The 144,179-nt window shown below is 39.0% G+C and overlaps 10 protein-coding genes and 3 long non-coding RNA genes across 14 annotated transcripts in view; 10 read left to right on the top strand and 3 right to left on the bottom strand.

Annotated features, from left to right (window-relative positions):
- LOC126800801 (mediator of RNA polymerase II transcription subunit 6) overlaps window positions 1–2,179 on the top strand; it is a 3,927-nt gene extending 1,748 nt beyond the window's left edge. Inside the window, exons 4-5 of the mRNA XM_050528217.1 lie at window positions 1,381–1,490; window positions 1,677–2,179. Of these exons, the coding sequence (XP_050384174.1) occupies window positions 1,381–1,490; window positions 1,677–1,838 (272 nt within the window). The 3' untranslated portion in view covers window positions 1,839–2,179. The remainder of the gene's footprint in view (window positions 1–1,380; window positions 1,491–1,676) is intronic.
- A 1,440-nt stretch (window positions 2,180–3,619) lies between these two features.
- LOC126800798 (inositol oxygenase 1-like) lies at window positions 3,620–6,932 on the top strand. Its single transcript, XM_050528213.1, has 11 exons — window positions 3,620–3,822; window positions 3,959–4,064; window positions 4,881–4,962; window positions 5,072–5,276; window positions 5,373–5,432; window positions 5,517–5,569; window positions 5,651–5,773; window positions 5,867–5,936; window positions 6,024–6,102; window positions 6,217–6,298; window positions 6,734–6,932. The coding sequence occupies exons 1-11, from the start codon at window positions 3,783–3,785 to the stop codon at window positions 6,761–6,763; spliced, it is 930 nt and encodes a 309-aa protein (XP_050384170.1). The 5' UTR covers window positions 3,620–3,782; the 3' UTR covers window positions 6,764–6,932.
- Window positions 6,933–39,908: 32,976 nt separating this feature from the next.
- Window positions 39,909–42,189, top strand: LOC126797157 (probable LRR receptor-like serine/threonine-protein kinase At1g51880). The gene is made up of 7 exons (XM_050523829.1): window positions 39,909–40,125; window positions 40,472–40,600; window positions 40,716–40,909; window positions 41,071–41,197; window positions 41,310–41,372; window positions 41,472–41,661; window positions 41,778–42,189. The coding sequence occupies exons 1-7, from the start codon at window positions 39,909–39,911 to the stop codon at window positions 42,187–42,189; spliced, it is 1,332 nt and encodes a 443-aa protein (XP_050379786.1).
- Window positions 42,190–42,675: 486 nt separating this feature from the next.
- Window positions 42,676–48,315, top strand: LOC126797156 (putative leucine-rich repeat receptor-like protein kinase At2g19210). Its single transcript, XM_050523828.1, is given in 15 exon segments — window positions 42,676–44,251; window positions 44,362–44,734; window positions 44,736–44,846; window positions 45,048–45,103; window positions 45,106–45,390; window positions 45,393–45,425; window positions 45,539–45,660; window positions 45,756–45,832; window positions 45,930–46,001; window positions 46,085–46,165; window positions 46,436–46,584; window positions 47,077–47,300; window positions 47,396–47,522; window positions 47,738–47,800; window positions 47,919–48,315. Coding segments are annotated over 15 exon segments (2,064 nt in total). The 5' UTR covers window positions 42,676–44,154; the 3' UTR covers window positions 48,113–48,315.
- Window positions 48,316–87,105: 38,790 nt separating this feature from the next.
- On the top strand, window positions 87,106–91,585 carry LOC126800778 (probable LRR receptor-like serine/threonine-protein kinase At1g51880). The gene is made up of 13 exons (XM_050528189.1): window positions 87,106–87,188; window positions 87,290–87,839; window positions 87,929–88,401; window positions 88,504–88,642; window positions 88,731–88,802; window positions 88,949–89,020; window positions 89,107–89,187; window positions 89,477–89,640; window positions 89,909–90,135; window positions 90,216–90,342; window positions 90,517–90,579; window positions 90,675–90,864; window positions 91,046–91,585. The coding sequence occupies exons 1-13, from the start codon at window positions 87,158–87,160 to the stop codon at window positions 91,464–91,466; spliced, it is 2,610 nt and encodes an 869-aa protein (XP_050384146.1). The 5' UTR covers window positions 87,106–87,157; the 3' UTR covers window positions 91,467–91,585.
- A 1,213-nt stretch (window positions 91,586–92,798) lies between these two features.
- LOC126800804 (uncharacterized) lies at window positions 92,799–96,195 on the bottom strand. The gene is made up of 2 exons (XM_050528221.1): window positions 95,998–96,195; window positions 92,799–93,631 (listed from the first exon to the last, which is right to left on the bottom strand). Exons 1-2 carry the CDS (start codon window positions 96,115–96,117, stop codon window positions 93,302–93,304), a joined length of 450 nt encoding a protein of 149 aa, XP_050384178.1. The 5' UTR covers window positions 96,118–96,195; the 3' UTR covers window positions 92,799–93,301.
- LOC126800806 (uncharacterized) lies at window positions 93,912–94,968 on the top strand. The gene is made up of 3 exons (XR_007672737.1): window positions 93,912–93,944; window positions 94,091–94,236; window positions 94,823–94,968. It is a non-coding gene; the product is annotated as an uncharacterized LOC126800806 (long non-coding RNA).
- Window positions 96,196–97,794: 1,599 nt separating the features above from the next.
- LOC126800795 (GDSL esterase/lipase APG) lies at window positions 97,795–99,846 on the top strand. Its single transcript, XM_050528211.1, has 5 exons — window positions 97,795–98,050; window positions 98,690–98,820; window positions 98,913–99,146; window positions 99,273–99,528; window positions 99,650–99,846. The coding sequence occupies exons 1-5, from the start codon at window positions 97,795–97,797 to the stop codon at window positions 99,844–99,846; spliced, it is 1,074 nt and encodes a 357-aa protein (XP_050384168.1).
- A 1,121-nt stretch (window positions 99,847–100,967) lies between these two features.
- Window positions 100,968–102,655, bottom strand: LOC126797155 (protein CHUP1, chloroplastic-like). Its single transcript, XM_050523827.1, has 2 exons — window positions 102,567–102,655; window positions 100,968–101,799 (listed from the first exon to the last, which is right to left on the bottom strand). The coding sequence occupies exons 1-2, from the start codon at window positions 102,653–102,655 to the stop codon at window positions 100,968–100,970; spliced, it is 921 nt and encodes a 306-aa protein (XP_050379784.1).
- Window positions 102,656–102,707: 52 nt separating this feature from the next.
- Window positions 102,708–105,847, top strand: LOC126800807 (uncharacterized). Of its 2 annotated transcripts, XR_007672739.1 has the most exons (4): window positions 102,708–102,796; window positions 103,708–103,772; window positions 104,818–104,896; window positions 105,445–105,847. It is a non-coding gene; the product is annotated as an uncharacterized LOC126800807 (long non-coding RNA). The 2 variants fall into 2 exon arrangements; XR_007672738.1 differs by lacking the exon at window positions 105,445–105,847 and having other exon boundaries at window positions 104,818–105,056.
- A 4,828-nt stretch (window positions 105,848–110,675) lies between these two features.
- On the top strand, window positions 110,676–113,080 carry LOC126800809 (uncharacterized). The gene is made up of 3 exons (XR_007672740.1): window positions 110,676–110,764; window positions 111,647–111,711; window positions 112,757–113,080. It is a non-coding gene; the product is annotated as an uncharacterized LOC126800809 (long non-coding RNA).
- Window positions 113,081–122,327: 9,247 nt separating this feature from the next.
- Window positions 122,328–125,062, bottom strand: LOC126800794 (protein CHUP1, chloroplastic-like). Its single transcript, XM_050528210.1, has 5 exons — window positions 124,834–125,062; window positions 124,208–124,446; window positions 123,999–124,111; window positions 122,576–123,337; window positions 122,328–122,484 (listed from the first exon to the last, which is right to left on the bottom strand). The coding sequence occupies exons 2-5, from the start codon at window positions 124,344–124,346 to the stop codon at window positions 122,431–122,433; spliced, it is 1,068 nt and encodes a 355-aa protein (XP_050384167.1). The 5' UTR covers window positions 124,347–124,446; window positions 124,834–125,062; the 3' UTR covers window positions 122,328–122,430.
- Window positions 125,063–128,131: 3,069 nt separating this feature from the next.
- On the top strand, window positions 128,132–134,505 carry LOC126800782 (uncharacterized). The gene is made up of 15 exons (XM_050528194.1): window positions 128,132–128,729; window positions 128,844–128,899; window positions 129,259–129,317; window positions 129,474–129,545; window positions 130,264–130,347; window positions 130,763–130,870; window positions 131,216–131,278; window positions 131,598–131,678; window positions 131,772–131,837; window positions 132,394–132,549; window positions 132,782–132,859; window positions 133,038–133,076; window positions 133,173–133,255; window positions 133,455–133,527; window positions 134,100–134,505. Exons 1-15 carry the CDS (start codon window positions 128,164–128,166, stop codon window positions 134,271–134,273), a joined length of 1,758 nt encoding a protein of 585 aa, XP_050384151.1. The 5' UTR covers window positions 128,132–128,163; the 3' UTR covers window positions 134,274–134,505.
- The last annotated feature ends 9,674 nt before the right edge of the window (window positions 134,506–144,179 follow it).

The raw sequence follows: 144,179 nt of genomic DNA, 5'->3' as shown, positions 1-144,179 counted from the left end.
CATTGAATTTTTTTTGACACAGTTGTATATGCATTGTTTGTGTCTGGTCACATTAATTTGTGGTTTTACATCAGTATATTGGGGCCTTTTCTCGGAAGAAGGTTTGGAGAATTATTGTGTTGAGGGTACAACTCAGTCTTTGGTCTTTGAGTGATGAAAGCTGATGCTTGTTGGTAGGGCTGGGACCGGTACGGTTCGGTTCGGGATTCGGCCGATACCGATACCGATACCGATAATTTATTCGGTTTCGGTTTCGGTTCGGTATCGTAAATTTGAAACTTAATACCGAACCGAACCCGTACATATCGATTCGGGATGGGTTCGGTTCGGTAAAATTGTACACTTTTGCATGTATTTCTATCTATTTATAACTATTAGCTAATGTAAACTGACATTCTAAGTCTTTAAAAGTACAATGTAGACCTAAAAAACTAAAAACAATATTGAAAATGCATATATTTAATATATTTTATACATTCGGTACGAATTATACATATACCGAACCGTACCGTTTATAAAATTTCGGTATTAGGTTCGGTACGGGACGAAGACATTTTATCGATTCGTCCCGACCCGTCGGTATTCGGTACGGTATGGTCGGTTTCGGTACCATTTTTTCGGTACCAACTCCCACCCCTACTTGTTGGTGCTCCATAAAAGCTATATAGGGTTGGCTTAAACTGCTTAACATATGAATTAAATGGTTGAAGAAAACTAACTTTCAGAAACCAGATATGTTGCATCCCAGTTGGAAAATGTGCTAGGTTTTCTTTTTCCTTTGAAAATAAGTTAAAACAGAGTAATTTTCTGTATCAATTGTTTCTTCAGCCCTTTAGTTTAGTGTTAAATCTTAAAGATGTAGATGTATGTATTTGATTGGGAGAAGGCTCTCACACAGGGTTTGGGGGATAATAACATTTGTTTTCTGCATGTGAAGGCCCCAATTTGTTGTCTGCTTAAATTCTTGTATGGATGTACAAAAGTCTGCAAAAAATTGACCTAGGCTAGTTGTAAAGCGTCATTTTTAGCAGAGTGTTCACCTTTCTGGGATGTTTCATGGTAATTTCAGAGGGTTAGTCCTCCTATTCATTGTGGTGTAGTGGAATAGAGCTGAAGAAAGCATACACAACAATCCAATTACCATTTTTGTACAACATCCACTTTCAAATCATGGGAAAGTATTTCTGTTGTTATCACTTAAACATGATAAACTCGATCCTGTTTACATGAGTCTTCATGCATAAGTGAATAACTAAGGGCAAAAAACTGTTTTCTGTATGTGTTGGTGCATCTGTCCTATTTCTGTGTGTTGGGCTGCTTTTTTTGTGACAGTGACTTTGATGTTAACGTTTTTAACTCAGTTTGATATATGTGATGCAGTTGATCCTGAAAATGAGGCTGCAGCCCCTGAATCTAAGGCTAGCAAAGAGACAATTGATTTAAGGGAATTTAATCGAGTGAACCAAATTCTTCAATCGTTATTGCGCAAGGTGATTAATTAAAGACCTAAAACACGTGTGTATATTGAGATAATGAACTGCATTAGTATAGGATTTGGCAGATTTTCATGGTGTTTGCATGATCTTGTGCTAAAATATATTCACTGAAACATATAGTTATTTTCTTAATGCACATGAATCACCAGGACTAACTGCTACTTTTCAATGTTTATGCAGCTACCACCAGCCCCACCCCCACCGCCATTCCCAGAAGGCTATGTTCCTGTATCAACTGGAGAAACTGAAAATGGCTCCGATACTCAGCAAGCTGGAGAGCCGCAACAACCTCCGTTGGATCCCATCATCGATCAAGGCCCAGCTAAAAAAATGAAATTTTAGATTAGAGGTGGTCACCAACTTTACCTCATGTTAGATTACCAAATGGTCCAGGAGAAAGAAAATTCAGCATATTTGAGAAACAAAGGTATATGCTTAGATTTTTGCTTTTTGACCTTTGGTTAGCAAAATCATACATAGTGGAACTTAGACTTAAAATTATGGATTTAGTACTTGTAATCTTGTCGTAGTCTGATTACTCATGCATCACCCAAAATGATTTCTCGATTAGGATTTAGTAAAGCTTCTGATATAAACATTTCTTCATGTCATTTGCGAAGAAACAGTTGTAAACAATTGGCCTGATGTCAGTTTCAATCTTCATGGTAGCGGCCATTGTGCAATGTCCTTAGTGCATATTTGTTTATTGCTCTTAAGTTTAATTTAACAAGTGGTTATAGAATAAACCTCCACACCAGGAACATACTTTGGAGTTGGACTAAATGACTCATCTTCTTTCCAAAAAGTGATATTAAAGAAGATTATATTTGTTGAACAGTTATAGGGTGAAAACGAATGCGTGCCGACCATGAAAACATGAACGAAAGGTGCCTTCTTTTACTGGACTGAAAATTTATATCATCCAACCTTGAATTTATTTTATGATGCAACCATTTGATGGAATCTTTGCTTTGTTAAACTTGGCAATGAAGACTTGTGAGTCTCTTGTGTTGTCAAATGCTAGTGTAATTTTCAGTTATGAGCTGTGCCCTAGAAAATATAGTATTCCTAAGAGTTATCCTCTTGTCATCTCTCTGTCGACTTCAAATTTTCACAGCAGTAGTTGGTTATGGTCAATTGTCCACCCTATTATATATTTCCTTTGATCGCTGGGTGAACTGATAGCTAGCTAATGCAATTCTGAGAAGCTTTCGGGGTTGTGAAATTTAATCACACTTCTATTCTCTAGGCTATACACCAAATACCATGTTCTTTCCTATAAAAGATTTAGTGAAACTTCTCAACGATCATAAAAAAAAGTGACTACGTCTAGAGGTAAGACGAGTGGATGTAGACCAATAACCAGAGCTTAATTTGCAAGTTTCTTGTAGACTGAACACACTTCTATTTATGTATCGAGTGGTAATGATATATACTACGCATCCTCAGAGTATGATGTATCACTTTTGTTCTTGACGATGCACCAAGCGTAAATGAACATTTGCTCGACCTTATTGCTTCGTGATACTTTTATTATATTAACCCAGAAATTTTAGTATATCACTGCTTCTGGTCTTTCATTAAAATTCTGAATGCTGTCTAGCCAAATAATCACCTATCGTATTTTTCTCTAAAACAAAAAAATGACAATCGGGTAGATGCTCCCCATTGCTATTGAAGACATCCTAAAATTGTAAGAGATTTGCCAACTCCTCGTTTTAGCCCTTAGTCCCTAACCAGTTCACCGACTCACCTCTGCCACTCTCCCCCACGCGTCACCCACTCACTGCACCGAGATCCACTACTTCCGCTTCTCTCCCGACACGTGTCCTCCCCGGTTGTGGCAGTAGCCAAAAACAGACGGCGGAGGACAACTCACCGCCCGGCGACCAGGCAGTGACGTCAGGTCGCAACTTGACTCTGGTGCGACGTTGCCTGTGGGCCCTTGGATCCGAGGAGATCGCGACGTCCAACCCAGTGCTGAGTCAGCTCTGATAAGTCGTGGTGGGCCCCCACAGGAGATTTTCGTAGTATGTTTTTGTCATCTTGATATTCATAACAAGAGTTTTTGAGTTTTTCAGGGAAGGACTTAGGACTTCCGAATTCTCAGGAAAGGACTCTCCGGCCGATTATAAATACCAGCCCCAATTTCCAAGCTCAAAATGCCACCACACCCCAAACTTCTTCTTCTTCTTCTTTTTCTTCCCCCAGATTTCGTTTCTTTGTCTCTATTTTTTGTCTGGGATTATTATTCTGTACGTGGCTAGCTCTGGTTTTTGATTCAGGATGACTATCCTCATTGAGCAGCAGCACCAACCTGAGTTTGGTATACATTATATATGTCATTCATTCTCGATTTATATGATACAAATTTAACTTGCAAATCATTCTGGCCGGGTTTGTCATTGGAAAATATATTGGTCTTGTTATTATGATGAAGTAATGATCTGTTTTGATTGCAGGAGTTGAAGTTGGAGGAGGGAAGGAGGTTGTTGTGGATGAGAAAGAATTGGTCTTGGATGGTGGATTTTTGGTGCCACATACCAACTCGTTTGGACAAACTTTTAGGTTATCATGCCTCTTTGCATAGTGTTCATATATATTTCACGTTTTCAATTTGCAGCATAAATATCAAGGATCTGATGTAAGCTGCAATCAGAATCAGATCTCCGATATTAATCATCATTAATTTTTGCAGCTTTGGTTTTAACCACTGGTATAAAAGCTATTATTAGGGACTGAACCCCTGAGTTAATGATTGAACATATATAGATACAAAAATAGCTATATGTATGAAGCTTTGTTTTAGAACGTACAAGCACAAGACAAAAGAGGAGATATAACAGAAAAGGAAACATGTGGAATTCCCATAACTGAAGCACATTCACAGATTAAATGAGATTGTCACTTTTGGGGCAAACTAATGAGAACTGAACACTGTTTGTTGGGTCAAAAACACCAAAAACATAACCAGTTTTAATCAAACCTAGATCTTGTTTATCAGAAATTATTGTCCAGCTTGAGTACATTGCATAAAAGGACTGGTATTTCTAAAACTTCACTTTCAACTACTTGCACCAACCAATTGGTACCTATCTTTTGTCATGTAAGTGGAAAAAATTTCTAGCAACCCATGTAAATAGGTCTTTTTCCTTAAAAGATTGTGGTAAGAGTTGGAGTTGAGCATTATGGTAATGAACTTGGGCTTTATATCAGCCCAATAATCCAGTTGGGTCATGGACTATGGTCTCAGTCCCACTTTTTGTGTCCCATTTTTTGGTAATTACGAGTTGAATCTGTGTTTTATAATTACAACATCTGTGATGTTCAGTACTTCCTTTCGTAATCTTGCTTAATAAAATTTTTGAATGGATTGCAAAACAGGGATTATGATGCAGAAGGTGAGAGGCAACCAAGTGTGGAGAAATTCTACAAGATCAATCACATTAACCAGACTTATGACTTTGTAAGTGATTTAATTTCCCTTGCTATTCATTTCTGTGACACATGTTTATTTCCCATGTTTGTGAAACCACTGAGCTAATAGCAAAATTTGTATACAAAATGTTATATAGGTCCAGAGAATGAGAAAAGAGTACAGCAAATTGAACAGGGTTGAGATGAGCATATGGGAATGCTGTGAACTTCTCAATGAGGTTGTAGACGAGAGTGATCCGGACTTGGATGAACCTCAAATTGAGCATTTGTTGCAAACTGCTGAAGCCATTAGAAAGGACTATCCCAATGAAGATTGGCTACACTTGACTGGCCTTATCCATGGTATTAATTTCTTCATTATGTATGTTAATTCTGCTACTCTTTTTGGCCTGCACATAGAGTAAAAAGCTAATCTGATAACTGATGATTTTATTTCAGATCTTGGGAAGGTGCTTCTTCTTCCTTGCTTTGGGGAGCTTCCTCAATGGGCTGTTGTAGGTAATTAGCACCAAATTCCACTATAATAAGTAAACTACAGGTATTTTCCAACTGCAGAATCATCAATCATGATCTTCATAACAGGTGACACTTTCCCAGTTGGTTGTGCTTTTGACAAATCCAATGTTCACCACAAGGTACTTCTATCAGACATTCACTGTGAATCAAGTATTCTGAACATGTGGATATAATTCAATTAGATGATATTGTTCTTGCAGTATTTCAAGGAGAACCCCGACTACAACGATCCGGCTTACAACACTAAACATGGAGTTTACTCCGAGAGATGTGGACTGAACAATGTACTGATGTCATGGGGGCATGATGACTACATGTATCTGGTATATATATCCAAATCTCAGATCAAGTAACAACTTTGTTATGCGTTGCTTATCACCAAAAAATCATAATCACAGCATATATGACATTTTCAGGTATCCAAAGAGAATAAGACGACTCTACCTTCAGCTGGTCTTTTCATTATCAGATACCACTCATTCTATGGTATGTTATAGAGAAGTATGATGATTTCAAAATTAACCCCCATCCTCATTAACTAATTATGATAAAATTTCTGGTGTGATATTGCAGCTTTACACACAGCAGGAGCTTACAAGCATTTGATGAATGAAGAGGATCTCGACAACTTGAAGTGGCTTTATGTATTCAAGTAAGAGTCTCTATCTTTCTCTTCACACTGAATCCATATTGATTGGCCTTTTCTCATTTTCTCAATCATATATCTATGTTCTTAATCCTGTTGGTATTTTGTTTCTCTATGTAGCAAGTATGACCTTTACAGCAAGAGCAAGGTGCGGGTTGATGTTGAGAAGGTGAAGCCATACTATCTGTCTCTTATAAAAAAGGTAAGCATTGAACACATCTGAATTCAAGACATATCAGGTCTATCTGTGTTGGCATCATTAAGTGAGCTAAAAGCTCTAAGACAAAGTAGATGTGAGTTGAGTTCATAAAATGGTTTTACCTCACTGTCAGAATCAGAAGCGTCATCCATTGCATTGAGTCAACTCCTAAGCTCACTGCATCATCTTGAATATCATCATTTTCATCCTCACAGAGATCAAGAACACTCATTACCTGTAAAGATACCAAGCTAAGTAACTTAATCCAGCACATGACTGGCGAATCCTGCTATTTTCTAGCCTTCCAAATTAAAATCCCTATTCCTTACCTTGACAGCTAAGACAAGATGCTTGCTGTTTATATTTCACAATAATCCTGTTACATGTTTTCTTAGATTAGTTACTAAGTTTTTGTGTGTTGAATTGTATTTGTTGCAGTACTTCCCAGCTGCCAAACTAAGATGGTGAACTTCATGATATGAGCAGATAGCCACAAACAAGAGATGACATTTAGAGTTACAGTTGCTTTTCCTCTATGTTTCTAAATTTCTATAAAGCTCTTATGTATCATCTTTCATGTATGTTGTATTTTAATTATTTTGGTTTTCTTAAATAAAACGCCAGTCTGTTGATAGTACATTAGTACCTCCTGGCTCCTCATGAAAGTATGAAACTGCTTCTTAGCAATCCCCCTTTCATTGTTGTTCCTGGGCCAAATTCAAGTTCGTCAATATCTTAAATTGAAGGGCTAACAATGAATCAATGCCAAAAGAATTTTCAATGGCGCGCATTGACTAGCTATCGTTCTTAAACAAATAGGGGTTCAACCCAAAACAGTCAAAACTTATGAATGAAGCACATATTGTTGATTAAAAAAAAACTAGCAATAATTTACAACTTATTTAGTCACACACTTTCGTGGTTTGACAAGTTGTAAATCAATTTAAACAAGAGAAGCATCTTGCCAAAATCATAGAAGAAAAATGAGGCCCTTGATAAACATATGGGACATGTCCCATGGGAGATATCCTCTCAATTCTTTTGTCAATTTAGGTGGCTAGTTGGGCTATCTTAGCTCTGTTCTCTCTCGTCAATTTGTTAGGCTCAAGGAGTTGCCAAGTCAAGAATGGTCATCAGGAAAATTGGATGAGCATCAAGCTTCAAAAGTGCTAAAGTCAACTTAATTAACTAGTTCGTTAATAACGAAATTAATCGTCATAGTATCCAAATTTCAGCTAAGTGAAAAATCAACCATCCCATAATTTCCATTCAAACCACGCCTCCGACCCCTCTATATATCTCTGTCCTGGCTTTATCTAGTATCATTACTACCACAGGTCCCCAGCAAGTTTGCTAGCAGGAATTTTTGTTATACAAGAAATGGCTGGAAATGCTATGAGGTCTGCTCTGGTGACTCTGTTCATCTTCGCAATGGTTCTGTCTCCGATTACAACCTCCGAGGCTGCTCGGTTCACGTTTCTAGGTAATTCCCATATACCATGAACAATATTATAGCACTGCTAAAATTTGTGTGTTTGGATTGGGAAATATTGGTATTGAATTTGTTTCCTTTTGCAGATACAACTCCCATATGTCCTGCTTGTGTTTGCTGCGCACCTCCACCACCGGGCTCTTGCTGCGATTGTTGTGCCACCCCGATTGAAACTCAGTCCGAGCAAGGGTCTCCATGAGACGGCAAGTTTGTTTTCGTAGTGAAGGGGAGTATATCTGTATATGTGTGTATCTGTTTATAGGGTTCATTGTGCTAGACATAAAATAAAGGTGTTAACTAAATCTACCCAACAAATTTCTTAACTAGTATACCTAGTTAATTATTTGAATAATAATATAAATAAATAAATTATACTCTTTATCCTGTTATACCCAAGGTTCAAAATATCGGTATCGGGAGATATCGTTTTTTTTAAGAGAGATATCATATATATCAGAGATATATCAGGGATATTGGAAAAAAAAATATCGTTCATATTCCGAAATTATTTATTTATTATTTAATTACATACAAACAAATACAATTATTAATTTTATCTAGTACCAGAAAGAGGCTCTAGGTGCTTGAAAAGATGCACGTTGGTCAACAAAACTACAATACTTTGCCTAAGACATATGAATCATATGTACGAATTGTAATGGTTAACATGATAGTCATATATCTCTTTTGAGCTACTAATAGTTTCTCCGAGAAAAGGATTCCCACTGTGCTAAACTGATAGAATCAAAACTTAAGACAACTGAACTAACATCAGATGAAATATTTGATCATCAATGGCTCCTCTTGTCCTCCTCCTACACCTATTTTGCTGTTGCGCACCATGATCGTCTGCTCTAGATCCATGATTCTTATCTTGGATAGCATGATCAAAATTACTTTCACAAGTAAACTGGTCAAATTTTCCACCTACATAAAATTGTCCATATTCAAACCTTGTATCTCCACCACCTTGTCGACTTCCACCACTACCATCACCATTACCACCACCACCACCACCACCATCATCACTATTTGAACTATCTAGAGTTGCTACACCGCCCCACACACTAGCATTATCTGAATCATCTCTCGGGGCTCCAACTTTATCAGATAATACCTTGCTTACATCAATTCCAAAATCAATTGCCTTTTCTACGACATGTGGATGAGGGTTGCCATTTTCATCATCGAGGTGTGCATGCATAATCCAATTATGAAGATGATCAATCTCATTCTGAAGTGGTTCACTAGCAACATGAAGTAGATCGATATAATTGTTTTCATTGATCACATTATCCTTTGCTTGTTTATCGCGTAGTCGTAACTTCATGTTGTAGTAGTAATATACGAGTTTTTCCAACTTCTGATATGCAAGACGGTTCCTTGCTTTGTATGAATAAGAGCAAAAGTACTCCATTTTCTTTCACAAGCAGAAGAGAAAGCCGTTTGTGCTAAAATACGCATGGCAAATTTCAGTATTATCATCCTTTCATGATGGGTTCACGGGTTGCTAGCAATTTATGAAGGTATGAGGGAACTTTTAGGAGACAAAGACTATAATGTGACTCATGTTTTCTTACTTTCCCCAATAGTGCTCGAAGAGAACACTCCTTATCTAGATATCATTTGAGAGGACGTCAAGGAGATAAAGATTACTACTCTTTCTATATTCCTTGAGAACAAGACTTGTTACTAAAATTCTAGATATTCTCTTATGACCTTCATGAGAGTGTGAGACTACGTTGTGACCCTTTATTTTGGATTCTCTCAAGGTTAAGGAGAGCACTAGTCACTGATATGACTTGACTTTTAAGAGTTAAGACTTGAACTTTCACAACTCATCTCGATATCTTTTACGAAAAATTAAAAATTAGCCGATTGAATGACTACTCTTATAGTCTTATTTTTTATATCCCTCGAGGCTCGATGTGATTAATTAATCAAAAACCTCAGGTCAAGGAGAGTCCTAAACATCTTCAAATTGAGTTAAATTTTTTTAAGTAAAAATTTTCAAATATTTCTCTAAATATCGAAGATATATCATAAATATCAGAAAAATATCGGATATATTTTATGTTATAAGAGAAATATTGCAAATACGGAAAAAAAATAAGATACTTACCCCTAAGATATATCGTTTTTTTTAAGGGAGATATCAGAGGATATATCAGAAATATCGGAGAGATTTTGTTCTTTAGTTATACCCCATCCTCACCGGTTACCCAAATTATTTTTTTAAAAGTCAGTGTCAAAAATCAAAATATATTATAACATGAATGAATGAGAGTGTATTCAGTAGTGTCCAGCACCAGCAGCACGTGCGAAATTATCAGTCTCTCAGTAAATTGTTTGATTCCATCAGTCCAAAAACATAAACAAATAATAAAATGAAACTTTCCTATCACAATTCGTTGGACACGTGGAAGTCAGCTTTGAGAGAAGAGCGTTGTTGTTCCCAAACCCAGACCCAAATAGTCCTCGAACCCGAAATCCTTGAATTGCTCCGCCGCCCAATTTCAGCAATATCTAATTGCAGACCCTCCCACACCCAGGCTGGGCCTCCATCTTTCCATCCTTACCATCATACCAGTAATCCTCGCGTCTCCTTTAATCCATTCCACTCGACAAGATACCTTCAAAAAATCCTAAACATAATCGATCTGATCTAAGCATGTTGATGTCATATATTAGAAGTACTCACGATCAAGATATTACAAAGCCACTTTGTAGAATAGATATTGTTCCAAGCCAAACCAATGTGCCTCCATGAAAACCCCAAGAAACTTCAAGACCATGAATCCATAGCTGCCGCCGCCTCTTTGGGTAGTGAGGGTTTTTTTTCCAATGGAATTGGGTATTGAGGATTTCTGTCAACTTTGTTTTTTACCTCCTTCCAAAAAAAATAAAAGATATGCTGGTTTTGATTTCATTGTATTTGTCTCCATAAATCAAAGGCTGACATGGTCTTGATATCAGTAAAGTATTCAACGATGTCTACACTCCATAGTGCATACAATCTATTTCCTGGATGATGATGGTTGAAAGTCAAAACATCTGATTGTTGTACATCTTCTCTAGTTGAAAATGGTACTGATGGTTAAGGGTGTGATGTTATAATTGCAAAAGAATTGAAAACATGAGTCGACACCATGCCATTTGTTAGGGAATACAAAACAGGTGAACTGCAAATTTATTGAAGAATAGTAACAATTATGGGTCAAAATATTGCAATTCAAAGTTCAAAGCAAACTTCAACAAAGATCCTGTAATTCTCGGGGAACATCGGAAGGAACACTCTTTGCAAAATGTTTTCTTACGAATTCGATTACAATCTCAATCTAAATGTATATACACAATTTTCTCAGATAAATTATTCCAAGTGGAATGAACCCAATTATTTGTGGGATGATTTCAATCATCATTATGTGCCTCTCCTCCTCTTCTAGATCCGACATTCGTGTCACGCCCCAAATTTTGAATAATAAAAATTCAAATTCAAAACATGACAACTTGCATCAAATTAGAATATTACACTTACAGCGTGGTACACAACTTGAGTGATGAATTTATGCGCTCCTGAGAGACTTACTACAAACAATCAAGGAATTACAATACTCCTATCTCTAGCTCAACTTCTCTAATCTCTTATATTGCAAACCTGAATACTCTCACTTGCACATATAACCCTACATCATGGATTAGTGCACTGGGTTGTAAACAACGAACCCAGTAAGTTTATAAAGTTCGTATAAGTAAACCAGACTCAAGAATCACATGCTTATAATTTTTCAATATAAGCAACAATCATTTAACCACACAAAACACACTCACATAAATGCATGATATAAATTAGTGATTTCTGCATAAAAGCATAGTTCAAGAATCCACAAATATAAGTAATTAAAATAAATGTAATCCCTGCATAAACTTTAGTTCAAAAGATCACATGTACACAAGGGAAGACACGAAAAGAAGAATTTTAAGAACTCAATATAAATCCAAGAAAATATCATAAATAAATTTGCTTCTAAAAATATGCACCCATGAGCAGATAACCCTACTCGGTTACCCCTCATGCAATGCACGGTAGATAGATTAGAGCGCTAACTAATCGTAACCAATCATCCGGCCAAAAGCATTGGTTCTTAATTTAATTACCACTATCACCATTGTGACTGTCTGAAGAAAAAAAATATTTTGACATGACACAATGTTAAAAACAATATGTACAATATAATCAATCAATCAAGTGATATTTATTGCACCCCAAAATAATTGTCTCTATCACCACTGTGGCTGTTCAAAGACAAAAACATTTTAACATTACTCAAACATCAAAACCATAGTACAATGTAATCAATCACTCATTTGATGTACATTGTACCTAAAGGAGTCTCACATGACTCATAAAACAACATATCCTTCCACATCACATATCCACTAAAACATGATATGACAATTATATTTGAGTAACTTCACCCAAGGTCACAATTAAAACATCTCACAATACACTACCATCAATACATATATTCCACACACACATACACACACACACACATGTGTGTGTGTATAGACATTCACTCAGGAATCACCCACTAATACCAACTATAGTTCACAATCGCTAAACCTTTTAAAAGTCATTTTTATATGAAAACCATTTTTACTTACTGATAAACCGTAGATGATCAATTTCATATAATTTAAAATAAAAAATTATTTTGTAAAATAATTTCTCATTTAGCGATTTGATAATTGTAAAATAACTTCGATCATGATTATCAATGTGAGGTTTACTCACCTTAAATCCCACTGCATCTTCTAACTCAAAAAATGGATAGTAATCCTGCATCCACTCCAAACAAGCATCACATCTATGGTGGTCGATCCGGAGTGGGTATGATATCAAATGAAATAGGAAAGAAATATCTTTCCAACGGTACCAACCACGCTTAAATCCATTACCGAACGGAAAAGTTATGATCGGAATAAGAAAAAGAATGAAAAAATAGTGAAAAAGGGAAAAATAGTCAATAAAATATTTAAAAAATGACTTTTTTTTTTCTAATTTTGTTTGGAGGTTGTTAACCTTTTTATAATTTTCAATTAAATGTGATGATCATCTTTTAATTTGATTATCTTCTTTAAATTTTTTTATAATTTAAAATTTATTTTGGTACTAAACCATAATTTACCTTTAAAAAATTTCATCAATTAAATAACAATTATTAAATATATAATAGTTTAAATACCAATAAAACGTCGTCGGGAGAGAATGAAAAATTACTATACATTAATTAACACGCCCGATGAGAAAGCTAGTGAAAATAATTCTACGGGCTAGCTGTCCACATATCAAGTGATCTCAACCCTTTGATATCTACGGGCTAGTTTTGACTAGTCTGAAGGTGAAAAATGGCTGCCTTTTTAGTTTGTTGCTAGTCGGTGTGTGAGCTTTTATCGATCCAAAACCTAAAAATATGCCTCTCTCTCTCGGTGGTGGCTTCCGCTGCCAAGTGCCAACAACTCAGATGTCATCACTCCCATGGTGGTGGCTCCAAGCCGAAGGGATTTCTTCCATCTTCTTGGCCAAATTATGGTGTCAGTGGCATGGCTCGCTGGAACCTAAACTTTGACGGCTTCTACCAGAAGGCCGTGACTTCTTTGGCCTATTTTTGTGTCGATGGATTTGATTGCAACGTCGGATCTCCGACACCTTTGGAGTTTCAATCAAGATTGAATCTCTTGCTCCCTGCCGGCGGTGAGACAGGGGATAGTTGGTGTTTTCAAACCCGATCTGGGTTGCGGGGTAGTAGTGTGTTAGATTTGTCCGTTTTGAGTGAGGGCGGAGGTGTCAAATTCTTAGGGTTGGGTGTAATAACCCGAATTTTTTCGGAACTAATTATTAGATTGTTTTAAAATTTATTAAGTTTGTAAAATTCATTAAACGTGTTTGTTTCGCTTTGGACGTCGGAAATCAAAAACGGAACCGATATCGGAAATGTGAATTAGAAAAACGTTACGTTTCCGCGATGCGAGAATCGACTTTTACTTCGTCGCTCGGTTGCGAAAACTTCATTCACGAAAGTTGTAGAGCTTGTCGTTACGAGTTCATGGACACGTCACACGTTCTAATCGGACGTCATACGTAAAAGTTATTAACGACGGAAGTTAGTTTCAGATTTTGAAAGTGGGTATAAAAGGAAATTTTTAGTAGGATTTTCATTTTCGGAAACCCTTTCTCTCTCCACACCCCGCCTCCCTCTTCTTTCTCTCTCCCCGATTCCTCTCTCTCTCTCTCTCTCTCTCTCCCTCAGAAATTTCGCCGCCGGCGATCTCCTTCTTTGGGTTGCCGCCGTGAGTCGCCGCGCAGCAACCCGAGCCTGCGATTCTCCTCCGCCGTTCGAGCTCCACCTCCGGCTATCATCCAGTGGTTCTCGAGCTTTGTTGAGGTAAGGGTTGTGTGATTGGATGTATTGTGAGTGATTTGGGTGAATTTAGGAGTGAATTGGAGGAGGAGGAAGAGGATGAGGAGTATCGCCGCCTTAGGCGGCGCGTGAGGGGAGGTGGGGTGCCCAAGAGACGGCCTGAGGCCGTAGGAGGATAGAGGGGGAAGAAAGGAAGAGTTTGGGGGCGGCGGTGGCTAGCTACGTGCCGGTTTCAAAGTCGGTGCGTGGGCCCCACGCGCGGTCGCCGGAGGTGGCGCGTGTACCCCACACACCGCCATGTGCGGTGGCGCGTGAACAGTGATTTTAAAACAGTAATTTCGTGAAATTTATTTTTACGTACGGTGAATGTAAAAAGTGATTGACGTACAGTAAATGTGAAATTATTTTACGTACAGTAAATGTAAATGTAAATTACATGCAGTAATTGTAAAAAGTAAATTCTAAATGTTAAATCGGTAATTATTATTTACTGAGACAGTATTTACGATTGAATAGTACATGGATGTACAATAATATGTAAATAGTATGCATACGTAAATAAATACGTAAATAGTATGTACTCGTACATGAATACGTAATTAATATGTATTTGTACAATAATACGTGAATAGTAACTACATGAACAGTAATTTCGTAAAAACCAGAAATTGTTTAACAGTAAAATATTATTACTGTTTCGGCATTTAAGGTTTTATGTAACAATTCTAAATTCACTTCTTATCTTCTCTAGGTGATCGATACATCAAGTAAAACATTCACTTTCAGAATCGTGGAAATTACGCTCAGGATTATAAAGTGAGTAAAAATCTCACAGTGACGAATCTACCCTTGCGGTGATTCAGAAATATGCTAAATTTTAAAGAACAAACTATGATATGTATATGATATAGTGGATTGTGTATGTGTATAAATGGTAAATTAGGTACATATATATGGTTTGCTATATTATATACTGTCGTAATTTCCGTTGCGAATAAGTTCATTTTGGTGTTGAGATTTATTTATTAAGCATGTTGATTCGATTTGTACAATATCATGTGATGATTATAGTACATGGTTTTAACATTGAGTTTCTGTTAAAACTTTGTTTTGTCTTCAGACGTGTGTTATGTCTTCGGACGTGTTTTTCTGTATTCGGACCAGTCTTCGGACGTGTTGGCATGTCGAAACCTAGTTTTAGTCGAGCGACAGTTACGATACAGTTAGAGCTCTAGTCTGTCTGCCAGTGTACTGCATAAGAGGTAACATATGAGTTATCGGCTTATGAGTACCCATGTTTTGGATATTGGGTAGCAGGTAGTTGCCTAATATCGGCGGCGTACTATCATGAGGGGTAACAGAGGTGTACCAGCGCTCATGAGTACCGGTATTATAAATGCATTTGGGTAAACAGGGGGGTTGCCCAACTTCTCATGAGCACATATTATTAGACAACAAGATGGGCCGTCTAATGACTCATGAGTGTATTTATTATTGATGTTTTGTGGATTTTTGTATATACATTTTTATGCGAGTATATTGTTGTTTTACTCATACGAGCTGCAAATCTTACCGGGTTTGTGTTTACAATCTCGGTGCACCTATTTAATGGTGTAGGGGATAATTCCGCATGTGTGGATTAGCGAAAATCGACGGATAACTCTTAAGCTTTGAAGTTGTTTTACTTTATCTTGTGGTGATGATTTGTGAGGATTTTTACATTTCCATTTGATATAATGTTGAATTATAAATTTAGTTTGTAATAATCATTTTGACTGAGTTGTACCATGAACTCAGTAATGATCCGCTGTAACATTTAAAATAATTTCGATTTATTGAGATTATTTTAGAGTTTTCATGACTTCAGAATTTGAGTTTTGATAGTCGAAATTTTGGTGGCGTGACATTGGGAACCTTTGTTTCTACCGGTGGCGTCTGGTGGCTTTTCACTCATGGTGAGTGGGACTTGAGTTCGGCGATCTCTCAGCCAGATAGCCCGGCTTGGCTCTTAATCTAGTACAATTGATTGGTTTGGTCGAAGAATAAATCCAAAGGCCCTCAAGGAACACCTTCTTTTACTAGTCAATTTGCTACTACTGTCCCATGCATATCTTCGTCGTCACAGCCTACCAGGCCTTCCCTACTGCATTGATTGGTCTCTGAAGCTCGACCACATGACCGAATATAACTGGCCGGTTGGGTACGTACTTCTCCAGCTAGCTATACCTTAAATATGAAAGCATGCACGCGCATTGCCCAGTCAAGTCGATCTCTTCCATCTCATCTACCAGCGAATTATCGAAACAAAAATCTCATTTACTGGCAAGAATTATTGGCCAGATCTACTTGCAGACTTTGGTCCCATACTCCCATACCATTCATACTGGCCGGTCCGACCCTTAATTATCTGCATGTCGTTGGTTTCTGCAAATTGCCAAATTGTTTGCCAGGCTTGCTTTCGCTCGCTTTATAACTAAAGCAAAGACGTTGCCAATGCTTCTCGTCTACTTCACTACAATCAATAGCTAGCTAACCTGCCGGTATATCCTTCGGCCACTCCCCAAAAGTACTTGATCGTGTATTAATGTGGTCGATATTCAGATCTCTACTTCTGTGGTGTGCTCTAAATCTTCTGCTCCTAGTTCATGCTCATGATGATCCGTCAGGTACGACCGAATTCATATAGATGCTTGCATGTGTTCAGAGCCTACACACACGTAGAGAGTTTAGTCTCTCAACGTGTATATATGTTACTGAAATAGAAATACTGATAATGAATTAAATGGATATATAGCCCTCCCCACTTCTTTTTAAGCTACTCCTTAATTTATCTTCTCTTTGTGACTAATACCGTTATGGATATAGCCATATAGGAATTCATCATACTTATATATATATTTATCTCGATCGCAGGCTTCATTAGCATAGATTGTGGTCATTCGGGTCCTACCTATGCTGAAACGTCACTGGAATTAAGTACATTCCGGACTCAAACGTCGTCGATAGTGGTGTAAGTAACTTCATACTGGATAAATATTTGGATGACTACAAAAAACCATATCAATCTCTAAGGAGCTTTCCGGAAGGCATCAGGAACTGCTACAAAATAAACACTACAAGTGATACCAAATATTTGATCCGAGCAATTTTCGTATATGGGAATTATGATAGGCAGGATATGTTACCGGAATTTGATATGTATGGCGGAACAAATTTGTGGGATTCAGTGAGGCTTTTGAATGCATCCATTGGCGTATCCAAGGAGCCAGAGACGGATCCAGGATTTAAGAATAAGGTGTGCTAAGTTTGGACGAAGCAAAAAAATGTTTTTAAGGACTTCGTAGCATAATAATGATAATTTTAACATGGAAATGATAGCTTACACCTATTGGAACAAGATAGAAGACTGAGATTCAAGTGAAATGAATTATGATATGTATTTTGTGTTGATAAAGAAACCTAGAAAAAACATGCCAAATAAACTCAAAAAACTAATATAAGAAATAGATATGAATCAATCGATATATACCTGAGATTACTTAATCAATATGATTAAAGATGAAGATTTTCCCAATAGAGTGATTAGAGTTTTAGAGAGATAAAGAACTGTAGAGGACTGAGAAGAGAGAGAGTAGAGTCGTGGAGCGGTGGATGAGAGAAAAAGTCTCGACTTTTAGCCTATTTTTTATTTTATTTTTTTTCTTATGCTCTAATATATAGTAAAATTTAGATTTCCTTTGACAAAAATGAGGTGGGCTTTAGCAAACCTCAGCCCACCTCTGCATCCGTGCCTGCAAGGAGCTCATATATTACGTCCAAAAACCCAGAAACTATGTACAAGTTTGTTTGGTGAACAAGAATTCGGGAATTCCATTTGTTTCTGCAATTGAGTTAAGGCCTCTACCCAACTCGACTTATCCACCAAATATGGGGCCTATGGCACTTGTCTCTCGGTTTGACACTGGTCAATTAGAACCTAATTTAACAGGATACAGGTGAGTGGTGACTCATCTAGCATTCTAGCTACTGAATTCTAATCTTTCATCGATCTGAATAAAATCATCTTTTGGCATAGTGCATGCATCTCATCTTACAGCTGATGTGACAACTAATCACCTCATTTGATAATAAAGGGGGTGAAATTCACATTTCTATAATCAACACGTACTCTTTATTTTCATATTTAATTAAATTTTTTATAAAGACATAAAACACATGTCACTAAAATAAAAATTAAGTTATTATATAAAAAAAGGAATGTGTATTGCAAAATAAGGTGTAGATTTCAATTTCCTAAGTAAAAAAAATGTTGTAACATCAACTAAATCATGCATGCACATAATAAAACATAATAAAGGTGAGATGCACAAATGATGTGATAGGTTTAACATTCCACAACATCAATTTAATACTGTCCTAATTATTTACTTAGTTATTAAGTATGTATATTTTCAGTTTTCTTACCTAATGTTTATTGTTATTTTATGGAATATTGGATGATTTGAACATGCAGTTCATTTCTATATTATATTTTGTTCCTTTAAAAGTAGGGAGCATAAAAATGAATGATTATGAGTTTATGACTAGAGAATATCACATTTCAAAAAAGCCTGAGCTAGCTTTTAACCAAATATATCATGTCTGCAAACTGTCCACGCTAGAACTCCCTAGAAGGAACCTGGATATGCATATATTTTGTACGTGTACGTCTGTATTCTCTAGTCTCTGCATTGAGTACATTTGCTTAAACCATGAACTTATATATGCTCTAACTTGTTCAGAAACTATGTTCCGAATCATGCATGATCGAATACTCATTGAGTCATTGTGAACTACTTCCTTTAGGTATCCATTCGATGTTCTTGATCGCTTCTTGTATTTCTACAATTTCGAATATTGGACACAACTGAGTAGCTCAACTACCAGTGACGTCTCTAGTAGTATGTCATCTGATGACATCTATATTCAACTACCATATGCTGTTATGAGTACCGCTGCCACGCCCAAAAATGCGAATGCTTCATTGAGTAATATCTGGCCACCTGCGGCTAACGATAAAAATGCAGATTACCACATTTACTTCCACTTTGCAGAAGTTGAAAGACTCCGAGCCAACCAGTCTAGACAGTTCAACATTACTATCAATGGAGTGCACTTTTATGGGCCATTGGCTCCCACATATTTGAAGACTAACACTATTTTTAACCGCAAAGCTTTGAAGGGAGGACCAAATGATATAAGAATCTCCAGGACTGAGATCTCTTCCCTTCCACCCATTCTCAATGGCTTTGAGATTTATATTCTAAAAGAATTCTCCGAGATGGAAACTAACCAAGAAGATGGTAAGGAATTATATATTGGAATAATTTCAGTTTACTACCCTCAACTTTAACTCTTTAACTATTTATCAGGTGTGTTTTTTTTTTTTTTCAATCATGTGTGCCCTTATACTTTTAAAATTCAATCAGAACAAATCTTTAAATTTCCTTCAAACTTATGTTATTAAAATAATGAAATAGATATCTATAAGATGGTTTTGCTCTTTAAATGGTCATAAACTGAATAATGGGTCATCATTCTCTCATCCATATTTGGATCTTGACGTAGATCGTAGGCTCAAATTTATAATTTTATCCAGTTGTGAGGGTTTTTAAAAACTTTAAGGACACACGTGATTGAAAAAAAAGAAAAAAAAGGTACACACACTGGATATAAAGTTCAGAGTAGTAAATTGAAATTAATCCCTATATATTTGTGTGTATGTATATGTTTATTACGTATGATGATATAAATCTTCGATCTGGATATACAGTTGTCGCAATCACAAACATAAAGTCGAGTTACAAAATTAAAAGGAATTGGCAAGGAGATCCATGTACACCTACCAGTTACTCATGGGAAGGTCTCAAATGTAGTTATTATGAAGATGATGAGTCGCCAAGAATTATATCCTTGTAAGTATCAACATATATGTCTACCTTGCTATTCTTTCCATGAGATTGCAGAGTCTGATCTGCCGCGCCACAACTAATCTGTTTAGCATTAATGAGTTGAGCTGCTCATGGTTTCAGAGATCTATCAAACAACAATTTGATAGGACAAATTCCAGAGTTTTTGTCTCAGTTGCCAAATTTAGTGCATCTGTAAGCCATTTGGTTAATTATAATATATATAATATAAGTACATAAACAGAACCCTGATTTTATTTGCAACCTGACTTGAGCTAATTAATGATTAATCCAGGGATTTATCAAACAACAACTTAACCGGACAAATTCCAGATATCTTCTCTCAATTGCCAAAGTTAACTTTTCTGTAAGTATATAACTTAATCCAGCTTATTATTATTATTATTATTATTTTTGTTCGGTGACTTGGTATTTAAGTGTAATATATTGATTTTGTAATATGTTTACATGGTAAAATTTTGTGATACACCTTTGTAGAAACTTGGAGAAAAACAATCTGGAGGGCTCAATACCAGAAGGACTAATACAAAGAAAGAATAATGGTTTCTTGACTTTACAGTACGTAATTCACTTTTTAACAAATCATGCCCTTTTATATTAAGGTGTCGTTGGAGGTGTCCGATCGCTTTATATCTTCAACTTTATTTTCTCATGAAATCAGAATTTGTATTTTTTTTTTTCGGGTTCATTAATCTGATTACTCTGGTAAGTGGCTGGGGATCATGGTGGTTTGGACTTTGGACCACTACCTCTTGGAAGTAGAACTATTACTATGTTAGGGTTTAAGCCCTAACTTATGGGTTTAATTGGATTTAAAGAACAAAAGAAGAACAATAATGATAAGAACAGTAATTGCAAGAGCTAGAAATGGAAATTATGACTTAAATTCATCGATAGCCTTCACTCAGCCTCAGCCGAAGATAAATACAACGACCTTTTCATGGAGGACAAGTGTCAGCTCGACACTAGTCCAGTGGCGAATCTAAAGTCTGAAAGTTAGGTGAGCGGAAAAAAAAGTATCAACTGTTATGAAAACTCTGAAGAAGGTAAAACAATATTTATTTACATACTATTCATCAATAATTCGAAAGATATATAAGAATCGCAAATAAATAAGAAATATTAAGAACTGTTATATAAAATACTCTATCTGAATTATGTTCTATGATCTAATAGACTCGAAATGATCAATCAATACCTCTTATAGAACGAAAAAAGATTCTTCATTCGTTTGGGTTTAGGTGGTGATCAGACATCCTATTAGAATAACAACAATAACAAATTTCTTATATGATCAATGATTTATTTTATCATATCCAATGCATTAATCAAAGCCACATGCTCCTGTATATATTCATTATATAAATCTATAATAAGTTTATATGTTCAATACACATAAGTGTCCATCCAAGTATCCATAAACAATTCAAAGAATATTTCTCAAAGTTTGAAGAAGACATGCATAATATATTTGGATTGGTAAAGAATGACATCATAATTTAGGAAACATATCTAACCTTAATAGATAGAATTCCCAACAAGATTAGTAATTATTTTCCTGAAGCTGAGAAGCCTTGACCAGCTGATTCGCAGTCCCCAAATGGCCAAATTCTGATATCAGTGACAGTAAGAGGCAACTAAGAATAAATAAATAAAAGAATCAATTAATCAAATAAACATGATATGAAAGGAAGTGAAGAACTCAAAAACAATAGTAAGATTGTAAGAATCAAAATAAGAATTAATTACCTAAATCTATTTCATTCATCTTTCCTGTGCAAAGAAGTAATTCAAGTGATAGAAGAATTGATACAACTGAAGAATAATTTTGCATGGTGCAATAGAAATAGGGCAACAGATTGGTGACTCGGTGTCGCAGTTGTGCCTTGAGAATAGAACATGGCAACATACGTGAGAAGAGAAGTGAGCAACAATAGTGCAATAATCAATAGCCAATATTAGTTATTGATCTTCTCAAGAGTGGAACACACGTTTGATTAATTGTGACGTGTGCCTAGTTACATCACTTTGTTAATTAAGGGTTGATATATTGGGTTGGGCTTAGGTTAGTTGGTTAATAAGGTTGTAAAAATCTGTTTTTTTTTTTTTGCCCAGCGGGTATTCTAGATAAAGCCTGGCCCCCAAAATTTTCTCCCAGCAATTGCTGGGAGAGCTGTAACTAACATCCGCCACTACACTAGTCAGAACAGGTCACTACTCCACAAGCCAAACGCTGCGTTTAAACAAAGCGAAACAATGCGTTTTAAAAGAAGAGTAATATACGACACTTCAGGCTATTCCCGAGTCAACTAGGATAAGTAAGTCAAACATCCTAACATACTATGGTAATCATTAGTTTCAAATGTAATAATTGTTATCATGAATTCATGATCCACATATTACCTGAATATCAGTTTGTGCGAAAATCCAAATCTACATGGAGTCGTTGTAGAGCAAAAAAAAATGTGAATAAACATGATTTCACCCTAGCACAATCTCGCCCTGCAATAGAGCATTAAATATGTCAGTTCGAGCCATTCAAGACGCTATAATATCTCTTAATTACAACCCTTGCCTCAAGGGAAAACCCTTTATTTCAAAATACGAAATCACCGAGAGGTGTGTGTGTTTGTGTGGATTTGCAGCTGCGCCTGATTTATTTTACAGGCTGCCTACGTACCCCAGGAGGGATCAAGCCACTCGTAGTTCAAGAATTCCAATGAGTAAATGACTCAATGGAGGGCTTTGATTTTGGAATTTGGAATAGTGTTTATGATGCGGTTGCATCTAGATTATTTGATTCTAGATTGCCTACATACCCTTGCGGGATCAAACCACATGTAGTTCCGGGCTTTTGAGATTCCGATGGGTAGATGACCCATTTACTTAGAATTTGTGTTTGAGACATTTGTGAGGATTTAAAGTTCTCGAGCTTGCTTTTGGGAATGATTTGATTTTTCTGATGCTTGGTGAATTTGACTGGTGTGTCAAAGATTCGGATTGGCTGAATTTGACTGGTGGAGTCAGGGATTTGATTTAGGATATGTGGTTGCATCTAGTGGGTCGCTAGATTGCCTACGTACCCCTTTTGAGGGATCAAACCGATCGTAGTTCATAATTTTTAGCTTTCGGTTTTGTACCGACATTCGAGCTTAACGGATGTGTGTAGAACTTGAATCCATCAAGCGTATTTCTTTGGACACCCAATTTGATAGAGTGTTTGCCGGGCTTTGCAACGGGCCTCGGAATTTAGTGGCATGCTTGAAAATAGTGTCGGGCTTTGCAACGGGCCTCGATATTTAGTGGATTGCTTGGAGTAGCACCGGGCTTTGCAACGGGCCTCGGCATTTAGTGGACTTGAATATTTGATTTGGGCACCCGTGCCGAGCTTTGCAGTTGGACTTTGATACTTGACATGGGCTTTACACTTCTTCACTTTAATTTTGAATTGTCGATAGTTTGAGTTTCAAGTGAGACATGGGCTAGCGTGGGCCTACTTCCATTAATTTGGTAGGAGGCCGAGAGACTTGTACCGACGGACTCGACTTTGGCTATCTGATTTGGAGTTTAGACCATCAAAGATAAAATCTTTTGTTGAGGGCTTGGCGTGGATCACGTTCATTGGTGCAGGGACTTTGATGTCGAGACCGGCTATATCATAGCTTAAATTGATCATTGTAGAGTTATATTCTCATCTTGTAATCATGGTCTCTCTGATGGAAGAAGATCAGTACAAGGAAGGCCATCAATTTGTTTTTGAGCTGCCTTTGAAAAATTAGCACCACTGCCATGCACGTATTGATCATACATCTTCCTCATTCATCTTGTACTCCCATATTTGATAAGCACCACCAAAGCACCACCAAGCTTGATAAATTTTTCTATGGCGACACCTCTTCTGAACAAGCCCCATACCTACCACTTACTTGATTTAATCATATTTTAACATGTCTAGAGCCAAACTCCACCTCGTACACTTTGCACAGAAGGCATGATTATCTATGCATCAAACTAAATCTTCTTATTTTTGCTTCCTCATGTCGGCACCGCTTCACAGCTTTTAGTTTTTGATTTGTCATCTTTAAGATAGATTTCAACTTCGTATAATGCCTCTTTTATTTTCTCAGCTTCATTCTTTGTGTCATGCGAATTGAGAAGAAACAAAAAAAATCGCCTGTTTGTTGACATAAAGAGATGGCTTCAGAGAGCTCGGAATTATTATCGAGATGCTTCTCGGAATATGTTATGGGGACGCTGCCATTCCACTTCCCGGAAAGCCTGTGCACACAGAGAAGATGGAGAGAGTGCCAACCTTTGTAGCTTTATTTCTCTGCTTCTGCGTTGTTCTCCTCCTTTTCTTTCTTCTCTACTCGCGTTGCTCTCCTCTGCCTCCTCCTGTTTGCGTTGGTGTGAATTGCCTCCTCCACGTTGCTTTGTTCTCCTGTGCGTCCTTCTGCCCCCGTCTCCTTCTTCTCTGTGCTTTTTTTTTTTTAACAGTAGAAGAAGTCTTTATTTATAGAAGTCTTGTAGCCAATTAATTCAGGTTGAGTTGATCACGGCTCCTCCTACAAATGATTAGGACTCATCCTTTTGAGAACCCGAAAGGGACTTCAACTTAAACTCAACTTCTTCTTAATTGATCTATTTCAGCTCCGTAAGAGGCTTTTGGAAGCCTAGGAGCATTTGGACTCTATCATCTTCAGAAGCAACATTTTTTCCTTATTATTAGGCATTTTATTTTTTCTGAAATTTATCATAACTGTAATCAATTTTTTTTCGGTTTCTACAGTGCCCCCCAAGCGTCGTGCGTGGAAGACCTTGCGCGTGCGAGGCTTGATAAATGTATGACTTTGACCTTTAGCTATGCAAACCATACTGCTTGAGCTTTGTCGAGATCGTTTTTTTTTTTTGAGATGGATCTGAAGTGGGAGGCAATATCATAGTCTGCAAAGGATTGAGATTGCCACAGGGTTTTCTAAACTCAAGATGGATAAGGACATTCATTCTTCAATTAAAACATCCTTATAAATTTGCAGACATCAACAGCCTCTAATGCTTCTTACTGGTGGCTTTTGAACACTCAATATTACCAACCCTGAGAATTGAAGCAAATAGTCTTTCGGAAACCCAACGGCCTCAATTGAAACGAGCTGGACATCATGCAAAACAGAAGGGTGGTAAGGCTCTTCATAGATTGGTTAAGCCATAAATAACCACGTTTTACTTTTCTTGCAAGTCTTTTAGCTCCTCCTGCCATTATATATATTTTCCTAAACACAATTTGGTGTATTGGGATGATCTTGCATGTTATGCTCTGGAACTTATAATTCTATTTTTTTTAGGTCATGGATGCAAACGGCCATATTTGCTCTGAAAGAGCTCTTGATGCTTCCGGAAAAGTACTCGAGGATGGTCCAAAATATAACAGGTCGTCATTGCTGAGCCTCATTCCTGTTCAATCTTTTCCCAAAGACATAGTTACTTGGGTAACTGAGGTACAGGTTCATTCAGGGCACCTCATCTTTGACCATAGCTCTGAGGATCAAATTATAAGGACATGTCGCAGCTTTGGCCCATCTTTCCCAGCTCATGTTTTAGAAAAGGTGAACAATGATAAAGATGGGGATGCCTTCACTCCTCAGGAAGACTTCTATCCTATTCTACACAAGATGCTTAGAGATAAACAAGATTGGAAAAATCCACCTCATTTTAAAGGGATAGCAACCTTCGAGCTTGGCACCATGGAGTGGACCGATTTGATAACAAGGAGGTTTGGGAGCATTTTAGAGAAGACAGGAATACTTGGAGCCATTGGGATCTCTTGCTTTCCCTATCATTATTCCATAAACATATGGAAAGCCTTCTGTGAATTATGGGGGCCACTGACCAATACATTGCACCATGGGAATGGAGAAATGGGGATATCTCTGTATGATATGAAGGTCATTGGAGGCTTACCAATATTGGGGCATCCATACGAGGAATTTATACCTGTCAACAAGGAATTAACATGCAATGACCGATGTTGTGGCACAGTTATTGAGCTTTTAGGTATTCATTCTCAGTTGTGCACCTTCTATAAGAGAAATTTTATTTATTGGGATGAGTGGGCAAAACACTTCTATCGTGGGAAGCTACTGTATGCAGCGTATGGTGAGATCGGAAAGAGGAGAGCTTATCCGAATCAAGGCCGATTCCAAGAACGACAACCTGATTTGATAATATCAACGGATGGGGACTTGGCTGCATTTTTAGCATATTGGCTTAGCCGATTTGTCTTACCTTCCGGTAATTCCTATCTCCGACCCGGAACCTTTTATATGGCTGCTTTGATGGCACATGGAATTAAGGTTTCTCTAGCACCTTCAGTGCTTGGCTATATCTACCATGGCCTTGGCCTAGCTGTTACAGATCCGCAAGGGCCTGGAAATTCAAATGTTTGCCTTCCCATTCATTACGTCATTGGTTGGCTTGGAGAGCACTTCCCATGCTTATACAAGTCTCGTCCTGACAATGACTTTCCCAGTTGCCATCCGCATTTGGCCAGGTATGCTGGCATTGAGGCCATTGACTTAGATATTTCCTCAGCTAGACGTGTTTTCAGGACTGCTATTTCAGTGGCTTACCGTCCAACTTCTTTTATGGAAGAAAATGGTTTGTTCTTGATTGACGATAGTACCAACTTGTCAGATGACCAGCTTGAATTACTGATTTGTATGCGCTCCTCACTGCTCTCGGTGAGAGTAGGTTATGATCTTTGTTTGGAACCATATTACCCGAACAGATTCGCTCGCCAATTTGGCTTTGATCAAGGGGTTCCTGCTAACAAACTCAGCTTTGGTCTTAACAAAAGACATCAGTGTTGTATCGAGGATTTAGCAAAAGCCCAACAGATTTTTCACCAAAGTAATACCGGTGTCCGTTTCTATATTCCACGCTCCACTTATAATGGGGCATGCACTTGGACATATTGCAGATGGTGGATGAGAGCTTGCGCACCATATTTGGGTAGATCATTGTCTACTGTATACTTGACACTAACAAAACGTCGCCTGGATAAAAAAGATAACGTTTTTGTGATCAAGTCCATCAGAGAATTCTCTTCCAACCCAAAAAGAGAAATTCCATTTTCCGAAGAGGAAAGAGGTGGATCAACTGCACGTAATAGAAACAGATCGACCGCCCATGACCAACAATCCTCATCAAAGAGAAGGACAAACATGCCAGGTGGACTTCGGAAAAGACCTTCAAATAATCATGAGAACAGTCTTCCAAAGCGACACCAAAACGAAGGTCCAGATCATGGAGCGTCGCCTCCCCCCAAGCAATGGACTGAATATGACAGTTCTGGTGGTCATATAATTGACGATATCATTGCTCCTTATGATAAATCTGCCGGGAGTAGAAACATTGCCCCCTGTGATAGTGATAGAATTGTCATTCCAAAGCTAAAATCGGTGATAACACGAATTTCAGGGCCCAATAGTCCTGAATCTGAGCCGCCGCCCCAAAACTTGACACCAAAGACGACATCAGAGGAAGCTGAAATGATTGAATCCTCAGAGATTGTGATGTTGGATACTAATAATTCGAATGCAGACCCCCAGTCCTTGAATCATGATTTAGGGAGCCCTATCATCCAAACTGAAGCTAGCCAAGACTCTGTTAGTGGAGCTACTGAACCCTTGGACTTCGATACGAATGTTGATGAAAATGCGTGTTCGACAACTGAAGTTCCCTTTTTGAGTGAAACTTTTGCTGCAGGCACAAATAAGAGGGCGGTGGACTTTATCATTAATGAAATCCAACTTATTTTAAGTCAATTGGACTCATCTTGTCCACTTAAAGCCATTCTTGATCGTCGAAGTGAAGTTTCAGAGTCGCTGAATTTATTGAGGTCAATGATTGAGATACTGGGAGTTGGTATGGATAACTTTGAATGGTTTACCGCAAAGCTTGGTCAAGCCTTTGAAATAGCAGATCTGCTAAGTCATGACATGGAAGCTATAGAGGTTGGCTCAAACTTGGATATTGAACACATCCGTAAACTGATACAAAGTCATGAAGAGTGCCAAGCTGCCAAGGAATCCCTTAACTCTGAGCTATTGAACCTTGACCAAGAACTCATATACCTGAAGGCCACTGAAGAACATGTTATTAAGGAAGAGAAGAAGGCCCAGCAACTGCGTAAGAATTATGAGACTGCAAAAGATCATCTTGAAAGAAAAATCAGCCAAACTAAAGAGTCCCTAGAGCATCATAGCAAGTTAGACAAAGATCTCCTCGAAGCGAGAACTAAAGCTGATGAGGACAAACTTGCTGAATTTGATCGAGCCAAGACTTCATGTAAATCACGGCAAGATGAGCTCGAGAAGATATTATACTCCTTACAGACTTTTGGGCAGACAAGATGAGCTCGAGGAGTTATTGATTCTTCACAATCTTTTGGGCATATAAGATGAGCTCGAGGAGTTATTGACTCTTCACAATCATTTGGGCATATAAGATGAGCTCGAGGAGTTATTGACTCTTCACAATCTTTTGGACTGTGTGAGTGGAACCTTTATTCAACTTTTTATATCGGTTATGAGTGAAGCTAGCATATTTACATTCATGCAGACACCATATACTTCTATTACTTGATGTGAGATTCGGCTGTAGCGAGGGTAACCACTTTGCAAAGCAAAGATAGCACGGTAGTATGGAGCCATAGTAAATTTACTTTTTATATCTTTTTTTTTCACTGGAGCTTGACATCGGTTATGAGTGAAGCTAGCATATTTACATTCATACAGACACCATATACTTCTATTACTTGATGTGAGATTCGGCTGTAGCGAGGGTAACCACTTTGCAAAGCAAAGATAGCACGGTAGTATGGAGCCATAGTCAATTTAGTATCCAGAACATGGTAGCCATAGTAACCAGAGAACCATAATAGCCTTAGTATCATAGAGAACCAGTATCCATACATAACCAGTAACCGAGAGCCGTAACAAGCAGCCAAAATAACCAGTAATCAGAGAGCCAAGTCACTAAAGGATAATAGCCATAGAGCCAAATCACCATAGAACAGTCCGCAAGGGATTAAGAGAACAAGAACATTAACAGTAACAAGGGATCCTTGAGGGATTTGAGTAACCAAGTAACCATATGAGAGATTTGAGTAGCCAAGTAATCATCTTGTAAAGAACGAACTACTTCTCTGTGCTTCAGAATAGGGATGAAGAATTTATCCTACAAAACTTATTTTTTTTACATATATTTAGCTTTGTAGAATTTTGCTCCCGGGAGGTGTCATGTGCACACGCTCATTTGATATTGCTTTAATTTATTGCACACATGTATGTAGCTTTTATCTCATGGTAGCAACATGATGAAAAAGACGAAAACCCATGTTTCCATGCAAAGAGCAAGCTCAAATTGCAAATACTGAACTCAATGGAATATTGCTTCACTTTATACTCGGTTATTTAAGAACTATGATAATCAACAAATGCTGCTACTACCCGATGGCATTGCACTAAATCAAACTCTCGTACCTGAAAACAAGAAAGTATTAAGGACAAAAGATGATTGGTTTGAAAATATGGCTGGATCTAGTTTGTCACTGGATTGCCTACGTATCCCGTAAAGGAATCAAGCCAAACGTAGTTCACCCAATTTGATTTTGGGAAAGAGATTTTTTTTTTGAAAATTCTGCAGCTGGATCTAGTTTTACAACTAGATTGCCTACGTACCCGATGAAGGGATCAAGCTACACGTAGTTCGCCTGATTGATTCAGGTTTTAAAAAAAATTGGGGGGTGGTGGCCGCATCCGGTTTAAATACCAGACTGCCTACGTACCCCTTTTGAGGGGATCAAGCCGTCGTAGTTCGGGGGGATTTTGCTCTAACTTTTGCCTAGATCACCCTTTCGGGTTTCTTTTGATCTAGCGAGCTTTTTTTTATCCATCATTTGTTTAGCCCTAATTTTGCATAGACCACCCTTTCGGGTTTTCAATCTAGCGAGCTTTTAGGCATAAAACCTTTTGACAAACTTTCCATTGACACTAGGGAAAATGCAATCCCCGTCAGCATTCGAAAGCTCGTAGGCGCCTTTAGAAAAGACCCTGGTGACCACATATGGACCTTCCCATTTAGGCTCGAACTTCCCCTTTGATCTCCTGGTGACAATGATAGGCCTTCGGAGAGTCCAGACCAAATCTCCAACCCTAAAAGACCGGAACTTAACTTTCTTGTTGAAGGCGCCTGAAACCTGAGCCTGATATATTTCGAGTCTTTGCTGGACATCTAGCCTCTTTTCATCAAGTGCCTCGAGCTCCGCGAGTCTAACTTTTGCATTTTCATCTGGATTTTCTAGTAGCATAGCTACTCTCAAGGATGGTAGTTGAAGTTCTAATGGTAGCACTGCTTCAGATCCGTAGACCAAGTTGAAAGGTGTACAACCAGTTGGTGTGCGAATAGTAGTTCGATATGCCCATAATGCCTCGGGGAGACGCTCATGCCAATCTCTTTTGCTTTTTGAGACCATCTTCTTTAGGATGTTGCAAAGAACTTTATTGAAAGCCTCTGCTTGACCATTAGCTGACGGATTGTAGCTCGATGAGAATGCATGTTGTATATTATATTTCTCGCATAGTGTGACCATGGCTTTGCACTTGAAGTATGAGGCATTGTCAGATATTATCTTTGAGGGGACTCCGAAGCGATATATGATATGAGTCTTGATAAAATTTGCTACGTCATCAGCCCTCACTGCCTTGAGGGGAATTGCCTCACTCCATTTAGAGAAATAATCTGTTGCAGCCAAAATGTATTGGTGCAGCTGCGAGGATTTTGGGGCAATGGCCCCAACAACATCTAAACCCCATGCTTCAAATGGGTATGAAAGAATCGCAGGATGAAGAGGCAATGGAGGTTGATGTATGAAATCTCCATGCATTTGGCAAGCCTTGCATGTCTTGGCGTAGTTGATCGAGTCTCGTATCATTGATGGCCAATAATAACCTAATCTCTTCAATTGGGCGGCTAGTTTTGGGCCAGCTTGATGGGCTCCACAAGTACCAGCATGCGTATCTTTGAGAGCTTGAAGTGATTCATCTTTTGACAAACACCTTAAAAGTATTCCGTTGAATGATCTTCTATATAAGGTGTCGTTGATATAAACGAATCGAGGAGCTGTGCGCCTTACATAAACCCTTTTCTTCAGATCATAAGGCAATTTTCTGGTCAGAAAGTACTCGATCATGTCCTTTCGCCAATCAGACTCTTCTTCAACTTCAAGTACGAAGACCACATATGTCTCATGGGTAGCTTCTATTCGTTCGAGAGCTGTAGGCAGTAATTGGCGTTCACCCACTGTTATTTGAATGTCCCTTTCATCAGGGAGTGTCAATGAGGCTGCTAGATTTGCTAGTGCATCCGCTTTATCATTTCCCGACCTGGGAACATGGTTGATGCGAACCTTTCCAAACTGTGCCATAAGATATTTGACTCTCTGGTAGTAGGGGACAAGGCTCACATTTTTAACCGCATACTCATCGTTTACCTGTCTGATGACTAATTGGGAATCACCGAACACTTGCAAGAAGCTAATCCGCATTTCCAAAGCTATCTCGAGGCCAATGACAAGTGCTTCATATTCTGCAACATTATTCGAGCACAAGGCCATAAGAGAAAATGAGTACGGGAGTATACCGCCAGATGGTGTAAGAAAGACAACTCCTGCTCCTGCTCCTTGTTTTCTAGCCGCTCCATCAAAGTATAACTGCCATAGGGGAATTTCTGTTGAAAAGACTTCTTCACCAGGCAAATCTTCAGGTAATTCAAAATTGTCGGGAATTGGATGCGCCGCCAAGAAGTCTGCCAATGCTTGACCTTTAACTGCTTTTTGAGGCACATATCTGATCTCGAATTCTGATAGACATAATAACCATTTAGCAAGTCGTCCTGATGGCACAGGCTTTGACATAAGATGCTTAAGAGGGTCCGCTTTAGAGATCAAAGTGACACTATGAGCGAGCAAATAATGTCGCAATTTCTGTGCAGCAAAGACTAAGGCCAGACAAATCTTCTCGATAGGCGTATAATTATGTTCCGCTCCCACCAAAGTTCGACTTAAGTAGTAGAGAGCATTTTCTTTCCCTTCGTCATTATTTTGTGCAAGTAATGCCCCCAATGAACGCTCAAGAGCTGCAATATAAAGGATTAGAGGTCTCCCTTTTATAGGTGCCATTAAGACTGGTGGGTTGAGCAAGTACTCCTTGATATCATTGAAGGCGTTTTGACATGCTAGATCCCACACGAAAGGCACATCTTTTTTCATTAGTCTCGTAAAGGGTTGGCATCTACCTGAGAGATTCGAGATGAACCTTCTAATATAAGCAAGCCTCCCTTGTAGACCTCGCAACTCACGGAGATTCTTTGGTGGCGGTATTTCCCTGATTGCTTTAATTTTGGTAGGATCGATTTCTATTCCTCGATATCTGACAACAAAACCGAGAAATTTTCCAGATGTTACCCCAAATGCACACTTGAGTGGATTCATTTTGAGCTTATGTTTGCGAAGCCTCTCAAAGACTCTTCTCAAATTGATTAAATGATGTTCCCTTTTCTTGCTTTTGACCACCAAGTCATCCACATAGCATTCAACTGTGTTGTGTAACATGTCACTGAAAATTACAGTCATTGCTCTCTGGTACGTAGCACCCGCATTCTTTAAACCGAAAGGCATCACTGTGTAACAATATACTCCTTTTGGAGTGCGAAATGCTGTCAGCTCTTCATCCTCAGGCGCCATTTTGATTTGATTATAACCTGAGAAGCCATCCATGAAGGACATAGCGCTAAAACCTGTTGTAGCATCAACCAACAATTCTGTGATTGGTAAGGGAAATTCATCTTTTGGACATGCCTCATTGAGATCTCTGTAGTCCACACAGATGCGAATTTGTCCATTCTTCTTTTGGACAGGAACAATATTTGCCAACCAAGTAGGGTATTTGACTTCTCGAATAAAACCAACATCAATGAGTTTATCCACCTCAGTTTTGATTTGAGTGGCTAACTCTGGGCGGAAACGTCTTGGTGCTTGTTTCACCCATCGCTTCTCTGTCGACACCGCCAACTTATGAACAGCAATTTCTGGGTCCAAGCCGGGCATGTCTTGATATCCCCATGCAAACACATCTTTATATTCTTCAAGAAGATCCTTGTAATCTTGCATTTCTTCTAGAGTCAAAAGAGCACTCACAAATATGGGTTTTGGGTCTTCAGCGTCGCCGAGGTTTATTTCTTGTAGCTCATCAACAGTTGCTTGGCCTCCATCTTCCATTTGTGGTGGAGCAGGTTCAGCATTGTCGATGAATTCTTGTTCCTCTTCACTTGCAGATATCTTTTCCTCATTTGGAATTTCTTCGACAGATACACAATTTGTTGATGATGATTCTTCGATAGACTCGCCTGTTTGTCTAGCAATCGATATTCTTTGTTGCCTTGTCTTGAGTTTCCATTTTCTACTTCTTTGCGATCCAGGTTGAGAGATGCCCAAACGTTGGAACACTGAAACTCGAGGCTGAAAATTAACTGCTAAACGCTGAAAAACAGGGACACGGGGTGGAAACTTGGCATCAAATTGTTGTAAGTCAGATGTCTCCTGCATGTCTTCTCCACGAAACATAGTCTTTTCAAGATCTGTGAAGACTTCCATCTCTAGGGAACTCGGTTCAAAAACTTTTGCTTTGAGCATCCCATTCACCTGTTGAACAGTGACCCTGAGGGGACTGGCTTTTGAAGTTACCTTACCCTTTTCTAGTTTAACTTTCAAAGGAGCAGATGATATAGATCTCGACTCCATGTTCTTGAAAGAAACTACTCGCCTTTTTTTAGCTTGTCTACCATCGAACGTTGTGGAGATTACAATATTGTTGCTTAGAATAGATTGGTCAATCCTGCGAAGAGGATGAACGTAGCTTGTCATAAGTGTCTCCAACGTGTCTTTGATTTGTATCATGGCCTTTTGCCCAGGCTCCCGTTGGTCCTTCCTTATGTACTTGAAGACTATCTTTGGCTTTGATGCCTTTGGAACCCGAGACGTTTCATTTTCTGAAGGTGAAGTATTTAGATTGAGTTTAGGATGCTTAGGTGAACCAGGAAGCTCTGATCTTTCCACTTCTTCTACATGCTCAGGTATTTGAATTGTGACTGTTTTATTGGCAGTAGGCAATTCTGATGATTTATAGAACTTCGCATCTGAATAGTTTACTTCCTCGCCTCTGAACGGGTCAGTGTCTGCAACAACCTTCTTGACCACTCCTTTTTCTATCCATTTGAAACATTGATGTAACGTCGAAGGGACAATACCATAGTTATGGAGCCATGGGCGCCCCAATAGAACATTGTAGGATGTTGGAGCATCAATCACATGAAATAAGGCATTGGATAATAACTCCCCAATTTCCATCTGCAAGAGAATAGTTCCCATCGCTTTTTGACCAGCCTGGTTGAAACCCTGGATAGTAAGCATGGATGGGGATAATTGTTTGGCACTCATTCCCATGATGTGGAGCATTTTGAGAGGTAGCAAATTTACAGCTGAACCACAATCGAGGAGGATTCTGTTGACCATAGTATTACCCACAAGTCCGGTGACATAGAGCGGTCTGTTGTGATATTCATGTCCCAACAACAAGTCTTCCTCCCCAAATGTGATAAAACTTGGGCAAATCCTTGACGTGGTTGTATCTACTTCCGCCATCTCGTCTTTATACAAATCTGGACTCAATAAGGCTTCAATCAATGCTTCTCTTAAGTCTTTCGACATACGTAAAGCATCATACACGCTCAAAAGCGAAGGAATGCGTTGGAGGTGTACCAAGATGTCATATTTGCACCTTTGTGGGATTTCTTTCGACTTTTTTGATGTCTCCTTTGTAGATTTCCCTTCTATAGGATTTTGTGGCACAACATCAGTTAGCTTCTTCTGATCACCCTTCAATTTATACTTCTTAGACACTTTCAAATCCTTGTGGCTAGCAGATGGAATAGCTAGACCAGAACGTAAGTGAATTTGGTCAACTTCAAGTTTGAAATCATTTTCTTTTTCACCATCAGTGTCAGAAGCCGTGGTTGAGTTAATCGTGACCATAGAGCATTGTAGTACTCTCTCCTGGTCCTCGCCCTTTTGATCATGTTGGAGAAGTTCCATAGGTAGAAATTCCCTAAGTGTTATCGAAGCCTTTGGCCGCTGCCCATTATCATCTTCCTTGCGAGATTGAACCTTTTTCGTTGCACCTGCACTTTTCCTTTGGAATTTTGGACTTGGACCCGTACGACTTTTAGTATTTGAAGGTTTAGATACAACTGAAGGGGGCTTCTTATGTACTTTCCGTTTTGAAATCTCCCAATCACAATCTGCTTCTTCAAAGCCAACTGAATCCTCCCACACATCAAAGCTTGGGGCAGTCATGAGCTCATACAGAGTTGGAATGTTAGGATTTCTCAGACGAGGCATATTTGGGTACGCCTCAACAACCGTGACTTGGTTGTCAACTTCAAATGCAATTGATATAGCATTTTTAGGCCTTGCAGCGACAGTTGTTGTCATATTTGTTGTTGCTGTTTTTTTCGAAGACGACTCAAGAACGATTTTGTCACTATTGATCATCTCTTGGACTATATCTTTGAGAACATAGCAGTCCTTCAATGTGTGGCCGATTAAGCGATGATACCGACAGTATTTAGGATCGTTAGTCTTGTTCATCTCAGCTGGGCGCTTTGATTGAGGGAGTTTAATGGCATTTGCTTCGAGAAGCACTTCAAAAATTGAGTCGATGTCTTCGTCGTCAAAAGAATACTTAACACTCTTTCTTTCCTTGAGCGTGAGTCTTCGAGGGCGATCATTCATATCTTTATTATTATCATTGTTGGTGTTGCCCTTGCTACCTTCATTTTTCTTATCACTCTTGATAAAGGTGGTGGTCATTGATTCTCCCTTCTTGACAATTGACTTCTTGGCGTCATTCTTCTTTTCTAAAACTTGAATTTTTGAGGAAGTCTTTTGGCGGGCAATTTGTTTTTCAACATTACTCGCCTTTGACACCAAGGAGTCAAATGTCAAAGGTTCTGCTGTGCCAACATGTATTGCGACCTCTGGAAGGAGGTTATTATAACATATTTGAACTGCAGACATCTCAGATAATTTCTCAGGGCACTGAAGGTTGAGGCTTCTCCACCTTGTAATAAACTCAGCACTGCTTTCACCAGTAGTCTGCTTTGTGTTAGCCAGGTCCATAACAGAGATAACCTTCTTAGAACTGACAAACTGAGCCATAAATGCCTTTTGCATCTCGTCCCATGTATGAATAGACCCTGCCTCAAGCTGAGTGTACCATGTGAACGCGGCTCCTTTGAGGGATTGGACGAACTGTCTAACCAAAAAGGCATCTGATTGGGAAGTCTCGCCGCATGCTGAATAAAAATGAGCAAGATGCTCTTTCGGAGAACCATTTATGCCATCAAACTTGTCAAAAATCGGTCTTTGATAACCTTTTGGGAAAGGAATTGCATCATAGTGATCAGGATATGGTTTGCGAAACCCAAGAACTGGTGTGGCTAAAGACGATTGAAATGACTTCAATGCCTCAGCAACTATATTTTTTACTCCCTCTGCTGTGAGCACGTCGCCTTTAGGATTACTTGTCTCACCGTCACCTTTAGGAGGCTCCTCTCTCCTGTCATTATCCATGTCTTTATTTCGCTCATTCATGAGCAAGGCACATTTTGATACAAGTGTAGCGATGTCAGCCTCCTTCTCATCCAACTTCCTTTTCATTTCGGCTTCGAGGTCTGCTATCCTCTTGGCCTCTATCTCCTTCTCAATTTGTCTTTGATGAGCATCTTTCTCGAGCTGGGCTAGCCTTTTCAACAATTCATGCATTGGCGTTTCGTCTTCCCCCTCTTGACTTGCCATGAGTACCTGGGCGTGTTTGGGATCATCAGTCTCATGGGACCTTGCGCCCTGTGAAGAGGTCTCAAACAAAGGGTTCTCCTTCCATGTAAAGGTTGTAGGATTATCCTTTGAAGATGGATCTCCCTCCTCTGATGTAATACTTGTCGACTCAGTATCTGTCAATGCACCATGTGTTCTTCTAACCATACTGCGAGTGATTGCCCCAGGATAAGAGTCATCACCATAAACTGGATATTCTCTATTTTTAGATCCTCGTGGCCTTCCTCGAGCTTTTGATGGAGCGTCAAGAGCCTTTACAATCTCCTCTGCGAGCTTTTTTGGATCATGCACTTGATTACTTTGTGATGCTTCCTGTTGTGAGGAGATGGTAAAACTCTGAGAGCCTACTCTCATTTGTTGAGCTTCGCACTCATCTTCAGAAAGTTTACCACCTTCGTTACTTCTTGTAGAAGTTGCCATGACAGACTCTGTACTTGGCAGGTAGACTGGTATTGCGCCTATCATAACATAGGTAGACCTGAGAGCCTTAGTAGATTTTAGGCCTCTTTGACCTTTGTTCTCCTCCACTGTAACTGGTGTCGGTTGGCCAATGTCTTCCAAGATGGCTTCAATTGTCTTAAGTTGGGCATCTCTCTTCCTTTGAGCCCTAGCAATTCTCTTTCTATGATTTCTCAAAGCATTCTTGGAAGGGCCCTTCACTATTTCAGGTTTAACAACTCTTGCAGCTACCATATTTTGTTTCCTTCCGAGTTTTAGGTTTGTGTTGGTGTGGGTGACAGGTTGATGGCCGATCATAAATGACACACGATGACCATTCCGCTTTGGATGGATAGCAGTAGCTGGGAGCTTGTGAAAGAAAATTGTTACTTGTGGTGCCATTGCTTTGTTTTTCCCCTACAAAAACACACACGTAAGTTTAATACTTATAAAAAAAGATAAAAAGGAAAATGGCTCCCACTGTGGTCGCCAAAAATTATGTAGAGCAAAAAAAAATGTGAATAAACATGATTTCACCCTAGCACAATCTCGCCCTGCAATAGAGCATTAAATATGTCAGTTCGAGCCATTCAAGACGCTATAATATCTCTTAATTACAACCCTTGCCTCAAGGGAAAACCCTTTATTTCAAAATACGAAATCACCGAGAGGTGTGTGTGTTTGTGTGGATTTGCAGCTGCGCCTGATTTATTTTACAGGCTGCCTACGTACCCCAGGAGGGATCAAGCCACTCGTAGTTCAAGAATTCCAATGAGTAAATGACTCAATGGAGGGCTTTGATTTTGGAATTTGGAATAGTGTTTATGATGCGGTTGCATCTAGATTATTTGATTCTAGATTGCCTACATACCCTTGCGGGATCAAACCACATGTAGTTCCGGGCTTTTGAGATTCCGATGGGTAGATGACCCATTTACTTAGAATTTGTGTTTGAGACATTTGTGAGGATTTAAAGTTCTCGAGCTTGCTTTTGGGAATGATTTGATTTTTCTGATGCTTGGTGAATTTGACTGGTGTGTCAAAGATTCGGATTGGCTGAATTTGACTGGTGGAGTCAGGGATTTGATTTAGGATATGTGGTTGCATCTAGTGGGTCGCTAGATTGCCTACGTACCCCTTTTGAGGGATCAAACCGATCGTAGTTCATAATTTTTAGCTTTCGGTTTTGTACCGACATTCGAGCTTAACGGATGTGTGTAGAACTTGAATCCATCAAGCGTATTTCTTTGGACACCCAATTTGATAGAGTGTTTGCCGGGCTTTGCAACGGGCCTCGGAATTTAGTGGCATGCTTGAAAATAGTGTCGGGCTTTGCAACGGGCCTCGATATTTAGTGGATTGCTTGGAGTAGCACCGGGCTTTGCAACGGGCCTCGGCATTTAGTGGACTTGAATATTTGATTTGGGCACCCGTGCCGAGCTTTGCAGTTGGACTTTGATACTTGACATGGGCTTTACACTTCTTCACTTTAATTTTGAATTGTCGATAGTTTGAGTTTCAAGTGAGACATGGGCTAGCGTGGGCCTACTTCCATTAATTTGGTAGGAGGCCGAGAGACTTGTACCGACGGACTCGACTTTGGCTATCTGATTTGGAGTTTAGACCATCAAAGATAAAATCTTTTGTTGAGGGCTTGGCGTGGATCACGTTCATTGGTGCAGGGACTTTGATGTCGAGACCGGCTATATCATAGCTTAAATTGATCATTGTAGAGTTATATTCTCATCTTGTAATCATGGTCTCTCTGATGGAAGAAGATCAGTACAAGGAAGGCCATCAATTTGTTTTTGAGCTGCCTTTGAAAAATTAGCACCACTGCCATGCACGTATTGATCATACATCTTCCTCATTCATCTTGTACTCCCATATTTGATAAGCACCACCAAAGCACCACCAAGCTTGATAAATTTTTCTATGGCGACACCTCTTCTGAACAAGCCCCATACCTACCACTTACTTGATTTAATCATATTTTAACATGTCTAGAGCCAAACTCCACCTCGTACACTTTGCACAGAAGGCATGATTATCTATGCATCAAACTAAATCTTCTTATTTTTGCTTCCTCATGTCGGCACCGCTTCACAGCTTTTAGTTTTTGATTTGTCATCTTTAAGATAGATTTCAACTTCGTATAATGCCTCTTTTATTTTCTCAGCTTCATTCTTTGTGTCATGCGAATTGAGAAGAAACAAAAAAAATCGCCTGTTTGTTGACATAAAGAGATGGCTTCAGAGAGCTCGGAATTATTATCGAGATGCTTCTCGGAATATGTTATGGGGACGCTGCCATTCCACTTCCCGGAAAGCCTGTGCACACAGAGAAGATGGAGAGAGTGCCAACCTTTGTAGCTTTATTTCTCTGCTTCTGCGTTGTTCTCCTCCTTTTCTTTCTTCTCTACTCGCGTTGCTCTCCTCTGCCTCCTCCTGTTTGCGTTGGTGTGAATTGCCTCCTCCACGTTGCTTTGTTCTCCTGTGCGTCCTTCTGCCCCCGTCTCCTTCTTCTCTGTGCTTTTTTTTTTTTAACAGTAGAAGAAGTCTTTATTTATAGAAGTCTTGTAGCCAATTAATTCAGGTTGAGTTGATCACGGCTCCTCCTACAAATGATTAGGACTCATCCTTTTGAGAACCCGAAAGGGACTTCAACTTAAACTCAACTTCTTCTTAATTGATCTATTTCAGCTCCGTAAGAGGCTTTTGGAAGCCTAGGAGCATTTGGACTCTATCATCTTCAGAAGCAACATTTTTTCCTTATTATTAGGCATTTTATTTTTTCTGAAATTTATCATAACTGTAATCAATTTTTTTTCGGTTTCTACAGTCGTATCTTGCAAGAACAAGAAGAAGCAGAATCTCCTATTTTTTGTAGCCATTTCAATCGTTGGAGTTTCAATCCTCGGGGTAATTGCAGCAACCATCTGGTGGAGCTTTATAAGGAAAAGAAAACATGGTATATACTCTATTTTGTTGATGTTTATTCTTTTGGCATTGTGTACATTGTCAAGAATATTAGTATACCAAAACTTGCAACTATATTCATCATTAAATAGTTCCTCTGGTCTTAGGAGCCTCCAAATATCCAAAAGACACAGTTCAGCTTGGGACATTGGAGTCATCGAAACGAAATTTCACGTACTCTGAAATAATCAAGATCACCAGAAACTTTGAGAGGATTCTTGGAAAAGGTGGATTTGGAACAGTGTATCATGGACACCTAGACAACACTGAAGTAGCTGTCAAGATGCTTTCACCATCATCAGTTCAAGGGTTTCAACAATTTCATGCGGAGGCATGTTAGTCAAGTAGTTATCATAGTTCACAGTATTTTTTTTTAAATTGATCAGATACTTCACGTATAGTATATTAGTAATCGAAGATATTGTGTTTGTGATTTTCTAATAACCTGTATGTTGCGCGCAGGTAAATCTTCTTATCAGAGTTCATCATAAAAACTTGACAAACCTTGTTGGATATTGCAATGATAACACACACTTGGGACTTGTCTATGAATACATGGCTAATGGAAACTTACATGAACATTTATCAGGTTGATTGCAACTACGATCCATAGTGTGTACACAACTACATATGAGAACACGTCGTAGACAATCTATAAATCATATATAACATTAACTTTTACACTTTCTATGTAAATATAGATAGCAATTTACATATCTTGAGCTGGGAGGACAGACTTAGAATAGCGTCAGATGCGGCACAAGGTCAGCTGATTTTATTCTCAATGCGCTTTTCCTTATTTTAGTTCTATTTTATTTACATTTCTCTTAATAATGCATGCCGGATCTGTACGTGAAATGCAGGACTGGAGTATATGCACCTTGGTATTAAGCCGCCAATAATCCATAGGGATGTGAAATCATCAAACATTTTGTTGAATGAAAATTTCCAAGCCAAGGTATCAGATTTTGGCCTATCAAGAAATTTTCCTACAGATGTTGGGACTCATATATCAACAGTTGTTGCAGGCACTCCTGGATACCTTGACCCTGAGTGAGTATTTTTCAATTAATGATTGTCTAGACATTTCTTTTTGTGCAACCTGATGTATAGTTGGCAAATTGCATATGATTTGATTTGCTTGTTTGGTTTTTGTGTTCTTCTTTCAGGTATTACCTATCAAACAGGTTAAATGAGAAAAGCGATGTTTATAGCTTTGGGATTGTGCTGTTGGAGATTATTACAGGTCGACCTGTTTTATCGAAAACGGATGAGAGAATTCACATTAGCCAGTGGGTTGGTTTTAAGCTTGAAACAGGAAACATTTACAGCATTGTAGATCCAAGGTTGGAGGGAAACTTCACAGTTAACTCTGTTTGGAAAGCTGTGGAGATAGCAATGGCATGTGCATCCCCAAACGCCACCAAAAGGCCAATTATGAGTCAAGTTGTTGCCGAACTGAACGAGTGTTTGGCGACACAAATGGGTGAAACAAAGCAAAACAATGGAACTGAAATAACAAGTTCCAGTGAGCTGATATCTAACAATTCAATTGCAATGCTAAGTCCCTCTGTGAGGTAGCTATCGTGTGGTAGTGTTCTGTGTCAATGATCAAGGATGTGTAGCCAAGTTCCAGTGTTTTGTGTGGTAGTGTTTTCTGTATGGGAGGAGCCGATTCTGTTTCTGCGTTTGTTTTCTTTCTGTGTATTTTGGGTCTTTTTGGCTCTGTTTGGGTATAGTTCCCTCAATGAAATCTATTTCATCACCAAAAAAAGTATTTGTAAATTGTAATACACTCGATCTCTTTGAATAAAGACAATTCTGTATTGATCCATTCTTGTCCCCATTGGAATTAATCATCTCATTGTTGCGTGAATTCTTACTCAAATTCATATTTTGATTGTAATTATCGTTTGGGTTCTTGGCTAAATTAAACTAATTTATGAGTTAGGTTTTTAACTCACCCTACTTTACTATTCACACGTCACAAACGGTACCGAAAATGACAAAAGAAAATAACTCAATGTGCCAGCTGTCCAAATTACCGTGACATCAAGTGATTCAACCCCTTTATATCTATCGGAGCAACAGTAATTTTCCTACTGTAACCGTAAGCAACGCTCCGGCAGAGGCTGAGGCCCTCTGAAGATCAAGGCTCAGGGCTTACGCATTTGCACCGGGAATTCACTCCACTTCTGACCTCTGAAACGGTCAGTCTTTTCACTTTGGCTTTATTTCATTCGTGTCAAAAGAACATCTATCTGGGTTTTGCCGTTGTCTGAAAGATGAAACAAAACAGAACAAAATTCCGAAGAGGGGTTGAGATAACGAACATGGGCATAACGGAAATGGGGTTTCAAATATCGGGTTTTACAGGATCGGAAGTTCGATCACTGGGCTGTCTGTTATGTTCGGAAAATAACTCCAACTGTTTTCTAATTTTCTGTCTGATTAAATTTTGATCCTGTTTACTACTGAAATAATCTCTCATTAACTAGACAAAGGCTAGTACTGTAGTTGCTTTATTGCTCAAGAAAATCCCACCCAAATGTTAGAAATACTTGTTTTGTGGAGAAGATGCTGATCTGGTATTGACCTGTTGACCCACTCCAGTCCTCGACCTTGCGATTTCTGAATACCAGTACCTGGAAATTGTGACCAACTTGACAGCTAGGACTCTGAAGAATTCGGAGAAATTTCCCACATTGACTAGGAGTCTAGGGCCACACGGCTCATTAATTCTTGCACATGCATTGATGCTCAGTTAGTTTCCTGGTTGAAGCTTGACTTGACTTGGGTCTGTATGCTGTATTAGTTGGCAGTTACTAGTAGTTTTCGTTTGCCTTATAATTCAAGTCTTTGTGTTTTGGTCATTTGTGAATATTTTACTTAGTGAAGTTATCTGCAAGAAATGGATGTGCTTGATGAGCCAAGTTGTCACAGACAGGACAGAAAATCTTGGTCGAACCTTTTGTTATTATGGAAAAGAAGAAAGGAGGATGGGGTCTTGTATCATATTCAGACCAATGAATTGATATTCTTGAGTCATTTGAAATTTGATAAATTGGTTCGAATTACAAGTTACCGACGATTCATGAGTTATGAGGAAATTAAATTGTATATTGTATGACATCCAACTGCTTAGGCCTCAGGTCGAGTCAAACAAACGTTTTTATCTTAAAAAAATTATTTTGGATTTTGAACAATCACTATACTTCATATTCGATTTCAGGTTTTGTATTCTCATGACCTATTTTGATTTGCATTACCAAATTGGAAGGATCAACGTTTCTAGTCTTTACATTTGAAGTCTTGGATTTTGGACTTGCTTTGCTTGCTTAATTAGCGGCATTTGTAATTGTATCTCATGTGAATGAAACATGAGGCAATTAGACTAGTGAGATGACTCTTGGTCAAAGTAAACTCTAGAAGATGGAGTGATGGACCATGGTTTTCCTCAATCATAAAGTGATGGTAGGCGACTAGGCGGTACAAGCAGAGTTTCCTTTGTAATGATATTTGTTGTTAAATATACTTTCTCGCTACATGTTTCCTGAAGCATTATCAACAACAATGTCACTGATATTCGTGCAATTGTTCTTTTCTTTTAATCTGCTCCTAATTTATGCCCAAAATCAAACAGGTATTGAGTTCTGTTGTCTATAAGTTAATATGCTGGTTATAATAGTTGTTTTTGAATAATGTTACCATTCATATCATTATATAAAAGCTAATAGATAAATGTGTCTGCAGGTTTCATCAGTATCGATTGCGGCATAACAGAAAATGTTAGTTATGTTGACAAGTTTTCAGGTATTAAGTACATTTCAGATGCAGGGTTCGTAGACACCGGTGAAAGTAGGTCAGTATGGCCTAATCAAAGAAATAACTATTCACAGCCATACTGGACCCTTAGGAGATTCCCAGAAGGAACCAGGAACTGCTACAAAATAGATGTCACGAGTGGGACGAAGTATTTGATTCGAGCAAGTTTCTTTTATGGAAATTATGACAGCGAAAATAAGTTACCTGAATTTGAAGTACATCTTGGAGCTAACTTGTGGGATACCGTGAGGTTTGAGAATTCATCAACGGACAAGAGGATGGAGCTCTTACATACCCCCTTGTATATCAGCTATAGAGTTAAGGCCTTTACCTGATGAGACTTATCAAACACAGATGTGTTCCTTGCAACTTGTTTTGCGGCGTGACGCTGGTCAAATGGATAGAGGATACAGGTTAATCCCTGAACTCTTAGGGAATGAATATGTTTTCTTATCCTTGAATATTATGATAATTTTTGTTTGTATATCAAATAATGTGGCAGCGGTTCATTTCAGGTTTCCATTTGATATATTTGATCGCATCTGATCGCGTTCACATAATGACGGTGAGGCACAACTAAGTACGCCACTCCATGTTAAATCTTATGATCACAGTATATACCATCCACCCTCTGTTGTCATGGGTACTGCCACCACGCCAAGAGATCCAATGATCCTTTGCATGTTTCCTGGTTGCTTTCTAATGATAGCAATGCAGAATATCATATTTACATGCACTTTGCAGAAGTTGAAAAGCTCCTACCCAACCAGTTTAGGCAGTTCAACATCACTATGAATGGGGAGCACTTTTATGGACCAGTTACTCCTATTTACTTGTACACAACTACTATATCTAGCTCTAAAGCTTTTGCCGGACGACAAAATAATATTTCAATCTTGAAGGCTGACAACTCTAGTCTTCCACCCATACTCAATGCTTTTGAGATTTATAAGGTGAAAGATTCGTAGGAGGGGATACAGACCTAGAAGACGGTAACTTACTTACACCAAACTTTAATTTCTGTGCAGTTATTGCCTCACCAGTTAGGTACTTAGGTATATGAGTCATTTTGATGGGGTTTTCTGTTTCTGTCTTGCAATTCTAGTTGTTGCAATCACAAACATCAAGGAGACCTATAAAATTAGAAAAACCTGGCAAGGAGATCCATGTTCTCCTCAAGCTTACTCATGGGAAGGCGTAAACTGTAGTTATCATGCTTACGAACCCCTAAGATGAATTACAACCTTGGAATTTTTTCTTCATGATCTTATTGATCTTTTATTTACAATTAAAAATGTCTTGGTGATGTGATGAAACATGTATTTAGGAACTTGTCCTCGTATGGATTAACAGGGGAGATAGCTCTCTCTATATCTAATCTGGCAAAGATACAAACTCTGTAAGAATGCTCTTCTGTGTTCAATGAGCTGCTACTGTGTACAAAAAGTAGAGATATATTTGACTAATGATTTTTAGTTGTTATCTGTTATTTTCAGGGACTTATCAAACAACAACTTAACAGGGAGAATTCCAGAGTTCTTGTCTCAATTACCAGATCTAATTTTCATGTAGGAAATTATTTAGTCATATAGTGTGGTAGAGGCTAACTAGAAACCATAGTTAAGACATAGTACTTGATTTACCTTTGTCGAAACTTGGAGAAAAACAAGCTTACAGGCTCAGTTCCAGTAGGACTAATCGAAAAAAGGAAGAATGGTTTGCTGTCACTAAGGTATGCAACTTAGATTAAACTAATTTTCATACATTTCTGGAATCTGTTTCATAACTTAGATTATTGACATAGTCACAAGCCACCTTTGATATTTGGAATGTCAAGTTTTATCTCATGAAGTTGTAAACTGAACGAATTTGTTTTTAGAAAAATATTGAGAGTTTTACAAATCTACCCACTAAAGTGTAACATGGGATATTGGGATTTAGAGTTGGCTATTTTAATTGATTATTATTTAACTACATTTGCCTTAAACTATTTTGATGTCAGTTTGTGCCAAAATCTAAACCTATCCGGACACGTTGCTTGCAAGTCAAAGAATAACCACAATTTCATGATTCTTGAAGTGGTATCTGGAATTTCCATCCTCTTGTCGATTGTAGTAGCTATTGTCTGCTGGAGCCGAAGGAAACAACAGGGTAAGCTAGACTTCCATATATTTGGTTATTAATCAGCGAAACCGAGTCAAATAATTATTGTTGAGGTGTGGTATGAACTCTCATGCTTATTAAAATTAGATAACTTTCAGATTACTCATTCAATATCAATAAACAGGGTTGATTGATCTATGTGCTACTCGTTCTTTTCCAACTGTTATGCAGATGTGCCTGTTGTATGCACAAACAATCTATCTAGTTGCATAGATCCTTTAAAATGTACATGAAGCACATGTGTGTGTTTGTATGTGTGTTTATCAAACCTCTAGATTCCAAAACCAACATGCTTACACCAAAACAGAATTTAATCAGACCTCTATGGAACATCAGAAATGCCTTTCAAAGATAATTGTAGATTAATATTTACTAGTACTAATCTATGCCAAGGGTTGTAGCAGAATTCAAGGGTAAACAAAAGAATGAAGGATGCAGATTTTGACTGTTTAAGATGCTTATAAAACTTGTTGGTCTCAGGAGATGACACAGTCGTGAAAGGCACTGTCCGATTGGGATCAATGGAATCAACAAAACGAAAATTTACCTTCTCTGAGATACTCAAGATCACCAACAACTTTGAAAGGGTTTCTGGTAAAGGTGGATTTGGAACTGTTTATCATGGTTGCTTAGACAAGACTCAAGTAGCTGTCAAGATGCTTTCGCCATCAGCAATTCAAGGGTTTCAACAATTTCATGCAGAGGCATGTTTGCAAAATTTACCGATGTAACAATTTCCTTACCACTATTCTATGTAATATTACAAAATGATGTGTTGTTGTGGTTTCTTATATCACAGGTTGATCTTCTAACGAGGGTTCATGACAAAAACCTGACAAGTCTTGTTGGATATTGCAACAATAAAACTAGAGTAGGCCTTGTCTACGAGTACATGTGGAATGGAAACTTACACGAACATCTTTCAGGTTATTCAGTAGCAAAGTTCAGTATAAACTTTCTGATTAATACTTTGGTTTTAGGACAGTCAATAACTTATCCATTGATGATCCTTGAAATGATTTATACTTCGAAGTACAAAGTATTTGGATGGTGCAACTATATTGAATTAATAGCCTATGGGCTTACCTTGAAGAATAAGACAGAAAATTAATTGTCAAATCTTCAATATTTGTGGATGTAGATAGCAGTTCAAATATTTTGACTTGGGAAGATCGACTTCGAATAGCAGTAGATGCTGCACAAGGTCAGCAAGTAATTGATAATCATAATCTTTTCTTTGACTCATTTTTCTTCTATTGTTTGTCTTTTGTTTGGGGATTTTGTTGATTAATGATGTTTCAATTTTGCATGGATTTGTGTAGGACTGGAATATCTGCATTATGGTTGCAAGCCACCTATAATCCACAGGGACATAAAATCAACAAATATCTTGCTGAATGATTATCTTCAAGCTAAACTATCAGATTTTGGCCTATCCAAGATTTTTCCAACTAATGATGGGAGTCATGTATCGACTCTTGTTGCTGGCCCTCCTGGGTACCTTGACCCTGAGTAAGTATTATTTGTTTTCAGTGTGCATACTCATTCAAGGCCACGTTTGGTTCATGGAATGGAAAGGAAATGAAACCAATTCTTGAGATATTCGATAGGCATGGGAATTCGCAACTCCCGACAATTTTCCATTCTAGTGTTTGGTAAGACCTGTAAAATTTGGTTTGGATAGTTTGAACAGTGGTAATTCGGTAAAAAAAACTTCATTTATTGCAAGTATTTGGGCGGGAAACTCTTTCCATAGGATGGGTGGGTGGAAGCATTTTCCCTCCTATTTTCCTTATTCTTGGGAACTATTTTCTCTTCCAACTTCTTTCCATCTATTTGTTTCCAAACAATGGAAAAGAATCCTTTCCCAAGGCTAAGAATCTTTGAAACAAACGTGGCCTAATCACTGTTTATGAAACATTAGATTAACATACATGAGTACAATGGCGGACTCAGGATTGGGAGGCAGGCTGGACATGAATTTGTTCTGCTTTTGGGAAATTTAGAGCAATATCTATATTTAACTAAAGAAGTTACATTTATATTATGTTAGATGTTTAAAATAGAAATGCATCCTCAACTAAGATTTAATCAATTAGTGTTAAGAATTTTTTTTTGAATTGTGAGGAAAACAATTATCAAAATTTATGCTAAAATAGTGACTAAATCGAAAAAAGAGATATCTTAGAACAAATCAAGAAACATTTTAATATTAACAAAATGTTGCTACCACTGAGATTCGAACTTGGGTGGCTTTGGTGTTAGTCAAAAACCTAACCAACCCAGCAAGACCTGCATATATATTCACATTACATATTAGCTGATTTGTAGTGTAAATCTTAAGTGAACTTGAGTTCACCCACACATGCACGTAGGTCCGCCCCTGCATGAGTATTGAAGTTATCAAGAAGAATTAAGGACACTTGAGTTTAAATAGCCATTTGGCATAATCATATATGCCGACTTGATTTCCAATCCCTCTTTTGTGAAAATTTTGGTAGATTGTTGGAATGATCTCGAAATAGTATTCATGGTTTAGTTGATTCGGAGCTTGAAACCTGGACTCTGTAGTTCTTTGTTGGTTTGAAGACAGAGCAGGGGCTGCACCTATTTACGCATGCATTTTTATGAGATAGCAGTGATTGTCTAAAGTTGAAAGGTATACTACTTTTATATAATTTACACAGAATTTTTTCTATTTATAACAAGATTTCCTCCACTAATTAAGCCATTGATTACTCCTTCAATCATGTCTTTGATTCTTCCTTGAATCGTGCTAATATTCCTCCTTAAGTTGGCGCATACACATCAATTATGCCCAACTTGTTAAGTGAGTCATAAAAAGTATTCTTAGACACTCATTTTGTGAGCATATCGGCAAGTTGCTCTTCTTTATTAACAAAATGAAAACTGATGATCTTCACGTCTAACTTCTCATTTATAAAGTGACGATCAACCTTTACATGTTTTGTTCGATCATGTTGCACATGATTCTGTGAGATATCAATAGCTGTCTTGTTGTCACCGTACAGCTTTATAGCATACTTAGGCTTAATACCCAAATCTTATGGCAAATTTTTAAGCCATAATAATTCGCACACTCTCTGAGTCATACATCTGTATTCTGCTTCAGCACTAGATCGAGCTACCACTTTTTGTTTCTTACTCTTCCATGTAACAAGATTACCTCCAACAAATGTAAAGTACCATGATGTGGATCTCCGATCTGTAATATTTCCAGCCCAGTCTGCATTTATGAAGCCACAAACCTCAAGGATATTATTATGCTTAGAGAACATTACTCCTCTCCCTAGAGCTGACTTTAAGTACCTTAAAATCCTTAAAACAACATCCATGTGGTCCACACTGGGATTATGCATGAACTGACTCACTACACTTACTGCATACGCAACATCTGGTCTGGTATGTGATAAATAAATCAGGCGTCCAACTAGCCTCTGATAACGAGGTTTTTCAATAGGCACTTGATCTGGATATTCTGATAACCGATGGTTCTGCTCAATAAGAGTATCAATGGGAGTGCAATCCAACATACCGGTATCTGTTAGTAGATCAAGGATGTACTTCCTCTGACACAGATAGATACCATCATTTCCCCGGGCTACCTCAATGCCCAAGAAGTACTTGAGTGTACCTAAGTCTTTCATCTCAAACTTTGTGGCTAGCTGTTTCTGTAATCTATCCACCTCAACAGTATCATTCCCACTAACTACCATATCATCAACATATATAATGAGGGATGTTAAATTCCCTTGTTGATGTCTGAGAAATAATGTGTGGTCTGAATTACTCGGTCTGTAGTTAATTTTTCTTATGAATTGTGAGAATCTTCCAAACCAAGCACGATGTGATTGTTTAAGACCATACAAATACTTTCTCAATCTGCATACAAAGTTATTTGGAGAAGCGGCCACATTTCCAGGCGAAAGATTCATGTACACTTCCTTTGTAAGTTCTCCATGAAGGAATGCATTCTTAACATTAAACTGTCTAAATGGTCAGTTTAAGCTAGCAGCAAAAGAGAGCAATACCCGAATATTGTTTATCTTTGCAACAGGTGCAAATGTCTCATCATAGTCTATGTCATATGTCTGGGTGAACCCCTTTGCTACTAGGCGTGCTTTATACCGGCTCACTGACCCATTTGGATTATGCTTCACTGTAAACACCCAACGACATCCCACAGTCTTCTTGCTATGTGGTGGAGATACAAGCTCCCAAGTATTGTTCTTTTGTAATGCTTCCATCTATTCCTCCATTGCTTTCCTCCATTTTGGATCTCCCAATGCATCCTGCACTTTGTTAGGTACTGATACAGTAGATATTTGTTTCAAAAATGATTCATATGACTTAGAAAATCTTTTGGTAGACATAAATTTCCCACATGATACTTAGCTTTAGCCTGAATGGTAGGTTCATATTTTTTTTATTGGCTGACCCCGAGTAGACCTATTTGGCAAGACATATTGTCTACTATCAGCCTCACTAGTATTAGCCCCAATAGAATGACTAACCTCAGATGAGTGATCTTCCGTACTAAGAGAGCATGGGTCAGGTGTATAAAGAATAGTACGGGAGACATGAGGGGCAGTTGTGTTGTCATCTTCTGGTACCTGAATCTCTGGAGTGACTACACCGGAATCATCTGGTCGTGCCTGTGTAGCTGACACATTGGCAATCTCAATTGAATTTGACACCATATCTACTGGCTTACTTGTCCCCTCATCTCCATGATACATCTCTTCAAAATATGAATTCTCCCCGTGAAGATCAGTATCAGAAGAGGTAATATTTTCAGCCCAGTTTGTATCTGTGAAGTCACAAACCTCAAGGATATTATTGTGATTAGAGAACATTACTCCTCTCCCTAGAGCTGACTTTAAGTACCTCAAAATCCTTACAATAGCATCCATGTGGTCCACACTGGGATTATGCATGAACTGACTCACTAAACTTACTGCATACGCAACATCAGTCTGGTATGTTATAAATAAATCAGGCGTCCAACTAGCCTCTAATAACGAGGTTTTTCAGTACGCACTTGATCTGAATATTCTGCTAATCGTTGGTTATGCTCAAAAGGAGTATCAATGAGAGTGCAATCCAACATACCGGTCTCTATGAGTAGATCAATGATGTACTTCCTCTGACACAGATAGATACCATCACTTCCCTGGGCTACCTCAATGCCCAAGAGGTACTTGAGTGTATCTAGGTCCTTCATCTCAAACTCTGTGACTAGCTGTTTCTGTAATCTATCCACCTCAACAGTATCATTCCCAGTAACTACCATATCATCAACATATATAATTAGGGCTGTTACATTCCCTTGTTGATGTCTGAGAAATAATGTGTGGTTTGAATTACTCTGTCTGTAGCCAATTTTCCTTATGAATTGTGAGAATCTTCCAAACCAAGCACAAGGTGTCTGTTTAAGACCATATAAACACTTGGTCAATCTGCATACAAAGTTACTTGCAGAAGCAGCCACATATCCAAGCGAAAGATCCATGTATACTTCCTCTGTGAGTTCTCCATGAAGGAATGCGTTCTTAACATCAAACTGTATAAGTGGCCAGTTTAAGGTAACAACAAAAGAGAGCAATACCGAATAGTGTTTATCTTTGCAACAGGTGCAAATGTCTCATCATAGTCCATGTCATATGTCTGACTGAACCCTTTTGCTACTAGGCGTGCTTTATACTGGCTCACTGACCCATCTGGATTATGCTTCACTATAAACACCCAACGACATCCCACAATCTACTTGTCATGTGGTGGAGATACAAGCTCCCAAGTATCGTTCTTTTGTAATGCTTCCATCTCTTCATCCATTGCTTTCCTCCATTTTAGATCTCCCAATGCATCATGCACTTTGTTAGGTACTGATACAGTAGATATTTGATCCACAAGTGATTCATATGACTTAGACATTCTTGTAGTAGACATAAAATTTACCACATGATACTTAGCTTTAGCCTGAAGGGTAGGTTCATATTTTTTTGTCGGCTGACCCAGAGTAGACCTGTTTGGCAAGACATATTGTCTACTATTAGCCTCACTAGTATTAACCCCAATAGAATGACTAACCTCAGATGAGTCATCTTCTGTACCAAGAGAGCATTGGTCAGGTGTAGAAACAGTAATACGGGAGACATGAGGGGCAGTTGTGTTGTCATCTTCCGGTACCTGAATCTCTGGAGTGACGACACCGGAATCATCCGGTGGTGCCTGTGTAGCTGATACATTGGTAATCTCAATTGAACTTTTCATCATATCTACTGGCTTACTTGTCTCCCCCTCTCCATGATACAGCTTTTCAAAATATGAATTCTCCCCCTGAAGAGCAGTATTAGAAGAGGGAAAATAGCTCATCTCCTCAAAGAAAGTAACATCCATAGTGACATAGTACTTCCTGGTAGGTGGATGATAGCACCGGTACCCTTTCTGATGTCCTCCATACCCAACAAACACACATTTAACTACCTGGGCATCCAACTTAGACCTCTGATGTTTTGGAAGATGGACAAAAGCAACACAACCGAAAACACGGGCAGGAAGATTATGAAAAGAGGGTAATGAGACATGAGATGGAAACACCTCATATGAAACTTTTTCCTGAAGGACACGAGAGAGAAGACGATTAATGAGGTGGACGGAAGTTATGACAGCATCACCCCAAAGGTACTTAGGCATATAGGTACTAAAAAGAATACACCGAGTCATATTAAGTAAATGACGATTTTTCCGTTCAAAAACGCCATTATGCTCAGGTGTGTAAAGATACGTTGTTTGATGAACAATTCCGTGTGTGTTAAAAAACTCTTGAAAGATACGATTCACATATTCCCCCCCCCATTATCATAACGAAAAACTCTAATTGTTGCATTATATTGTGTTGGACAGTGGTATAGAAGGCTTGAAAAGCCGGAAAAACCTAATCTTTAGTTTTGAGGAGAACAATCCATGAAAGACGGGTGCAATCATCAATAAAATGACACATAATAACGCATGCCTGACACATTAGACTCTTTGGAGGGTCCCCAAACATCAGAATGAATTAATTCAAAAGGAAGAGTACATTTATTAGAAGTACTAGGGGACTAAGTAGATTGATGACTCTTACCCAAAACACATGTCTCACAACGTAAAAAGGACTCATCCACACTAATAAACAAAGTAGGCATAGATTTTTTCATAACACTAAAAGATGGATGCCCTAAGCGACGATGCCATAACCAAACTTCACTTAGCTAGTCAGAAGTGGAGATTAAAGCGGTCCGAGACTGTGCCCCTGGTTTCTCCCCCGCATATGTCTGATCCAGATGAAACAACCGGCCCCTCCGATACCCCCGGTGAGAAGATCCTGAAATAGCATACATAGGAAAAAACGTCACAGAACACTTAGCGTCAGTGTTTAATTGGGGAACATATATCAAATGGTGAGATAAAGTAGGTACATATAACACATTGTGAAGCTCTATTGTGGGAGTAATACGAATGGACCCTTTTCCTAAAACGGCAAAGGCCTCACTATTAGCATTAGTAACATAGGGTACTGATGGAGGAGACAATACGGTAAAATAAGATTTGTCATAAGTCATATGATCAGACGCACCCGAATCAATAATCCACGTATCAAAGCCAACAAAGTTAGAAATATTTAAAGCCATACCAATTTTACCACGACCAGCTATGGATGCAGTAGGTATTGCACCTCCTGTTTTATGATGATCATGGCCAACCACACCATAGATATCTGGTTCCTGAACGAATTGAATAGCTGCTTTCGCTTGTGACGATAATTAGGCCGTTTAGGCCTAAGGTGTGGATACAAATTTCAACAGGTCGCACGAGCATGGTTAGTATCATGACAATAAGAACAAGGAGGGCGGGGCTGATTTCCGAAGCCTGTGGTGGTCCTTGCTGATAAAGTGGAGCTGAAGGTGCCTGTTGAAGGGGTGGTGCTGGAGATCTAGTACGAACAGTAAGGTTAGAAACTTCAACTTGTATCTGATGAAGACTCTCCTGTTGAGATTCATCCTTGCAGATATATGTGAAAGCTGTAAGTAGACTAGGGGGTTCGGTCTTTCTGAGTAATTCTCCTTTCGCACTGTTATGCTTTGCATTAAGACATTTCAGTAAATGATGAACTCGCTTAAGCTCCTTCTCTTGTTGGTACCAAACAATGTCCTCCTGATTCTTGATCATGCAATGACATTTTACATCAATCTCGGCCCAAATATTTTTTAGTTTGGTGAAATATTGCGCCACCGGTTGACCACCCTGTTGCATCGCCAAAGCTGTACACATTAACTCATGAACCTGTATGAAATCAAATTCATTAGTATATAAGCCTTCCAGTGCCTTCCATATTGTCTGCGTAGTGTCGCATGTCTCTACCAGGTCAACTATTTATTCATTCATAGTTTTCCACAAGACTGACATTACAAGACCATCATCGTCATCCCACTTAGTGTAGGCAACAACATCATCTGTACTAGGAGCCTTAGTTACGTCGGTTATATGTCTCATCTTGTGCATCCCTCGAAGATGAGCTGCCATAATTCTATCCATTTACGGAAATTGGTCCCATTGAGTTTGGTTCCTCCAAATGAACCACTGTCAGAGCTCTTGACAGATACTTCAAATTTTGGAACATCATTGAACGAAGAACTCTCAGCTTCGTCTCCAGAACCCATTGAAAAGAAAATTAAAAATAAGGAATTATACAGCAGAAACACCAAAAAACTGATATAAACCTGTCGTGGGTGCACGTGCACTTTCAATGAACCTGCACTGACAACTAAGACTATCAAATCTGGGTCGGGCTGGGTCTAATCTGGACCGGGTCGGGTCAAACTGGCCGGGTCGGGTCGAAATTGGGCCGGGTCGGGTTGAGTAAAAACTGGGTCGGGCGGGTCGAATCAGATCCGTGGTGATTTTGAAGCTCGGCGACTTAAAAAGGGCTGAACCTGGTCGACACCAGTTCGGGGCGCGGCGATGGAGAGCTTGAAGCGGCGGCAACGACGGAGGAAACGGACCCAGTTTGGCTTGGCACGTCGGATGAGGTGTAATAACCTTATTTTTCGGAACGATATTTGATTTGATTTGAATTATATAAAGTTGTGAAGTTCATTTAAAATGAATTTGGTTGTTTGCGACATTACGAAACAAGAATGGAAATGTTCTCGTAACGTTTATTTAGAAAAACGTTACGTTTCCGCGACGTGAATGTCGACTTTTATTTCGTCGCTCGTTTGCGGAAACTTCCTTCACAAAAGTTGTAGAACTCGTCGATTCGAGTTCGTGGACACGTCACACGTTCGAATTAGATGTCGGACGTGAACGTTATTACCGTCAGAAGTATAAAAGGCAAATTTTCAGTTTAGGGTTTCCATATTTGGAAACCCCTCTCTCGCCTCTCTTTCCGCCTCCCTCTCTTCTCTCTGCCTGAAACCTCTCCCTCTCTCCTTCAGAAATTTCTCCGACGCGATCTGACGAACTCCGGCCTCCGTGACTCTCACTGCCGGCCCAGGAAGTGTCGTGCGACCCTCCGCAGTTGACCCCGAGGTCGACGCACCTCCTCGCGCCGCCGTGAGCCTTCGCGCTCCAACCCGAGACCGCGAGCTTCCATCGCCACAGTCGAGCTTCGTCTCCGGCGACCTCCGGTGGTTCTCTAGCTTGTCGAGGTAAGGGTTTTGCATGTGTGATGGATTGGTGTGTTTGTTTGTTGATTTTGTGAAGTTTTGGTGGTGGATTGGAGGGGGAGGAGTGGAGAGAGAGGGGGGGGGGAGACTCCGTCGCTTTGAGTGGCGTGTGTGGGGGCGTGGAGTAGTCTAGGGGAAGCATGAGGCCGTGAGGAGGAGGAGGGGGAAAGAAGGAGGGGTTTTGGGGCGGCGGTGGCGTGCTACGCGCCGGCCTTAGGCTCGGCGCGTGGACCCCACGCGCTGCCACGTGCGGCGGCGCGTGAACAGTTTGTTAAAACGTTTGGTCTTCGGACGAGTTTTTTCTTCGGACTTGATTTGATGTCTTCGGACCAGTCTTCGGACGTGTTTGGCATGTCTGAACCTAGCCTTTGGCCGGGCGAAAGTTACGATACAGTTAAAGCTCTAGTCTGTCTGTCGGAGTACTGCATGTGAGGTAACAGATGGGTTATCGGCTCATGAGTACTCATATTTTTGGATGTTAGGTAGCCGGAGGTTGCCCAATGTCGGCGGTGTACTACATGAGGGGTAACAGAGGTGTACTAGCGCTCATGAGTACCCGTGTTATAAATGCATTTGGGTAAACAAAGGGGTTGCCCAAAATCTCATGAGCACTTTCATTTTCATATTTATGGACTAACAGATGGGCCGTCCATTGACTCATGAATGCATTTATAATTGATGTTTTTGAGGATTTTTGTATATGGTGATATGCGAGTTTTATTGATATTTTTACTCATACGAGCTGTAAAGTTTACCGGATTTGTGTTTACAATCCCGGTGCACCTATTCGATGGTGTAAGGGATAATTCCGCAGGTGTCGATTAGTGGAAATCGAAAGACAACTCTGAAGATTCGAAGTCGTTCATTTTCCATCTTGTGGTGATGATTTATTGTGGATTTGTGTGAGAATTTGTGAGGATTGTTACATTTCCATTTGATGTAATGATGAATTATAAAGTTGGTTTGTAATAATTGGTTTGTCTGAGTTGTATTGAGAACTCAGTAATGATCCACTGTGACCTTAAAACGATTTTGATTTATTGAGATTTGTTTTAGCGTTTTTCATGACTTCAAAATTAGAGTTTCATACTCGAAATTTTGAGGTCGTGACAGGTGGTATCAGAGCCTAAGTGCGTATTTGGCGATTATCAATATCATCTGGGACCGATGATCCGAGTGCAGCGGGCACCCATCATATGCTCCTTGGTATTGATACGGCGCCGGGTACGCGAGAGTGTTAGGAGCCATACCTTATGGTTTGGTCCTTTAGGGAGTATCGTGATGATATTTCGATGATTACCTTATTCTAAAATTTCATGTTGATATCTATTGGACCTATTTTGTTGAATTCGAGACTTCACATATATTGACTAAGTGTTTCATTGTTTGAAGGTGATGAATTCGGATAAGGGCCGAGGACATGTTGGTTGAGAAGGTCTTCAGCTAGCTTGATAGCTTAGTAGCAAATTGCATGTGCTCTTATTCCAGCAAGGTCAATTGTCTTGTTTAGGGAATGTTTCATTGAATAATTGGCCAAAGATCACGATACCTAATTCGATCATGAATTAGCTATATCTGTTTCTTTATGTATTTCTGGATGAATGTACTAATATATGTAGCTTGACTTTTCTGTACACAGTCTGTAGTTCCAATGCAGACTGTCAAATGTGGATCTGTTGATCATGATTATTGCTTACTGATCTTTCCTGGATATAAAATCCTTTGACTTGGAAATGTAATCTGGTTTCAAACACTTGAGCCAACAACGTCGTGGCCAATGTCAAGAAAGGCATGTAGATGTGATGCATAAATTTTTGCTTCAATATACTGAATTACTGATATGATATCCACTGACCATATAAGTAGCTCTTCCTTTATTTGCTTCTAGTTTTGCACCAAGTGTAGTCAAGGATGTGGAGATCATTGAAGCATTTGTTGGTCTTTGCAGCTATACTGCTCGGTGGTTTTGCTCTTAATGTTAAGCTTCTCGTTCATGCCCAGGATCAATCAGGTATGATTTTCCGTAATTAGGAAAATGTTGGTTGTCAACAAAATTTATAGTATATATACGTTCATTTATATTTGATGCAGGCCAAAGCTAGGCCTCTCTTAATGTCTTATAGATAACACAGAGATGATCCATATGTCAGGGTTCATAAGCATAGATTGTGGACTCCCGGCAGAAAATTCGAGCTATGTTGAAGAACAACAGGCATTAAGTATATTTCAGATGCCGACTTCATTGACACTGGTGAAATTAAGTTGGTATTTCCTGAATACAGAGATATGAAGCAGTAGCCATATGAGTCTTTAAGGATGTTTCCCCAAGGGATAAGGAACTGCTACAAAATAAACGTTACTAGTCGCACCAAGTATTTGATCCGAGCATGTTTCTTCTATGGCAACTATGATGGTCAAGATAAATTTCCAGAATTTGAACTACATTTTGGTGCTAATTTGTGGGATGCAGTGAGTTTTGATGGTGCATCCACAGATATCAACAAGGAGCTAATACATTTTGTACCTGATGGAGTCTCAGATGTACAAGTTTGTCTCGTGAACACTTGTAATACACCAAATTTTCGGGTTGGCTTCGTATAAAATCATGTAAGTTATTACACTTGGAAATTGATTAAAATCACATTTTTCGTTCTATCGTCAATATCAAACGAAACGAAACGAAACCGACTTTGGAAATTCAAATTGGAAAAACGTTACGTTTATGTGACTTCAGAGTTGATTTTTATTTCGTCACTTGTCTCCGAAAACTTCATTCACGAAAATTGAAGAGCTCGTCGATACGAATTCGTGGACACGTCCTGGACCTTAATCGGACGTTGTAAGTGGAAGTTATTATCGACGGAAGTTGGTTTCCGATTTTCGAAATTGTATAAAAGGAGATTTTTGGAAAACCCTAGTTTCCAAAACAGGAAACTTTCTCTCTCACCCCGCATCCCCTCTCTCTCCTCCCCTTGAATCTCTCTTGTCGCCTCACCTCTCTCTCCGGCGATCTCCCTCTACATGCTACCGTGCACGACACCGCCGGTATTGTTGGAATCGCACGGCCACGAAGCGTTGATCGGTGGTGACGGTGACGCACCCCTGGTGGAACTCCAGCAGCGCCAACGAAACACGACTGCAATTCCACCGGCGATGAGGCTTGAATCTAGCTGCAACTGTGGTTGGCGCGTGAGCCCCACATGCTGCTACTGTGGGTGGCGCGTGAGCTCCACGAGCGGCGGCGTGTGAACAGTAAATTTTGTAAAACTTAATTTATGTACAGTAAAGTGTAAAAAAAATTTCGACACGGTAAATTGTGGAAGTAATTTCTGAGCAGTAATTGTAAAAGTAATTTCTGAATAGTAAATCGGTGTTTAGTATTTACGTGAACAGTAATTATAATGAACAATACATTGTGAACATTAATACGTGAATAGTATTTACATGAATAGTAATGACGTAAAAACCGTAATTTGCTGAACAGTCAACAGTGGTACTGATTCAGCCTCTGAGGTTTTATGTAACGTTTCTAACCAGTTTATTATACAACTAGGTGACCGACACAACAAGTGAAGGATTTGCTTTCGGTATTGTAAAAATTACACTCAAGAAAATAAGGTAAGTAAATCTCACTATGACGAGTACACCATTGGCGGTGACTCATATTTACGTTTTATTTAAAAAAACAAACTATAACATGTATATGATATAGTGGGTTGTGTATGTGTATAAATGGTAAATACGATACATATATATATATGAGTTTCTATATTATCTATTGTCATGTTCTTATTTCAAAATGAGTTTTACTGTGGCAACTATATATATTTATTTGAGCAAAAGTCACTTGGTTGTTGTACAATAATATACGTGGATTGTTATTGTACATGGTTTTAACTTTGAGTTTTGTTGAAATGTTTTTCTGTCTTTGGACCTGTTGGCAGTATCGAAACCAAGCTTTTGTCGAGTGATAGTTACGATTCAGTTAGAGCTCTAGTCTGTCTGCCGATGTACTGCATGAGGGATAACAAATGGGTTACCTAGGTCTCATGAGTATCCATATTTTGGTGATATTGGGTAATAGATGGGTTGCCCAGTATCTGACGGCGTACTGCACGAGGGGTAACATATGAGTACCTGGGTCTCATGAGTACCCGTATTATAAATGTAATTTGGGTAAACATATGGGTTGCCCAATGTCTCATGAGTACACATATTTTCAGATATTTTTCGCATCCAGATGGGCCGTCATGTGTCTTATGAGTTCATTTATATTTAAATGTCATATGTATTTTCTTTTGTATACTATGTGTGTTATACTGTTGATTTACACATACGAGCTGAAAAGCTTACCGGGTTTGTGTTTATAATCCCGGTGCACCTATTCGATAGTGTAGGGGATAGTTTTGCAGGTGTGGAATAGCAGAATTGATGGGCTACTCTGAAGATTTTCGAAGTTCATTATTTCTATTTGTGCTGAGGATTTTACATTCTCATTTGTTATAATACTTGAATTATAAACTTGTTTTGTAATAATCAAATCGACTGAGACGTACAATGAACTCAGTTACAATACACTGTGACTATAAGATGATTTCAATATATTTGAGATTGTTTTAGAGTTTTTCATGGCTTTGATTTCGAGTTTCACTTAAAATTTCGGGGTATGAATGAATTTTTTACCATAAAGCGAACCCCCCCCCTTTTTTGAAGTACTGGTGTTTTCTGAATTATATGAAGCCAGTAAGCAAACAACGAATCCATGGGTATTTGAGAGTAACTTGGACAAAAAGAAAGGAAGTGACTTGTGACAGTTGGTATCAGAGCATAGGTTGCGTAATTGGTGATTTATCGATATTATCTAGGAGCGATGGCTCGACTGCAGCGGACCCCAATCACATGCTCTTCGGTATTGATATGTCGTTGGGTACGCAAGAGTGTTAGGAGCCACACCATAAGGTTTGGTCCTCTAAATAGAAGTGTTGTGATAATACTTCGATGATTCACATTCTCTCTAAATATCTTAGTTAATATATGTTGGATCTATTTTATTTAGGTTTAAGACTTTACATGTATTGATTAAGTGTTTAAATGTTTCAAGGTGATGAATGTAGAGGATGATAGCCACATTCTTCTTAAAGGATGATGCTATGACTTGGTGGAATAGTACAAGACGGACTGTGTATGTGTCCACTATGACTTGGGAGGGTTTTGTGGCACTCTTTTGAGAAAAGTACTTCCCACTATAGTGTAGGAGGAATTAGAACTTGAGTCCCTTGATCTAGTATTGGGAGATATGACTGTCAGGGAGTATGAGACCCGTTTTACACAGTTGTATCGGTTTGTCAGGCCAATGGGTGTGACCTCCTTAGCCCAGAACGGGGACTTAAGCAAGAGTACAAGACCATCATATCGGCACTTTGTCTGTCTACCAAGGAGCTGATGTATGAGAGTGCCCTGAATTTGGAACATGCGAATAAGACTCGAGGAGGAGATGTGGCAGCGGGTCTGCGGGACCGAAAGGTGGATCTTGGAAGAGGCCGAGGACCTATTACCAGACTCCAGCTAAGGCGGCATCTCCATCTGTTAGGGTTGCACCTGTTAGGCAGTTAGCATCAGTAAGGTGTTTCGTTTGCAATGAAATGGGTCACTACGCCACAACTTGTCCGAAACCGAGAAAGGCGAGCTGCTTTAAGTGTGGGCTAGTAAGACATATGGCTAGACACTGTACCCGACCTCAGTAGGGTAAACATGAACATCAGCAGAGACAGTTACATGCGGGCCAAGCTAGAGTGTTTGCAGTAGGTCAGCGAGATACAAGAGTGGAAGGTACCTTATCTATTTTTGACTACCTTGCTAGAGTACTATTTGATACAAGAGCATTGCATTCTTTTATTGCTAGTTCGGTAGTGGAGATGTTAGGTATGATTCCTACATCTCTTGGAAACTCTTTATGTGTCACTTCACCTCTTGGAGTATCTCTTGAACTGAAGACAATCTGCAAGGCTTGTCCTATTGTGATCGGAGGTAGAGAATTCTCTGCTTCTTTGATAGTGATTCCGGACCACACCTATGATGTGATCTTAGAAATTGATTGGTTGAGACCACATCATTCATTGATAGATTGCTTTGACATGGTAGTGTTTTTCCATAGTTACGGAGAACCAGATTTTCGTTATCGTTGCCTCAAGTTAGATAATGTCATGAGAGTAGGAGTCTTGGCACATGTGGAATCTGTAGAGCAGAAAGTAACTATTGCAGACATTGTTGTAGTATCTGAGTATAGTGAGGTGTTCCATAAGATACCAGGGTTCCCACCTCGCAGAGTTATGGATTTCTACATAGATGTAGTACCCGGTACGGCACCAGTGTCAAAGCCGCCTTATAGAGTGGGGCAGAACAAGCTTAAAGAGTTGAAGGTGCAAATAGATGAAATATTGGACCAAGGGTTCATTAGACCTAGTGTCTCACATTGGGATGCACTGGTGTTGTTCGTGAAAAAGAAAGATGGTTCTCTGCGGTTATGTGTGGACTACAGGGAATTGAATAAGGTGACCATCAAGAATATGTATCTTTTGCCTAGGATTGATGACTTGTTCGATCAGCTTAGAGGGGCGTCTGTATTTTCTAAGATTGATTTGAGATCCGGTTACCATCAACTCAGGGTGAAGGAAGAAGATATCTCAAAGACGGCTTTCAGCACCAAGTATGGAAACTATAAGTTTGTTGTCATGCCCTTTGGTCTGACAAATGCACCTGCTGTCTTTATTGTCACATCCCGGAAGGGAATGCAAGCAGTCTATTTGAGATAATTTAACGATTAGCAAGCGTAATTCAAGTATTACACTCAATAAGATGATGAAAAATCTCTGAATAAAATTTTTGGACAGGGAAGATAAATGAAACAAACAATTGTAAACATTTTCGCGAATTCTACAAGTTACAGAGTTTACAAACGAGATTTGGAAGATGGTGAAGTGTCACCGGCCCAAATTTAACAAAATACAACAACCCAAGTAAAAATAACAAGTTAAAAGGTGACTAAATATTCTAAGCAACCTCGGAGATACAAAATAGAATAATGCTTAACAATTACAGAGAAACATGTGAGGAATGACCAATGGACTCGGCTGAATCTTTCTAAGACTCTTAGCTCCATGAATTACCAATAAGACCTGCAAATGACATTTTAGTAGGGGTGAGTGTCGTCCTCGCTTTCCCAATAGAGGCCAGCCCACCTATGAGTTTGAAAACTAAAACCGGGTAAAGAGATAAGGTTTTATAAAACATTTGAGGGTAGGTTATTTGGATATCTGTAGAAAAATCTTTTCAAAACAATGCAAATTTAATAAATACATCATGCTAAATGAGTAGGCGCATTTTCATAGGATTGTAATATATATATATATATAATGGAATGCATGATCGATCCTAACGACTAAGAGGCGAACGAGTCACTTCTTAAGTTGATGCCAACCGCCCTTATTGCTAAAAACAATAAGGGAGTGAGAGTGTCCATTTAAGACAACACCCTAAAATAAATGAAGAGCGCACAAGGTGGAATAGTAACAAGGCATTGCCCCTCCGGAGGTTTTACGGTTTCGACACCGAGGGGTCCTGGACCGGTATCCCAGAACCCCATTACTCTCAGGTCTATAACATTCTAAACAATCCTATTTTAAAAGTTGTATAGTCTCGGGTTTTTCGCAAGCATTTAATGCATCAATAATAATTTCAATTCCGAGTCCTGCCTTGCGACGTTCTTAACATGTTTTTACCTCAATTTGTACTTTGCTTAACCCTTATTGTTGTACTACTGAGTCATTGAGTCGTAGTAAGAGTCTTGGGCGGTATTGGATGCATTTTTTTGTACTTACATGAGTTAAAAACGCATAATTGGTCTAAAGTCCTAGTTTGACTAAGAATCCTTGTTAGGTTTTGAAACTAATTATCTCTTACTTATGATTTTGTTTTCTTATTTTCAAATTTGATTGAAGAGATAATTAAAGAAAAATAGATGGAGCCAAATCATGCAACAATTAAATAGAAGATGATCATTAAAGGCATAAAACATGGCATGTTTTAGGGATTAAAGTATGGCATGTTTTAGGGAACAAAACATGACATGATTTAAGGGATTAAAACATTGCATTATAATATGAGGAAAGATGCAACTATCCTCATTCTTTCCTCTATATATACATGGCTTCATCTCTCAAATAAGAAGACTTCTCATTAGCATTCAAGAGCCAAAACTCTACCAAAACACCACCATAAATTTCCCTCACAAATTAGCCAACCCGTCCACCCCAAAACTATCATCATCTCCACCGAGTTTCACTATTGAAGACACACCTCCAAGGTTCCTACAACGTGTGATTCTCGCAACTCATCTCCATGGCTTCGTCTATTTGTAACATCTACAATTCTTTGTCTATGAAGATTGTAAGTTGTTATTTATGTGGAAATATTGGTTTTGTATTTGTTTTAGAATTTTCAGATTGTATTTGATATTTTTTTTAGACTATACCGAATTTATGTTCTTATAATTATTGAAGTTTTTATTTCTATTGTTGTGTTATAATCATCTTTCTCATACTTTTAGATAATTTTCAGATATGTGCATATGAATTTAGTGCTTGGATGCAGTCCCTAAGATTGTGTTTGAGTGCTAGATTCATCAACCATATTGACACATATCGAATCATGCCCTAAGTAGGTTCGGTTTGTGTTGATTAAAAGTGGTAAAAAATTCTGGAAATTTGCATGTGAAACCATGGTGGGTGACGCTACACATGAAACATGTCTCTAACAAAGATTTGGTGCTTAAATGTAATCTTGTTTGATTTCTACTCTAAGTGTTATTGAATTCGATTGCATGCAAATTTAGATTAGGCCCTAAGTCAATCTAAATGTTAATTGAAATCTTGCATGATTAGATGATCCCCTAAGGCTCTAATTGTATTGGTGTCTAAAAAGTATGTAATTGTTCGAATTAGAATGCATGATAGGTTCGAACTTGTAATTATGTGGTGTAATGGTAAATTTAGTTTAAGTTTGTTAAAGAGAAGTCGATCATGTAAATAGTAATTTATGTTTTATTTTAGTAGTTAATAATAAATCTCAAACCCCTCATTATTTGTTAACACTAAAAGTATAGAGTTCCCTTCAATTCCCCAGAAAGAACGATCCCTGCTTATTCTATACTAATGATGATGTTTTACAAGGTTTATTATAGACGTTTTAATTAACGCTTTATCAGTTAGAGGCTCGCCGGAGCTCTAATTTCTGGTTGAATTCCATGGAAGCTCAAGTTGTTGTGTTTTTGTTTGAAGCTTAAATTGAGTTGAAGCCATGAACAAGGGGCATCACCAGATACAGATTGAAGTGGAGAACACGATGGTGAGATTGCATGTTTGGTTCTCGCTGGAGCGGCAATGTTGTGAGGCTGAGAGAGAGGTGGTGGTGGTGGTCTACCTCTTCTGTTTTGGTGGAAGATAAATGAAGAGAGCAGTGCTCTCTGTGTTGTCACAGAGATAGAAGGAGAAGATGAAGTTGGTGATGAAGCACTAATGGGTCCTGAGGTGGTTCAGAAACCTCGGAGAAGATCTCGATTATTCGAGATAGGATCCGAACAGCACAGAGTAGACAGAAGAGCTATGCAGACTTAAAGATGAGACATTTCGAGTTCAAGATTGGCGACCATGTATTCCTAAAAGTCTCTCCCATGAAGGGTGTAGTGAGATTTGGCTAGAAATGAAAGTTAGCTCCGAGGTATGTTGGGCCTTTGGGATTCTTGAGAAGGTAGGAGATCTGGCCTATCGACTAGCTTTACATATGAGAATGTCTGGCGTCCACAACGTATTCCACATTTCCATGTTGAGGAAGTATACCAGATGAGTCACATGTGATTGATCACAACTCCATAGAGGTGAGGGAGAATGCCACCTTTGTTATTGAGCCGGTTCGTATTTTGGATAGATCCACAAAGAAGCTTCGTAAGAAGGAGGTAGAGTTAGTTAAAGTGTTGTGGAATCACCATGATGAGGGTGATGCCTCTTGGGAGCTACAGTCGGATATGAAGACAAGATACCCGCAGTTGTTCGTTGCGTAAACCACTTGAATTTCGGGACAAAATTCCTTTAAGGGGGGTAGAATGTAATACTCCGAATTTTCGGGTAGGCTTCGTATAAAATCATGTTAGTTATTACACTTGAAAATTGATTAAAATCGCAATTTTCGTTCTTTCGTCGATGTCAAACGAAACGAAACCGACTTCGGAAATTCAAATTCGAAAAACATTTCGTTTATGTGACTTGAGACTTGACTTTTATTTCGTCGATTATCTCTGAAAACGTCCTTCACGGAAGTTGAAGAGCTCGTCGATACGAGTTCGTGGACATCTCCCACACCTTAATCAGACGTCTTATGTGGAAGTTATTATGGATGGAAGTTGGTTTCCGATTTTAGAAATTGTATAAAAAGAGATTTTTTGAAAACCCTAGTTTCCAAAACAGGAAACTCTCTCTCTTACCCCGCAGCCTCTCTCTCTCCTCCCCCCAATTCTCTCTTGTCGTGGCTGGTGTCGTTGGAATTGCACAGCCACGACGGGTTGATCGGTGGTGAGGCGACGCACCCTAGGCCGAACTACAGTAGCACCGACGAAGCACAGCGTCGGCTCCGTCGATCTCGACGTCGATAGAGTCACAGGAACTCGGGATCATGACTACGAGTCCTCCCTCCTCCTCCTCGACACAATTCCACCCGCGGTGAGGCTCGAATCTAGCTGCAACTGCTCCGATCTTCAAATCCCAATCCGGGATCTTGCAGCAGCAATTCCGGTGATTTTCGGCCGGCGTAGGGCAAATTGAAGGTATAGTTGTGACCTCATCCTCATGCTCTTCACTTTTCATGTTGGATGTTTGTTGTTTTGTGGAGTTTTGTTTGGAGGTCGTGGTGGAATAACATTATTGGAGGGCTACTCTGAAAATTTTCGAGGTTCATTATTTCTATTTGTGGTGAGGATTGAGAGGATTTTACATCCCTATTTGTTATAATATTTGAATTATAAATTGGTTTTGTAATAATCAAATCGATTGTGACGTACAATGAACTCAGTTACGATACATTGTGATTATAAGATGATTTCAATATATTTGAGATTGTTTTAGAGTTTTTCATGGTTTCGATTTCGAGATTATCACTTAAAATTTCGGGGTTGTGACAACACTGGTTCCGGGGTTCCATTTATGGCAGGGATAGAGCTGAGGCCTTTGAATAATGAATCTTATGAAGCAAAAGTGGGATCCTTGACACTTGAATGGCGGTATGACTGTCACAATTCCAAAATTTCGAATGATAAAAACTCGAAATCGAAGCCATGAAAACTCTAAAACAATCTCAAATATATTAAAATCATCTTATAGTAACAGTGTATCGAAACCGAGTTCATAGTACGACTCAGTCGACTTGATTAATATATAACCAGTTTATAACTTAAGTATTATAACAATGGAAATGTAAAATTCTCTCAATCCTCACCGAAAATAGAAAAAAATAAACTTTGACAATCTTCAGAGTAAGACCTCTAATTCTGCTAATCTACACCTGCAGAACTATCCCATACACAAGCGAATAGTTGCACCGGGATTGTAAACACAAACCCGGTAAGTTTTACAGCTCGTATGAGTAAACCAACAGCATAACACACATCGCATACAAAAGAAAATAACTGATAACATTTAAAGATAAATGTACTCATGAGACACTGGACGGCCCATCTGGTTGTCCAATAATATTAGAAAATATGTGTACTCATGAGACTCAAGTACCCATCTGTTACCCATCATGCAGTACGCTGACAGATACATGGCAACCCATCTGTTACCCAATATCACACAAAAACATGGGTACTCATGAGACCCAGACAACCCATATGTTACACATCATGCAGTACATCGGAAAACAGATTAGAGCTCTAACTGATCGTAACTGACACTCGGCCAAGGCTTGGTGTCACAACCCCGAAATTTCGAGTGATAATACTCGAAATCGAAGCCATGAAAACTCTAAACCAATCTCAAATATATTTAAATCATCGTATAGTAATAGCGTATCAAAACTGAGTTCATAATACGACTTAGTCAACTTGATTAATACATAACCAGGTTATAATTTAAGTATTATAATAAATGGAAATGTAAAATCTTCTCAAATCCTCACCACAATTAGAATAAATAAACTTCGACAATCTTCAGAGAAGCCCTTCAATTCTGCTAATCCACACCTGCAAAACTATCTCATACATCATTGAATAGGTGCATCGGGATTGTAAACACAAACTCAGTAAGTTTTGCAGCTCATATAAGTAAACCAATAATATAACACACATCGAATACAAAAGAAAATACTGATCACATTTAAACATAAATGTACTGGTAAAACACTAGACAGCCTATCTGGTTGCCCAAAATCATCTGAAAATATAGGTACTCATGAAACATTGGGCAACTCGTCTGTTTACCCAATTTACATTTAAATACGGGTACTCATGAGACCCAGGTACTCATCTATTACCCCTCATGCAGTACGCCGACAGATAATGGGAAACCCATCTGTTATCCAATATCACACAAAAATATAGGTACTCATGAGACCCAGGCTACCCATCTGTTACCCCTCATGCAGTACACCAGCATACAGACTAAAGCTCTGATACGAAGCAAAACCCGAAAATTCGGGACATTACACTTGGTTCCGATTACTGCCAACAACGTCCGAATACCAAAAAACGTTTTAACAAGACTTAATGTTAAAACCGCGTACAATATAACAATCAACACATGTTTATTGTACTACAACCAAACGACTCTTGCTCAAAAATATAAATATAGTTGTCAAGGTACAAACACATTTGGAAATAAGAATGTAACAGTACATAATATAGCAACTCATATATATGTATCGTATTTACCATTTTATACACATACACAACCCACTATATTATATACATGTCATCATTCGATATTTTTAAGAAAACGTAAATAGCAGTCACCGCTAACGGTAGACTCGGCATAGTGAGATTTACTCGCCTTATTGCCTGATTGTAATTTCTACGACATCGAGAGCAATTCCCTCACTCGTTTTGTCAGTCACCTAATAGCATGATAAAACGTTTAGAAACGATACGTAAAACCTCAGGTGGCGATTCAGTAGAACTGATATTGTTCAACAAATCATTGTTTTTATGTAATACTTTTCATGTAATTACTGTTCACCAAATCACTGTTCAGAAAATTACTTTTACAATTTATTGTTTAGAAAATTATTTTTCACGCGCCACCACAAATCCCGCGCGTGGCTTGCGCACGACCACCAAAACTCACTCCTCTACTTACCTGATCATTTCCACTACCCAATGCCGTCTCTCCGCCACCCCAATTCCTCCCACGCGCGCTAACTCCTCCTCCGAACATCATCAAAACACAATACAATCAACACCAAAATTGTAGATCATACGGAGAGAGATGTTTCTGTACCTAAATCGGACCCTAGAACCGCTGGAAAGTCACCGAAGAAGCTCAAGATGCCAAATTTCTTGGAGGACGAAGTGTGGTGCGATTTGAGCCCCAAATCGCTTGTAGGTGGAACCAGAGGTGAGGATCGACGAAGGTAAGCTGGCCCCGTGCTTTGGTGTGGCCTAGATGGAGCTTGGACAGCGGCGGAATCTGTAGAAGTTTCAAGTCGTTGATCGAGCTTCAATGCGACGAGAGGCGGTGTGTCACGTCTTAGGGTCGGCGCTGCAGCCCGTGCGGTGGCTTTGGGACCGGGGGTGAGGGCCACGGTGGCCGGAGGTCAGAGATCGGCGGAGGTGATTTTTGAGAAGGAGGGTCAGGGTCGGGAGGAGGGATAGAGAGCTGCGCGGGGGGGGGGGGGGGGGGGGGGGAGGAGAGGCTGTTTCCTTTTTCGGAAATTAGGGTTCCAAAAAATTCAGTTTATACATTTTTCAAATTCGGAAACCAACTTTCGTCGATAATAACTTTCACATACGACGTCCGATTAAAGTGCATGATGTGTCCACAAACTCGTATCGATAAGCTCTAAAACTTCCATGAAGAAAATTTTTGGAGACGAGGGATGGAATAAAAGTCGACTCTCGAGTAACATAAAATGTAACATTTTTCAATTTAAATTTCCGAAGTCGGTTTCGTTTCGTTTCACATCGACGAGAAAAATGAAAAAGCGATTTTATTCAATTTCCAAGTTTAATAACCTACAAGAATTATACGAACCAAAACTCGAAAATTCGGGGTATTACACTTGGTTCCGATTACTGCCAACAATGTCTGAAGACCAGAAAAACGTTTTAGCAAGACTCCATGTTAAAACAACGTACAATATAACAATCAACGCATATTTATTGTACTAAAACCAAGCGACGCTTGCTCAACAATATAAATATAGTTGCCACAATACAAACTCATTTGGAAATAAAAACATAACATTATATAATATAACAACCCATATATATTTATCGTATTTACCATTTTTATACACATACATAACCCACTATATTATATACATGTCATAGTTCAATCTTTTTAAGAAATCGTAATATGAGTCACCTCCAAGGGTAGACTCGTCATAGTGAGATCTACTTACCTTATTTCCTGCGTGCAACTTCCACGACACTGAAAGTAATTCACTCACTCGTTTTGTCGGTCACCTAATAGCATGATAAAGTGCTTAGAAAACGATACGTAAAATTCACAGGCGACGATTCATTACCGTTAAAAACACTGTGTCACAATTACTGTGCATGAATAACTATTCACGAAATCACTGTTCCTGAAAACACTGTTCGAAAGGTTGTTGTTCAAGAAATTAATGTTTAAGCCTTTTACTGTTCGCGTGGCACGCGCTCCACCACCACCTCTGCCAAAACTCCTCAAATCAACAAACTTCCAACATGAAAAACGTAGATCACAAGGAGAGAGACACAACCATACGTTCAGTTCATCCCAAGCCGGGCGGAAACAGTTGGAATCACCGTCGTAAGATTCAGGATTGGGATTTGGAGATCATAGTAGCTAGAGCTCGATTTGAGCCTCACCGCAGATGGAATCGTTCCTCGAAGGAAGGAGGAAGACTCGTCGTCGTGGCCCCGAGATTTAACGTCGCCGGTGTTGCCGATTTCGTCGATGCAGCAACTGCCCTCCCTCGGTGGCGCTGCGTCACGACGCGGGGTGGTTCGCCGATACCACAGATCGACGTGGCTCGGCCGTGCGGTCCCAACGACACTGGTGGTGTCGTGTACGGTGGCCAGAGGAGGGAGATCGTCGGAGAAGGGATCGGCATTGGTGAGAGAGAGAGTCGGGGGAGAGGAGAGAGAAACCCGGGAAATTTCTGATTTTTGTGGAAAGTTTCCAAAAAAATCTTTTTATAAACTTCCAAAATCGGAAACCAAATTCCGTCAATAATAACTTTTACATAGGACGTCCGATTAAGGTGCGCCACACGTCTAAGAACGTGTATCGACAAGCTTTACAACTTCCGTCAAGGAAGTTTTAAGAGACGAGCTATGAAATAAAAGTCAACTCTCGAGTCACAGAAAACGTAACGTTTTTCAATTAAAATTTCCGAGATCAGTTTCGTTTCACCTGGTATCGACGAGAAAGAAAAATATGTGATTTCTAGTTTTCTACACAATTACAAGTTTAATAATGTATAAAAATAAACGAATTTAAACCCGAAAATTCTGAGTATTACAACAAGTGCTAATTGCCAAGGTCAAGAGAGCTGTTTATGCTCAGAGCGACTCCAATGATGATGAGCTAATTAATGGAGTTCGACAACCAGATTATGTGTAGCATATTTGAAGCTCATTTCTTCTGCCAGGTGGAGTTTTCATTTGATGCTTCTCTAGATTAGAAGTGTTTCTTGTTCCAAGCATATGTTGAGGGTGGATGTTAGAGGTATAATTGGTATTATGTAGGTGTGGTAATTTACAATAGTATTAAAGGCTTTACTTCATAGTTTTCAGTCTTTTCACAATCTTTCAGTAAAACTGTACTCTGACGTTTCTCTCTCTTTCACTTCTGTGAGTTCTGTCCGCATAGTCTCAGCTATAAATTATTATATAAGCATACATTACCCTGTAAATAACAAAATTTGTCCTAGAAATGATATTGTCCTTCTAATTCGAAGTCCAACGATGTTTTTGTGTTAGCTTTCTTATACAAAATCATTCTGAGACAATTCACCAGCAACTACTTTGTCTCTCGTTTACATATTTAAAAATATTAGGATCATATTGCTTTCAGTTGTAGAGATCATATATCTCCCTGCTCATGTTATCCAATAAGCAACTTGAGCCAAGGGCTGGAGATTAGTATAAGATCGATGTTGATGATGATCGAATTGTTGATTATCTTTGGTAAGTCAGGGTATAGTAACAACTAAGGATGGATTTAGTCACAAATTCGAAGAAGAAACCTTTAATCAATTGGTAATTTACAAATAATGGATCTTTCAATAACATTGACGCAACCAACAACAGAGATAATATACTGGTAAAGATCCTTTCAATCAACTGCCTTGTCCTTTAAAATTGTCCCTTAATTAGCTAGGTCAAGCATATATGTTCCAACTGGAGTTCTTTCCTACCAGTTGAACATTCAGAATTATATCAAACGCTATATTACGGCGGTGTACTACGACGGTGTAGTTCGCTTCTTCCCGTAGGTTACATATTCTGCTTGAGCATACCGTACCGTCTCTATCATGATTTCATCATATGTGGTGTCTCACATCCTTGGGCCCACGTTGATGGGAATAAGGAATTCTCAGATCGCAATCCCTCCTTGAATGCAGCCAGAGCAACCGTTTTGTTAAGGTTGCGGCATTTGGATGCGGTTGTCTACCATCTCATTACAAAAGCGCCCAATGTCTCTTTACTTTCTTGCTTCACTTGGAATAGGCCGTCCATGGTGTGCGTTGCGCCAGCCATGAGGATGAACCTGTTCAGGAACGAAGTGGTCAGCTGCGCAAATGAGTCCATGTAGTTCGCTAGCTGCTCGAAAAACCAATTCATTGCGTCACTATCCAATGTCTTAATGAATAGGTGGAAAAGTGTTGCATCATTGAACTCCCTACTTGCAGTGACTTTCTTGAAGTTGTCAATGTGCTGGAACGGGTCTCCCTCACCCGTGTACGGCGTTATCTTTGGGATTTTTTATTGTGGCGGGCGGACAATGTTCATGATGAGCGCGGTAAAGGGTCCTAGCCTTGCTGCGAATATTGGTTGGCAACATTGATTGGCATCCCTCTATTCTATTGTAGTCAGCCGCTGTAGTATTAGGGCCAATGTGGGGTTTGGGCTATTGCCAGCAGTGTGGAGTCTTAAGTGGGAAGTTACGCTCGTACTCTCTTCCTCGTGGTTTCGAATGCGCTTGGGGGATGGAGGTCGTTTCCTTTCAAACTCGGAGGGGGTTAGGCTAATAGTCATATTAACTTGTTCTCTCCCTTTTGATTGCGCGTTGCCCTCACGCTGCAACTCCTCATGTCTTTGACTGCGCTCGGCCTTTGCTAGCTGCGCTCTCATTTTGTCAAGTTTAGCCTGTAAAGCGGCAGCTTTCTTGTGTTCGACCTTCTCCCGCTTCTTACTCTCGGAGAGGTCTTTTGTCATGCTTGCTAACCTTGCAGCCGCAACGAGGTCGGGTGTTGCACTAGTGCTCGCAACAGTCTCGGGTGTGGAGGAGAGAATTATGATATCTTCATTTGGGGAGGTCAGGGGGTGGTTTAAGCTAAGGTCAGTGACGTCCTCAACGTGACCGTCAGCCAGGTTTTGTATGTGTATCACAGGAACTTTTAGTTACGAATTCTCACAAACGGCGTCAATGTTAATGCAGTGTTCTACGACGGTGTAGTTCACTCCATTACACTAATCTAAAATATATCGTGCTCCTTACTCTTCTTCGTGTCACAAACAACATAGCTCGTTAGAGTAGAGACCACGGCGGCGTGGTCTTCAACTCTTTGATGCCTAAGTCAGGTGGATAGTAATTTCTGCATAATAACAGTAAGTAGTCAGGATTGCTTACCTTAAGAGGTCAAGGGCTTGAGCTTTAATAGTTGAGTTGAGGTAGATCATTCACTCATCCTCCGATGTGGAACTTAGTCCAATTGAGGTGTTACCAGGAGCTTCATTTATTGGTTTGAGCCGCGGGTCAGCTTGCTGCACAGCTGGCATAGCCGGCTTCATGCCCGTACTGCAGGGTTGGGCTGCTTTTGAGCCTCAGTGTGATAATGGCTACGCTGATTATGACTAGGCATAAGCCTATCACAACAATATTGCTTTCAGTTGTAGAGATCATATCTCCCTGCTCATGTTATCCAATAACCAAGTTGAGCCAAGGGCTGGAGATTAGTATAAGATCGATGTTGATGATGATCGAATTGTTGATTATCTTTGGTAAGTCAGGGTATATTAACAACTAAGGATGGATTTAGTCACAAATTCGAAGAAGAAACCTTTAATCAATTGGTAATTTACAAATAATGGATCTTTCAATAACATTGACGCAACCAACAACAGAGATAATATACTGGTAAATATCCTTTCAATCAACTGCCTTGTCCTTTAAAATTGTTCCTTAATTAGCTAGGTCAAGCATATATGTTCCAACTGGAGTTCTTCTTTCCCACCAGTTGAACATTCAGAATTATATCAAACCCTATATTTAGTTATTTATTTATTTTTGGTAATGCTGGGTAGTATGTATATGTCCATGCTCATAGGCGTCGCTACATGGAGCTCATAGGGGTCAATTGACCCTGCTCACAATTATGAAATGATCAAACTATGTATGGTTCTTTCACTTGATTACACGAGAGGGACGATGTAGTTTACTATTTTGACCCTCCTAATTCACACCATCAATCAAATAATGCCAACTCCATATTAGCACGAGTATTCTCCGCATCTAATCCCACCAAATTTCTTTCCCAATCTCTCTCTTGTCATAATTTACGGGTTTTCTTACGAACTATCTTAGTATAAAAAGTAATTTTTGGTGGACATGTGTGATTGTGTGACATATAATGTGATTCTATACACATTAGAATTTGGTTTAATATGTAGGACATTATGTGATTAAATTTGTAAAACAAACTCTACTATTGTCTTCTTCTTTTTTTGAAAAGACGATTAAAGATAATCAAATAATAAGATAAAACTGGACCCTTCTTAATAAACTTTTTGGCTTCGCCACTGCACAACCAAGAACTCTGCTGCATTTCCTTTCTCCGCCGCCCACCGCCCAAAACGGCGTTGTCTCCTCTCTCTCTCTCTCTCTCTCTCTCTCTCTCTCTCTCTCTCTCTCTCTCTCTCTCTCTCTCTCTCTCTCTCTCTCTCTCTCTCTCTCTCTCTCTCTCTCTCTCTCTCTCTCTCTCTCTCAAAACGTTACCCACCAACCCAGGTTTCTTCTTCCTCCCTCCTTCCCTCCCTCGTGCGGCTCGATCTCGATCTTGATGTGTTTTCCTTTTTTTTTTTTTACTTCTCTTTGCTTTATGTTATTTCTTTGGTGTGTTGTGTTATTCTTCTTTTTTTAAAAAGACTATTGTCTTTAATCAAATAACAAGATAAAACTGGACCCTCCTTAATAAACTTTCTGGCTACGCCACTGTCCATGCTTTCAAATTATTATACGCACAACACCTGGTTGTGGTCATGCAATTTAGTGCTATTGCTTCATAGATTTGTATCTGGGATCATTGGTTACTGTGTTATTTGAATAATTTGATATCTCAAATACGCTCTCTCCTTTTGGGTAGTCATGGGAAGGTGCATTGTATAGGGAATGTGTTAAGCCTGAACAACAAAAGATGAATTGGAGCTGCGGGTGTTATAATATTTAAATCTTGAAAAACACTACAACATGGTACCGCACCATGTTAAGCTAATTGGAAAAAACTGCAACATTCAGTTTCCTGGAGATCCCAAAAAAATTGTATGACTAATTGTTTTAATTTTATTTTGAAACAAATTTGCCGACCACTTCTTATTTATCCACTCACTTATATTAAAGTCATGTGCCATTTTTACTTACCATGGTTAATTATATTAGACTTAACTTTTAAATTTCTTAAATTAATTACTAATTTATTTTTACTTTAAATTCAGTAAGAACAAATATATTATATATAAATTGTTTAGGGTTCCAGGATAGAGTAGTGGTTAATGACCCGTTGGGTATCATTATGTGATACAATTTTTCTGTTTTACAAGTTTAAAAACTATGTAATCTATGTTCGGCGGAGCCGAATCAAAAATTAAGGAAAAACAAATTCTAGGATTCAACTTGGGTATTCTGAACAAATATTGCAAACATGTTGTTTGGGCGGTTTTGTGAAAACAATCCCACAAACCTCCTCTCTCTCTCTCTCTCTCTCTCTCTCTCTCTCTCTCTCATCCTCTATTGAACGAACATTGTAAGAACCTTTCTAACTGACGAGTGCAGCTTATGAGTTACCGGGAGACTATGTTTCTCATCTTTTTCAATTCAATTGAAACTTGGAGAATCAGGAAGTGAATGAGAAGAATGATGAATTTAGAGAATCCATGTCCTTAATATGGCATGATCGTGGGAGAAATGGCGGATCTTGAAACAAGTATCCGGAGGGGCCAAAATATATCAAGTTTTGAATTAAATATTTGATTAATTTACAATTATACCATATATAAAATATAATTTTTGTTCCGGGAGAATTACTATTCTACCCTTATGTGTGTCTTAGCCTAATAGGTTTCCTGTTAGGAGATAGATTAGCATCTCCGTAATAGATTAGGACTCCGAATCCTACGGGATTGTGGTTTTGTAATGCCTATATATAGGCCCCCATATCATTCAATAATACACAATTATTTCATCCTGAAACACGTTATCAGCACGTTGCTCTAAAAACCCTGAACTTTTAGAGCCCTATTTTTTTTTCTCTCTCTCTCTCCTCCGCCGGCCGCCGTCGATTCCAAGCTCCGGCATCTCCTCGCCGGCGCACCTCCTGCAGCCGCCGCATCGCTGCCGCCGCACCGCAGCCCCCCCCCCCCCCCCGCAGCCCCGCGCGCAGCCCTTGCGTGCTGCCCCCGCAGCCCCGCGCGCAGCCCCTGCACGCTGCCCCCGCAGCCCCGCGCGCTGCCCCTGCACGCTGCCCCTGCGACCCCCCCTGCAGACCCTGCGACCCCCCTGCTGCCCCTGCACGCAGCCTCCGCAGCCCCGCAGGGTATCCTCCGCATTCGCTCCGCAAAAACATCTTTTTGCCCCGACAAACCCCGCATCAGAGGATTCAAAATTGCTCATCCCGCATATATACGCAATGAACGCGAACTGCACAAGCAAACTCTTCGCTCAAGAGAAGCTACTCCCGTCTTCTCTACCCTTTTGGGCCTTTAAACTATTTCTCTTTTTTCCTTTTTCTTTTCCTATTGCTTATTAAATCATTTATTTGCACGTTTTCATTTTCTAACTCTGTTTCGCGTGCTTGCATAGGAAAAGTGATTACTCGTCGTACTATGGTGATGACATTCATGCCGAGATGGACGATACTTTTGCCATCTACATACGATTCCGATCGTATCCTCCCAAGATTTTTATGTCATCGGACGAAGATCGAAAAGGAATTCAACAAGCAACTTCATGCATGACGATCGATTTGCAGAGCAATTTACTTATATGCGGTCTATTTGGCAGACCAACAAGTATGTTTTTCTTAAAGTTGCTGCTTTTGAAGATATATATATAAATTATCGGGCGTTATTAGCTTTTTTTTTCATGTCTTCTTTTCCGGCCTTTCTTATAATGCCGATGAGACCAAAGAGGGATATGATTCCCCTCCTGGTCGACGTTTTTCGTGTGACGGTCCTGGGGGAGTCACGTTATTATTTAAAAAGGAAGATATCGATTTCGTGTGGTCGCCTGAGTGCACCGCTGTTTTGGGTGCGATCATGAGAATCGCCGATATGCATCGATTATTTTGTGACCATATACATCACAACCCTTCTAATTCCGGTTACATACTTGAATATTTCGATTATTCGAAACCTATACAACCCTCGTTTCTTATGGATGCGTCGCCATCGCGACTGTTATTTGAATGTTTGAGTTTTCTTAAACTCATGTCTATAAACGATAATCCCAAGGTCTACGTACTCATTTATTTGAGTTGATTCATTACTCTGATGCAGCACTATTTGCTGACAAAAGATCCCAAAAATAAAGAACTCTATGGGACACACTTAAAGTGATTTAATGAACATCTATGACGTTGTATTATCAGAGTTGACCTTGATGCATACTCCACATCCAAGAAACGCATGCCCTTTTTGGCACCTGTATCTATTTCTTTAGGGAATTTTGGAGATGGAAAAGTAACATTCTTCCATTCTCAAGTAAGCAAACATTTTTGAGCCTCAGGCTAAGGCTCCGCCCAATCCGATATGCAAGATTTTGTTGCTACGGACTTTTGATTAGTCACTCTATTTTGACTATGTCTTCTGCTTACTATTTTTCAAGTATGACGTTGGCATTGCCATGATTATTGCTCGACTTTATCCTAAGTCGTCTATTGGAATTGGAAGCTTGTTTGTGTTGTATTAAATATTGGCATATTCTATAAAATTTCTCGTCTTTCTTGGACTTGTGAGAATTTTATTTGCCTTGGCTTAGCATGCATGGTCAACGTTTACAACTCACGTGGTTTTTAATTGGCCGCTTTTGGGTTACATGGGACCCCAATAGCACTACATTGTGATTTTGGACTTTGAAATTTGGAAAACGGACCTCGGAACGTCAAAATTGACGTCGTTTTTTCCGGTTACTGTTCCGGAGTTTCCGGAACGTTTTCCGGCGTTTTACCGGCGTATTCGCCGCCTTTCGGCCATTTGCCGGCGTTTCCGGCACCGCCATCCAGTTCCGGACGGCGTTCCCTGTCGGACCTGAAGTTACGGCCTCCATACCGGCCAAATCCGGCCACCGCCGGCCGGATTTCCGGCGATCGGTGCCGCCAGCTTCCGACGAGTTTTTCCGATGTTTTTTTTCCGTCGTTTCTCGTCATGTTTTCCGCATATTTCAGCAGTTCTTGCTGTCATGTAGTCCCAGTCCAAATTTCACCCGGTTTTGAGTTAATTTGACATGGTTTTCCGGTTAATTTTCCGGTTTTCTCCAAGTCGTTTCATAGCTCAAATGATTTTATTATTATTGGTGACCACCCGCACCAAATGGAAGGTTTTCCACCATAATTGTTTGGTATTCAACTGCTCCAATACCATGTTTTTCCAACTCTTGAGTTGAAGAATGTAGTTCTATTGCCATGTGATACATTCGATGGGATTGCCATTTGTTTCAATCCCCTCTCTTACAATATCCTACGGCGTATTGTGTAGAGAAGTTCACCGCGTCGTTGACTCTCTTAATCTTCATTTTGAGAATGTCCCGCCGTGAAATCGAGTGTCTTGCTAATTGCGTAACCACCCACACTGTCCTACGGCGCAGGTAGTTGTTTTACGGATCTCGTGCGGAGATTGTGTTGTATATCTTCGTGCCTTGCTAAGTTTTAAAGGTCATACATGCCAATGATGGATTTTCATCTTGATATTTGTGTTAAGAATGGAGAGGAATAAATCTGTCAGATTTCATTGACAGTATCTTTTTCAAGCTTCGACAGTAGCTTTGTTAGCCTGTAGACATCGTTTTGCTTGCCTGCAGCAGTAGCTTTATGTAACTCAAGATTCTTTGAATCATGGGTTCGGTTTTACTGTCTTCTCGGTTTTGACATGATCGTTTTTTTGGTCATTTTGAACAAGGTATGATGATTCGAGTTCTTTGAAATTCACATTATCATCTATTTTTCATGTTCACGAAGCGATTGGAGGACCACCTCACCCATGCTCCACACGGTGAGGCCGAGCCTGCCTATTTCGGCGGCTCCATGGCATTAAGGCCGTCGGTGGCGGCATCCCCTCTTTCACAGGAGCTTGTGATGCCTCCCGTGTCTTCTAATGCCTCCATGACAATCTCTGATGCCAATCGCTCATTTTGCAAAGCTTGTTCTTTTGCTAGATTTCAAGGAAGTCCTTATTTGCTAAGGCTCCAACCGAGAATATTCAATTCTTACAAAGTATTTAAGGTGACATTAGTGGACCCTATCCAACCGAATACGGACATTTTTCGGTATTTTTATGGCATAGGTTAAGAGCATCGACGCGTTGGTCACATGTCACTTTGCTTTCCACAAGAAACGCTGCATTCGCTAAAGTTTTTAGCTATGATCATCATACTAAGGGCTCACCACCCTTCCTATCCTCTCAAATCTATTTGAATGGATACCATTGGAGAGTTCACCTCCACGACTTTGATGATTTCGTTTTGCATATCTACTAGGATCGTCGTTGAACATATTATTCCTCATGTTCATTCACCGCACGATCTAGCACAGCTCGGACTTGGTTATGGGTACTAACCTGCCGATTTTTGCATGGGGATATGTAATGATGTTGCATGCAGCGACACTTATTCGTTTCAGACCCACAACTTGCCAAGTGTTTAGTGCGTACCAGATGGTCACTGGATACGATCCCAACGTTCTTTTCACTAACGCCTATTTGGTTAAAGTTGTTTATGTGCCTCTATTGTAGTTATCTCAATGGGTCTACTTGAAACGATTAAGTATTCTGATTGGTTATGATTTATGAATCACCAACACTTGTCCGCTATTTCCAATCTAAAACCGTTGATCTCTATCCTGCGATATTAGCAGACGGTCACTTTGATGAGACATACTTCCAGTCGTTAGGGGGAGATATGGAATGCTCCCATTCTGGTTTTAACGCCAGGAATTGACGTGGTGTGGCACTATGTCTCATTAAGATCCCGCACTACTCAAAGTGAGCAAATGTGCAACGCATTATCGACCTCCAAAAAGTCAAAGATTCGATGCTCAATGACTTTACCGATATTGCGAAAGTGACGAGATCGCACATAAATGCTGTGATGTGCCGGTAAGGTTGGGACTCTCAGAATATGAGAGAATTTCATATGACCTGGTCCTAGCACCGTTGGCACCATCCCTGACAGTGGGAAGGAAGCCGGCGATGGCACCATCGTACGCTATGGTGTTGTCGGCGCCCGTGGCATTGCACCACAAAACAAGGGCGGCAAACGCAAAGATGGACTAGTAAGGGTCATAGCTTCGGTCTTGGCTCCTGCCTAGATGAGGGGGAGACCATTATTCTCTAGAATCAAAACTAGAAAGAAGCGAAGTGCGTAGGCACAAGTATTTCGCCCATCATCAAGAGATATTCTCTAAACATGTGTATCAACTAAGTTTCTGTGGGACGCTACAGACTCCTTTTGTTGATGTTAGAGAAGAATAAAAATCTCACGAATTGATCATATACAGCGCGCGCGTGTGTTTAATGTATTGATCTCCCATGATTGATGATGTATTCGCTTATGCTCTTATTCCGTTGTAAAGCATCAACGATGAGCAACTTGACCGAAGTGAAAAGAATCAATACAGGCTGAACTTGACTTGTTATGTTGGTCATTGTTCGTAAGTGTAATGAGAAAGATGAAGTCATGCGATATATGCAGGACTTATGGCGCAAAGATTGTCTCATTATCCTAGTATTGACTACGATGAGTTATATTCTCTCGTTATGGACATAATTGCTTTCCGCTACTTGATCAGTAGTAGTGTCCATGAAAACTGATTTGCAGCATATGATAGTGGTCATAGAATATCTATAAAGGGATCTTGACGCAGATATGAGAGTGCCCGAGGGACTTTAAATGCCTCCAGACCACGGAGAGCTTATGTAATCAGATTACGACGTTCGAGAGAACGTAGTACAATCGGTTGCAAGAACTCATACCCATATGTGTTCATATGAAGCTAATTCTTGATTCTCTATTCATACATGCTAGTGTTGTTGGGACACTATTACTTTCATTATGACGTGATTAACTATGCGCCAATGCATTGTCATTGGACTTGCATTGCTTCTTTGACATGGGTTTAGTTCTACACTTAGTGAACCAACACAAATCCTATCCACACCAACGCCGCCAACAGCTCCAGCAACATCAACGTACGCCTTGGTGTAGCAGTCGACACTGGTAGCGTAGAGGATGCGTACGGTTCCGTCTTGGACCAAAATCAGTCCTTCATTGGTCCATTCCCCCATTCTATTCGCGAAAAACACATTAAATGTGACAAATCAGAATCTGTCCAGTTTCGTAGGTCAACTTCAACGAGACCTACAAGACAGCTCGCTCGATGAAATATGGTGAAATTGGTACCGTTGGAAAGGCCTATGTGTCTACTTTCCATGGACATCAACCATTCGTTCATAGCTATTATATTGAGTGAGTTATGGCCGTTTTAGCAAAGTAGGACAGTCCTGTCCAGAAATTTGCAAGTCAGTCAACTTCGACAGAGCATTGTGAACTGCTCCGATCGGATGAGGTTGTGAACCTTATGTCACTGGAAAGACACGGGTGTCTACTTTTCAGAACATTTTACGGTTCGCTGATACCTATTTTGACGAAGAAGTTATGGCCATTTAAGTGAGTGAAGGTCATTCTACCCGAGAATCTGATTTTCATTGCAAACTCTTGTTTTGAGTTGTTATGCAATCTTGTTTCCTAAGATCTAAGTTTGGCTAAGTATAGCATGGATGATCTAAGGATGTGTGGCTAGATTAATGATTAATCATTAGCCCAAGACTACGTTTGAGAAGCATGTAATGAACGTTGTATACGTTGTTCTTTGTACTCCATGATTATGGCACTAATCAGGGGGAGTTGTTTCGTAGACTTCAGGGGGAGTCTAGCTCACATGATGCTATCAAATGTAGACGGTGCGTTGTGCTCTTTTTCCCTTCGATCAAGCTTTTGTTTTTACCCAAGAGGTTTTTATTTTGCTTGACAAGGTTTTTACCGAGGCAACAATGTGTGCACCATGCAACCTAGGCATGCGACACAAGGGGGAGTGTTCCGGGAGAATTACTATTCTACCCTTATGTGTGTCTTAGCCTAATAGGTTTCCTGTTAGGAGATAGATTAGCATCTCCGTAATAGATTAGGACTCCGAATCCTACGGGATTGTGGTTTTGTAATGCCTATATATAGGCCCCCATATCATTCAATAATACACAATTATTTCATCCTGAAACAATTTTATTATTATTATACACAATTATGCTTTAATTATACACAATTATACCATAATTATAACAATTTAACCATAATTACACATAATTATATCATAATTAAAAGGAATGTTTTTTACTTGCCATGGGGGCACAACCCTCTCTCGCCTCTTCATAGTTCCGCTACTGTGTGGAAGATTTGTGTCACGGCCCCGAAATTTCAAGTGATAAACTCGAACTCGAAGCTATGATATCTTCGAAAAAACAATCTCAATATATCGAAATCATCTTATAATCACAGCGTATCGCAACTATGTTCATAGTGCATCTCAGTCGCAGTTTATAATTCAAGCATTATAACAAATGGAAATGTAAAGTCCTCTCAATCCTCACCACAAATAGAAATAATGAACTTCAAAATCTTCATAGTAGCCCTCCAATTCTGCTAATTCACACCTGCAGAACTATCCCCTACACCATCGAATAGGTGCACCGGGATTGTAAACACAAACCCGGTAAGCTTTGCAGCTCGTATAAGTAAATCGACAGTATAACACGCATAATATACAAGAGAAAATACTGAAAACATTTAATTATAAATGCACTCATAAGTCACAGGACGGCCAATCTGTATGTCCAATAATATCTGAAAATATAAATGCTCATGAGACATTGGGGAACCCATTTGTTTACTCGAATTACATTTATAATACGGGTACTCATGAGACTCAGGTACTCATCTGTTACCCCTCATGCAGTACGCCGTCAGACACTGGACAACCTATCTGTCACCCAATATCATAAAAATATGGATAGTCATGAGACCCAAATAACACATCTGTTACCCCTCATGCAGAGTACACCGGCAGACAGACTAGAGCTCTAACTGAATCGTAACTGTCACTCGGCCAAGGCTTGGTTCCGATACTGCCAACACGTCTGAAGACAGAAAACGTTTTAACATGACTCAAAGTTAAAATCACGTACAATACAATCCTCACATGTTATTGTACAACAACCAAGCGACTCATGCTCAAATAAAATAAATATTGGTGCCATAAATAAACTCATTTGGAAATAAGAATGTGACAGTATACAATATAGCAACTCATATATATGTATCGTCTTTACCATTTTTACACATACACAACCCACTATATCATATACATGTCATAATTCGGTCTTTTAAATAAAACGTAAATATGAATCACCGCCAATGGTAGATTCGTCATAGAGAGATTTACTTACCTTATTTTCTTGAGCGTAATTTCCACAATACCGAAAGAAAATCCTTCACTTGTTTTGTCGACCACCTAGTTGTATAATAAAGTGGTTAGAAACGTTACATAAAACCTCAGATGCCAAATCAGTACTACTGTTTACTGTTCAGCAAATTACGGTTTTTACGTAATTACTGTTCACATAAATATTGTTCACGTATTACTGTTCAGAAATTTATTTTTACAATTACTGCTCATAAATCACTTTTACAGTTTACTGTACATAATTACTTTTACATTTTTACTGTATAAATTTACTTTTTTATATTTACTGTATATAATTACTTTTACCATTTACTGTACATAAAATTACTTTTTACAAAAAATTACAGTTCAGAATCATTGTTCACGTGCCGCCCACAGTGGGTGCGCATGGTGCTCACACGCCATCTCGAAACGAGCGCGTGGCTTGCCCACGGCCACCCAAATCCCACTCCTCTCATCTCCTCGTCCCTTCCACGATCTAACGCCGCCTCTGCACCCCTTCAATTGCGCACACACGCCGCCCTAGGTGGCGGCACGAACTCTCCCTCCTCCTCCTCTAAAACTCCACAAATGACCACAATTTTTACACAACATGTACATCAAACGATTTAAAACATTTCCATACCTATAATGAACCCTAGAACTGCCGGGAAGTTGCCGGAGAAGCTCGAATGCTGACGGCGGTCGAATTGAGAGGTGAGGTGGCGGTGCTATTTGGGCTCCAATTTGCTTGCAGATGGCTCCAGTGGTAAGGATCAGCGATGATGAGCTAGCCCCCGTGCTCTGGTCTCGCCGGCAACGAAACTTGGACGGCGGTGGAATTTGCAGGATCTTAGGATCGTCGCTCGAGCTTCACGGCAGCGCGAGGTGGCGTGTCGAGTCTCTGGATTGGTGTTGTAGACCGTGCGGTGCCTTTAGGGCCGGCGGTGAGGGCCACGGTAGCCGGACGTGAGAGATCGCCAAAGGGAATTTTTGAGAAGGAGGTCGGGGTCGAGAGAGAGAGAGGAAGGGTTTCTGTTTTTTGGAAACCCTAGTTTCCTAAAAATCCCTTTTATACTTTTTCCAAAATCGGAAACCAACTTTTGTCGATGATAATTTCCACATACGACATCCGATTAAGGTGCGTGACATGTCCATGATCTCGTATCGACGAGCTCTACAAATTTTGTGAAGGAAGTTTTCGGAAACGAACGACGAAAATAGAAGTCAACTCTCAAGTCACAAAACGTAACGTTTTTTCCAATTTAAATTTCCGATGAGAGTTTCGTTGCATTTGACATCGTCGGGAAAGCGAAAAATGCGATTTTATTCAATTTTCCAAATTAATAAATTCCAAGAATTCATACAATTCGAATCCAAAAATTCGAGGTATTACAATCTAGGCTAGCTGGAAGCTTCACTTTCTGCTTTAATACAATTATATCCACTTATTGACAAGATGAATTATATACTAAGGTTTGAGAGATCCAATTGGATTATCTTCTTGAGTTTGCAATTTCATGTTGTTGATATTTGATAAACAAAGTACAGAATTTTGTTCTTCTCGTTCAATCTCCTGTACAATATTCTTTTCTTATTGCAAAAAAACAAAGGACCCATACTAATCAATATGTGCAAACAAAATTGTAATCTTTCATGATTAGTGGGAATTCTGATACATGATATTTGCCCTTCAAAATGAAAAAAAGAGAACGGAGTTCTTAACATGTAGTTTAGAATACTTAGTACCGAATAAATACTAAGATTTAAAAAACCTTGTAGTTTAATTATCTGTTTTCATTTTGTAATTCAATTTTATAAAAATAGTTTTACAAAACATAACCGAACACACCCTGAGGGTTGTAGAATTTTTAGAGTTTGCGATGATGAAGATTAAAAACCCTTAAATTTTAAACCCGAAAAGTTATAAGAATAAATAAATTTTAAAATTTCGTTAAATGTAAATTTGAAAAATATATTATTTATTCTTATTAATTTATATAGATAATCATGGTTATACTATAGTTAATCTAGGACATCTGTCATTTATCTAAGTAGGTGGGTATGAAAATAATCAAATAAAAGTTATCGGTAAATTTGCTTCTTCTTTTTTTGTGTGGAGTATGAATTGGTATTCTGTTTACTTGTGGTACTAAACTATTATGATTAGTTAATTAGTGTACATCGCACTCGTCATATCGGTAGGTAATGTGCCAAAAGTCCTCTAGCTTCACTGGGTCAAGAAATGGAATATGTAGGGATTACTCATATAAAAGGACATTACTCGAAAACAAAACACTATGTGACTTGTCTACCAAAGTACAACAATGGCAGGGAGATTCAAACAATTCCTAGTTACACTGCTTGCTGGTTTTGCACTTATGGTTTTAGTTCATGCCCAGGATCAAACAGGTATGTTAGTTAACTTCTCTGTTATTTCAGAAATTCTTATAATGAAATTAAGGCAATATATGTATATGATATTTAAGTGCATCTCAATGTGTCTATGACAGGCTTCATCATCATAGATTGCGGACGCGCGGAGAATTCTACCTATTCTGAAAAGACAACAACCATTGACTACATTTCAGATGCAACCTTCATAGACACTGGTGAAAGAAAGTTGGTATTGCCTGAAAACAGAAACGACTACCAACAGCCTTACTGGACTCTTAGGAGCTTTCCTCAAGGAACCAGAAACTGCTACAAGATAAATGTTAAAAGTGGCACCAGATACTTGATCAGAGCCAGTTTCTATTATGGAAACTATGATGGATTAGACAAATTGCCAGAATTTGAATTGCATCTTGGACCTAATTTGTGGGAGTCGGTCAGTCTAGACGATGCAACCACTCTCAAAACCAAGGAGCTCATACATTATGTCCCAGCTAAGAGAAACTATATGCATGTTTGTGTGGTGAAAACAGGCTCCGGGGTTCCATTTGTATCAGCAATTGAACTGAGGCCTGTGCCATATTCAACTTATCAAACACAGACAGGGTCCTTGGCACTTTACAACCGATTTGACACTGGTCAATTAGCGCCTAATCTAACTGGATATAGGTAATAACATATTTACATATATCGATCCAGTGTTGATCAATTTACATGTAGGAGATGGATACTAATGGAAGTTATTTATCTTTCAATAGGTATCCTAAAGATACGTATGATCGATTCTGGCGCAGTTATAGCCGTGATGACTGGGCACAATTAAGAACCTCATCAATCATTGACCCCAATAGTTACGAACCAGCATCTGTTGTTATGCGTACTGCTGCCATACCGAAACTTGCAACTGATGACTTGAGTTTCTACTGGCTGCAGCCTGAGGATGATAAAAATGCAGAATTTTATATTTACATGCACTTTGCAGAAGTTGAAGAACTCCCAGCCAATCAGTCTAGACAGCTTGAAATTACTAGGAATGGAGACCACTTCTATGGGCCATTTGCTCCTGATTACTTGGAGACATCTTCTATTTTTAGCACTACGGCTATGAGTGGACCATACAATTTTATAGTCAAGAAAGGAGCCGGCAACTCTGACCTTCAACCTATCCTTAATGCCGTTGAGATTTATACAGTTAAAGAATTCTCAGAACAAGAAACAAACCAAGATGATGGTCAGTAAATATTTCCTTATGCAAAATTAAATTCATTGCTATCTATGTACGTACATATTTCATTAGATTGATACAGTTTCTGTTTGATTCTTAAAATACTAGTGAATGCAATCACAAACATCAAAGTAGCATATAAAATTGAAAAGAATTGGCAAGGAGATCCGTGTTTGCCAAAGAATTACTCATGGGAAGGACTAAAGTGTAGCTATTCTCCAGATGATTCACCGAGAATCATTTACTTGTAAGTCTATGAGTCTTCCAAAAGATTAGTTAAATTTTATAGTCTCAGTACATAGCGTTTGTAACTGTAATACATGCAAAATCTGCAGGGACTTGTCATCGAGTAGATTAACAGGGGAAATAGATGGTTCCATATCCGCTCTCACGATGATACAGACTTTGTAAGTACAAATATATGTATGTCTTATTGTCATCAATGTTAGTGAGTTATATAAATCACTGATAAGGCATAGTATAGTGTCGCAGTTCGATTTCACAGAATGCCATTTAGCTGGTTGATATCTGATTGAGCTGCTTATGATTTCAGGAATTTATCTAACAACAACTTAACAGGACCAATTCCGGACTTTTTTTCTAACATGTCAAATTTAAATGTCCTGTAAGTTGTGCTGTTAAATACATATTGGCGAAACTTCACCCTTTCATTATGAAGCTTGATATAGTGCTTAATTTGGCCTTACGCAGAAACTTGGAGAACAACAAGCTCACAGGCTCAGTTCCAAATGGACTTACAGAAAGAGTGCAAAATGGTTTACTATCATTAAGGTTTGTTTCGTTGAAAACCTGTACCGTAGAATTTTAATGTATTCTTATGGCCTATTAATTCAAACAATTTGTACTCACTCTATGAATATGATCTTTAATTGAGGACGTATCAAGAAAATCTGGTTTTTCTTTAGTAATTTCTATTTTCAAACATCTTATTTCATGAAAAAATAATATTATAGATGGTTCAGCATCAGAACATCTGCTACTACTGTTGAAATTGGTTCATTGTTTGTGCCTAGGAATTACAAATTCTAACTACCTGTGCTATCAACCATTTTCATGTCAGTTTGTGCAACAATCCAAATCTATCTGAAAATGTTTCTTGCAAAAAAAAGAAGTCCGCAGTCTCCGGTTATGTTATTCCCATAATAGGGTCAGTCATCGGAATTACAGTCCTCTTATTGATTGTAGCAATAATCTTCTGGCGTCTGAAGAGGAGAAGACAGCATGGTGAGACTTCCCTTATATTTTAGATTGTGTTCTGTTGAAATATGAAAAAAATAAAAAAGAGATGGAGTTGTAGATTCCTGAATATGAAACACGTGCTACTTGAGTTCTTGGAGACATTCGTACAGTAAAACTTAGAAGAACCCAAGAAATTACAAGAACAATGAGAAGCAGCAGTAGTGCAAGATTTTCTTCATATTTATAGTTTATATAATGTTTATATAAGTATACAGTATATGTACTCATCAAGTTTTTATGATTATGAACTTAGGAGCTGTCATAGAGGCACAGTCCCCCAATGGGTTAGTGGAACTTGAGCCAACACGACGACAGTTCACATACCCAGAGATCCTCAAGGTCACTAACAATAGACAAAGGATTCTTGGAAAAGGTGGATTTGGAACTGTCTATCATGGCTATCTTGATGACAATACTCAAGTAGCTGTTAAGCTGCTTTCGCCATCATCAAGTCGAGGGCTTGAACAATTTCATGCAGAGGTAGGTTATCAAAATAAGCAAATGCATTATTTTCTTTCTCATTCATATAGTCAACTAATATGTTCTGTTTGTGATTATAGGTTAATCTTCTTATGAGGGTTCATCATACAAACTTGACTAGCCTTGTAGGATATTGTGATGACGAAAAGAACAAAGGACTCGTCTATGAGTACATGGCTAGGGGAAACTTACAAGAATATCTTTCAGGTTTGGTATCTGCAATATCGAAATTAGTCACTAGAAAAACCTTAATCAGTCCTTTAAATTATCAGGGCTTTGAGTTTGCTACACTAGAGATATACTTTTTTTAAGTAAATTCTACACTCTGCTCAAACATAATGACTCTGGAGGCTTGACTAATATGTGTTTTTATGGCTGTAGATAAAAGTCCAAATGTGTTGACTTGGGATGGTAGACTTCATATAGCAACAGATGCTGCACAAGGTAAGAAAATAATTAGCAATAATATTTTAACTCGTGTCTAAGCTACCATCTAATTTCTTTCTGTCAAAATTGTTCATTGAATATTTGAAATGCAGGACTGGAGTATCTACACTATGGTTGTAAACCTCCTATGATCCATAGGGATGTCAAAACAACAAACATCTTGCTATCAGAAAATTTCCAAGCAAAACTCTCTGATTTCGGTCTCTCTAGAAATTTCCCTGCAGAATACGGGACACATATAGTTACAGGTGTTGCTGGAACCCCTGGCTATCTAGCACCGGAGTAAGTACTATGTCATACTATATATGGTTCTACTATCATTCATTTTATCATAATGAATTTCAATCTTCTCCTATGAATATGTGACCTGCAACAAATCAATTCTTAGATATTTTGTTTGAATTGATCTGAAACTTCTCTTCATGCATTTTTTGTGACCCAAACTTGAGTTGCATGCTTGTAGGTACCAACAACTAAACAGGTTCAATGAGAAGAGTGACGTCTTTAGCTTTGGGATTGTGCTGCTAGAGATTATCACAGGTCGACCTGCTGTTTCCAGGACACGAGAGAGAATTGTCATCAATGACTGGGTTGGATCAGTCATTCCAAAAGGAGACATTGACGCTATTGTGGATCCGAGGTTAAATGGAATCTTCAATGTTAACTCTGCCTGGAAACTAGTGGAAACAGCAATGGCATGTGTCTCTGCTGAGGCCAATAAGAGGCCAAACATGAGTAAAGTTGTTGGAGAACTGAAGCAGTGTCTGAAAAAACAAATGTCCCAAAGAGACCAGAACAGCTATGAATCTGAACTAGGGAATGAATTTGAGGTTGTGTCTCAGAATGGCTATTCGATCACTATGCTGCGTCCCTCAGTTAGATAGCGCTGTGTTAGCAATCGTGTGCAAAATAATGGGTATTGGAATGTGATATTTCAACCCTGCAGGTTAGCACTTGTTACAAACTTGCAATGCTTAGATCTCTGTGTAATATTAATTTTCTGTAGATTGCAACTATTTCTCGTCATCTAGTGCACCTTTTCGTGCATGTGCAAAGACTTGATAAATTTGGTTCATATTTCTGATCCATCAGTGAAGGTTATGTCATTGCATGGTTTTCTGTATTATTCTTTACAAAAACAAATATAGAATGACAATACTAGCCCTCACATACATGACATGTGAATCAAATAGGAGGATGAAAATGTTAAACTTAACATAAGAGTGCATTATGGCAATTTTACCAAATTTAGGTGGTAGATTGATCCAATTACAAAGTGAGGGGGTGAATTGACACTTCAATTTGGATGTATTTTGAAAATATAATCAATATATCGAACATTTGGAACATTAATTGATAAGAGGAGTCTTGTATGGATTAAAAAAAGATCGTTCAACGTCGTGGTATTATGATAGAGAATTAATTGGAGAATGATATATGTAAACAAAAGATCTTTACATACAAAATTAGAAATTTGACAGTACATGTCACCTAATTTTTACGGACTTCACAAGATAGCTCAAGATGAATTGAATTATGAGTCATATATGGACGATGAAAGCTACAGTATTAGATATTGGTTTGACCACCAATTCGATCATTTTTAATTCCCTACCTTAATCATTTTGATACAAGAAGGAATTAGGTATATAGTATTAAATTCGTTAAATTTATCATTGCTTAGTCTGCAAGTGCATGATACGTCGTTATAGACTCTATTGAGTTATATGAAAATGTCCAATTTAGTTTTACACAATGACTACCTGCTTAGAAGCATTAGCAAGTACTAAAGAATTAGTCTCAGAGATCACATGAGACTGATCTCAAAGATCACATGAGACCACCCTTGTACTAACAAATGCTCAAGTCTGATTCACTTTCAACCACCCCACCATACAAAGAAGAAGAAAAATCAAAGAGTGAATCAGTGAAATCCAGCACCATTTGATGAAGTTCCTCTTTCGAAAGTGGGAGTGTGAAGAACATGAGTCGACTTTGTTGCATTTCACACGTGTAGTGACACATTGTGTAGCAGAAGCATATAAACAGGTTTGAAATTAGTTGGGCTCATCTTTTCTACTCATCACTGATTCACTGGACCAGTTTCTTCTGATGAGAAAAGGTTCTGAGACTCTCATTGAATTCACAAAGGCCCCAAAGCATGCAGATAACGCGTGCTAGCAAGCTACAGTTTTCCAACTAAAGCAAAGAAAGTAAGGGTGTGTTTGGCGCAGCTGTGACTTATAAGATAAGTTAACTTATACTTATTTCTGAGAATAAGTTTCTGATAAGTTAAGTAGCTGACTGTTTGGTAAACTGGCTTTTTTAAGTGACTTTTAGTGGCATAAGTTGTGCAGAGTGTTTGGCAAACTTAAACTGGCTTATGCTTTGTATTTGTATAATGACAATTTTGGACACCAAATAATTTAAAATATTTTTTTTATTTTCCAAGAGTATATTTTCTTTCTTGATTCTTTGCAAATACAATATGAATTTTTAACTTCTTTTTTTATCTATCACTACCCTTTTACATTAGTATTTTAATTTTTACTTTCTCATTGACTTCAAGTAAAATTAATAAATGTTCTATGTTTTCTTATACTTAATAACAAAACACATTTGTCATTGACACAAATAATATTAAAAATATCTTAACACATTCAACTAAATTACAAAACCAAATAACAATATATATATATTTCATTTGCATCAAATAATTTCATATTATACGCGCACTCATCAAACTTTGAGTGATTTCATTTCTTATTGCTTCAATTTCCCGTGCATCATGACCATGCTCATTTTCCCCTCCATCATGATCCATCTCTACCTCATCATTTGGTATGTCAACCACCATTTCTGCCCAACGAACAAAATGGGCATCACGATTTGCATGTCTTCTTATATAATTATGAAGAGTCATGGTTGCAATAACAATCTTCACTTCTTTGCTCAAATGACTATTTGGTTGATTATTAGCCTCCACCTCCTTGATAACTAAGTCACAAAGTAGGTCTACTAATACCGGATTCCATACGGCTGATCCCATCTATATAACACATGAGGATTGACATAAATTAACATGAAACATACAAACATATATAAATTTGTACATGTATATATCTAATTTGTACATGGTTGATGTTCAAGTATCTTAGTGTTCTTCATTTTGGTCCAGTACGTTAGTTGTTCTTATATAGTACACAAATATGCATAGCACATATGAACTATGATGATCTATATTAGTGTTCTTATATTATGAAACAGCCAAAACTCTAGTAATTAAGTGGACCATGGAGCTGATTACTACCCCTAGTAAACTTTAATTTTTTGCATCTAAGTTGATTTTTCTCCGTTTTAAGGTGTGTTATGGCCTTTAGAGATACTGTTTTTCAAGTTTAATACCCCCAGTAGAAGTTTACCACCTCTAGTAAACTTTAGTAAATTTTTTACTAACCCCAGTAAACTTTATTTTTTTGCATCTAAGTTGATTTTTCTCCATTTTAAGGTGTGTTATGGCCTTTAGAAATACTGTTTTTCAAGTTTAATACCCCCAGTAGAAGTTTACTACCTCTAGTAAACTTTAGTAAAAATTTTACTAACCCCAGTAAACTTTATTTTTTTGCATCTAAGTTGATTTTTCTCCGTTTTAAGGTGTGTTATGGCATTTAGAAATACTGTTTTTCAAGTTTAATACCCCCAGTAGAAGTTTACTACCTCTAGTAAACTTTAGTAAAATTTTTACCAACCCCAGTAAACTTTATTTTATTTTGCATCTAAGTTGATTTTCTCTATTTTAAGGTGTGTTATGGCCTTTAGAAATACTGTTTTTCAAGTTTAATACCCCCAGTAGAAGTTTACTACCTCTAGTAAACTTTAGTAAAAATTTTACTAACCCCAGTAAACTTTATTTTTTTGCATCTAAGTTGATTTTCTCCATTTTAAGGTGTGTTATGGCATTTAGAAATACTGTTTTTCAAGTTTAATACCCCCAGTAGAAGTTTACTACCTCTAGTAAACTTTAGTAAAATTTTTACTAACCCCAGTAAACTTTATTTTTTTTTGCATCTAAGTTGATTTTCTCTATTTTAAGGTGTGTTATGGCCTTTAGAAATACTGTTTTTCAAGTTTAATACCCCCAGTAGAAGTTTACTACCTCTAGTAAACTTTAGTAAAATTTTTACTAACCCCAGTAAACTTTATTTTTTTTTGCATCTAAGTTGATTTTCTCTATTTTAAGGTGTGTTATGGCCTTTAGAAATACTGTTTTTCAAGTTTAATACCCCCAGTAGAAGTTTACTACCTCTAGTAAACTTTAGTAAAATTTTTACTAACCCCAGTAAACTTTATTTTTTTGCATCTAAGTTGATTTTTCTCCGTTTTAAGGTGTGTTATGGCCTTTAGAAATACTGTTTTTCAAGTTTAATACCCCCAGTAGAAGTTTACTACCTCTAGTAAACTTTAGTAAAATTTTTACTAACCCCAGTAAACTTTATTTTTTTTGCATCTAAGTTGATTTTCTCCATTTTAAGGTGTGTTATGGCCTTTAGAAATACTGTTTTTCAAGTTTAATACCCCCAGTAGAAGTTTACTACCTCTAGTAAACTTTAGTAAAATTTTTACTAACCCCAGTAAACTTTATTTTTTTGCATCTAAGTTGATTTTTCTCCGTTTTAAGGTGTGTTATGGCCTTTAGAAATACTGTTTTTCAAGTTTAATACCCCCAGTAGAAGTTTACTACCTCTAGTAAACTTTAGTAACAACAAAATTTGACCTCTCTATTAGAGTTGCTCTAAACAAACTAAACATACAATTTCTGGTAATCTTCTAGTTGAACACAACAAACTGTAATGCCAATGTTTACATTGTTTCTACTCTCTCTCTCTCTCTCTCTTTCTCTCTCTATTCACTATTGGAAGTAGTACAAACCAAATTCCACAGCAGAATAACAATTTATTAATAGTATATTATAGAGCAGCTGGTTCCTCTCCAAATTGGTGAAAAGTTAGCTCTCATTTCTTATTTGTGTGTGTGTGTGTTGCCATGTTTATATGTTCAACTGTACAAGCTGAAATGTAAGAGGATTAAACTTGCTGATGATGATCCTATAACCTAGAATTCTATGATGCCTAAAAAAAAGAGGACAAGTAGAGGAATCAATTAGAGTAGATATGAATCTATATACAATCACCATTACAATTACAAACTTCTTGACTATATTATAGAGTACATCTGATGGAATTATTTTGTATCATTTTCAAGAATGATATACAATAGAGTAGTACACTTGTAAAGAAATTCAATTTCAAAGACAGAAACACTAGATCTCACACATATATAATTTCAATCACTAATCAAAACCCAGAAACAAAAAGAGAAGAAATGAGGAACAAGGGGGAGAAATAAGTTGTTTACCTCTTGAGCAGCTGCAAACCTCAAAGATGGAAAGGAGAACTGAAAAATGGAGGCACACCAGGAGACTACCACGAAATAAAAGAGAAATGGAGGCGCTCTGCAGGTAAGTTTTCTGTTCATCTGAGCTTTTATATTGGTAAGTTAGTAATTTTCAGCTATAGTCAAGGGTACCCAATGTCATTTTTGAAGTTCACTTAATTCCCGAAATGAAAACGCGGTGACTTATAATCATAAGGAAGGAGTCACTCACTTTTGCTTATTCCTCATAAATGACTTAGGCTTTTAAGATAAGTAAGTTCTTTATGCTTTTACCAAACGGGTATTCTCCTCATCTTATAAGCTAAGGAGCTTATAAGCTTCCCCAAACGCGCACTAAGAAACACAAAGCTGGCAAAGTTTGATAGCAACAGGTACCTATTTGTGTTGGCAACTATATAAAACAGCTACCCATATTAATCCATTCTGATACTTGATTTATTGAAGATCATGACCTCTGCTAAGGGCCAAGGACCCCAAATTCCAAGGGATTCTCCTATCTTAAATATCCTAACAAGTAACAACACGTACAGTTCCACTTATAACGAAGTACATTTACACAGTTGAGATCCAAATTATCATTCCAATGTGCTCATGTCTCTAAGGTTGAACCCCATATGCATTTGCTGTCCCTAGCTTATTTGATAAGATCTTATCTTTTGTGAAACAAAGCTGGCCTCAAGAAGGAAAATAATAGTTGAAACAAATCTCGAATGCCCTACTTCGGAGCAAACTTTTTCTTCTTCTTTTTTGGACCGTTTATTACGTAATTTGCGACGTATTTCAAGAATCAAGAGTTATCAAACATTATATCTAGGTTTGAATCCCGCCGATGCTAATTAATTGGAGTTAAATCTCACTCAAAATTCTTGGTAGCCACGAGGAAGTGTCCTGACATAATGTCACGAAAAAGATTAGTCTCTTGTCCTTGACCCACAGTCTTCGAGGGCACCGTATGATTCCGATCAGAAAAGAGACATAGTAATGGAGAATCATACAACCAAAACAAGGGCTAAGAAGACAAATTAAGCTAAGATCGAACTATGATATCCAATGTGACAATGTGTCTTTTAGGACTGAACCCTATATGCATTTGGTGTCCCTTGGTTGATGAGCATGCAATGTGTTCGATCAAAAGCTGATGTACGTAGGCGCATTATGTTATAGCAATAAACTTTCTGCAAATTAGGCCACCGATCAAGTTGCCATGCCATTCTATCCTTCCGGTGATTCTCAGTCAACTGGTTTTCATAACCACCCAATTAACTCCCTCACATGCACATTGACATGTCTTCAAGTCATAATGCCACTATCTGCTATCCTCTCAACTACCAGAAGCCACCGATATTTAATAAACTCACTGCAACTCTGTTCTGTCTGGAAACATATGTAGGAGGGGGGGGGGTTATATTGATCATCACACATAATGTGATTCAAAAGAATTAGTGAAAACGAGCAAAAAGGTAGGAGAGGTAGACCTGAGGGATTCATTTTTACCTTATCATCCTTCATTTTCAACGATTTGTCATGTACATTGATTGAGATTGAGGGCATGTGTGATATTTTATGCATGTTCATTACCAACCAATCTTGGTTAATGTAGTTTTAGTCTTGGTAAAAACAAAGTTAACTCTCATTTAAGGCTAAACAAACACCAGCTTGGCAGGTTCCACCCTTTAAGTGAAAGTTGAAATAGGGTCATTTTCAGTGCCCTTTATAAGGTCCAATTCTAATCACAAAGCCTCAAACCAGTTTTAGAAGATGGGGAGCCAAACCATGAGAGCAGCTTTGGTTCTAGTTTTTGTATTTGCAGTTGTAATTGTTGGTGGCAATGCACAAGAATCAACCACTCTTGTTCCAGCCATCTTCACATTTGGTGATTCTGCAGTGGATGTGGGAAACAATGACTACCTCCCAACAATTTTCAAGGCTAACTACCCTCCTTATGGAAGAGACTTTGTAAACCATAAAGCTACTGGGAGGTTTTGCAATGGAAAACTGGCCACTGATATCACTGGTAAGTAGAACCCTGTTCAGAATTGAACCTTTTCTGACTCTTACATTATTGTTCAATAGTCCTTTTAAGGAAAGTGATTCTGTCAATCCAACAAAATGGTTTCTATTTTCTTGATATACTGCAAAGGGTATTTAGTTACAGAACTGCATGTCAGTGAATGTTTGTTTGGCTGCATATACCAGTTCCAAGTACATAACATTATTCAGATTGTTTATATGTTACTCAAACTGTTTTGCAGTATACTGGAGGAACATTTCTCTCTGTCTCTCAACATTAAAAAAAAAAAATACAGACAAATGAAAGCAGATTGATATCTTACCATTTTTATCTTCTCAAATCCAAAACAGAATTTTCTTAGGTAAATGGGATCCTTAAAAGTTAGAACTGAGCTTGCAGCCAGTAACTGATAAAGCCAGAGGGGTCAATTCTGGACGTAACATTAATTGATCACCTAATATTGCAGCTAAGACGCTAATTCATAGTTCCCAGTTATCATTGAACTGGTCTGTGGTTAAAAATGTCTTAAGCATTAAACTTTTAACCTTCAGGATAAAAACTAGAAGTTAGGAGTTTTTTGAATGGGTGGTGAAAATTATAGTCATAAATTATTAATACATAATAAAAAAATTATTTTTGCAGCTGATACTCTGGGTTTCACAAGTTATCCAGCTGCATATCTTAGCCCCCAGGCATCAGGGAAGAACCTCCTGATTGGAGCCAACTTTGCTTCTGCTGCGTCAGGTTATGATGAAAAAGCAGCATACTTGAATGTAAATTCTTCATCTTTTTTACTTTGTTACAGTGATTACATTTTACTGTGGATTAACTCATATGTTTCATACAATTGAATTCGTTCTGGCAGCATGCAATCTCTTTGCCCCAACAGTTACAATACTTCAAGGAATACCAGGGTAAGCTAAACAAGGTTGCGGGTAGTAATAAAGCAGCAACAATTATCAAGGGTGGACTATACTTATTGAGTGCTGGAAGTAGTGACTTTGTTCAGAACTACTATGTCAATCCTTTTGTTAACAAATTCTATACTCCTGACCAATATGGTGACACCCTCGTTGCTTCTTTCAGAAAATTCATTACAGTACGTTCTCAAATTTCAGCTTCTCTGAATCTTAGTATAATGATATGTGATTGTCCCAAAAATAAAGCTTGATTAAATTAGTACAAATCAAATTCTTAAAGGATTTGTTTTTTGCTTAAATTCCAGGATGTGTATGGTTTGGGAGCAAGGAAAATAGGTGTGACCTCACTGCCTCCATTGGGTTGCCTTCCAGCTGCAGTGACCTTATTTGGATACAACCAGCCAGGCTGCGTCGCCAGACTCAACACTGATGCACAAGCATTCAACAAGAAGATAATTAACGCAGCTAATAGTCTACAAAAGAAACTTCCTGGTCTTACAGTTGTCGTCTTCGACATATATAAGCCTCTATACGATGTTGTTAAGTCTCCATCAAACTATGGTACTGAACTAACTCTCAACTCCAATAGCCTAGCAAACCAGAACTTATATATTGACTCTTTAAAGCACGCACCATCTATAAACCTAGAATGATAACAATCGTCTTTTGCATAATGTTGTAGGCTTTGCGGAAGCAAGGAGGGGTTGCTGTGGAACTGGGATTGTAGAGACAACATCATTGCTGTGCAATCAAAAGTCTATAGGTACTTGTGCTAATGCGACTCAGTACGTGTTCTGGGACAGTGTTCATCCATCTGAAGCTGCTAATCAAGTTCTTGCTGATGCACTGATTGTCCAAGGTATCGCCCTCATTACATGAGGGAAGATAAATGCATGTTCCTATAGAACTCTACAACATGTCAAAAAAAAACTGCTATTCTTTCGTTTAGGTTCTACTATGCTTACCGCGATAGCGGTTAAAACTCAAAACTTAAAAGCTTCAGAATAATGTGGCTAGTAAATTTTATTTTCATTTGAGACAAGGTTTGTGTAATTTGTATTAATTTATTAATGTAAGAAAGTTGTTGTTTAGTGGTTCTATTTTTACAGTAGCTTATCTTGGAAGTTTTTATTTTCAACCTTTGGCCAAGAGAACTGAAACCCTCTCATACACGAAAGAGCTTCTCGAACAACATCCTTGATCAAATTGTGAAGGATAAGGAAGGCGAATTCAGATGGTTAGTTGACCCTGTTAGTCCGCACACATAACTGACATAAGTTCAAAACAAGCTCAACCAATCAGTGGGGATGTAAATGGTGCATTTCTCTCACCTTTGTGGATTTAGGGTCACAGAGTGTAAACGACATCGTTTGCATGAACTCGTCTACCCATTTTTGCTCCCTTGCATGGTGGCCTATCCTGGTTCCTCAACTCTAAAGCCTCTAAACTAGAATATTCGAGTAAAATGCTGATGCTTCTATGTAGAAAAAGGAGGGTAAATGTACAAAGGCATGGTGACATTCTCTTGTTTTTGGCCAAGAGAGTCCAATCACATGGTTGCTGCAGCAGAAACCGTATATGTAAAAAATTCATCAAGAACAACGATGTCTTGATGTGAAATCAAATTGGGGAGCCCCTATGGTTCTTGATGCATTATTCATTGCCATTACAGTTGGGAGTACAATTAGAAGGACCAAACGTTTTCAACAGTTCTTAAATTAAAATCAGGCAGACAACAGAAAAATGATAATTGCAAATAGTAGTGTATGAAATATTCTTCAACTTCATCTATGACGATCAAAAGCCAACTCTGGTGTGATATAATTATATACACAATGACCCTTTAAGAGTTTTATACGTGTCGGTAAATTAGTTTCTAACTAGCTTCTATTGAAATTACAGTATGCTGTATGTGTTAATTTCTCAGCTATAACACTCACTGGTGTATATAAACAGATGATGCAGTGAGCAGATAATGTGTTACTATAAATCCAACCAAACTAAGATGCTGATGATGATTTTCTATGTACATTGAGTTTGAGAGCTGGTGTACCAGTGCGAGAGGTCTTCAAAACTTCTGCATATTTCGCCAACTCAGATTTTTCTGCAGAGTCCGAGTCATGATCAGATCGATCTTTTGGAGGGGAATCACTAGAAACTTCCCCATCTAGGATAAATCTCTTGTACCCTGGGAAGACTCCCACATCACTATGTCTATGAACACTGTGTGTATCCTTAGAATCATGTTCCTTTGGACTCTTCCATCTGGGAAGATCTAATGAAGCACGAGAAGAATTATGAGATGAGAATATGTTGCCCTGACCCTCATTTCCACCATAAGCAGCCACTGATTTACTTGAACTGCCATATGCAGAATAGTTATCTTCTGAAAGGTTGTGATCATTGTGGGTGTCTTTACCTCGTATAATCCTCCTAAGCTTGTTGAACAACTTATGCTTACTCGAGGTATGGGTTTTTGTAGCAGATGAATTATCAGCGGAAAAGTCATCATACTCTCCCGAGTCAGTAAGAAGGGAAGTAGGGGATGTCCATCTATCAGATTCGAAATCAATATGACTGCCCTTATCCCCTGTCCCTTCAGTGTTTGCATATTCAAGTATTAGCTGCTTGGCTTTTTCTTCAGATTCATGGCTTAGTGATTTACTCAAGTCCCTTGCCACAGTTTTACCAGTTGGAGGCTGATAATTCCGCAACTCATAACGTAAGCAAGCATTTATCCACTTGAGGTAAACTAATTCTTCAACATCAGAACTTCGATCAACACGAAGTTGCTCAATTTCCTTTGTCAAATCGTCATTTTCTTGTCTTAAGCTGTAACGACCCTAAAATTTCGAGCTTCAAAACTCAAAATCTTAGAATCGTTAAACACAAAAATAATCTCAATGAAATCGAAATCATTTTAATGTCGCAGCGGATCACATCTGAGTTTAAAATATAACTCAGTCAAGCCGATTATTACAAACCCAAATGATAATTCAACATATAACAAATGGAATTGTATAATCCTCACAACAACCTCACAAATTGTAATAACCCACGTTTTCAAACAATATTTGAATTTAATTAAATTCTATTGAGTTGTGAAGTTTGTTTTTAAATCGAATTTGAGTTGTTAGCAATCGTTACGAAACGGAAACGGAAGCGTTCCGAGAACGTTTAATAAGAAAACGTTACGTTTCCGAACGAATTTATCAACTTTCATTTCGTCGCTCGGTTGTGAAAACTTTCTTCACGGAAGTTGTAGAGCTCGTCGATACGAGTTCGTGTATATGTGACGCGTTCGAATCGGACGTCGGAAGTAAAAGTTATTAACGTCGGAAGTTAGTTTCCGATTTGGAAACTAGTATAAATAGATAATTATGGGATTAGGGTTTCCATAATCAGAAACCCTTTCTCTCCCTTCTCTCTCATTCCGCCGCTCTCCCTTTCTCTCTTCTCTCTCACTCTCCCGACCTTCTCTCTCTCTCCCTCACTCGGATCCCTCTCGCCCTCACCGATCGCTCCCCCTCTCCCCCTCACCGATCGCTCCCCCTCTCCCCCTCACCGATCGCTCTTTTCCATCTCCCTCTCACTGTCACCTCATCCTCTCCCTCTCACCGAAACCGCGCGATTCACAGTCGCCCAAAACACTCCACCGGTGAGACCAAGACTTGAGCTGCATCACCATCATCTCTCCTCACCCCTAGTGCCTCCGGTGACACAATCGGCTATTGGGAACCGCGACAAGCACCGCCGCTTCTCAACTGCAAGGCCGCCGGCACCTCAAGCTCATCAACGTCGATTTGACAATCCAAAGGTTCGAATCAAGGTGAGGTTTAGCTAGGATTGGTCATTGTGATGTTGTTGTTGTAATTGTGGATCGATTTGTGGTGTTTTGGTGGGGGATTGGAGGAGGAAGAGGAGAGGAGATACCGCCGCCTAGAGGCGGCGCGTGGGGAGGCGTGGGGTGGTGTAAGGGCTGCTTAGGAGCGGAGGGAGGAAGAGGGGAGGAAGGAGGACGGTTTTGGGGTGGTGGTGGCGCCACACGCGCCGGTTTTGGGCTCGGCGCGTGGGCCCCACGCGCTGCCGGCCGGAGGTGGCGCGTGTGCCACACGCGCCGCCATACGAGGCGGTGTAATTAGTTTTGAATGAAGGGGTATTTTGGTAATTTACTGTGTACGGTAAACGTAAATGTAATTTTTATTTACTGCGGTAAATGTAATTAAGTTTTACCTACGGTAAATGTAATTATAATTTACTTTCAGTAAATGTAAAAAGTAAATTGTAAAAAGGGTAATTTAGTAAATTTTATTTACTGAATTTGTATTTACATTAAATCGTACGTATACGTACAGAAATACGTATTAATATTTATACGTACAGAAATACGTATTAATATTTATACGTACAGAAATACGTATTAATATTTATACGTATAGAAATACGTATTAATATTTATACGTACAGAAAATACGTATTTAATATTTATACGTACAGAAATACGTATTTAATATTTATACGTACAGAAATACGTATTAAATATTTATACGTACAGAAATACGTATTAAATATTTATACGTACAGAAATACGTATTATTGGAGTATTGTACAGTAACCGTGAATAGTGAACAGTGAACAGTAACTTCGTATAACCAAAATTGCTGAACAGTACCGTATATTACTGTTTTGGCATTTAAAGGTTTACGAAACGATTCTAAATTCTTGTTTTATCTTTTTAAGGTGATCGCTAAATCGAGGAAAGGGATTATTATCGGAAATTGAGGAATTACGCTCAAGTCAATAAGGTGAGTAAAATCTCACTGAATTTACGAATCTACCCTTGTGGTGATTCAACATTTGGCATGTGTGTGTATCAAATGAATTATAACATGTATATAATTTAGTGGACTACATATATATAGTATAATGGTAATAGGTACATAATATATATATAGTTCATTAAATTACGTACTGTTATTAATGCATTAAAAATAGTCATTTCGGTGACGGAAAATTGAGCATGAGTATGTGAGAATATTGTACGTAATTCTTCAGGTGTTTATGAAATATGACATGTATAGGATATAGTGGACTATGTATATATTGTATAAATGGTAATAAATACGAATATATATAGTTTGCTATATAATATACTGTTATGATTTTTATTGTGGTGATATCGTGAAAGTTTTAAAACGTACAATATGATGAGTGATTATTGTACATGATTTTATCACGGAGAATGTTAAAAAAAAATTGTGATTTGTCTTCGGACGTGATGTGTGGTACAATATGATGTGGGATTATTGTACGTGATTTTTAACATTGAGATTGTTAAAATGTGAATTGTCTTCGGACCTGATTTTTGGCACAATATGATGTGAGATTATTGTGCGTGTTTGGCAAGTCGGAACCTAGCCTTTGGCCGGGCGAAAGTTACGATACAGTTAGAGCTCTAGTCTGTCTGCCTTAGTACTGCATGTGAGGTAACGGGTGGTTATCTGCTCATGGGTACTCGGTGTATTTTGGATGTTGGGTAGCGGGTGGCTATCCAATATCAACGGTGTATTACGAGAGGGGTAACAGATGTGTACCAGCGTTCTTGGTACCCGTATTATAAATGCATTGGGTAACCAGAAGGGTTACTTAATTTCCTCATGAGCTTTTCATTTCCTATTTCTTTGGGTCAACCAGATGGGCTGACCATTGGCTCATGGGGGCATTTATATTTGTTGTGTTGTGATCTTTCGTATATATTGATATGCGAACTGTATTGTGATTTTACTCATACGAGCTATAAGCTTACCGGGTTTGTGTTTACAATCCCGGTGCACCAATTCGATGGTGTAGGGGATAATTCTGCAGGTGCTGATTAGTGGTGGTTGAGTGACGACTACAGAGGCTCGAAGTCGTTCGGATCCTACTTGTGGTGAGATTTTAGCATGGATTCGTGTGTGAGGATTTGTGTATTTTCATTTGTGAGATTTGTGAGTGATTTGTGAGAATTATTACATTTCCATTTTGTGTATGGATTATAATTTGGGTTGTAATAATTGGTTGTCTGAGTTGTATTGAGAACTCAGAAATGATCCGCTGCGACATTAAAATGATTTCGGTTTATTTGAGATTATTTTTGTGTTTAACGATTCTAAGATTTTGAGTTTTGAAGCTCGAAATTTTAGGGTCGTTACAGTTGGTATCAGAGCCTAAGTGCGTATTTGGCGATTATCAATATCATCCGGGAGCGATGATCCGACTGCAGGCGGGCCCCCATCACATGCTCCTCGGTATTGATATGTCGTCGGGTACGCGAGAGTGTTTTAGGAGCCATACCTAATGGTTTGGTCCTCCGAGATGTATCGTGATGATACTTCGATGATTCATCATATGCTGAAATTTCATGTTAATACCTATTGAATCTGTTTTAGTTGAATTCGAGATTTCACAAGTGTTGACTAAGTGTTTCGTTGTTTGAAGGTGATGAACGCTGATAAGGGCCGAGGACAGGGCCGAGGACGGGCGAGAGGACGTGGTCGAGGTAGGACCGCGGGCCGAGTCCGCAACGTGGAGAACCTTTATGAGGAGGCTGCTCCACAGGTAGAGCGGGTAGGCCGAGGTCGAGGTAGGGCCACAGGTCGAGTCCGCAACGTGGAGAACCTCTATGAGGAGGCTGCTCCGCAGGAGGAGCAGGATGAGCCAGCTCCTGCGGTTAGAGATGACGGTCGAGTGTTGAAGCTGATCAAGGATATTAGTGCACTGTCAGCTCCGACATTTCATGGGGGACTAGATCACATGGTAGCTGACCATTGGATCGAGGGTATGGAGACTTATTTTGAGATGATAGAGTGCACAGAGATTGAGAAGAGAAAGATAGCTACATTCTTTCTCAAGGGTGATGCTCTAGATTGGCGGAAGAGCATGAGACAGATTGTGGATGTGTCTACATTCACATGGGGAGATTTCACCACCATATTCCAAGAGAAGTATTTCCCAGCCTCAGTACAGGAGGACTTAGAGTTGGAGTTTCTGGCATTGGTACAGGGAGACATGACCATTAGAGAGTATGATGCTCGATTCTCGCAACTGTATCGGTATGTCAGGCCTATGGGTGCGACTGCTTTAGCTCAGAAGTATCTACGTGGGCTGAAGCAAGAGTACAAGACCATGATATCAGTCCTTTGCCTGACTTCACGGGAGCAGATATTTGAGAGTGCTATGAGTTTGGAGCAAGCAGAGAAGACTCGAGCAGGTGACGTGGGGAACAGAGATGCGAAGGGGAAAGGCAAGGCAGTCTATACAGGCAGCGAGCACTCAGGGCCGAAGGATAGGTCATGGAAGAGGCCAAGACCCCACTATCAGGCCCCGACAAGGGCGCCACCCTTAGCCATCAGAGCAGCACCAGTCAGACCATTAGCAGCAGTGAGGTGTTATAGCTGCAATGAGATGGGACATTACGCCTCAGCATGTCCGAAACCGAAGAGAGCAGGCTGCCACCGGTGCGGGCAAGTGGGACACATAGCTCGAGATTGTACCCGACCACTTCCGGGTAGACAGGAACGGCCGCAGAGACAGCTACCAGCGGGTCAAGCTAGAGTGTTCGCAGTGGGTCAGCGAGATACAGGGGTGGAAGGTACATTATCACTTTTTGACTACCTTGCTAGAGTGTTGTTTGATACGGGAGCATCACATTCATTCATTGCTAGTTCGGTAGTGGAGATGCTAGGATTGATTCCTACACCTCTCGGGGACGCCTTATGTGTCACTTCACCCCTTGGAGTGTCACTTGAGTTAGAGACAATCTGCAAAGCTTGTCCTATATTGATTGGGAGTAGAGAGTTCTCTGCTTCGTTGATTGTGATTCCGGACCACACTTATGATGTGATCTTGGGGATTGATTGGTTGAGACCACAACATGCTGTGATTGATTGTTTCGACATGGTAGTGTCCTTTCATAGACCTGGAGAGCCAGTGTTTCGTTATCGTTGCCTCAAGTCCGACAACGCCATGAGATCAGGAGTTTTGGCACATGTGGAGTCAGTGGATCAGGAAGTGACTATCACAGACATTGTGGTAGTATCTGAGTTTGGTGAAGTGTTCCAAGAGATACCGGGGCTACCTCCTCGAAGAGTGGTAGATTTCTGCATTGATATAGTACCCGGTACAGCACCTGTGTCAAAGGCGCCATATAGAATGGCGCAGAATGAACTTAAGGAGCTGAAGGTGCAGATCGATGAGTTATTAGATCAAGGGTTCATTAGACCTAGCGTTTCACCTTGGGGAGCACCTGTTTTGTTCGTGAAGAAGAAAGATGGTTCTCTGCGGTTATGTGTGGACTACAGAGAACTGAACAAGGTGACCATCAAGAATAGGTATCCCTTACCTAGGATTGATGACTTGTTCGATCAGCTCAAAGGTGCTACAGTGTTCTCAAAGATTGATTTGAGATCCGGTTATCATCAACTCAGAGTGAAGGAAGAAGATATATCGAAGACAGCCTTCAGGACCCGGTATGGACATTATGAGTTTGTTGTCATGCCATTTGGTCTAACGAATGCACCAGCTGTCTTCATGAGTTTGATGAACCAAGTATTTAGTCCATACTTGGATGAGTTCGTAGTGGTGTTTGTGGATGACATTCTGATATACTCCAAGACACAAGAAGAACATGTGGTGCATCTGAGAACAGTGTTGCAGACCTTGAAGGAGGCGAGACTGTATGCCAAGCTAGAGAAGTGTGAGTTCTGGAAAGAAGAGGTCAAATTCCTTGGTCATGTTGTCTCAAAAGATGGAGTACTAGTGGACCCAGCAAAGGTAGAGGCAGTGAAGAATTGGAGTCGTCCAAAGAACCCTACAGAGATACGTAGTTTCCTCGGGTTGGCAGGTTACTACAGGAGGTTTATCGAGGGGTTTTCTAGTATCGCATCTTCATTGACCAAGTTGACCAAGAAAGATACTCCGTTCGTGTGGACGGATGCATGTGAGGAAGCATTCAGCAAGCTAAAGACTAGACTGACCACAGCTCCAGTGTTGACGATTCCCTCTAGTGGTGGTGGCTATGTCATTTACAGTGATGCTTCGCTCCAAGGTTTGGGTTGTGTGTTGATGCAGAATGGAGGAGTTGTTGCATATGGCTCGAGACAGTTGAAGATTCATGAGAAGAATTATCCGACACACGACCTAGAGCTGGCGGCAGTAGTATTTGCACTGAAGATTTGGAGACATTACTTGTATGGGGAGAAATTTCAACTCTTCTCAGATCATAAGAGTTTGAAGTACTTATTCTCACAAAAGGAGCTGAATATGAGGCAGAGGAGGTGGATGGAACTCCTCAAGGACTATGACTTCACATTAGAGTACCACCCGGGGAAGGCAAATGTGGTGGCGGATGCCTTGAGCAGGAAACCGAGAGGTGTGGTAGCTTCTCTTATGGTCCAGGAATGGTTCATGCTAGAAGCTGCATCAGAGTTTGATTTGGTACCATCGGGAGGAGAACCAAGGGTCTTTCTTGGTAGTGTCACAGTGCAACCCACATTGATCACGAGGATCATACAGGGTCAGGCGCAGGATAGACACTCACGAGCCAAGTTGGCGGATCTTGTAGTTGATACGCTTGATGAGTGTCCTTCTGAGTGGAGAGTTGGACCCGATGGAGGGTTGAGGTTTGGGGCAAGGTTGTGTGTCCCAGATTGTGATGATCTTCGGGAGGAAGTTCTTCGTACGGCACATCGTTCACGCTATACCGTCCATCCAGGGAACACCAAGATGTACAAGGACCTATGCAGACAATTCTGGTGGAACGGTATGAAGAAAGATGTAGCAGAGTTTGTATCGAAGTGCCTTACATGTCAGCAAGTGAAAGCAGAACATCAACGACCAGCTGGCATGTTGAAACCACTGACTATTCCTCTTTGGAAGTGGGAGCAGATATCTATGGATTTTGTGACCGGGTTGCCTAGATCGAGGAAGGGTCACGATGCCATATGGGTAATTGTCGACCGATTGACGAAGTCGGCTCATTTTCTCCCAGTGTCGATGAAGTACTCAGTGGACGTGCTTGGGAAACTATATGTGGATGAGGTAGTGAGACTTCATGGTGCTCCAGTTTCTATTGTTTCCGATAGAGATGCACGTTTCACTTCGAAGTTCTGGGGTGGTTTGCAGAAGGCGATGGGCACTACCTTGGATATGAGTACAGCTTTTCACCCTCAGACGGATGGACAGACGGAGAGGGTGAATCAGGTGATGGAGGACATGTTGAGAGCATGTGTGTTGGATTTCAAGGGTAGCTGGGAAGATCATTTGAGATTGATTGAGTTTGCCTACAACAACAGCTACCATTCTAGCATCGGCATGGCACCTTATGAGGCACTTTATGGTAGACCATGTCGATCTCCGATCTGTTGGGCCGAAGTTGGTGATGAGGCACTGATGGGTCCAGAGGTGGTTCAGGAAACCACGGAGAAGATCTCGATCATTCGAGACAGAATCCGGACCGCTCAGAGTAGACAGAAGAGCTATGCAGACCTGAAGAGGAGACATGTGGAGTTCGAGATTGGTGATCATGTGTTCTTGAAAGTTTCACCTATGAGGGGCGTAGTGAGATTCGGCAAGAAGGGAAAATTGGCACCGAGGTATGTTGGGCCTTTTGAGATACTTGAGAAGGTGGGCGAACTAGCATATCGCCTAGCCTTGCCTACTAGTATGTCGGGTGTTCACAATGTCTTCCACATTTCCATGTTAAGGAAGTATGTACCAGATGAGTCACATGTGATTGATCATAGCACCATTGAGGTGAAGGAAAATGCTACAATTGTGGTCGAACCGGTTCGTATCCTGGATAGATCCACAAAGAAGCTTCGGAGAAGAGAAGTTGGGCTAGTCAAAGTGTTGTGGAGTCACCATGATGAGGGTGATGCATCATGGGAGCTAGAGTCGGACATGATGACCAGATATCCACAGTTGTTTGTTGAGTGAACTCGAATTTCGGGACGAAATTCCTTTAAGGGGGGTAGATTGTAATAACCCACGTTTTCAAACAATATTTGAATTTAATTAAATTCTATTGAGTTGTGAAGTTTGTTTTTAAATCGAATTTGAGTTGTTAGCAATCGTTACGAAACGGAAACGGAAGCGTTCCGAGAACGTTTAATAAGAAAACGTTACGTTTCCGAACGAATTTATCAACTTTCATTTCGTCGCTCGGTTGTGAAAACTTTCTTCACGGAAGTTGTAGAGCTCGTCGATACGAGTTCGTGTATATGTGACGCGTTCGAATCGGACGTCGGAAGTAAAAGTTATTAACGTCGGAAGTTAGTTTCCGATTTGGAAACTAGTATAAATAGATAATTATGGGATTAGGGTTTCCATAATCAGAAACCCTTTCTCTCCCTTCTCTCTCATTCCGCCGCTCTCCCTTTCTCTCTTCTCTCTCACTCTCCCGACCTTCTCTCTCTCTCCCTCACTCGGATCCCTCTCGCCCTCACCGATCGCTCCCCCTCTCCCCCTCACCGATCGCTCCCCCTCTCCCCCTCACCGATCGCTCTTTTCCATCTCCCTCTCACTGTCACCTCATCCTCTCCCTCTCACCGAAACCGCGCGATTCACAGTCGCCCAAAACACTCCACCGGTGAGACCAAGACTTGAGCTGCATCACCATCATCTCTCCTCACCCCTAGTGCCTCCGGTGACACAATCGGCTATTGGGAACCGCGACAAGCACCGCCGCTTCTCAACTGCAAGGCCGCCGGCACCTCAAGCTCATCAACGTCGATTTGACAATCCAAAGGTTCGAATCAAGGTGAGGTTTAGCTAGGATTGGTCATTGTGATGTTGTTGTTGTAATTGTGGATCGATTTGTGGTGTTTTGGTGGGGGATTGGAGGAGGAAGAGGAGAGGAGATACCGCCGCCTAGAGGCGGCGCGTGGGGAGGCGTGGGGTGGTGTAAGGGCTGCTTAGGAGCGGAGGGAGGAAGAGGGGAGGAAGGAGGACGGTTTTGGGGTGGTGGTGGCGCCACACGCGCCGGTTTTGGGCTCGGCGCGTGGGCCCCACGCGCTGCCGGCCGGAGGTGGCGCGTGTGCCACACGCGCCGCCATACGAGGCGGTGTAATTAGTTTTGAATGAAGGGGTATTTTGGTAATTTACTGTGTACGGTAAACGTAAATGTAATTTTTATTTACTGCGGTAAATGTAATTAAGTTTTACCTACGGTAAATGTAATTATAATTTACTTTCAGTAAATGTAAAAAGTAAATTGTAAAAAGGGTAATTTAGTAAATTTTATTTACTGAATTTGTATTTACATTAAATCGTACGTATACGTACAGAAATACGTATTAATATTTATACGTACAGAAATACGTATTAATATTTATACGTACAGAAATACGTATTAATATTTATACGTATAGAAATACGTATTAATATTTATACGTACAGAAAATACGTATTTAATATTTATACGTACAGAAATACGTATTTAATATTTATACGTACAGAAATACGTATTAAATATTTATACGTACAGAAATACGTATTATTGGAGTATTGTACAGTAACCGTGAATAGTGAACAGTGAACAGTAACTTCGTATAACCAAAATTGCTGAACAGTACCGTATATTACTGTTTTGGCATTTAAAGGTTTACGAAACGATTCTAAATTCTTGTTTTATCTTTTTAAGGTGATCGCTAAATCGAGGAAAGGGATTATTATCGGAAATTGAGGAATTACGCTCAAGTCAATAAGGTGAGTAAAATCTCACTGAATTTACGAATCTACCCTTGTGGTGATTCAACATTTGGCATGTGTGTGTATCAAATGAATTATAACATGTATATAATTTAGTGGACTACATATATATAGTATAATGGTAATAGGTACATAATATATATATAGTTCATTAAATTACGTACTGTTATTAATGCATTAAAAATAGTCATTTCGGTGACGGAAAATTGAGCATGAGTATGTGAGAATATTGTACGTAATTCTTCAGGTGTTTATGAAATATGACATGTATAGGATATAGTGGACTATGTATATATTGTATAAATGGTAATAAATACGAATATATATAGTTTGCTATATAATATACTGTTATGATTTTTATTGTGGTGATATCGTGAAAGTTTTAAAACGTACAATATGATGAGTGATTATTGTACATGATTTTATCACGGAGAATGTTAAAAAAAAATTGTGATTTGTCTTCGGACGTGATGTGTGGTACAATATGATGTGGGATTATTGTACGTGATTTTTAACATTGAGATTGTTAAAATGTGAATTGTCTTCGGACCTGATTTTTGGCACAATATGATGTGAGATTATTGTGCGTGTTTGGCAAGTCGGAACCTAGCCTTTGGCCGGGCGAAAGTTACGATACAGTTAGAGCTCTAGTCTGTCTGCCTTAGTACTGCATGTGAGGTAACGGGTGGTTATCTGCTCATGGGTACTCGGTGTATTTTGGATGTTGGGTAGCGGGTGGCTATCCAATATCAACGGTGTATTACGAGAGGGGTAACAGATGTGTACCAGCGTTCTTGGTACCCGTATTATAAATGCATTGGGTAACCAGAAGGGTTACTTAATTTCCTCATGAGCTTTTCATTTCCTATTTCTTTGGGTCAACCAGATGGGCTGACCATTGGCTCATGGGGGCATTTATATTTGTTGTGTTGTGATCTTTCGTATATATTGATATGCGAACTGTATTGTGATTTTACTCATACGAGCTATAAGCTTACCGGGTTTGTGTTTACAATCCCGGTGCACCAATTCGATGGTGTAGGGGATAATTCTGCAGGTGCTGATTAGTGGTGGTTGAGTGACGACTACAGAGGCTCGAAGTCGTTCGGATCCTACTTGTGGTGAGATTTTAGCATGGATTCGTGTGTGAGGATTTGTGTATTTTCATTTGTGAGATTTGTGAGTGATTTGTGAGAATTATTACATTTCCATTTTGTGTATGGATTATAATTTGGGTTGTAATAATTGGTTGTCTGAGTTGTATTGAGAACTCAGAAATGATCCGCTGCGACATTAAAATGATTTCGGTTTATTTGAGATTATTTTTGTGTTTAACGATTCTAAGATTTTGAGTTTTGAAGCTCGAAATTTTAGGGTCGTTACACAAATAAAATCACACCAAATCTCACACACAATCCACGCTGGAACCTCACCACGACTGGATGCGATCGACTTCGAGTTTTCGGAGTCGTCACTCAATCACCACTACTCAGCACCTGCGGAAGTATTCCCTACACCATTGAAATTGGTGCACCGGGATTGCAACACAAACCCGGTAAGCTTTACAGCTCGTATGAGTAAAATATTAAGATAACTCAAGTCTCATAAAAGACACAACTCCACATCAACACAGTATAATGAAAAATCATGAGAAAACGAGCAACCCATCTGGTTACTCTAATACTTTCACAAAATGGTATCTAATGAGCGCTGGTACACATCCGTTACCCCTCACTTAGTATACCGCTGATGTTGGGCAACCACCCGCCACCCAACATCCAAAACAAGCTGAGTACCCATGATCATATAACCACCCGTTACCTCATGCAGTACTATGGCAGACAGACTAGAGCTCTAACTGTATCGTAACTTTCGCCCGGCCAAAGGCTAGGTTCCGACTTGCCTCACATGTACAATAATCTCACATCATATTGTACCACACATCACGTCCGAAGACAAATCACAATATTTCACATTTTCCGAGATAAAATCATGTACAATAATCACTCATCATATTGTACGTTTTAAAACTTTCACAATATATCATAATAAAAATCATAACAGTATATTATATAGCAAACTATATATATTTGTATTTATTTACCATTTATACAATATATACATAGTCCACTATATCATATACATGTCATATTTCATAAACACCTGAAAAATTACGTACGATAATCTCACATCATATCGTACCATTAAAATCACACATGCACAATTTTTCTGTCACCGAAATGACTATTTTTAATGAATTAATAACAGTATGTAATTTAATGAACTATATATATATATGTATTTATTACCATTATACTATATATATACGTAGTCCACTAAGTTATATACATGTTGTAATTCATTAAATAAACACACTTGCAAAAATGTTGAATCACCGCGAGGGTAGATTCGTAATTCAGTGAGATTTTACTCACCTTATTGACTTGAGCGTAATCCCACAATTCGCGATGCTAATTCCTTTCCTCGATTTAACGATCACCTTAAAAGAATAAGAACAGAATTTAGAATCGTTTCGTAAACCTTTAAATGCCAAAACTGTAATATACGGTACTGTTCAGCAATTTTGGTTATACGAAGTTACTGTTCACTGTTCACTATTCACGGTTACTGTACAATACTCCATTAATACGTATTTCTGTACGTATAAATATTATATACGTATTTCTGTACGTATAAATATTAAATACGTATTTCCTGTACGTATAAATATTATATACGTATTTCTGTACGTATAAATATTAAATACGTATTTCCTGTACGTATAAATATTAAATACGTATTATCTGTACGTATAAATATTAATACGTATTTCTGTACGTATAATATTAATACGTATTTCTGTACGTATAAATATTAATACGTATTTCTGTACGTATAAATATTAAATACGTATTTCTGTACGTATAAATATTATATACGTATTTCTGTACGTATACGTACGATTTAATGTAAATACAATTTCAGTAAATAAAATTTACTAAATTACCCTTTTTACAATTTACTTTTTACATTTACTGAAAGTAAATTATAATTACATTTACCGAAGGTAAAAATTAATTACATTTACCGTAGTAATTAAAATTTACATTTACATTTACCATTACACAGTAAATTACCAAAATACCCTTTCAGTCAACTATTTACACCGCCTCACACGGCGGCGCGTGTGGCACACGCGCCACCTCCGGCCGGCCGCGCGTGGGGCCCACGCGCCGAGGCAAACCACGGTGCGTATCACGCCACCGCCGCCTCCAAACTTTCCCCCTCCTTCCCCTCTTCCTTCCTACGGTCCTAGGCCGCCTCCTACTCCTCCCACGCTCCTCCACGCGCCGCCTCTAGGCGGCGGTAACCCTTCCTCCTCACACACCTCCGATCTCCTCAATTCGATCCCAAAATTCATCACAATCACCATCCAACCATCAATAACAACAAATCATACCTTAATCGCAGTTAAAACCTCCGATTTGATGTCGGAAACGCTCGGATCGTAGGTGGACCTTCGATTCCTCGGGGAGGACTTGGGTGCCCCTGGGTCGATAGTGGAGGGCTCTAAGGGAGAGGATCGGCGTCGTGGAGCTCTCCCCCGTGCCCTTGCGTCGCCGAAGTGGTGCTCGATGGTGGCGCGATGCTTGCGGTCTCGGGTTGGAGCGCGGAGGTTAACGACATCGCGAGGAGACGCGTCGACCTCGGGGTCTGCAGAGAAGGGCCGTGCGGTGCTCCTGCGCTAGGCGGTGGAGGCCACGGTCGAATGGCGATGGAGATCGCCGGCGAGGTCAGTGAGGGAGAGAGAGCTCGGGGAGGGAGAAAATCGCGAGGGGGAGAGAGAGAAAAGGGAAAAGGGAGGCGGGGTGAAGGGTTTCCGAAAATGGAAACCCTAACCCTTCAGTTCTTTCCTTTTATACCCTTTTCCAAATCGGAAACTAACTTCCGTCGTTAATAACTTTTACGTACGACGTCCGATTCGAACGTGTCACATATCCACAAACTCGTATCGACGAGCTCTACAACTTTCGTGAAGGAAGTTTTCGCAACCGATCGACGGAATAAAAGTCGATATAAACGTTACTGAAATGTAACGTTTTTCAATTTAAACGTTCCGAGAACGTTTCCGTTTCTCGTTTACTAACGTCGCAACCAAATACGTTCATTCTAATAAAATTCAAAATTTTATAGAATTCCAAATCAAACTAACATTGTCTAAAATTTAGGGTTATTACAATCTATCCCCCTTAAAGGAATTTCGTCTCGAAATTCAAACTCACTCAACAAACAACTGTGGATATCTAGTCATCATGTCTGACACTAGTTCCCAAGATGCAGCACCCTCATCATGGTGACTCCACAGCACCTTGACTAGCTCAACTTCTCTCCTCCGAAGCTTCTTTGTGGATCTATCCAGGATACGAACCGGTTCGACAACAAAAGTGTCATTTTCCTTCACTTCAATGGTGTTATGATCGATCACATATGCGACACATCAGGATCATACTTCCTCAACATGGAAATGTAGAAGGCATTGCGAAAGTCCGGCATGCTAGTAGGCAAGGCTAGTTTTCCCGCCTTCTCGAGAATCTCAAAGGCCCAACATATAGGTGATCAACATGTCTACCTTAAGTGCCTCATAGGGTACCATGCCGATGCTGGAATAGTAACTGTCGTTGTAGGCTAACTCAATCAATGTCAAATGTTTTCACCGCTACCTTAAAACCCAGCACACAAGCTCTCAACCTATCTTCAGTTACCTCAAACTTCCTCCATCAGACAATCTGTCACATGTCCTAACCATAATAGTCGCATGTGAGCTACTCAAAATATAATCATCCTCCCGAAACCTAATGATGTTTTCAGCATGGAGGCGTCAACGCCCTCTTTTGTCTAGTTCACCACTCTCTTGCGATTTGACAGACTATCCTCACGTCATGAGTTAGCTCCTACCACTGAGCATGGTCAAAACTCTCAACATCTAACATGAGTCAACTCAATGATTAACTCATGCCTCCTACTTACATTACACATAGTGATTTGCAAATAAACATGCTTTATCACGACAATAACTTCATGACTTCACCACAATGCATCGCTAGAATAACGAATATACCAATCCTTCCAATTAACAAAATAATCTCATTTCAAGATCATCTTATTATAACCATGAAGTTGTCGTGCATGATACCCGCCCAAGTACCCTATTTGTATCGGTATCACGATAAGGAAATCTTAACTCGTCGAGTTCACAACCATCACGGGACACCATCTTGGACTATGAATTACTCTCAAACAGTTCACCAGAGGATCGACTAATATACGCAAAAGGCTGTAGAAAATTCTACCACCACCACAAGAGAGATGCATCACGCATCCTACCCCTCTCATCAAAACTTACCGTCGAAAATCAATTTCAGCTTCTTGCTTCCCTGAGTGGTGTGCCACAATTTACAAGTCAGACCAAGGTGGTATTTATCCCACAACGGTGAAACATGAAAATTAAGCGAATTTACAGCGCAAAATCCTACAAGACCGCGACCGAGATATACTTTACCCCCTAGTTCATACATGCCTCAAATTCATGACATACGATCCCACACAAACGCCCCAGTGGCATTATCTAACATATTGATTTCCCCCACCGTCGTAGTACTAATAAGTTCTGCAATTGATTCAACAACAGAAGCTGGTTATTGGTTCTATTGTCTCCTCAAAATCAACCCAAAAATGGTTGCTACACCACCACTCTAAACAGTTGTTTCTTTACTTTCATTAAGAACTCTCATGGCCAACGCATTCGGCCAAAATAACTTCTCTGCAAGCAGTGATATAATTGATTACTCTTTATTGTAAAATTTATCCCTTGTTGAACACTTCAGTCAACTTCTCCCTATCCAACAATAAACAATCTGATGTATAGAGGAAAAGAACCTCTAAGTCTCCAACATTAACGCCACTTGCACTTGAAAAGAAAATTTAGTCCCCAACTATTTCTTTACCAGTTAGAAGGTACTTGTCACGACCAAATCGTTAAAACATCATTAAGCTAAGGTCATCTCATACCTTACCTTCGATAGAGTCACTTCACCGCCATTGCGTCTCATTTGGACCTGTGGCATTGTGAAGTTCCAATCCCCAACACCAAAATATTTAAATCCTGAAAGATCAGCATTCTCAATTAAATGCTCATCTAGCAAAATAATTAATTCGTGACGTCAAAATGAAATCTCTTTAACACATTAGATTTCTTGCTCAGCCAAGAACAATGTGTAACTTCAATTGTCAAAGTCCGAAACAAAACGAGTTAGAACGTAACAACGACGTAATGTGAATCTCAGTTTAATAATTGTATCACCACCTTAAGGACGTATCACACACATCATCAATCCTAGGTAAATGATACATAGTCTTGATGGTCACCCTAATCATTCCCCTTTACTTCACACTCAACCGCATGAGACTTCTTTCTTATTCACGAATAACACCGGCACCACTCAAGCTGAGACACTAGGTTTGATGAACCCTAGGTCTAATATGTCATCTATCTGCTCTTTCAATTCTTTAAACTCGTTCTTTCCCAATCCCATAAGGCGCCTTTGTTACAGATGCTATACCAAGCACATCATCAATAAAGAATTCAACAACTCTCGAAGAAGGTAACTCGGTATCTCCTGAAACACCTCACTATACTCGAATAGTAGAACAATGTTTGTGATAGCTGCTTCTAGATCCACAAACTCCACATTTGCCAAGATTCTAGCTATCATGGCATTATCCGACACGAGGCACAGATACGAAACTCTGGTATCCTGGGTCTATGAAAGAACTCATCACGTCAACACAATCAATCACCGCGTACTGCGGCCTCAACCAATCAATTCCTCAGATCATATCATAGTGTGGTCCGGAATCACTATCAAATATGCAGAGTACTCTCTACTTCCAATCACAGTAGGACAAGCCGTTCATTGTCTCCAATTTCGAGGAACACTCCAAAAGCGAAGTGACACATAAAGAGTTTCCCATAGGCGTAGGAATCAATCCTAACCCCTCCAACTATCAATAAATGAATGTGGCTATCATCCTCTTCTCTAACTCAGAGTACTCAATCATCACCAAGTAAGTCCCAATACTCCGATCCAATGGTCCGCTACCATATGATCCAAGCGTCATGAAATGACAGCACTAGCAGCTCACTCATGTCTGTGATCGACCTCAACACACGACTATCGTCTCTAATGATAGCAACAAGATCAACTTGTCTTTCCAGTGGAGCAGCCTCCTAATAAAGGTTCTGTACATTGCGGACTCGGCCTGCAGCCCTAACTCGGCCTCGACCTCTCGTCCGTCCTCGGCCCTGTCCACGGCCATTTTCCAAATTCATCACCATTCAACAATTAACACTCAGTCATACATGTGAAGTCTCGAATTCGACAAAATAGATCCAACCAATATCAATCATGAAGTTTCAGAAGAAGGTGAATCATCGGAGTATCGTCACAATACTCTCTACAGGACCAAACCATAAGGTATGGCTCCTAACACTCTCGCGTACCCGACAACATATCTATACCGAGGAGCATGTGATGGGAGCCCGCCTGCAGTCGGATCATCGCTCCTGGATGGTATTGATAATCGCCAAATACGCACTTAGGCTCTGATACCAACTGTAACGACCCTAAAATTTCGAGCTTCAAAACTCAAAATCTTAGAATCGTTAAACACAAAAATAATCTCAATGAAATCGAAATCATTTTAATGTCGCAGCGGATCACATCTGAGTTTAAAATATAACTCAGTCAAGCCGATTATTACAAACCCAAATGATAATTCAACATATAACAAATGGAATTGTATAATCCTCACAACAACCTCACAAATAAAATCACACCAAATCTCACACACAATCCACGCTGGAACCTCACCACGACTGGATGCGATCGACTTCGAGTTTTCGGAGTCGTCACTCAATCACCACTACTCAGCACCTGCGGAAGTATTCCCTACACCATTGAAATTGGTGCACCGGGATTGCAACACAAACCCGGTAAGCTTTACAGCTCGTATGAGTAAAATATTAAGATAACTCAAGTCTCATAAAAGACACAACTCCACATCAACACAGTATAATGAAAAATCATGAGAAAACGAGCAACCCATCTGGTTACTCTAATACTTTCACAAAATGGTATCTAATGAGCGCTGGTACACATCCGTTACCCCTCACTTAGTATACCGCTGATGTTGGGCAACCACCCGCCACCCAACATCCAAAACAAGCTGAGTACCCATGATCAGATAACCACCCGTTACCTCATGCAGTACTATGGCAGACAGACTAGAGCTCTAACTGTATCGTAACTTTCGCCCGGCCAAAGGCTAGGTTCCGACTTGCCTCACATGTACAATAATCTCACATCATATTGTACCACACATCACGTCCGAAGACAAATCACAATATTTCACATTTTCCGAGATAAAATCATGTACAATAATCACTCATCATATTGTACGTTTTAAAACTTTCACAATATATCATAATAAAAATCATAACAGTATATTATATAGCAAACTATATATATTTGTATTTATTTACCATTTATACAATATATACATAGTCCACTATATCATATACATGTCATATTTCATAAACACCTGAAAAATTACGTACGATAATCTCACATCATATCGTACCATTAAAATCACACATGCACAATTTTTCTGTCACCGAAATGACTATTTTTAATGAATTAATAACAGTATGTAATTTAATGAACTATATATATATATGTATTTATTACCATTATACTATATATATACGTAGTCCACTAAGTTATATACATGTTGTAATTCATTAAATAAACACACTTGCAAAAATGTTGAATCACCGCGAGGGTAGATTCGTAATTCAGTGAGATTTTACTCACCTTATTGACTTGAGCGTAATCCCACAATTCGCGATGCTAATTCCTTTCCTCGATTTAACGATCACCTTAAAAGAATAAGAACAGAATTTAGAATCGTTTCGTAAACCTTTAAATGCCAAAACTGTAATATACGGTACTGTTCAGCAATTTTGGTTATACGAAGTTACTGTTCACTGTTCACTATTCACGGTTACTGTACAATACTCCATTAATACGTATTTCTGTACGTATAAATATTATATACGTATTTCTGTACGTATAAATATTAAATACGTATTTCCTGTACGTATAAATATTATATACGTATTTCTGTACGTATAAATATTAAATACGTATTTCCTGTACGTATAAATATTAAATACGTATTATCTGTACGTATAAATATTAATACGTATTTCTGTACGTATAATATTAATACGTATTTCTGTACGTATAAATATTAATACGTATTTCTGTACGTATAAATATTAAATACGTATTTCTGTACGTATAAATATTATATACGTATTTCTGTACGTATACGTACGATTTAATGTAAATACAATTTCAGTAAATAAAATTTACTAAATTACCCTTTTTACAATTTACTTTTTACATTTACTGAAAGTAAATTATAATTACATTTACCGAAGGTAAAAATTAATTACATTTACCGTAGTAATTAAAATTTACATTTACATTTACCATTACACAGTAAATTACCAAAATACCCTTTCAGTCAACTATTTACACCGCCTCACACGGCGGCGCGTGTGGCACACGCGCCACCTCCGGCCGGCCGCGCGTGGGGCCCACGCGCCGAGGCAAACCACGGTGCGTATCACGCCACCGCCGCCTCCAAACTTTCCCCCTCCTTCCCCTCTTCCTTCCTACGGTCCTAGGCCGCCTCCTACTCCTCCCACGCTCCTCCACGCGCCGCCTCTAGGCGGCGGTAACCCTTCCTCCTCACACACCTCCGATCTCCTCAATTCGATCCCAAAATTCATCACAATCACCATCCAACCATCAATAACAACAAATCATACCTTAATCGCAGTTAAAACCTCCGATTTGATGTCGGAAACGCTCGGATCGTAGGTGGACCTTCGATTCCTCGGGGAGGACTTGGGTGCCCCTGGGTCGATAGTGGAGGGCTCTAAGGGAGAGGATCGGCGTCGTGGAGCTCTCCCCCGTGCCCTTGCGTCGCCGAAGTGGTGCTCGATGGTGGCGCGATGCTTGCGGTCTCGGGTTGGAGCGCGGAGGTTAACGACATCGCGAGGAGACGCGTCGACCTCGGGGTCTGCAGAGAAGGGCCGTGCGGTGCTCCTGCGCTAGGCGGTGGAGGCCACGGTCGAATGGCGATGGAGATCGCCGGCGAGGTCAGTGAGGGAGAGAGAGCTCGGGGAGGGAGAAAATCGCGAGGGGGAGAGAGAGAAAAGGGAAAAGGGAGGCGGGGTGAAGGGTTTCCGAAAATGGAAACCCTAACCCTTCAGTTCTTTCCTTTTATACCCTTTTCCAAATCGGAAACTAACTTCCGTCGTTAATAACTTTTACGTACGACGTCCGATTCGAACGTGTCACATATCCACAAACTCGTATCGACGAGCTCTACAACTTTCGTGAAGGAAGTTTTCGCAACCGATCGACGGAATAAAAGTCGATATAAACGTTACTGAAATGTAACGTTTTTCAATTTAAACGTTCCGAGAACGTTTCCGTTTCTCGTTTACTAACGTCGCAACCAAATACGTTCATTCTAATAAAATTCAAAATTTTATAGAATTCCAAATCAAACTAACATTGTCTAAAATTTAGGGTTATTACATAAGCAGTCCCTCTCTTCTTTCAATGCTTCTACCTGTAAAAAAAACATACACAGTCATGATATGTCATTAAAAATAATGACCAAAGATAGGGAAAAACAATAGAACAGTTGATGTAATCTATACCTCTGGATCTTCCAGAATAGAATTTGCTAGGACTTGTGCGGATTCCAACCTCTGAGCCAAGTCAGAATTATGAAGTTGCAATTTCAAATTAGATGCTCGCAACTCTTCTGTCTCACCCTCCAAATCTGTTAGCCTTCTCAGCTTCAATTGAATCTCTGCATTGAAGGCAGCAGCTTCATTGTCTTGCAAATTTTCAACTCTTTTCTTAAGATTTAAGATCTGTTCTCTGTTGTGTTCAGCTTCAGATCTGAGTTTCTTTTTAAGTGTCCGAATTTTTGCCCGAGCAGCCTCAAGCTCAGCCACCACTTTTGCATGATCAGAAGCTTGCCCCTCTAGTCTACGGTTTTCTGCCTGTAAGGACTCAATCTTGAGACTGAAAAGTTGTCCCTCCATACTGCTTATCTTCAATCGATTTTGGAGCTCCAAAACAGCAGTCTCCTGCTCTTTAAGGCCATAATACTCTAGCAACTGGACCTCAAGATGCCGTTCCCTCTCTCGAAGTTTTCTAACCATGTCCCTGAGCTGTCTAATTTCTAGCTCATAGTCGTCGTTTTCTAAAGTTCTAAATGCCTTTGGAGTCTCCACATCTGACCTAGGAGCTTCAACGTTCTTCATTGGATGAAATGCGGCCAAGTCAAATTCCTTCACAAGATCATTAAACTCTGGCAAGAGCAAATTATCTTTAACTCCAATATGTTTACTGCTTGGAGAAATACTAGATGTACAACCATCAACACTAACGTTCGGCATGTATGTGTCTTCCTGATCATAAAGAAAAAAAATTAAAGAAATTAATGAATAATATTCAGTAGAAACATAATCATTGATTTGATTCTTCATACTAGGCTGTAAACTCATTCCTAGGCATCTGATAAGACATAATTTGGACTTTGAACATGAGTTATGCATATATTCCCTATTGTAATTGAGAAATGAAAAAAATATACATACAGAAATAGGAAATGAAAAGAATGTGTGATTAGTAATTACAAGATGTCAAAGTTCCTACAAAATTTGCACGCGGAAGATTTAAAATTTATTGCATGAAGGAGTTATGCACTTGCGATCAACACATCAACCTTCTTTGATTGGTTGCAACACCTATTAGGGGAAATCAGAGGGGAGGAGAAATTAAGAAAACACTAAATATTTGATTCTAGAACCGGAAGTGTAACACGATCAATAAGCAAAATGAGCTTTCCTAAATATTTGCTCTCTTCCTCTGTATATCTAAAACAAGATGCACCAACCAAACCCATCATTTTATTTTTGTTTGAATGAAGTTATAAAAGTCAGTTTATGTGTAACTACGAATTTCTTGTCCAGCTACACACTCGTTGTTCTGGTATAAACTTGAGTCATGAAAATTAAGCTAAGCATTTCAAGAATAAATCTGAGACTTGATGAATCAGCTAATACATACATGTTTTTCAGATGAAATCCTAGCCTTGGGAGAATTGTGTGCTTTCCTGGTGGTGATATTAAGGAGATCCTTCTGCAGAGGTCTTACTCCCTTATCAGCTTCACTTCCTTCACCTATAAACAAAAGACAACCAAAATGTTTGCGAAATAAAACTTAGATGATAAAAGGAGAGCTCAACTGAAATGGAACAAACTAAGGTGAAGACGAACCCGAGGAGCGTGGAGGAGGTTGAGAAGGCTTGATCCTTCTTGTTCTAAAACGAGAATAGAGAAATCCAGCAAAAGAGAGAGCCAAGGCCACCCCAAATTTCACTAGAAGAGGTTTTATATCCCTGTTCTTTACTGCCATTACTATTAAAAATCTCTAATTGAAACCAAACTCATTAACCCACAGAGAACAATTATGAGTCTTCTTCTTCATCATTCTCCATCTACATGACCACAAGGCACTAGCAGAAATATATCCCAAAATCAACGTCAGATTAACCTCAAAGAACCTAATAATTAGCAAAACCCATACATACTAAATCATAACCCAAGAAATCACCAACTTCATCATATCAAACAAAAAGGGAAAACAATAAGTAGCAAGACTGGTTTTGGTCAAATGTATATACCCAGAAACAGAATGAAATTCAAGAATCACAAAACCCAAAACCGATTGAGCCAAAAAAGATCAAGGAAATCATAAACAAGCAGAACCCATCACAAATTCCCAAGCTTTATACACACCCATAACATCTCATATGACCCTCACCTCAAGAGATTTAACAACAACATTCAAACATAAAACAGCAAACAAAGCAACACCCTTTCGAAATGAAACGAAAACTTACTATTTATTGAAAGGAGCGTTACCCAAATCAGTAACGATCAGAACTTTCAAAAGGGCACCAACAATTTGATTTGATCTGCTTGATGTCTGAAAATATATCAGTTGAGAACTTGAGGCTTTGTTTTGTCTCTTGGGGTGATGAAACAGTTGGTAAAAGGTAATGAACAAAAAACGTAGGCAGAGAAAGAAGCTTCCCCTTTATTTATTGCAATGTCCACAGACGTTGCCACTAATGTTTGTCTTATGTCATGGTGGATGGTGATGTTCAACTCAGAGAAGGAATGAGATTCTTGGTTCCAGGTGGACAAAACCAAGAGAGAAGAGAGAAGAGAGAAGCCTGAAATGGAAAGGTGATTGCTTGGTGTATTATATTTAGAGAAGACTTTGGTCTTCGAATTCAATGGAGGGCCTAGTTCAACGCTCCTCAACAGAGTCTTGTCTTTTATTGATTGCTCTTCCCTCCATTGATGAGTGAGAGGAGGAATTCGAATGAACTGGAATTTTCGAATGTACAAGAACAAAAACAAAACTATGGAAATCGGCATAACTACAAAACTATGGAAATTAGCATAACTTATTGTAGTGGTTTACTTTGTGATTGATTGAAGACCTAACAACCATTGATGTGCTTCCCTTTGTTTCAAAGCCAAAAGGCAAATAATACAATGACGCAACAACACCAACGAAGAAATTCGTCTCGAACCAATTACGGGTTTGCGTTTGGATTGTGTTTAGCAACTTTCGACAAAATAGGCAGCGGGCTTGTGTTTAATAACCAAACAAGAACATCTCGATATGGTTCGTTTCTTTACTCTAGTTCGACTATGTACTTAATTTCTAGTTTTGATATTGCTCGCTTCATTTCGAACTTTGAAATACCTAAATTAGAACACTGTCGACATATCATCATAACCGTGTCCCTAATTTAAACACGTACTAATGATTTCTCTTGTCCATGGAGATAAAGATGGAAGTGTTCGACACGCAACTAAGTTGTGTGTAAGTACCTTCGATTTAGAACTCGTGAAATGAATGCATAGTATTAGTACTGATGGTAGCTATGCGAGTTTGGTTGACTGAACGATCCTGGGTTCCTCCAACATTATTTGTACAGATGGTGATAGGTTTGCATTGAACTGGACGATTCTGGAGGTTTCAGTTTTATAAACAAAACACCAGTTCATTTCCACGTGCTTGGGAAACCAAACAAGTTATTAAAATACATCCAGCTACAGGATGCATGTATAATAAACTTTGTTCGTAGCTTCAAATTAATCCTCCAATGCTTCATTACATAGACCTTAATTATTGAAGCTAAATTGCATGCGTGTCATGGCAAATGCCACCTAATTTACCTCAAAGATATAATCTAACTTTTGCGGGTCTGATAAAACTTTTTATTGAACTAAACTAAGATCGGTCAAAGCTCAGGTGATGATGACCGAAGATTCAACTTTAAGATGATCAAGACTCTAACTTGTCATGGCACTTGGGTGAAAACATCCATTCACATATCATTGTCTTTCACTCAGGACTGCAACCTTGCTTCCTGCCATGAGTCATCAGCAACCTTTCGATCCCGTTTCTGCACTAATGTCAAAGTCTTTATTGTTAAAACCCTATATTTGAACTTCAGCGGGTGGCTAAAAGCCTAATATGGGGGAGTATCGTCTTTGTTGGTACACCACTTTCTATTATGTAGAACACTTGAAAGACAAGTTAGGTATGACAGTCCAGAGATTAAGAAGAGTCTTAAATAGATACCGAAGAGAGTTTGATATATTGATGCTGCTACAATCTTTCAAATGGTGTACTAGTACATATACGATGGAAAGTTTTCAAAAGTTAAGAGCACATAGTTCTCTCTGCATGAAGGTTTATGTGAGTAAAAACATCTGTATCATAGAAATAAAAATTTATTGCAACTTTTATTTTATTACACGTGCAAATTTGTCTAAGGATAGTACACTCAATTTGTATCTTTGAGATTATTTTTTTTTGGTCTGATTGTATCTTTGAGATCAAACACGTAAAAGTTGTAATTGTTTAATTCACCGGTACCTTTACTTACAACGTAGTGAGTTAGGTTAGGTCATCTTCAACCCACCCAAGTTAAGGACTAAAAGGTTCTCATTTTGCACTCTCAATCTCCAACCCCTTTAAGTTAAGAGCTAAAAGACATTAAGTGAGGGCTAAAATGCATTATTAAGGGCTATCATTTGTTTCGTCTTTTGAGTTGAGAGCAAATATCATTTGTTTATTTAATAGATTCCCACAATTTATCAACATCTAATTTCAATTTTAATTTTATTATTAATGTAATTAATTAATTTTTTGATGATTAATACAATAAATTTTTATTTTGATGATTCGTACAATTAATTTTATGTTTTGTTGATTGTACAATTAATTTTATTTATTTTTGATTAATATAATTAATTTTAATATGATGATTAGTACAATTATGTTTTGTTGATTAGTACAATTAATTTTAATGATTAATATAATTAATTTTAATTATGATGATAGATATAATTAATTTTAATTGTAAATTGGTTAATACAATAAAATATTAACTTTGAGGATTAAAATTAGAAATAAATTTAAAAAATAATCTATATTTATATATTTTAATGCGATAGTACAAATCTTTGTCTTTGAAAATGATTGATCATTCTTGTTTTCAAGTTATTCGACATAATAAGAAGTAGATGAATTTGTAATGTTATTACTTCATTCTTTTTTTATTTTATTAAATATATACTATCACGTCAAATATGATTGAATTAGAGAACTAAGAGACAATACTAATTTCAATTAATATATATAATAATAAAATGTAAAAACTAATTTTTTTAATTATGAAAATAATTTATTTATTTGAAATAAGAATCTAATATAAAATTATAACACTTAAACATATAATAACAACTTCAAATATTAAAATATAATTTATGATTAAAAATTTAGCCCTATAAATTAGAAACAGTTGATGTCACAGGTTAGGAATGACTTACGATAAGATAATAGGTCTATAATTTTAGTTTTATAATTATTTTAATTTTATAATTATTTTAGTATTTCCGGTTAAGAATGACTTACGATAAGATAATAGGTGTGAAAACTGCTAGATCATCTTTTTAAAAAATAAGTGACGGGTTGCAAAAGGAAAAAGAAGTAAAAACCCAGGATTTCAGGTGAAGCCTGTCCAAAACAAGTCCTCTGAACTTGGCGCGGGTTCTTATGTTGTTTTGGGTTTAGTATTTAGAGTCGCTCTTAAACCCTACAAACCCCTCTCTCTCTCTCTCTCAACCTTTGAGCTCTTCTGTTGATGCAATTTACAGACATGAGAGCTCTCCGAGCCATCTACACCCACCAACGCTTCCTCAAACCCATCTCCCTCCCAAACCCATCTCTCATTTCCTTCCAAGACCCCACCTTTTCCCGCCATTTCCACTCCTCCGAGGAGCCCCGCCGCGCCTGGTCCGTCTTCTCTCCCTCCCCAAAGGCCTCAATAAGAAGCGATGGGGGAGACTCAGAAAGCCAAGAGGAGATGAGTCCGGCGAGGTTGGTGAATGGGGTGAGTGAGATTGAGAAGGGTAAGAGTGACAGGAGTGTTGGGAAGGTCAAATCAGGAAGTGGGTCGGTGAAAAATGGCAAGGGGAAGGTGAAGACTAGTTGGGTTTGTGACGACTGTGGGGAGACCCATGGGCAGTGGTTGGGGAAGTGTAGGAGTTGTGAGCAGTTCAACACTTTGAAGCAGTTTTCGGAGAGAAGTGATGATGGGATTGGGGTCTCGGAGAAGGTGAGGTCTTGGTTGCCTAGAGGGGAGGTTCAGCCGGTGAGATTGAATGATGTCAACCGGGGGATTAGTTGGATGGATCGGCGCATTCCATTGTGAGTTTTGTAGCTGATTAGTTCATTTTTGGTTTTTGGAAGAATGTTTGGTTCCTGTTTGAGTTAGGAAATTGATTTTGATGATTGTGTGAATGTTTTTGTGGTTGTGGACAGGCATGGGACCTTTGGAAGTGAAGTTGCGACTGTGCTTGGTGGTGGTATTGTACCAGGTTGGATTGAATTATGACTCCTTTGTTCATTGATAACTATAATTCTTTTGGACTATGATGAATATGTTAGCCTCAGCAGTATGTTTAAGCTTTGTACTCTTAATCTTTTGCCTTCACACTTACCGAACATGTAAATTATTGAAGCATGCATGTTTTCCACTGAAGGGTAGAATGGAGAATTGTTAAACTTATACTTCTTATAAGAAATGTTGTGGTTATCAATCAACTAGTTAACGGCTCTGTCGTGTGTAAATAATTATTAACTCACCATTCAAAAAGGCAACTATATGAATCATTGCATCCTTGTAGCCTGTATGTGGATGGTCAGCTTCTAAATGTGCCTTGTATGCCTTTTGAAGGTTCATTGATTTTCATTGGCGGTGATCCTGGTGTTGGCAAGAGTACACTTGTATTGCAGGTACTGCAATTTGAGCATATAATGCTTTGTTTTACAGTTTTTCCAAAACACAGATATATGTCTTACTTATATCCTGCTTTCAATATTTTAGTTCCCATATTTACTTTTACTCTTTTGTTTTTTTTTTCTGCATCAAATTATACTATAAATTGCCAGATTGCTGCGCTTATAGCTGAAAGACAGGAGCTTGGTAAAGCATCCAGTGTTGTATATGTCTCCGGTGAAGAGGTCAGTGTTTTCCATGCCTGGTATTTGTATATAGTCATTCTGTTTAAAAGGTCACCTAAGGCAGTGTACTCCCTCTTCCACTATCTAGCTCTTGTATGCAATAGAAGTTTCTATCTTTGCTGAGCAACTGCATCATAGATTCAATTAGATTGTGTTCGTAGGATTCTCTTACATACTTTTTTTTTTTGGGAATAGATTGTCAACCCCCTATAAAATCAAATTTAAGTAATTACAGGTGTGGCTTGCCTGCAAGGGCCACATCAAGATTAAGCCATGCTAGTCTCCTAAAGCAACCTAAATGAAACTACCATAGAAATTAAACCAGAGAACCAACCAAGACAATGGAAGGGACAAAGAGAAAGAGCCTAATGTATTCACTAAAACCTGGAGCCATCCTACGCAGAGGTCTCCCCAGGTTCCAAGGCGCCAAGACCCATGGAACTGATAGAAGTGTTACCCTCCGCCACTTTTAATGTTGTTATATCAATTATTGTTTGCAGCTCATCAATAAGCATTAAGGTAACTAAACACTAATTTCATTTCATTAAGTAGCAAACTCATTTAGATTGAAAATGTGGCCGAATGACATCAGTTGTGGAGCTGAAGTAGAATTCGGTGGTCAACAAGCCTACAGAATCTCTAGTTCACCGGGCTATGACACATGATTAGAAATCATAATTATATATATATAATTAAATACATTTCTGTGTTCTGGCAGAGTATTGAGCAAATTGGGAGCAGAGCTGACCGTATGGGGATTGAAGCAGATGATCTTTTCCTGTACTCAAGTACTGATATTGAGGTGTGTAGCTCATGGTTGAAGATGACTGAATTTTTTCTTGCCGTTTACAATATTCTGATAAATTGATTAGTCTTGACAGATTTTCTGGACTTTTTTTTTGTGAACACCATCCTGAATTTCTTTGGGCTACTTTGGAACTTTCATTTTTTAATTCTATCCATTGATCTTAATCAGTCTATGCACTTTTGATCCAAATTCTACTTTTCTATGCAATGTCTAACTCTAGTCGAGTGGTGCAGTACCTACCCATTTCCGTGACTTTCTTACTGTAATTTTATTTAAAGTATCTCAAACATATGTGTATATCCACATTCTGTGCTTATTGTATCATCACTGAGGTATGCATGTTACTTGTCCTAGTCTGGAATATTCTGAAAAAAAATCTTGGACGATTGATTATCTTGCTTTTCCTCAGGATATATTCAAGAAAATTCAGTCCATAGCTCCACAGGCTCTAATTGTTGATTCCATTCAAACAGTTTACCTTGAAGGAGTGGCAGGAAGCTCTGGAAGCATTGGTCAGGTTAAACTTATTACTTGAACATACCTAGATATGATAAATTCTGGAGTTCTGACGTTCATTGGTTGCCTTTGGCTATTACACTTTCCGAAACCAAAGTTTGTGTTGTTTGAATTGATCTATACTTGAATAACTTGCTTGCTTTTGTCAATGTTTGTATTGCATCTGAACCACCCCCCCCCCCCCCCCCTCCAACCTTGTGACTATCAGGGTCTTGACTGTGAGACACTTTTATCAGTTTATGTAGTTGTGTATCACTCAAACTTCAAATCACTAAGTACACTTTTTAATACCATATGATGGCTTCAGGATCAAGTGCTTACTCCTGGAAATTCTATTATGTGGCAGGTGAAGGAATGTACCTCAGCCTTGCTGGCTTTTGCAAAGAGGACTAACATTCCTGTTTTTTTGGTGAGTTGCCCACACTTTGATTTACTCATTTCCTTTCATTATAACACAAAGGCTTCTTATTCCATGGAATTATAACAAGAACAAAGAGACACTCTTCACTCTTTCAGATACTAGGTAACGACATATTACATGTGTATTCTCATTCTCTCAATGTTCAATACCAGGGAATTTCATCTCTTAAGTTCTATGTGTATTAGTTACAGACTCCTTGTTTATTCTTTCTCTTTATTTTTAGTTTATAGAACACTTTCAATGGGTTGTAACCAAGTCACAGTCTCACGGTGTTTTATCCTTGCTCTTTGTTGTTTGTACATCTCAGATTGGGCATGTAAACAAATCTGGGGAGATTGCTGGACCTCGTGTTTTGGAGCATATTGTTGATGTCGTGCTGTATATGGAAGTTAGTACCTTGTCACATTGGGCTTACTTGACTGTTGGTAACCTTTTGAGTCTATCCATTCTAAATCTTTAGATCACTGATATCACTACTCAGGGGGAGAAGCACTCATCCTATCGTTTGCTTCGATCTGTGAAGAATCGTTTTGGATCCACTGATGAGGTACAATGGTAGTGCAGCTGTAGCTTTCTTCATCCGTTCATAAATATTAAGAGATAAACAGGCTAATTTTCTTTTGGTGTCATTAACGTTTGTTTCTAGGATTTCGAAAAAAAAAAATTGTGCTCCTTGGATACTTTTTAAACTGTCAAAGTGTATTCTCAACTTTCTTACTTCCAACTATAATTTCTTGTAGGAGAACCTTTTTTTTTTTTGAAAAAGGTGAATTCATTCTGAATATTTTCAGTTGCATGAAAAACTAGTTGTATGATTTCATGTTTTTGTTAAGGGGTGCGGATGTCCTGGGTCCATTTTTTAGTATTTAAGTGAACTGTTGCTGTTCAGGTCATTGTACCTTGCTACAAGCAGTTTCATATTGCTTATGCATTTTAGAGAACTTAAAATGGGTTTAAGGTTGATGGGTGTTGGTTTGTGGTCTTTCTGGGCATAATTTCTTCAGATTAACCACCTCACATTTTATTTGTTGAATTTTATTTTTAAGAAAGTATTCTTCTCTTAGTCTGTAACTGATAGGACTTGATTTTGGTCCTTGTCTCAGCTTGGGGTATTTGAAATGTCACAATCAGGATTACAAGCTGTTTCAAATCCCGGTGCGATGTTTCTAGGAGAACAGGTTTCAGATTCAGAGTATTTGGCTGGTGTAGCTGTTGCTGTAATAATGGATGGATCTCGAAGTTTTCTCATTGAGATTCAGGTCTCTTCTCCACTACCTATTACATGTGTTGTTTTTCTATGAAGTCAATTCACACGTTGAAATTCACTTTGTCAGCTTGATCAGAGTTAAAATAGTTCTGTTAACCTGATGATAATTGTCAATTGTGCGACTATTTTTGTTTCATCCACGTGTATGGCTCGTAATTGCCTTTTGTAATATATCATTTGTTACCTGATTGGATTTTTTTCTTTTGCTCCCAACTTCGATGTAGGCATTATGTGTAACAGGTCAAACAGTTTTACAGCATGTAAATGGAATTCAAGCTAGTAGAGCTTCCATGATTATTTCAGTGAGTAAATATCTTTTCTGTACAGGTTGTGGATTTTGCATGTATCATGTCATATACGGACTCTCCTTTCTGTTGCTATGTTGAACAAATCGTGAATCATTGCTATCATACTTCATGCATCTAAACTTATAGACATTGTGATTAGAGGCTACTTTCATCCTAATGTCTCTTATTTCAGGTGCTTGCAAAGCAAGCTGGTCTAAAGCTCCAGGAGAATGTACGTAGTAGCTTAAAATCATGTTTTTGCTTTTATCGTAGATTAAGTTTCTGTTCTTTTTGCTTTCGTTTAATCGAAATGCTTCTACTGTATTAGGCCATCTTCTTAAATGTTGTTAGTGGGTTGACACTGAAAGAAACTGCTGGTGATCTTGCAGTAGCCGCAGCAATTTGCAGCAGGCATGTATCATCACTTTTCTATATTTGGCATTAGATCTACTACATTAGTTTTGTTTCTGGGATCAATGTTCTGTCACGTGTTCAAAGAACAAGAAAAGGGAACTTCAAATTTGTTTTCTTTATTTTGTCTGCACTACCTAGAGCAATTTATTTCAAGGCTTATTTTCATATGCATACACCTACTTCTTGTTTTCTTCAGTTTCTTGGAGTCCCCTATACCCAATAGCACTGCATTCATTGGTGAAATTGGACTATGTGGTGAACTTCGCCTGGTAAGCTTATTATTTCAGTCTTATTTCAGCATCTAATCTTATGTCAGCATTGTTTATGCATTTTATGTAAGAAACCCTTAGTCTGAGTACCCCTCCGTAACAGTAGTGAGCATACCACTGGATTCTAAATAGTGAATTTTTCAATCGACTTATGAGAAGGTGGATCTGATATATAATATATTAAATTTGAATATCACTGGCTACTAATCAGGTTGGCTTAATACGATATCTCACTCTTAGAGGTGGAATCTGAGTGGTGCTTGCCCAACCTTCCAAACTTAGATTCTTTACCTTTTTAAATTCAACGTGGACGGAACTTATACCATTATCACTATATATTAATTAGGTGGTCATTATAAAATATTGGAGCCAAGTGAAGTTATATTTTCATGTATTACCTCTAAACAACATTGAATGTGACTTACTGTGTTCACTTTAATTCACTTATAACTTATAAGCTTATAATTATTAGTGTTCCTTAGTTAAAGGGATAACTTACTGTGTTGCATTCAAAACTGTTTTCCCATTTTTTTCAGGAATGAATTTTGACTATGGTTACCTTGTTATGACAGGTTTCTGCAATGGATAAAAGGATACATACATTGGCAAAACTGGGTTACAAGACATGCATTGTACCAAAGTTAGCTGAAGAATCTCTAAAAGGAACTCCAGGTTTCGAGTTTATCAAAATCATAGGCTGCGAGAATCTGAAAGAGGTTATCAAAAATATGTTCAGATCAAACTGAAGTGGAGCACATGATTCAACTTTGTGCATAAATTGTAGATAGTTCTGTCTTAGTTTTAGTGTTACGGGAAATGGTGTAAAAATGCAAGTCATATGTACTTGATAGTCACCCATGGCAGTAAGTGAGCGACTGCCTCAATTTTGGATGCATCAGGCAGAATGTAATTACTGTGCCCCTGGCCTCACATTGCTGAGAACAAACAAATCTAACAACTTCAAAGACAAAAGTGCAATGGTTGCTTCTCTCATGGACTAGTATTTGGTTCTTTATTGACAGCCACTGAATTTGGTTACTGCAGTTTCTGTGCTTGAATCTTGCTCTATGTACCAATCAATTAATCAAAAGCACATCAGATCAAAATGCATACTGTTCCTGCTTATTCCTCCTGTGTTCGTAGCCATTGCTTTTGCAGGGTCTTGGCACGAAAAAAGCTTTTTATGTTCCCGGCTGTTTAGGATTTCGGGAATCGAAGATCCTAAAGTCTATATGTGATGATTTTGGTATGAAAGAGAATTGCTGCTCTATTACAATTGTTTTTTTAAGGGATATTATTCCAACCTAACCATTTTCTTTAGATGTCGAGGTTCAATGCAGAATACCAATTGGGAGTCAGTACCAGAATTCCAGAAATGAGAACCAAAAATGAAGTCTGAAAAATTAGAAAGAAACTTGATATGGATTTCTTGTTGAAATATGTCTAAGGTAAGAGTTTTATCACCTCTGATAACAATATTTAGAGTTTTGGACAGTATCAAGTTAAACTTCTAAATCACTGATAGGGGACCTACTGTTTTTATTTGGAACTAATAATCGTTTATTAAGTTTTTTTTTTGAACTGATAATTCATTCAATAAGGCAAACACAAGGCAAGAATGTCATTACATAATCACTTGCTATCACCTATTTTAAGATAGACAGAGCTTTCTAGTACATGTACCATATTAATATATATGATAGACCAACTATCTAAATACTTCCGCACGATGCAAGGAAAAGAATACATACAACATGACAAGCATGGTTTCGGTAACAACCAAAACAAAAGCAAACTAAAATCCATACAAGAAAATATAAAAAAATGAAAAGATAGACGTCAGGATGAGCTTGACATATGGTTAGGATAAAACCTAACTTACTGTCAGGACAAGCCCGACTACACGCCCAAATAGTAGGAGCCCCATGACCGAATGTAACCCAACCAGCCCAGAAACTAGTCATCTCCATCCCAAAGAAGAGATCGCCGCCGATGCAAGGACCACAACATCACCACTGCAAAATCACCCGAAGAGCCACCGGCAAAACCTGTACATCAGCTGAAAAACCACAGAGAGTATGTCACCAATGCGCACAGACCACCAACGCCTCCAAAACCAACTTTGCCAACGGGATCTCACAGACCTAGCAAAAATATCAACCTCAATCTCCAAGAGCATCATACTAGAATTGAACCAACCAGGTACAATATCTCAAAAACATCCACCAAGAGCCAAGGCAAGAGATCACATCTGGCAGCAACACAATAGAGGTAGAGATAGAATCTCTACCAGTGTTGGTCGCTGCCATATTGAAAGAGGAGAGAGCGGCTAGGGGTTTTTTTTCGCTTATTAAGTAATTTGTGTAGTTACTCCATCTTTTAATGATTTTTCAAAAATTATTAGAGAAAAAACTCACATTATGGGTGTCATAGAGTGAAGTAATCTGAATACATGTGGAATGATGCATGTATTTTTCTTGATTTTTTCTTCTTTGTGTTTTACATGATTCTAATTATATATATAGAAGAACTTAGATGTACAGGTATTTTTTTTCTCTAAAAAAAAGATATAAAGGCAATTCTTTTTAGAAATTAATTGGACATATATTTAAGTAATTAGGTGATATAATAAGTACACACAACTTAGGCGAAAGACGGGACACAATGGGTAAATAGGCCAATTTGTGCCCATTTCAATTCCTTTTTTCCGTTTCAATGATCATCAAGGATAAGACATTTTACCCTTATTTATGTACAACCACTCCCCAGTTGTCGTACTCTCTTTTCAGATCTAGTGAGACCCTCTCTCTCTGTCTCTCTCGTCTAAATATCCACGCCACCCCCATTACCTCAACGACACCGCCTCTGTCTCGACACCGCCCCCACAGCTAGGGCTGTCAATGGGTCGTGTCGGGTTGGGTTCGTGTTGGATCAAGGTGTCTCGTGTGTCATAAAATGTAATCCAAACCCAATCCATTTAATAATCGTGTCAAAAATTTAAACTCAAATCAAACCTATTTACTAAACGGGTTACCCATTTCCAACCTGTTTAACCCAGTTAATAAATATACATTGTCGTTTTAGATAAGATAAGATAATTAAATGATGGAAGAATCAAACAAAAAAATTCAATGTATTACCCAAAATTCTAGTTCAAAATGAGAAAAAGACTTACTAAACTTTTATATACATATAATCTTTTCATCTCCAATAGCTTGTGACACGTATTTTATATAGAATTTAATAGGACTCTTTTATTAAACATGTCATGTGGGTTCATTTCGTGTTAGCGGGTTACTCATTGTTGACCCGTTTATTAAAGGGGTCATGGCGGGTTGACCCGTCGTTGACCTTTTTTTTTATTGTGTGGGTTGACCCGCCGACGACGCATATGCCTTGACTCTAATATAAGTTAATGACAACGCCACCTCTGGGAGGAATGGGAGAAGCTGAGGTTTGATTCGCTTTGTGTTAACTCCTACACACCATCGTTGCGGCCGCTGGAGGTTCCGCTGCTGTATTTGAGCTTTTTAGCGAGGATGTCGGCTGTGGTGGGGTGATTTTTTAGGATGATGAAACCGGCGAAGAAAGAGAGCAAGAGGGCGGCGAAGCTCCAGCAAGCCAAGGAGCAGTTCAAGAAGCAGAGGAAAGAGGAGCTAGAAAGGATGAGGAGTGAGAGAGAGATGATTGATCGGGTGATGAAGGCGCAGAAGAATGAGGAGGAGAGGGGAATGAGGAGAGAAGTAAGGCAAAAGAAGCACGACGAGTCATTGAGGGAGGCTCGCCATTGTAATGACCCGATTTTTCGGAGTCAAGTAATTTGAAATTTTAGAAATTATTAGAGTTTGTAAAATTTATTAAACTACATTTGGTTGCTTTGCGACGTTGTAAAACGAAAACGAAAACGTTATCGGAACTTTTATTGAGAAAAATGTTACGTTTCCGCAACGTGAGAATCGATTTTTACTTCGTCGCTTGTTTGTGAAAACTTCCTTCACGAAAGTTGTAGAGCTCGTCGATACGAGTTCGTGGACATGTCACGCGTTCTAATCGGACGTCGTACGTGAAAGTTATTAATGACGGAAGTTAGTTTCCGATTTGGAAAAGGGTATAAAAGGGAATTTAATGAAGCTAGGGTTTCCATTTTCGGAAACCCTCACCCCGCCTCCCTCTCCCATTTCTCTCTCTTCTCTCAGAAACTTCGTCGGCGATCTCGCCGACTAGCCCGCCGTGGCCCTCACTGCCTAGCCCAGAAGAGTCGCCCGGCCTTCCGCATCCAACCCCGAGCTCGACGCACCTCGCCTCGCCGCCGTGACCTCCCGCGCGACATATCGAAGATCGGAGACTACCTCCGCCGTTCGAGCACTTCTCCGACGAAGCCAGGGCTCAACGCAAGCGCTTCTCCACCGCTCTTCATCCTCGGTGCCACCTGCGATCGGAGAGGGAACTCGAGATCGTGCCGCTCCTCACCGCGAATCAAGCCCGGCCGGTTCAAGCTCTCCGACAAGCACCGGTGCTTCCAAGGCGTGAATTAGGTGAGGATTTGATTTAATTGGTTGTGGTAATTGTTGTTTGTGGTTTTGTGTTTGAAATGGAGTGATTTTGGGGAAGATTCGGAGGAGGAGATTGAGGAGATACCGCCTCCTAGGGCGGCGTGTGTGGGAGCGTGAGGGAGGCAGGAGGCGGCGTGAGGCCGTATGAGGAAGAGGGGAGGGAGAGAAGAGGATTTGGGGAGGCGGTGGCGTGCTACGCGCCAGTTTTAGAATCGGCGTGTGGGCCCCACGCGCTACCACAGTGAGTGGCGCGTGAGCACCACGCGCGGTCGCTGGAGGTGGCGCGTGTACCCCACGCACCGCCACGTGCGGCTGCGCGTGAACAGTGATTTCAAAACAGTAATTTTGTACAAATTTATTTTTACGTACGGTGGATGTAAAAAGTGATTTACGTACAGTAAATGTAAATTTATTTTACGTACGGTAAATGTAAAAGTAATTACAGAAGTGTAAATCAGTAATTATTATTTACTGAGACAATATTTACAATTGAATAGTACATGGAGGTACATAAATACGTAAATACTACGTACTTGTACAACAATATGTAAATAGTATGTACTCGTACAAAAATATGTAATTAATATGCATTTGTACAGTTATACGTGAATAGTGATCATGTGAACAGTAATTTCGTAAAAACCAGAAATTTGCTTGAGAGTAAAATATTATTACCGTTTCGGCATTTATGGTTTTACGTAACGATTCTAAATTCACTTCTTATCTATTTTAGGTGATCGACGCATCACGTAAATGAATTCACTTTCAGATTCGTGGAAATTACGCTCGAGATTATAAGGTGAGTAAAATCTCACAATGACGAATCTACCATTGCGGAGATTCATGTTTACGCTTAATTAAAATGAATGAACTATGATATGTATAAGATATAGTGGATTGTGTATGTGTATAATTGGTAAAATAGGTACATATATACGATTTGCTATATTATATACTTTCATAAATTTCGTTTGCGAATAAGTTCATTTGGTGTTGAGATTTATTTATTGAGCATGTTGATTCAATTTGTACAAAATAATGTGATGATTATTGTACGTGGTTTTAACATTGAGTTTTGCTAAAACGTTATTGTCTTCGGACGTGTTTATGTCTTCGGACGTGTTTTTCTGTCTTCGGACGTGTTGGCATGTCGGAACCTAGCCTTGGCCGGGCGAAAGTTACGATGCAGTTAAAGCTCTAGTCTGTCTGCCGGGGTACTGCATAAGAGGTAACATATGGGTTATCGGCTTATGAGTACCCATATTTTGGATATTGGGTAGCAGGTGGTTGCCCAATGTCAGCGGCGTACTATCATGAAGAGTGACAGAAGTATACCAGCGCTCATGAGTACTCGTATTATAAATGCATTTGGGTAAACATAGGGGGTGCCCAATTTCTCATGAACATATACATTTTCATTTTATTAGACAACCAGATGGGTCGTCTAATGACTCATGAGTGCATTTATGATTGATGTTTTGTGGAGTTTCGTATATATTTTTATGCGAGTTATATTGATGTTTTACTCATACGAGCTGCAAAGCTTACCGGGTTTGTGTTTACAATCCCGGTGCACCTATTCGATGGTGTAGGGGATAACTCCGCATGTGTGGATTAGCGGAGATCGACAGACAACTCTGAAGACTTGAAGTTGTTATTTTATCATATCTTGTGGTGAGGTTTTGTGAGGATTTTTATATTTCCATTTGATATAATGTTGAATTATAAATTTGGTTTGTAATAATCATTTTGACTGAGTTGTACTATGATCTCAGAAATGATCCGCTGTAACATTAAAATGATTTCGATTTATTGAGATTGTTTTACAATTTTCATGACTTCATAATTTGAGTTTTCATACTCGAAATTTTGGGGTCGTGACAGCCATAATTACTTGGACATGGCCAATGTGTGGGACAATTTGGCTCAAAACTTGAATGTGACCACCACGCTTGGGTTGGTGTTCTTCTATATATATATATATATATATTACATGACTATGTTTCTGAGTTATATGAGGCAGAAGAAGGATTACCAAGACAGGTTAAAGATTGAGCAGGCGGAGGAGAGGAAGAAGAGGAGGGATTTAGAGTATGAAGATGGCAATGTAGTTTATGAAGCCTGGGGCTCGTGTGAGACGAGCTCATAATAAGAGAATGCTGCAGTATTTAGAGAGAGGTGTGGATGTCAAGTTTACAGATGTGGCGGGGCTTGGGAAGATTAGGCTTGAGGTTGAGGAGATTGTCAAATTCTTCACTCATGGAGAAATGTATAGAAGAAGAGGTGTTAAAATTTCGGGTTGGTTTTTGCTGCAATGCTGCTCTATTATTGACTTTAAGAGATAATTTTTTGTCATGAATGAAGTGTCTATGCTTGATTCTTGTGAAAGTAAATTGATTGTTCTATTTAGCAAAACAATGAACAGTTGTGCTTACTTGCATACAACGATTGGATTCAATGTCGAAACAATGCAATACAACAACATCACTACATTTATGGGATTAGTAACATCACTAACATGATTACTCAGGTTAGTAACGTGATTACTCAGGTCAGTAACGTGATTACTGCGAGTTAATAACGTGATTACTGGGGGTCCGTAATTTATTATTGGGGGTTACTAGGTGTCAGTAATTTGTTATTAGGGGTTACTGGGTGTCAGTAATTTGTTTACTAGGTGTCAATAATTTATTATTGTGTGTTACTGGGTTTCAGTAATGTTTTCGGCGAATAGTGGCTAGAATCCGGCAATCGGTGAACAGATTTCGGTGATCAGAGCTCGGAGTCCGGCAACGTGATCTCTCTCATCAACTTTCTTTTTTTCTATAAGTGTTTAGATAGATTAGGGTAAAATAGTCTTAAAATATACAAAACAATAGTTTTTGTACTAATTGGGCAAATGTTTGATTACTTTTTGTTGAAATTGACACATTTTAGAATTTGTCATTGAAATTGACAAGAGGGTGTCAAATTTGTACTAAATTAACATTTTTCCTTCTAATTAAGCCGACCACATGGAAGAAATAGGTGAATATCTTCACTTCTTATAAAACATGTTTTAGAGGTAAATTCTTATTAAACATGTTCGGATAAAACCTATTGGCACAAAATTGTGAACTGAGGAAAGAGTATTACTTTATGCTAAAAGAGCCAAATAGACACTAGTCAGTCTTCGATAAATATGTGAAAAGAGGAAACTGCATACCACTCCAAGTCTAACATGGTTTGCCCCCTCTAAGAATAAGTAAACATATTCTTAGGGAAGCAAATTATGTTGCCAATGCAACTGCTAATCTTGGACATTCCTCCCCAAATTTTTAGATAAAGGAAGTAACAAGAGAGGCGTTGAGAACCCTACTCTTTGATATCATAAACATGGGATGCCCTATAGTCTTCGGACACACTCGTGCAAATGCGTCGAATGTGTGAAAACACAAATCGCATTTGTTTTTGGTTACAAAGGGGACCTAAAAGGCTTAGAAACAAAAAACACAGAGACTAAATATTAAAGTAGGCTCATGTGCGCCTACATCTAGCAACATTGGCCATATCGTCCAAGAAAGCATGCGCAGCATGTGCAAGAGGATCAACAAACTCAATCAGCCCAAACTCATGAGAAATACTCTGTTTGGCCAAGGCATCAGCAACCATGTTACATTCTCTAAAAATATGAGAGAGTTACACATTCTGTAGTTTGGAAATCATAGAAGCACAACTAGCAAGCATGGACCCAAAAAGATGCATAGAAGTGTTATCCATTTGCATAAGTTGGATAAGAATAGTAGAGTCAGACTCAATTTCAACATTTCAACTGTAATGTTTGACAATGAGTTTCAGACAAAAAAATAAGCCCAAAGCCTCAGCATCCAAAATCTCCCCAATCCCCAAGTTCATTTGAAAATCATGAATCTAATGCCCATGCTGATCTCTAATCACCCCCTCCAACACCAATTTTCCAGAGTTAGAAATTCTAGTGCCATCAAAATTCAACTTATACCAACCAGCAGGAGGCCTAGACCAGGAAGACATAATATAACTATAAAAAGAACTCACTTTAGCCTTGCTTAGAGAGCAGCTCCACTCTTCAGCATAATCCCAGATGAGCAGTGTAAACATGCATGGTAAATGAGGTATCAAAAACACACTTGTTTCTCCACTTCCATATAAACCAGCAAACAAAGACAAAAATATTGCACCACCGAATGTTATTCTTGATTTTAAAATGGTAGTGAAGCTGAGCCACCAACCAACCTTCCAATCAAGAGAAAATAAATTAGCAATTGAAACGAGGGGACTCATACCATTCCAAATAGCCTTAGATCTGCAATAATCTCTAAAAATGTGAAGGAGTCTTTCATCTGCAGAGTTACAAATAAGACAGGTAACACTTGTAGTAAACCTTATTCTAGCTCTTTGAACATTAGTTAGAATTTTCTTGTGAATCAGACCAAAGAAAAGTTTTCAGCTTGGGAGGACAACTCACATTCCAAACAAGTTTCCACATAGGGTTTTGAGCGCCATTTATCTCAAAAAGAGAGTTGTAAGCAGACTTGATAGAGAAACAGCCATTAGAAGTAGACCCTTAAATAAGTCGGTCAACAGCATCATCACAAAAACCAGTTGGAACATTAACAATTTGAAGAACAACATAAAAATGCAGCACATAGTTTAAAAGCTGAATATTTCACTCATAATCACACCAGAAGTCACAAACCAGAGTATTATGATCAATATGAGCATAAGAAAGAGCACAATCAATAAGAGGTAGAGAACCAACCCACACATCATGCCAGAAATTATACTTTTTACCATTCCTCAGTCTCTACTTAAAATTTTTCCTAGATAAATAGGCACCATGAGAAATACTTCTCCAAACTGAAGAGCAATCAGAAGGAGCACAAAAATCATGATCAGTGATGTCCATATCCTTCAAATATTTCTTCTAAAACATATTAGCCCACAGACCAACATCCTTTTGTAGAAATCTCCAATTAACCTTAATCAACATGACTTGATTCATCTAAGAAGTTTTCTTAATACCAAGACCCCCAATGGACTTAGGTTTATAAACAATATCCCAAATGACTAAGTGAACCTTCTTCTTAGCCTCAGTGTCCCCCCATAGGAAATCTCGATTTAACTTATCAATCTTCTCACAAAAACTGATGGGAAATCTAGTAGTCTGCATGACATAAATGGGAAATGGCAGAAGTAACATATTGGATCAAAGTGAGTCTACCAGTAAGGCTGAGAGTGTTACTTTTCCAACTAGCTAATCTACCTTGAGTTTTATCAAACAAACCATCATAAGTATGCTTGTTGATTCGAGAATGAACTAAAACCATACCAAGATACTTTTCCAAATCAGCAGTCAAGGGGAACCCACAAGTCCTACTAATATCATTAGCAAGCCTTTTATCAGTGTTGGGAGAGTAATATATAAGATATTTCTCATAACTAACAGCTTGGCCAGACAAAGAGCAGAAGGTATCAAGAATGCCCTTTAAAACAGAAGCTTGTCTAGAGGAAGCCTCAGCAAACGACATCAATCATCTGCAAAAAGAGATGAGAAATTATCGGCCCAGATTGAGAAGGTTTAACAGTTTTCCAACTCCTAAAATCAACAGCATACTTAATTAGGTGAGATAATTTCTCCATGCACAACACAAAAAGGTAGGGAGAGAGAGGATCCTCCTACCTAATTCCTCTTCGAGCCTTAAAAGAGTCAGTAAGTTCACCATTAAAGCAGATTTGAAAACTAGTAGAGGAAACACAACTCATGATCAATTTGATTAGCATATAGGGAAGCTTAATTTCACAAAGCACCTGTTCAATAAAACTCCAACTAAGTCTATCATAAATAAGCTTTAGATAAGTCCACCTTTGAAGCTAAGAAACCCGTAATTCCCTTAGACTTCTTGAACTTGAATAACATCTCTTAAGCTATCATGACATTATCTGAATTGTGTCTTGCAGGGACATAACTAACATGGTTAGGACTTATAAGCTTCATCATAAGAGGTCTCAACTTTGCTACAATGAGTTTAGAGATGACCTTATAGATGGTGGAAGAAAGACTAATTGGGCTTAAATTAACCA

The sequence above is a fragment of the Argentina anserina genome, chromosome 6 (assembly GCF_933775445.1).
Source record: "Argentina anserina chromosome 6, drPotAnse1.1, whole genome shotgun sequence".
In the NCBI taxonomy this organism is placed as follows: Eukaryota; Viridiplantae; Streptophyta; class Magnoliopsida; order Rosales; family Rosaceae; genus Argentina; species Argentina anserina.
This window is presented reverse-complemented; position numbering and strand designations above follow the sequence as displayed.

What these genes read in the sequence shown, in the direction of transcription:
- LOC126797157 (XM_050523829.1), top strand. Translation starts at nt 39,909, where the DNA reads ATGCTTCTCGGAATATGTTATGGGGACGCTGCCATTCCACTTCCCGGA. An exon ending in CCACGTTGCTTTGTTCTCCT is followed by an intron (nt 40,126 to 40,471) that starts GTGCGTCCTTCT and finishes CGGTTTCTACAG; the next exon opens with TCGTATCTTGCAAGAACAAG. An exon ending in TATAAGGAAAAGAAAACATG is followed by an intron (nt 40,601 to 40,715) that starts GTATATACTCTA and finishes CTCTGGTCTTAG; the next exon opens with GAGCCTCCAAATATCCAAAA.
- LOC126800804 (XM_050528221.1), bottom strand. Translation starts at nt 96,117, where the DNA reads ATGAACAGAAAACTTACCTGCAGAGCGCCTCCATTTCTCTTTTATTTC. An exon ending in GGTTTGCAGCTGCTCAAGAG is followed by an intron (nt 93,632 to 95,997) that starts GTAAACAACTTA and finishes TGTGTTATATAG; the next exon opens with ATGGGATCAGCCGTATGGAA.
- LOC126800778 (XM_050528189.1), top strand. Translation starts at nt 87,158, where the DNA reads ATGGTTTTAGTTCATGCCCAGGATCAAACAG. An exon ending in TCATGCCCAGGATCAAACAG is followed by an intron (nt 87,189 to 87,289) that starts GTATGTTAGTTA and finishes TGTCTATGACAG; the next exon opens with GCTTCATCATCATAGATTGC. An exon ending in TCACCGAGAATCATTTACTT is followed by an intron (nt 88,643 to 88,730) that starts GTAAGTCTATGA and finishes CAAAATCTGCAG; the next exon opens with GGACTTGTCATCGAGTAGAT.
- LOC126797155 (XM_050523827.1), bottom strand. Translation starts at nt 102,655, where the DNA reads ATGGTGATGCAGCTCAAGTCTTGGTCTCACCGGTGGAGTGTTTTGGGC. An exon ending in GGTGAGAGGGAGAGGATGAG is followed by an intron (nt 101,800 to 102,566) that starts GTGACAGTGAGA and finishes GGGTCGTTACAG; the next exon opens with CTTAAGACAAGAAAATGACG.
- LOC126800798 (XM_050528213.1), top strand. Translation starts at nt 3,783, where the DNA reads ATGACTATCCTCATTGAGCAGCAGCACCAACCTGAGTTTG. An exon ending in CTTGACTGGCCTTATCCATG is followed by an intron (nt 5,277 to 5,372) that starts GTATTAATTTCT and finishes ATTTTATTTCAG; the next exon opens with ATCTTGGGAAGGTGCTTCTT. An exon ending in CAGATACCACTCATTCTATG is followed by an intron (nt 5,937 to 6,023) that starts GTATGTTATAGA and finishes GTGATATTGCAG; the next exon opens with CTTTACACACAGCAGGAGCT.
- LOC126800782 (XM_050528194.1), top strand. Translation starts at nt 128,164, where the DNA reads ATGCAATTTACAGACATGAGAGCTCTCCGAGCCATCTACACCCACCAA. An exon ending in CTAACATTCCTGTTTTTTTG is followed by an intron (nt 131,279 to 131,597) that starts GTGAGTTGCCCA and finishes TGTACATCTCAG; the next exon opens with ATTGGGCATGTAAACAAATC. An exon ending in GTTTTGGATCCACTGATGAG is followed by an intron (nt 131,838 to 132,393) that starts GTACAATGGTAG and finishes TCCTTGTCTCAG; the next exon opens with CTTGGGGTATTTGAAATGTC.
- LOC126800794 (XM_050528210.1), bottom strand. Translation starts at nt 124,346, where the DNA reads ATGGCAGTAAAGAACAGGGATATAAAACCTCTTCTAGTGAAATTTGGG. An exon ending in GGATTTCATCTGAAAAACAT is followed by an intron (nt 123,338 to 123,998) that starts GTATGTATTAGC and finishes CTTTATGATCAG; the next exon opens with GAAGACACATACATGCCGAA. An exon ending in CTATTCTGGAAGATCCAGAG is followed by an intron (nt 122,485 to 122,575) that starts GTATAGATTACA and finishes TTTTTTTTACAG; the next exon opens with GTAGAAGCATTGAAAGAAGA.
- LOC126800795 (XM_050528211.1), top strand. Translation starts at nt 97,795, where the DNA reads ATGGGGAGCCAAACCATGAGAGCAGCTTTGGTTCTAGTTTTTGTATTT. An exon ending in ACTGGCCACTGATATCACTG is followed by an intron (nt 98,051 to 98,689) that starts GTAAGTAGAACC and finishes TTATTTTTGCAG; the next exon opens with CTGATACTCTGGGTTTCACA. An exon ending in CTTTCAGAAAATTCATTACA is followed by an intron (nt 99,147 to 99,272) that starts GTACGTTCTCAA and finishes CTTAAATTCCAG; the next exon opens with GATGTGTATGGTTTGGGAGC.